The sequence below is a fragment of the Lytechinus pictus genome, chromosome 4, assembly GCF_037042905.1.
Source record: "Lytechinus pictus isolate F3 Inbred chromosome 4, Lp3.0, whole genome shotgun sequence".
Classification (NCBI taxonomy): Eukaryota; Metazoa; Echinodermata; class Echinoidea; order Temnopleuroida; family Toxopneustidae; genus Lytechinus; species Lytechinus pictus.
In genome coordinates this window covers 22,213,773-22,357,951 of record NC_087248.1, presented here as the reverse complement: position 1 = coordinate 22,357,951, position 144,179 = coordinate 22,213,773, and the positions used below count along the sequence as shown (strand labels likewise).

The 144,179-nt window shown below is 36.2% G+C and overlaps 1 protein-coding gene and 2 long non-coding RNA genes across 3 annotated transcripts; 1 reads left to right on the top strand and 2 right to left on the bottom strand.

Annotated features, from left to right (window-relative positions):
• The first annotated feature begins 10,779 nt into the window (after nucleotides 1-10,779).
• LOC135153896 (uncharacterized) lies at nucleotides 10,780-33,117 on the top strand. The gene is made up of 4 exons (XR_010293410.1): nucleotides 10,780-11,103; nucleotides 16,980-17,094; nucleotides 18,788-19,202; nucleotides 20,785-33,117. It is a non-coding gene; the product is annotated as an uncharacterized LOC135153896 (long non-coding RNA).
• Nucleotides 26,853-43,196, bottom strand: LOC135153895 (uncharacterized). Its single transcript, XR_010293409.1, has 5 exons — nucleotides 43,090-43,196; nucleotides 41,307-41,373; nucleotides 40,474-40,606; nucleotides 37,362-37,488; nucleotides 26,853-34,987 (listed from the first exon to the last, which is right to left on the bottom strand). It is a non-coding gene; the product is annotated as an uncharacterized LOC135153895 (long non-coding RNA).
• A 23,387-nt stretch (nucleotides 43,197-66,583) lies between these two features.
• On the bottom strand, nucleotides 66,584-100,685 carry LOC129259336 (probable C-mannosyltransferase DPY19L3). The gene is made up of 16 exons (XM_064097989.1): nucleotides 100,653-100,685; nucleotides 100,163-100,235; nucleotides 98,459-98,583; nucleotides 97,290-97,435; nucleotides 96,737-96,857; nucleotides 87,546-87,680; nucleotides 86,849-86,980; nucleotides 84,946-85,050; nucleotides 81,200-81,273; nucleotides 80,118-80,276; nucleotides 73,969-74,254; nucleotides 71,682-71,738; nucleotides 70,414-70,496; nucleotides 69,372-69,504; nucleotides 67,927-68,085; nucleotides 66,584-67,101 (listed from the first exon to the last, which is right to left on the bottom strand). Exons 1-16 carry the CDS (start codon nucleotides 100,683-100,685, stop codon nucleotides 66,928-66,930), a joined length of 1,995 nt encoding a protein of 664 aa, XP_063954059.1. The 3' UTR covers nucleotides 66,584-66,927.
• Nucleotides 100,686-144,179: the final 43,494 nt, after the last annotated feature.

Sequence of the window (144,179 nt, the reverse complement as noted above, 5' to 3'; positions counted from 1 at the left end):
TATGTGTCACAACCGTACTTGCCTCTAGGGCTAACATGTACAAAGCAGATCTTGTACTGACCTGATCGTAACCTCTCCAAAACTTAAACCTATAACAACTGATTCACTTAAATATCTATTACCCTCTTACATCGGTAAACAATCCCTCCACCATCCACTCTCTATTCTGAACCAATTCTTTGCTAAAGTAGACGCACTCGCTCTACGATAATCGACGTAAAATATGCACATATAATTGTTCTCAGAATCCAATCACGCTCATTGTCTCAGTTCCATACGTCACCATATTGTTCAGTCTTTGATGAATAGTTCATACTCTGAAGAATCGATGCTTTAACGACAACGTCCGAAAGTCCTGCTGTCGCCCACCTTGCTAAACAGCACTCTATCGGCGTCTTAAGTCATGTATGTCGAAGTTAAGGATGGGGAGAGGGTACATCCTGCCCAGACTACGTGCCATCTAAAATTTAAAGGACAAGTCCACCCCAACAAAAACTTGATTTGAATAAAAAGAGAATAATTCAACAAGCATAACACTGAAAATTTCATCAAAATCGGATGTAAAATAAGAAAGTTATGGCATTTTAAAGTTTCGCTTCATTTCAAAAGATAGTTATATGCACATCTCAGTCGGTATGCAAATGAGGAACTGATGACATCACTCACTCACTATTTCTTTTGTATTTTATTATCTGAAATATGAAATATTTTTATTTTCTCGTCATTGTCATGTGAAATGAAGTCTCATTCCTCCCTGAACACGTGGAATTCCATTATTTTAACATTTTGTGCTTCAGGCAAGGAGGTCCTAATCGTCAAATTCGTAAAAATTGAAATATTGTATAATTCAAACAATAAAAAACAAAAGAAATAGTGAGTGAGTGACATCATCAACTCTCTCATTTGGATGTAACTGGCTCGTTCATATAACTATTTTGTTAAAAATAAGCAAAACTTTGAAATGTCATAACTTTCTTATTTTACATCCGATTTTGATGAAATTTTCAGCATTGTGCTTGTCTGATTTTTCTCTATTGATTCAAATCAACATTTTTCTGAGGTGGACTTGACCTTTAATAACGGCCAGAAAACACTACTATATGGTTCAGATTCTATGAATAGTTAAAGGGGAATGAAACCTTTGGGATAAGTATGCTTGTGTCAAAACAGAAAAATCAAAGAATAAGAACAAAGAAAGTTTGAGAAAAATCGGACAAATAGTGAGAAAGTTATGAGCATTTGAATATTCCAGTCACTAATGCAATGGAGATCCTCCCTTTGGCAATGCGACAAGGATGGGTGATGTCACATGTGAACAACTTTTCCTTTGATGGACTATAAAATACCCTCAAAATGTATTTCTGCTTTTTCTTGTGGTGATACAAACTCTTTATCCATGATGTATTCTTTAAAAATCTGTATTACATGCCCTGCTATAGAAAGAACACACGATCTACTGATAGATGTGATTAAAGAGGCAATTTAAGTAATATACTAAGTAATGGGGACAGTTGTTCATAAAACAGTTATATGCACATCCTGGTCGGTATGCAAATGAGGGGATCCACTTACTATTTCTTTTGTATTTCAATATAATATGAAATATTTCAATTTTCTCCACATTGCCATGATAAACAAAGTTTTATTCGTCCCTAAACATGTGGACCATTGTTTTAATATTTTGTGGTTCAACCAATTGGGTCCTTATTGTCAAATCTGTGAAAATAGAAATATTGTATACTTTAAACAATAACAAAAAGAAATAGTGAGTTGCATATAACTGTTTTGTGAAAAATAAGTGAAACTTTAAAATGTCATAACTTTGTTATTTTACATCCGATTTTGATGAAATTTTCTGCGTTATTCTTGTGTGATTTTTCTCTATTGATTCAAATCAACTTTTTCCTGGGGTGGACTTGCCCTTTAAAAACGTACAAAATGCTAATTACTCATTTTGAAAAAAAAGATCATTGTTTGTAAGACAGCTAATGACCTTGTTCTCATATACTTGATTTAACTGGTTTCCCTTAAATCAGTTTAGGAAACCATGCAGTTTAGAGGATCTCTTTGCATGCATTCTCATCACCGGCTCCTGAACCTGTTTCCAGAATCACTTCACGTAAAGTAATCTTGTTGCTATGGGAACACTCTCAGTGGGGCCACATGTTTCGGGTAAAAATGGAAATTGCTGCATAAGCACAATCATTAGTATTCTTCACACTGTGTATACTGATTAGGGCACCCAAAGACTGGTTGTGTGTGTCCTCATCTAAACCTCAACCAGTTTGAAGACTTCTTAAGGTTGCTTCCAAGACTGCTTCGAGCATCCCAATTACATGTTAAACTGGTTCCCAATAAACTGGTTTCCATGAAACTTGTTTAAGAATGTATTTAAGAATGGAATATTAGTTAGATACATCATGAAGTATATTTTATATTGACGGCACAATTAGTACACTTATGAAAGTTTTTGGTATTCAACATGCTATTTGATAGAGTGCAATATGAATCTGCCATAAAGAATAACTTTGTTTTAGATCATTACCACCATTATTTACTTACTCCAATGACGTTGGCCACATCTATGAGCATAATGTCAGATATATATATAAAGATGTTAATTGTCTTTTACTACTCCATTTATTAGTGTTTGTTGCATAATGATTCAGATAAATTATACCGCATTCTACCTCAAACTGTCTCTAACGTTCCTTTATTTCCAAGTTCAGTTGTCAATCATACACTTTGAATTTCATGAATGTAAAATAAAATCTAAACTTTAGTGACTGGCTGGTATTCAATTTGATAATTGTCTTCTTAGCTAAGTACTTTGCTTAAATTGAAGTTAGCCCCTACCTGGCTCTACCAGGCATGCGTGCATGCAGTTTACCAACGTACAACGTGTAGTCAAACATACTTCACACAGGACTTTTATATTATTTCAATGAATTTTAACTAGAACATTACTAGTACAGAGTGTCTCAGAACATTTACATCAAGAATAATGGGTGTTTATCTTTATTATTAACCATGATAATAATCGATGTCACATAGATCCCTTCATTATCATGATGTAACTCACATCTCATAATGCATTTTATGTTAAGTTGAGTGGGACCAATTAAAGAAAATTCTACCAAAATATTTTTCAGATTGTATTTGAACTTCAAAGAGAAACCCATATAGTTTTATCGTTCATTTTCTAATTTTTTCTTATGAAAACTCAGGAAAATTACACTACTCAAAAAAAGTTAAGGACCACTTTTTAAAACGTACATAAAGATTTTATACAAGGTGTTTTATTTCTGGAAATACCTCAGTACAACTGTCCTAAATGTCCTTAAACACGCTGTAATCAATTTCACGCATGGGTGGTTTCAGTTGTTGCACAATGTCTCTCGCATCACTGCACATCCTGAAAAGTGGGCCCCGAGGGGTATCAGCTACCGACATGAAGTGGTAAAAACGAATGTCTGAGTGTCTTTCAGGCAGTTCAGTAACGAGTGTGACCACCTCCTGCAGCAATAACGGCTTCACAGCGCTGTCTCATGGAGCTGATGAGGCGATTGATGTCTCTGACGTCCAGTGCATCCCATGCAGCCTCCAGAGCCACACCCAGCTGCTGCAGTCCAAGTGGATGGGCTTCGAGCTGCTCGAGACTCCTCCCCATCATGTCCCAGACGTGCTCTATCGGGTTTAAGTCCGGGGACCTCGCTGGCCACTCCATACGCTCAATCCCCTGGCCCTCAAGGAACTCGGTCACCACCCTAGCTCGGTGGGCACGGGCATTGTCATCCATGAAAATGATGTTTTGTCCCACATTTTCTGCAAATGGCACCACTATAGGTTCAAGGACCTCATCCCTGTACCTCACTCCTGTCATTGCTCCCCCTGGGACCACGTAGAGACGAGTACGGTTGGCGTAGGTGATGCCTCCCCACACCATGACGCTGCCTCCCCCATAACGGTCATGTTCTGCAATACAGGGGTCTGCAAATCTCTCTCCTGGTCGCCTCCAAACTCTCGAACGTCCATCATTGTGGTCAAGGGAAAATCTGCTCTCATCTGTGAACAGAACTCTACGCCATTGCTGTCTGGTCCATCTGACATGCTCCCGGGCCCAGTTGAGACGAATTCTTCTGTGAGCAGGGGTGAGTGGGACACACTGAGCTGGCCGTCTGGCATGCATATTGGCTCTGTGAAGTCGGTTACGGATTGTTTGAGTGGAAACAATCACTCCAGTTGCTGCAGCGAAGTCATTGTTGAGGCGGCGTGCACTGTGAAAGCGGTTGCGGAGGCTGAGATTCGTCAAGTAGCGATCATCTCTAGGGGTTGTCGAAACTGGTCGGCCACTGCGGGGTCTCTCGGAGTATAGCCCTGTCTCTCGGTGTCTTTGATTTGCTCTGCTAATGACACTGTGTGACACGCCCATCATTCTGGCTACTCTTCGCTGACTGAGGCCAGCTTCCAGCATCCCTAGGGCTCTGGCTACATCTGTTTCACTTAGGTGGTGTCTTGGCATTGCTGTTGTAGGCAAGTTGTTGATTGTACAGACTAAAGACGGAAAATGCTTTGGAAGACACTTGTCTTATGGCCCACTGCAATGATGCCAGAGACATCATGAAAGAACTGCATGTGTGAAATTGATGTCATTGTGTTTGATGGCATTCTGGACAGCTGTATCTTGGCATTGCTATTGTCAGCAAGTTGTTGATTGTAGAGACTAAAGACAGAAAATGCTTTGGAAGCCACTTTTGTACCACTTCACAATGCATTTTCTGTCTATAGTGGTGCCATTTGCAGAAAATGTGGGACAAAACATCATTTTCATGGATGACAATGCCCGTGCCCACCGAGCTAGGGTGGTGACCGAGTTCCTTGAGGGCCAGGGGATTGAGCGTATGGAGTGGCCAGCGAGGTCCCCGGACTTGTAACCGATAGAGCACGTCTGGGACATGATGGGGAGGAGTCTCGAGCAGCTCGAAGCCCACCCACTTGGACTGCAGCAGCTGGGTGTGGCTCTGGAGGCTGCATGGGATGCACTGGACGTCAGAGACATCAATCGCCTCATCAGCTCCATGAGACAGCGCTGTGAAGCCGTTATTGCTGCAGGAGGTGGTCACACTCGTTACTGAACTGCCTGAAAGACACTCAGACATTCGTTTTTACCACTTCATGTCGGTAGCTGATACCTCTCGGGGCCCACTTTTCAGGATGTGCAGTGATGCGAGAGACATTGTGCAACAACTGAAACCACCCATGCGTGAAATTGATTACAGCGTGTTTAAGGACATTTAGGACAGTTGTACTGAGGTATTTCCAGAAATAAAACACCTTGTATAAAATCTTTATGTACGTTTTAAAAAGTGGTCCTTAACTTTTTTTGAGTAGTGTATACAGGAATAACAACGTTGATTTGTCAATCCTTTTTTAATGCTATAAAAGGCTTCCAGTGGAAATAACTTTGCTTGATAAAACTATGGTAATGTTTTGTTATGCCTGTATATTTTTATGAGAGAACTAGGGTCCTGTTACATTAAAGTTACTCTTATGGTAATAATTTCGCAATCCGATGGTAACTACCATGGTAATGCTGATAAACAGCCAATCAAAATAAAGGATTCCATAGTGGTAACCTTTATGCAACGGGGCCCCAATTGAGGTGTCACTTGTCACCCAACCCCCGAAAATTCAGAAACAAGTTGATAAAAATGACACCTTGTTGAATAGGGCAGTGAGGATCCTGCCTTATTTTAGCCGTTTTATAGCCCTTTTCAACACCCCCTTTTGTACAGCCGTTTTATTTGTAGCCCGTTTCTCTTCCTTTGTACAGCTGTTTTGTGGCAGTTTTATCGCCCCTTTGAAAAACAGCATGAAAAAAGCAAGTTATACCCATTAAGTGTTCTCCTGGGGAGGGGTCAAATGTATTGGTGTACATGCGTGTGGTCAAATTATTTCCATACACCCCGTAAACGAGTTTTTCTTTGTGTGCAAAATAACCCCCTTAACAAGTTGTTTTGCGGGCTTTATTTACACATTTTGGCCCCTAAACACATATGGCTAGTCTTTAAAAAAAGCTTTAGAAAAAACAGCCTAAATACGTTTGACCCTGCGATTGACCATTGAGTCACATGACCATGGTCAATGGTCATTTAGGGTCAATGAACTTAGACCATGTTGGGGGAATCAACATCAAAATCTTAACCTAAGGTTAAGTTTTTGAAATGTCATCATAACTTAGAAAATATATGGACCTAGTTCATGAAACTTATACATAAGGTTAATCAAGTATCACTGAACATCCTGCATGAGATTCACGTCACATGACCAAGGTCAATGGTCATTTAGGGTCAATGAACTTTGGCCGAATTGGGGGTATCTGTAGATTTACCATCATAACTTTAAAAGTTTATGGATCTGATTCATGAAACTTGGACATGATAGTAATCAAGTATTACTGAACATCCTGTGCAAGTTTCAGGTCACATGATCAAGGTCAAAGGTCATTTAGGGTCAATGAACTTTGGTCAAATTGGGGTATTTGTTGAATTCCCGCCATAACTCTGAAAGTGTGTTGGTCTAGTTCATAAAACTTGGACATAAGAGTAATGAAGTATCACTGAACATCCTTTGCGCATTTTAGGTCACATGACCAAGGTCAAAGGTCAATGAACTTTGGCCATAATGGGGGTATCTGTTGAATTACCATCATAACTTGGAAAGTTGATGGATCTTTCTCTTGAAACTTGGACATAAGAGTAATCAAGTATCACTGAACATCCTGTGCGAGTTTCAGGTCACATGATCAAGGTCAAAGGTCATGTAAGGTCAATGAACTTTGGCCACGTTGGGGGTATTTGTTGAATTACCATCATATCTCTATAAGTGTATGGGTCTAGTTCATAAAACGTGGAAATAAGAGTAACCAAGTATCACTGAACATCTTGTGCGAGTTATAGTAGTTTTCAAAATCAGCACTGCTGCTATATTTAATCGCGTGATGCAGGTGAGACGGCCAGAGGCATTCCACTTGTTTTTTTTTTTGGGGGGGAGTCATGCGTGTGTACAGCAATATATTTGACTAGCCCCCGTGTTCTCTAGACACTCTAAATTGCAAGGATTTGAAGTAAATTCAGGTGGAATGTAGTAAGGGACCAATCAAAACTTGGAGTTAGTTTTTGTCTCGCCTGCATAACAGAGTGAGACTAAAGGCGCCACTTTTCCGACGGCGGCGGCGCACAGTGGGCCGGGGCGAAACAAAAGTGCGCCAAAAGTCATTTTGGGCAATTTCAGATTTTTAATTTTTGTCATGCCCAGCTGAAAGACAACACTTCAGCAAAATATTTCATTCGGGAATTGGCATAAAGGTTGTTAATTTCCTACCTCAAATCGTAAAATGTGACATTTTGCGAAATGACGCGTATATTTAGTTGAAAAACAAGCAATTTCACGGGAGGTTTTTCATGTAGGAATCTGAAATGGCACCCACATAATCCTGATATATTCTTTTTTGTGTGTGAAAGGGTTCAAAGTAGATAAAAGACACATTTCAGGAGGTTTATAAGATAATTATTCCTCGAAATAGACGGATAATCCATGTTTTTTGCATTTACATTTAAAAAGTTTAGATTTCCGTTTAAATTTTATCATCATCATATTGCCAGATGTCTAAGCTTTAAGTCGATACCAAATTTAGCTGCCCGTTTTTACCCGTTTTCATGTTGGAGCCGATTTTACTTGACACTACTCCCCCAAAACCTGTTCAAAAACGATTATTTTTATACCGCGCAGTCATCGCAGCTCACCGTGTGGGGTGTACATTGCCGTTCATTTTTGCACGGCGAGGACGATTCCCCTTCCATTCCATACAAATAACATGAATTCCGGTCATAATGAAAACAAAATAAAGGTTGACAATGCATATAAGTGCTATCCGCCCCTCTTCCAGAGATAAAATTTACTTGTAGAATAATTTCAGCCAAAAGCGCCCTTCTCACAGTCATGATAGTAAAACATTCGTAGTGTTATATACTCTGCGTTTTACCTAAGTCTACAAAGCTTGATAAAGCACGGTTAATATTTTTCAGATTTTTAAGTATTTGTTTCATCTAATTATCATTTTTATGCCATAAATTATTTTCATGATCTCATACACAATTTTTAGGCATGTGAGAGAAAAGGCATGTGAAGCATAAACCAACATTCACTCTGGTCAATCTTTAAGTAACACATAACACAAAGTTTATATACATGCACATTGTTTAGCGTAATTTGTCTTTTCACAGATTTGTTTTAAGTAGCCAATCAAAGTTTGGTATCAAAGTGACGTCATATCGGCTTTAAATTATGTTCAGTCGATTCTACGCCCAAAATTACCCTTAATAAACATGTTAAAGTAAAAATATAACCCGGAATATAATTTTGGCGCACTTTCAACTCATTCTGGCCCACTGTGCGGCGGCTTCAACACCAAATCTTAACTGAAGGTTAAGTTTTTTGAAATGACAGCATAGAAAGTATATGAACCTAGTTCATCGAATTTAGCCATAAGATTAATCAAGTATTACTGAACATTCTGTCTGAGTTTCAGGTCACGTGATCAAGGTCAAAGGTCATTTAGGGTCAATGAACTTAGACCATGTTGGGGGAATCAACATCAAAATCTTAACTGAATGTTAAGTTTTTGAAATATCATCATAAATTAGAAAATATATGGACCTAGTTCATGAAACTTAGACATAAGATTAATCAAGTATTACTGAATATCCTGCTTAAGTTTCAAGTCACATGACTAAGGTCAAATGTCATTTAGGGTCAACGAACTTTAGCCAAATAGGGGGTATATGTTGAATTACCATCATAACTTTGAAAGTTTATGGATCTGATTCATGAATCTTGGACATAAGTGTAATCTCATGATTAAGGTCAAAGGTCATTTAAGCTCAATGAACTTTGGCCGAGTTGGGGGTATTTGTTGAATTACCATCATAACTTTGAAAGTTTATTGTTCTAGTTCATAAAACTTGGACATAAGAGTAATCAAGAATCAATGAACATCCTGTGAAAATTTCAGTTCACATGACCACAGTCAAAGGTCAATGAAATTTGGCCATAATGGGGTTTCTGTTGAATTACCATCATAACTTTGGCAGTTTATGAATCTGATTCATGATACTTGGACATAAAAGTAATGACAAGTATCACTGAAAATCCTTTGCGAGTTTCAGGTCACATTATTAAGGTCAAATGTCATGTAAGGTCAATGAACTTAAAAGTTAGGGGTATTTGTTGAATTACCATCATAACTTTGAAAATGTATTGGTCTAGTTCATAAAACCTGGACATAAGAGTCATCAAGTATCACTGAACATCTCATACGAGTTTCAGGTCACATGACCAAAGTCAAATGCCATTTAAGGTCATTGAACTTTGCCCCTTTTTGAGGAATTATTAGATTGCTGTCATAACTTTTAAAGTTTATAGATATCGTGCATAAAATGTGGATATAGGGGTAACCAAGTATCACAAGTTTTAGGTCACATGATCAAGGTCAAATGTCAATGAACGTAGTATTTCATCATTATATGAATGGTGTTTTTGTGAATAATTATTTTATAGTAGTTTTCAAAGTCAGCACTATTGCTATATGGACTCGCGTGATGCAGATGAGACTGCAAGAGGCGTTCCACTTGTTATACCTGTTGGTAGACAGTGTAGATGTGTTATACAATTTTTGTTTTGGGTTTACAAGTTGACAGTTGCATGGATCTACTAAAACTGTGTCTCTTTTTTAATTTACAAATTATAGCTCAGTTTCAGTTTAGCTGGAGGTTATTTTTGTTATAACAGCTTAAAAAGAAATTAGCAAAGATTAAACAAATTATGAAGAAAATTGAAATCCGACAGATATGAACAAGCATTGCTTGCACTGATCAGAATAGAAATCAATAAAACTGCATGCCTGCATGAGATTGGGAGAGGGGTAGCCTAGGGGATAATCCCTTATTTATTTTGCCTTTCTTGAGGGGAGGGGGAGGTTGGAGAAGGAAAAGGTTTTAAAAGTCAATATAAAGCTGATGAATATATTTAAATGGGTGTATAGTCAGATTAATCAATGTGTACAGTCGAAGCCATATTAAATTACTATAGGAATACATGTAGCTGCTATGACCCCCCCCCCCCAGTAAGTAAAACATATATTTCTTATCTTTTGATAATTTAAAATGTAAAGTATTTTGAAGCTTTTATGATTTAAAAAAGCCTTTACATATAAGTACCAAGAAAATTATGCCTTTGAAAATCATATAGCACTGGTAAATGTTAATGTATAATGTCAGTTACCGACAAGTTACCGACAAGTAATGTTCAAATTTTTGAAAAAGACCTCCCAGCCCTTCATTGTCATTTGACGGGCATTTCTATTCATTTGCTGTGTTTTTTAATTCGTCACACGTCCCGGTTCGAAAACTCGCTCTCATGCAATACAGTATGCCGAAAGTTTCTTGGAGAGAGCAAGAGTCTGTAAAACATTTAACCCTTTTCACAATATTAATTATAAATGGGCGAGGGTTTCAGATGACATTTTAAAATTGTCACATAAGGGATGTTGACCTGAGCTCGTCTAGCTTGTGAATTACGATATTTCCTCCTTTATTTTCAATGATTTCAGTGATTTTATATTGTCCTGAATTAATTGATTAAACTAAATAAACGTGTAGCAAATGTTGAAAGGGCATATCGACGAAAGTAATCCATTAACAAAACGCCGATGTCTGTCCATGATAATAGATCCATAGCAATGCACTGGGGCGAATAAACGAGCGCACAATAGGCGGGAAAATTTGAATAGCTGAAGGGCAGGCGATAGTGATACAGGCTTACAAAGGAATGCAAGCCGTGAATACGGGGCACACCACGGCATCATCATCACGTGCACCAACAACAACAACGCTTAGAAAGGCTTCAACGATAGCTGAATTTAAACTGCTGGAAGGTTTTCCCCACAAGATATCCACAGATTTTCTCTCCTTATATTACAGCGTATGAGAGGAAAGGAGGGAAAATGCAGGAAGGGATTTCATACATTATTCTGGCGATAACCAGGTAAGTGCATGGGATAAGTACTTCATGTAAGACGATTAAAGATGATTTTGAAAATTAAAGTAAGATGTCATCTAAGTTCAAAATATGTCACCAAAACTAAGAATACAGAAACAGAAGAATACAAAAGAAATAGAAAAACAGAATTCGTTTGGTGATTGCTTTCAGCTACGTATGTGCTACCGATTTATGTATTGTACCATAAATTTGTAAATATTTATTTATGTATGTATGTATGTATGTATGTATGTATGTATTTATTCATTCATTTGCCATTCGTGGGATGGAACACCCTATCAGCAAATGCTGTTTTTCGTATAAGGGTCCATGCACACAAAATAAAAAGTACAATATACAATCAAACAATGTAATAATGCCAAAAGCAGAAAATCATATGACATAAATCATAAAAACATACAATATTAGTGAAAGAAACTTGATACTTGATACTTTATGAAGTAATCCCTTTGGCAGCTCATACAGAAGCTATACTGGGATGATGAATAAAGTGAGCCACTGGAAGGAGTGTTCTGAAGTGAAGAAATAGTGATGAATAGACATAGCAAAATACATTATGATAATAAAAGTAAAATATAATTAAAAGCAATAGGGGGACTAAAAAAATGAAAAATATAAACAATAAGAAAAATAACAGTAAGAAAAATAACTTACATAATCTAAAAGGTCAAGTCTACCTCAGAAAATGTGACATTTTAAAGTTTCGCCTATTTTCACAAAATAGTTATATGCACAATTTAGTCACATGTAAATCAGAGAATCAATGATGTCCCTCACTATTTCTTTTGTTTTTTTATTGTTTGAATTATAAAATATTTCAAATTTTACAGATTTGACAATAAGGACAAACTTGACTGAACCACATAATGTTTAACAATGGTAATTCCACACGTTCAGGGAGAAATAATTTTTTTTTTTACAGGACAATGAGGAGAAAATTAGACTATTTCATATTTCATATAAGAAAATGCAAAAGAAAAAGTGGGTGAGTGATATCATCAGTTCCCTCATTTGCATACTGACCGGGATGTGCATATAACTATTTTTGTAAAATTAAGCGAAGCTTTAAAATGGCTGATGTGGTTTACGGTACACCATGTGTAGTGTTATAGAAACAGTGGATAGAAGAAGAGAAGAAATGGATAGGCGAGAAAGTGGAGATTTGAGAGTAGAGTATTCTTTCTTGAAAGTAGTCCTGAAAAGGACTGTAAACCAGGAAAGATTGAAGAGTTGAGAACAGCTTGAGTAGTAGAGCTGATGAGGAGATGCTGGCTTGAGTCGGCGAGTAGAGATGATGAGTAGTAGAGGTTGACTGTCCGTCTTCAGGAGTGACAGTCAACCTGTGACAGTCAACCTGCCCGAAACGTCGAGTCTCTCTACTACTCATCATCTCTACTCGCCGACTCAAGCCAGCATCTCCTCATCAGCTCTACTACTCAAGCTGTTCTCAACTCTTCAATCTTTCCTGGTTTACAGTCCTTTTCAGGACTACTTTCAAGAAAGAATACTCTACTCTCAAATCTCCACTTTCTCGCCTATCCATTTCTTCTCTTCTTCTATCCACTGTTTCTATAACACTACACATGGTGTACCGTAAACCACATCAGCGATTGTACATACCACCATGCAAACCTTCAAACAACATCCAAGCTTTAAAATGTCATAACTTCCTTATTTCACATCCGATTTTGATGAAATTTTCAATGTTATGCTTGTTGGGTTTTTCTCCTTTTATTCAAATCAACTTTTTGTTGGACTTATTTTTAGCTCGCGCTTCGCGCTCGCATCAATTGTTTAGATAGATATCTATCCTATTCTTACAATAAATGTATTAGAATTTTAAGGTTTTGGTCGGATTATAAAAGAGGTTTAGCTCGCACTTCGCTCTCGCAAAAATGTTTATTTAAATAGCAATTGTGTTCATGATTACCAAAAGTGCTCAGAATGTCCCAATTTTAGGTCAGATTACCAAAAATATTCATCGCATTCAATGTTTAGATAGGTACCCATCCTGTTGATGGTCACAAAAGTGCTTAGAATGTCCAGTTTTGGGTTGGAATAACAAAATATTGACTAGTTATATATTATATTCCTATCCTACTCATGATGACCAAAAGTGCTTGGACTGTCAAAATTTCCGCAAAATTTTAGGTCGGAAAATCAATATTTTTTTGGGCTTCGCGCTTGCATCAATTATTGTTTAAATAGATACACATCTCATTCATGGTAACAAAAAGTGCTTTAGAATATCAAATTCCGGGTGAAATTCGGGTGAAAATATTTCCCCCTAAGATTTGCTTCCTCCGCCAATGTATAAATGTATAGTTTCATGTGATTTGATTTTCGATAAATTACATCAACGTTCAAGCGCTTAGAGACATTCTTTGTGATAAGCGCTATATAAATGATGTTGGTGAATTATCGGATGGTCTAATACCACATGGTCTACTTATCAGTTTGTCTAACTTCACAGAGTCTAAACTCATTTCGTCTACAACCAGATCGTCTAATATCCAATTCGTCTACTTCCCACTTGGTCTAATATCCAATTCGTCTAATTTCCATTTGGGCTAATAACCAGTTAGGCTAATTTCCACTTGGTCTAATATCCAATTCGTCTAATTCCCACTTGGTCTAATATCCAATTCGTCTAATGAGCAGTTGGGCTAAAATCATTTGGTCTAATTTCCAGTTGGTCTAACACCACTTGATCTAACTTCCACTTTGGCTAATTTCCACTTGGTCTAATTATCATTTTGTCTAATTGCCACATGGTCTAATGACTGTTTGGTCTAACATTCACTTGGTCTAATATCCAATTGGTCTAATGACCACTTGGTCTAATCGCCAATTGGTCTAATGACCACTTTGGCTAATCGTCACTTAGTCTAATTGCCAATTGGTCTAATGACCACTCGGGCTAATCGTCACTTGGTCTAATTTTCATTTGGTCTAATTCACACTTGGTCTAATGTCCATTTATTCTGATATAGCATCATTCATTATTATTTATTTTATCTAGAATTAGCAAATATGGTACGTAATGGATAAATACCATGCATCATGCAGTTAAGACATATCGCCAGGATCCGGAAGGGTAGAGCCGGGATAGGGCTGGTGGGCGCAAAACCTCACCGTGAATGACTATTGATGATGAGATAATCGGTCTTCAAATGAATTATTCTAATCAAATAATTCTTATGATTAGGCCTGTATATCGATTATAAGATGATGATGAAAATTAAATCATACTCATAATCATTATATCACCGCATACACATTTACAGAACAATAAGTCGGGGACCTTGTAGCTTATAATGGTCGAATGGCGGGGTTTCATCAGAATAAAATTATAAGGGAGAAAGGAACGAAAATATAATGTAATTGATTGTGCGGATACGTATTTGGTAAATGCCTCTTTTAAATCATTGTGATACACCATTACTGACTACTTGAACTTGATGGCCTAGTCATGATGCAGTTTAGGGGATTGCAAAACTACAAAGCCATTAGATCATGTAATTTTGTTATGAATATTTTGATAAGTTATTTCAATAGTTAGTTTGGAGGCAAATAACTATACAAGTCTATCGGGTTAGCTGCAACAACATCACTGCGACCATCTTAGTAGCAGCCACATCATTATGACGTGTAATAACACAGTAAAGTCTACGCTTGCAGACCTTTATCAGTTATCACCACAGTAGTCATTCATCTTTATCTTCTCATTCTGTTTTTTTTTTGTTCTACTTCTTCGCCTCCTCCTTAAAATGGACTTCCCATCAAGGAAATCAGGGATTTTTTAAACGTTTCTCCAGTCAGGGATTGCCTCAAATCCGGGGAAAATGCATCAGTTGAGGGCAAAATCAGGGAATTTTGATCGGCCCAAAAGTCGAAAGCACGATTCAGACTAGTGTTATATTTTGTTGTATATTAAAACAGCATTCATTGAATGACATGTTATGGTGATTTTTTCAGTGTAGCCTCTTTTACTACAATACAAGTATAGGCCTACTGGTACATCATACATGCATAACTAAAAAAATAATAATACATGTAATTCCACTGCAAAAACATGAGAAACTGGGAATGGGTTTAAATAATTCAGGAATTTTGTAACTTTATCAGAGAAAATTCAGGGATTTTTGTTTTCTTGAAAAGTTGGGAGTGATGATTAGGTTAAGCCAGCGTTAACTTTCTACAGTAGATCGTATATATAAAGGTGAATAAATAAATATCATATTTTTCTCCACCTCTATATTAGCGTTATTTTACAGAATAATAGCAAAACTGATTGTTTTTCACCAAAACCTTTAAAAATCCCTTGAAACAGAAAGAAAATCCCCAAAGTTTGTTTCATCCCCATATTTTTTTCGTCCCCACAGGCACTAGCGTACCTACGGGGGGGGGGGGGGGCACTCTGCCCCCCCCCTGACGAGTCACAACCCATACAAAAGACATATACCTGCCCCCTGACGAGTTTAAAAGACCTTTTTTGCCCCCCCCCCCTGACGAGCTTGAAGACCTGTATTGCCCCCCCTGTTGTGCTTAAAGGCTCTTTTTTTTTTGCTTGTCAATTTTTTTTTTGGAGAGAGATTCGAAGCCGGCGCGCGAAAAGTAACTTTAAAAATTTCACCAGAAAATTGAAAACAAATTACTATGCAGACTTTACAAATTAGACCAAATGGCATGTAGACGAAATAAAAATTAAACCAACTGCACATTAGACCAACTGAATAATGGACCAAGTGAGGATTAGACCAACTGCACATTAGACCAACTGCAATATAGACCAAATGAATAATAGACCAAGTGAGGATTAGACCAACTGGTATTAGACCATCTGACTATTAGACGAACTGGTATTAGACCAAGTGACAATAAAATACATTAGACGAAATGGCAATTAGACCAATTGAAAAGTAGACCAAGTGACGATTAGCCCAACTGGGCATTAGACCAAGTGGCTATTAGACCAAGTGGTCATTAGACCAATTGGCTATTAGACCAAGTGGTCATTAGACCAAGTGGCTATTAGACCAAGTGGTCATTAGACTAATTGGCTATTAGACCAAGTCGTCATTATACCAAAAGAGAATTGGACTAAGTGGGTTTAGCCCGAATGTTGTTAGCCCATCTGATGATTAGACCAAGTGATAATAGACCATCCGTCAGTAAACCATGATGTTAATTATTATTATATCACCAATGTCTTCAATGTCTTTTCATTATGTTGGTATCATATCAATTATGGTACATTCTTTAATATATTTCCCTTTAACCCCATAATATGGTAGTCCGGTCCACAGGGTTTGCCACTGAATACTGCAACTGGAACTGAAATGGATTAGTAATTTAAAACTATATCATGAAAGATGAGTTCACCCAAATATCATTGTTATGATAGATTATATTCTTAAAGTCAGAGAGGACTCCGCGGGCCCCATGTAAAAAAAAAAAACGGGTGAAACAGCAAACTCAGTAAGAAGAGGTGATGTTTGCATACTTAGGAAGGGCCTTCCTTTGAATTTCTAAATTTTCCAGAACTTTTGCATTTTTGCGGATACCATCAAGTGATTAATGTACAATTGTAAGATATCTATAATCTTGACAGAACGTCGACTTGGTGCATATTACTTTTAAAATTTCTAATTTGGGGATTAACCTTGATAGGTCAACGTGTCCTTTGTCATTCCCCAAATTTTGATATTTGTGTGATGTTGTAACTTATTTTAAATGTTCTTTTTGCTGTATTGACTATATTGGATAGTTGAACCTTTTTTTTTTCTTACGTGTGATAAGGAATCCATCGCTGGTAATATAAGAAAAAAAAATGATTGTCATGTCAATCCTTTTTTAAGATATACCTGGTTTTACTGGACAAATAGGCCTAGGATAAATAGGATCCAGCAGAAAATGAGGAACAGGAAATCCACCAGGGACCCAAGCGGCCACCAGGAAACATTGATGCATCAGGTTAAACTCATTCGTATCTCCTTCATCAAATACTGAATTAGGCGGGTTTTTTTTTATGCGAAGCCGATCCTTTAAAGACGGTTTGTATCTTACCCTTGCGTTAGTCGACTTAGAATAATTTCCATAGGGTGTATTCACAAAAAGGAAACACAACTTGAATGTTTGTGATAAATTTATCCAATTAATAATAGTAAAAAAACCCAGTAAACCTGGTAAAGGTATAGCTAATTAACATTAAAATGAAATCACAATTAGGTGTTACTGTATATGACAATGTTTAATCAATATGTTCGAATAAGCAGAACAAAAACAGACATAAAGGATTGGTTAAGATCTCTTTTTATGTCCTTGTTCATTATCTTTACTGTGTTGTGCATAATAGTGAACCAAAAAATGCACTTTCACTCAAAAAAGGGTAAAAATTCACTCTTGAAAGAGTGAAATTTCATTCCATCAGAACTAGTCACTCATCTCACTCTGTGGGGAGTGTGAGTAGGGACCAGGGTCCCGTAACACAAAGGTTAGCGATCGATCGTAAGCTTGATCTTCACGATTGGTTGTACATTGTAGTCAATGGAATCAATCGTAGAAAAATGTTCTACGATCATTGCTAAGCTTTGTGTTACGGGCTCCAGATTAGCTCCCTGCCTCCTTTGCATTTAGAGAGTATATACGCTATCAGCATAAGATATGAACATGTTCATGTACCATTCTCACAAATCCGTCCTCGTTAAGATTATACCAACAACTGGTAAAAGGAATCGTTTGAATATATTTTGTCCATGACAGGGTAATAATGATGAGACAGGTGACATCAATAATGATAATTATGGAAGCAAAATACACTACCAAAACTCCGGTGTTGATTTAACACCAACCCGGAATCTATATAATGACTACACCAGAGAAGTATTAAAAATAACACCAGTTTGGAATCAAATCGAAGCTGCTTTAATACTAATTGGTGTTGTTTAATACTTCTCTGGTGTGGACATATTCCGGGCTGGTGTTAAATCAACACCGGAGTTTTGTCAGTGTAGCGGTTATATTAGGACTTATACACATTCTAAGCATTGAATATAATGAGTCCGTCTTTAGTACCACTACACTAATACAGGGATGTAAAATAAATCTAGATGAAGTGTAATCACGGACCAATCAGGTTTTGAATTTAGTTTGAATTCTAAAGATTCATTTTTAAATCTCAAAGCTTTTGAATTTAAATCCTTTGAGATTTAAAACTATTTCCAAAGGATTAAAAGTCCACATGGCGATTGGCCCCTAATTACATTCCATCTGGATTTATTTTAAATCTGTGCAAATATTGATGATTAAAATTAAATTTTGTTTATATTCAAAACGTTTTAAAACTGGTAAGAAATTTAAACCACTACTTTGAAGGTCATTCAGTGTTGTATAGGGCCTATATTTCTAAACAGCCAGATTTACTGAACGTGATTGGCTGCCCCGACTTGTTACCATGGCAGTTGCCATAATAAAATGGTTATAATTTCTGTTTCTAAAAGGGCCGTTTTAATCGGCTTGAGAAATAAAGATGAATTGAATTAAATTGATATATAGTCTGATACATGCAGTTGTAATTCCTTATGTGATGAGTTGTAGCTCTCTGTTGCTGGCATGTCTGTAGAAGACAGTTCCACCCATTTTATTTTCTGTTTTTTTTTCCAAACAGCACAAGAATTAACCTTATGTCGACCAAGTCTTCCACTCCACATCAGGGCTCAAATTACGACTGACTGTTGCCCAATGCATGCCGAATCACAATTTTAATAGGGCTACGCTAGAGTATAATACAGTATATACATCGCCACCCATGTGGCCTGGTCAACACGGATTGGGGCAGGTTTTCACCAGGAGATGATGGCGGGTCAGGTGGATAGGAGAATGTTGCTTCAAATGCGTCCTCGTGAGGCTTTCCTACGGTGAGATAGGTCTGACGTCCATCGCGGTTCGCCGGCCAAGTCTGTTTCCAACTTGAGAGAGCCTACAACACGCAGGATCACCACTGGAAGGTAGGTGTGGCAGTGTACTTCGGTCGACGATGCAGATACGATGGCCTTTACGACTGGAAAGTTCCCCCAATGCAGGTAAGGGGCGATCAAGGATCTCTAGTTGGTCAACTTGACCTGATGGGAATGTTCACCGAGACATACAACGGGATTCAATGACAGAAAACAGGAAACCGTTCCGTCAATATTTTTTTATCCTGCAAGTTTTCGGATCCGATAACTTTCCTTGATTTTGATTGGCCAAGTTGATGTGGTAGATGTCGGATATAGAGCGGGACTTGTCGGATAAAACGTCTGACAAGTCCGTTCATGAAAGACTCCCAAGTGCCACGTCTTACAAAGAGTTACAAAGAGTTACGATTGATCCGATTTATCCATAGAAATCTATCAATGTCATCAATTTTCTTCAGGAAATTTGCACCCTGTCCTTTGAAAACAAAGAGAAGCACACTGAATTTTTAAGAAAACTGTGAATGTAGGACTGCACACCATTTCTAGAAAAGTGAAGAAAAATGTATTTTAGATAATGGCGTTGCTGGCTTTCCATAGTTATGGTTGACTGAATCTATCGTAACTCTTTGTATGACGGGGCCCAGATCAACCAAATTGACTCAACCTTACTGTTCTCTGTGATCTGTTTTATGGCATTATTCAGACATACTTCTGGATGTTAGTTATTACTATTGAGTATATGAGTATGAGATTGACCCACGCGTACGTCCATATCTCGGCTGACATTAAATATGGAAAATTGCTGCTTAAACTTAAGCACATCTTGTGTGTAGGGCCTAATTTATATCTTGCAAATCCACATGAAAGTGCCCGGAGCGAATGAAGAAAATTGCCAAATTGCCCACAAAAGTTGTTTTTATTTTTCTTGATTTACTCGAAATTAACTATTGTGTCATTTGGGTCATTATTATATTCGTATAGCCAATAAGTGATTTTTCTCCTTCTGATTTTATGTACTTATTTATAGACGAACACACCAGTCAATTGTAGCTGCAGTGTTAAAGTTTGGGTGTTAGTTCAACACCTTTGATTGCTACTTTTACACCCTCTGGTGTTATTTCAAGCTCTCGGGTGTATTTTGTACACCCCAGGGTGTAGTCCTGCGGGGGGCCTATCTGGTATTAGATTCAACACTCCATTTTTACACCGAGTTTGACCAGTTGAATTTTTATGAATTCAAAAATTTACAATACTTATTTGGATATTTTACAAAAGAAATAACATACAGGTGTGAGTTGTATACTTATATTCAGTACTGTGAATCAATCAATTTTGATTTGACTTTAGGCATTGTCGACTAGCGCTAGTGGGAAAGGATTCTCGTTCTCCTGTTTGTCTCCCATCGAGGGACCAAAAATGTCACAAATTGCTGCCTATGACTTTGTCTCGTTTATTGATTCGAGACGCGCCAGATAGATTATTAAAAAAAATCAAAGAATATTAACTTTGTAATTATTACCATGGTAACCTTGATTGTAATTGGCTGCCGAGCGCTAGTGGTAATCGCCAAAAAGAAAAATTACCATTGTCATGATAGTTGCAGCTCTTTACGAATCGGGCTCTAGGTCCGTTATTTTGTTGGATGAATAAACAAGATACGGGAGACTGTTTCATTTTTCTTTCCCCCTTTTCTGTCGTTTTCCATTAGAGCAAGAATTAATCTGGCGTCGACCAAGACTTCAAGATTTGCTGGTGGTCAACGATCTGTGAGCACCTCATGCAACACGGGCCAAAAACTTGGAGTGGAACAGGCTTACGTTCGAGTAGGTCAGCGAGGAAAAGAACAGGTTTTTATTAGGAGATGGTGGCGGGTCAGGTGGATAGGAGAATATTGCTTGGATTGGAAGGCATCCGCATGGGGTTATCTTCCGGTGAGATGAGGTCTGATGCCTCTCTGCTGATTATTCAATTCGATTTGCCGTTTGAATGCGAGGACCCAGTTTTACTATGAGAAGGATCGAGGAGGATGTGGATAACGGACTCCGGTCGATGGCCATGCCGATCCCCATGGTTGGAAGGTTCACCCGATGCAGTCTCGTCATGGTGAGGGGTGATCAAAGATCCAGTTGGTCTTCTGTATGTCTTCCGCTGGCCCGAGCCCAGGGACTTTACGTTTTGACTAGGGGCGGATCCAGGATTTTCCAAAAGGGGGGACAAATTTTTCGGAGGAAAATTTTTGCAAGCCCTCCCCCCCAAAAAAAAAAAATTAAAAATAGTTCGTATACACAAAAAAAAATTGACAAGAAAGAAAAATGGTCTTAAATTTCAGAAGAGGGGGCAAACCTCTGTTTTAATGGCATTTTTACATTACAAATTTTAATTTTGCTTCTCAAAGGGGGGCACGTGCCCCCTATGCCCCCCTTGATCCGCGCCTGGTTATGACCAATATGACCAACATCATCTTGAACTAGGTCGACCAAGACCTTCCTCGCATAAACGACAACGCTAATTACCCCTTCCCATGATCTGTTTTGGGTTTTCATGGCGTTATTCAGATAAAAATAACGTAATACTGGGTCCCGTCTTACAAAGAGTTACGATCAATCGTAACTCTATGGAAATCCATCAATGTCGTATTTTTTTCTACAGGAAATTTGCAAAATGTCCTTTGTAAACAAAGGAGAACACACCAAATTGTCAATAAATCAATGAATTTATGGATATACATTCATATCTAGATTTTTTTGAACAGACATGCCTTTCATAATGTTGACTTTGCTGGCTTTCCACAGTTTCGATTGTAAGACGGGACCCTGGTGAAAAACTATAGGTAACACAACCTTTGCCGACTACCTTGAGTAGGGAATGTTTGTATTTTACACATTTACTGTATTTGAATTCTCAACTGGTTTCTGTTTAATTTGCGGGGTGTTCCCATGCATGCTGTGACATAAAGTCCCTGAATTTCTCAAGGAAGAGGCTGTATAATGTCATCATGTCAAACATAATAATAATGATTGTTTAATGCTTCATTAGGATTTTAGCAGATATACCGCATGCGGTCCATGGCGATGAAAAAATGAATTGAATAACTGATTGTTGAAGAAATATGCCTTTGGAGGCTGTTAAAATGACATTGTCTTCTAAAGCTCTAACGCTTTGCTTCCTTGCACTGTTCTCTCGAAATCTCATTATTTCACACTCCTATTTATTCCTTATAAAACTGCCTTTTCATAGGTCTATTCGGGGTTCAGTATAGCAGCGTTTATAAATCCGAGGGCAGCATGCAGTTTGAGTGGGCAGAATTTTTTTTTGATGAAGATGAATATGGGGCCTGATATTTATAATACAAAAGCTAAATGCATTTGGCCAAAAATGAAGCTTGGGGTTTGAATTCCATGAATTCCACATCTTTTTTTTTTTGCTCAGATGCCTCGCTCACTCATCTAATCTTATAATATTTTTACAAAACTTGTTGGTTAAAAGGTTCAACATTAATTCGGTTACTTACGAAAGGAATATGCTTTGAATATTTGTCATTTCTTAAACGAAACAGCATAGCCGGTGGAAGTGGGGAGTGGGGCAGGATCATTCCAAAACAGGTATAAAGGTGTGGGGAGAAACACGCATATTCTGTGGAAAGTTCTGATCACATACGTGATCGTAGAACTTCCCCCTCCTCCAAAAAATGTGAAAGCTCGCATTTTTCCGTTCAAAATTTATCTGAATTAAAAATAAACGTTACGCGCCTTTTCATTTTATATGTGGCCTTAGCGGCCGCCAAAATCTTAATGCGAAGGAACAAGCACCCGTTTTTTGTAAATAGTAGGCCTATATAAATATTTAAAATGCAAAAGAATATTACATTGTAAAGTTTGCATGAAAGTGGCTCCAATGGTGACATGTGTCTAATAAATTCATAGCCATTGTGCTCTATGCCCATAAAACTAACAAAACATACACTGAAATTGAAAGGTAAAGATGATCAAAATAAAATGTTTTTCGTGTTTTCATAATTAAAAAAACAATGATTTGAAAGTAGAATCATAAAAAATGAGAAATAAAATTATGTCCCTTCTTCTGTCGGCTATGCTGCGTACTTATGTTTCCTTTATGGGTTGTTTTGCAATCAGGGAATATCAATTAAAAAATGCTCTCTGTGCATCATAAAAAGTAATGTTATTGTAATCCCAAATCTACGATGGCAAGTTATATGACACTTTGATAGTAGACTGCGAAGAAGAAAAATATTGGACTACACATTCATTATTAAAAATTGACCATAATTTAGTGTCTTATTTCTTTCCATTTTTTTTTTAATTTCGAGCCCGCGCATGTATTATGCAGCCTTGTGCATCGTCTCACCAATTATAATTGATTATTGAAATTGTTTAAATTTCTAAATTCTTAAAAGCTTCAGACAGTTTTTATTTTAGGGAAAAATTACTTGATTGATAATGTCTTTGTCTATACTTGTGTAGTAATATGCAAAACTCTTATAGACGGTTCACTTTGCTCACTTCCGCTTATTTTTTTTCAGACGTTTCTCGTCAAACTCAAAGCTACATTTTTGTCAAATTAGACAGCTGATCGAGTTTACCCTGATTGTATAACAGCCGATAATCATGATAAAAGCTGTCAGAACAATACTTCGATGTTGAATGCTCCATGTGAAATGTCAAACGTTGTCTGTTGATCAAATGATGGTTTATAACATTGTGGTGTGGATCCTTGTTAAATATTGGCGGCGGAAGCCAACAAACTTAGGGGGGGGGGGTCCACCTGAAATTTTGGGATGAACGCGGGTAAAAATTGGACAAGCAGAAATTTTAGGGTGGGGGGGGGGGGGGGTCCGCCCCCACCTCAAATTGAGGGGGGGGGGACAGGACCCCCTCCCCCGCTTCCGCCTATGTTGTAAAACTGTCCTAATCTCAAAGCAATGACCTGTCTGTATAGAACTGGTCATAAGAACAAGTCATAAGCAAATTTTCATGTTTGCTAAAACAAATGATTGGTCACGTTATCGATTTCATCCAATCATTTGTTTGGGATCCATATCACCATTTTATAAACATAAGTAAATGATTGTTACACCCTTCTTCTGGCTACTTGTATTTATTCTTGTATCGGTAACTCCCTCGCCTCCCCCCCCCCCCGCCCCGGTCCATCCCTCCCTGCTCTCTCTCCCTCTCTCTCTCTCTCTCTCCCTTCATATTTTTTTGCATTTCCATCACTTAACTTTATAATTTATCATATTCTTCTATATTGCTCAATGTTTCTTTTGAATCATTCATTCTATCTGATATATGAATTTCAAATTCATTCTTTATCATTTTATTCTTTCAAGAATGACAAAATAGTCCTTAATCCACTACCCCTTCACATCCGGTTATCTCGAACGTTCTCTTTCAATTCTCCTTTCCATTCTTGTTCATAGCGGATTTTGCAATTCATCTTCAGCAACCTTTCACCTCCTCTCACCTTACCTCAAACTGTTCTTACCCGATTGATGTTGGTCTGTAACTCTGGCTCCATCACATCCACCTTTACCGATGGCTCTTTCATCCTTGTCAAACGATCTCATCATCCCTTCCATCTCAAATGACAACCCTTTCTCTTTCCCTCCCTTTCATTAACCTCCCTCCCAGCTCTCTCACATACTCACAATCACATCCAGCTTTACTAACGGTTTTTTCATCCTTGTCCAACGCTCTCACCATCCCTTCTACCTTCTCAACAAGACAACCCCTTTCTTTTTCCCAACTCCTCATTCTATCACCCTTTATTTCTGTTCCCCCTTCTTCCCTTCTCTCTCCCGCCTTACCCTTGGATGTGGGGGAAAAGAGTGAACTTCAGTAAATGCAAATGCGAATAAAGTTGATCAAACAATTACTTCAGCAAAGAAAAAAAACCTTCCAATTATCTTCAGAAGCAAAACTTTGTGACAGAAACACTCAAAAACTTTATTCAAACTAGATATATATCTGTTAGTACTGCCAATTTAAAGTAAAAGGCCTATTTATTCTTGTTTTTTAAATTCTATATGTTATCCATGTACTGCGTCTCTTCAAAATGAATTATTCAAGAATACAAATTAAATGTGTGACAAACTATACACTTTGTCAGTAATCTTCTAATTAAAAAAAAAACAAAATCGAAATCATTTCCACAAAACTAAATTTTATGAAGTTCACTTTTTGAAAATGAAAAAAATATCCCGCCTTAGTTTTAACTGAAACTACTCTGAATGTTGCAAAATGGGTCAATAACCGCTGTGCCATTAATTCCTATTTTGGATCATGGAAACACTTTGAAAGAAGCTACCAGTAAATGAAAATTACTAATTTGGTGGATATTGTAATATTTTATCTCACAAATACAGCCAAGGAATAGTTGCCATGGTATAATATTTCAAAAGGAGGAAAAGTTTGGCCCTAACTATCGATCCATTTTGCAACATTTTATCCAGAGTCCTAAATATGGGATGGGGTGGGGGTTCGATGAGTCATTGAGACTTGCACATCAATGGAAAGTATTATTAGAACATAAAAATTACCAATTCAGTAAAAAGGGTGGCAAAAATGCCGTTGAAAAGGAGTAAGTTTTCCAAACTTGTCGGCAAGAGGATTTTTTATAATAATGTCCACTTTTCGAAGGGGGGGGGGGTGTTTTTTTAATTAATGTGCAAATCTCAATGGGGATTATCCTCACCTGCTGCAAGCCAAAACATGACATAACCTTCAAAGTACACATGTACTGTACACGCTGAAATTGTTTAATACATTCAAGCATTTTCAACAATTTATTAAGTCGCAAATTTGCCAATTATACGGCGCAAAAAAGGTAATCCAAATGTGAGGGCTGATTATTAATGAAATTAATGAAAAAATATTCAAAAACAAATAAATTCTACTGACACTGCACATTTGTCACTGAATATTGAAGTGACTCGACTATAAAGGGCGTGTGTGAAAGTTTTATCTTGACCTTGTCAAAATTTGGAAATGATGGAAATTGTGCAGTGATTAACGTCGGCCCCACTATATTTGGATCACCTACTACACGTACAATGCCTATTAGAAACCTTAAAAACTACAGATTCCAGAAACGATGTCGGCTTTGGCTTGCAGGAGGGGCGGGGCCACTAGCGTAAATGCTTGCGTCGCACCTATTATTCCGGGGGGGGGGGGGGTGTAACAATAGATCATCCCCCCAGAACAATAGGTGCAACACAAGAATTTACGCTAGTAGGCGGGGAGATCACAACGGGTGTGTGTTTCATAAAGCTGTTCGAAGAGCAACTTTTAGAACGAGTGGTGATCCTTTCTTGTGGTAAATGGTATATTCATTGGTGGTTAAGTGCATAAGAAAGGATCACCAGTCGTTCTTAAAGTCGCTCTTAACTTATGAACAGCTTCATGAAACGGCCCCCAGGTGTGTGTTTCTTGAAGCTGTTCTGAAGTCGAGAGCAACTTTAAGAACGACTGGTGATCCTTTCTTGTGGTAAATGGTATATTCACTGACGATGGTTAAGTGTGTAAGAAAGGATCACCAGTCGTTCTTAAAGTCGCTCTTAACTTACGAACAGCTTTATGAAATGGCCCCCAGATATCAAAAGCGCAGGGGAGATGACAGTAGATAAAAGGGGTGTGGATATCGCATCAGATGATAAAAGGGGGCAGGGAGATTGCAATAACTTAAGGGGTGGGGCAAGTCCTTTTCTGAGCTACACTTCACAGATACTCCATGTGCACAAATACAAATGAAAAGCAAGAATTGTTTTCATTTTCCAAATGGTTTATTCAAATAGTTTTTAAAAAAATTGATTAAAAAAAAATGACCAGCAGCCAAGAAGATCCATCCAAGTTAGGAGGTTACCATAGCAACTGACCTTGATTTGAAGGAGCAAGCCCTAACCCTCACAAAATGGCCACCAGTCTGAGCTGGGGTCTCCTTGTCAAACTCACACAAAACATGACATCACCACCGATTGTCCTATTTTTAAGTGTGCAGGGTGGGGCACTGGACACTGCCGTACATGACATACCACATCCTTAATGTAGGTGCTCTATTGACAACTTCGATGATACTTTGTGCAGCCAAGTGCATGAGAGACAATGCATTGATTTTCTAACTCCTCCCCCGTACTCCCCACCCCTTCTCTTTCTTGCCATATGAATCAAATTGTTAATCTCCTTTGTTTTTATTCACCCTAGAACAAAGCCATCTAATTTTCTTTCATCTGCCCCCCTCCTATCTCCCCCTCTTCTTTCTACAGGTTTACCAGTTTATCCACTGATTGTGGTATCTCCATACCTCCCTGTGCTATCCATCTCAGGGAGTGTTTCACATAGATTTCTGTCAGTGACTTTCACCATCAGATGTTATAAGCTACTGAAAATTCTTGCATCTGATTGGCTGAGAGCTAATTAGTGAAAATCACTGACAAACCCTCCATGAAATGCTCCCCATTCCTGCCAACCTACCTTCGTTTCACACTATATCAACATTTACACACATGACTGATATCTAAAATGTTCTAAATAATTTCATTAAACCGTATTGTTTGTCCAAATATTTTTCATTTTCAATAAATGTATCATTGCATATTTTTTTTTATTATTTTTTTTTCATTTCAATCTATTTTGTATTTATCTATTTTATTTATTATTATTATCATTATTAATATTTTTTATTTATCTACTTATTTATCTATTTACTTGTTTTTTTTTTTTTTTTTTTTGGGGGGGCTATTATTTTCAGATAAGCAGCATCCTGAGAAATTTGGGAGTATTAGAACAATTTTGCAAATAAATGCACCGTTTTTCTGTACATAATACAGTTGTTTATATGAACTTCAATGAACACTGCATTTTTGGTTGATTTTTAGAAATAAACCAATAGGGAAAACAAACATCTGATGTTTTTTTCTTTTGTTTTGTTTTGCTTTCTTTGTTTTCATTGTTTCCCCTTCATTTATTCACCACCATACCAGAACCAAATGGTTTGCGTATGCATCCATCACTTCTTCCACAGAAATTTTGAGAGATAGAGCTATTGCATTCAGAATGATAAGATATTGTGAATCTAGATCTAACAGGTTGAACCCTCAAGATAGACTCGTCCTGAGGAAGTGCACTTTATATCCCACAATGCACCCTCAATCATCACAGTACAATGCATGTTCCCTAGTAGTGAAGTGCAATGTCAAATTTATGAGACGGCATCCAATAAATGTCCATAACTCCTTCCAGAATGAATGTAGGAAACACTCTTTTCAGTCGAAAGATGAGTAAGAAGAAATTTCAGAAGCAGCACCAGACAAAGATTTCCACACCTCCTTTCAGACTTGACGTAGGAATCTACTTCTTTAGGCAAAAGTGAAAGACAACTGTAACAATCTTCCAGAAGGAATGTCAAATTTCAAGGACAGCACCTAATAGAATTTCCAAAACTCGTACCAGACCGATGTCGGAAACCATTGTAACAATCCAGTAGAAGCCTTTCAATTACACCTCATCAAAACTGGGTTATGCTAGAGGGCCCCTGCGTCCTTGCCATAATTATCGATCCATGTGAGAATGTTGCCGAGGCTATTCAAGGTACGACAATCCAATACAATAACATGGTCAAGTCTCGAAGACTCATTCGCCCTAACTTAATCATTATAATCATAATGGCACCAAGTGCGGATGCTGATGAGGCTCTTCAAGGAATTACAAGCATCATTCATTGATCACCATGGTCAGAACTCTCGGGTCTTGAAGAGATATCCCAGTCTGGCTCCTTACCGTAGGCAATGTCACAATCCTTTACAATTAGGTTTGTCTAATCAGCTCTGGTTTGGACTGAATAAATTTTTCAAAGCACAGGAGATAATGTACATTTGAAAGAGGACCGGATGGGTGTTTCATAAAGCTGTTCATAAATTAAGAGCGTCTTTAAGAATGACTGGAGATCCTTTCTTGTGGGAAATATGCACCATTCAATATTCATTGGTGATATAAGCGTGTAAGAAATGTTAGCCAGTCATTCTTAAAGTCGCTCTTAACTTACGAACCGCTTTATGAAACATCCTGCAGATCAACCAAGTCAGATATGCCAAGTTCTATCAAATACCTCAACAAATACAGCAACCCATTTTTAATTCAGCCAAGTGAATAAATGCAACTCTCATTCCCTGGGGAAAAAACTACTGGGCGATGCAATGATTAAACAAAGATGGAAAGAATGGAAAATGGAGAATTCAGGGGCCCGTTTCATAAAGGACTTGCAACTGTTGTAACTTTGCCATAATGGCATCTACCATGGTAACTGGGCTCAGCAGCCAATCAGAATCAAGGTTACCATGGTAGTTGCCATAATGACAAAGTTACCACAGCTGCAAGTCCTTTATGAAACGGGTCCAAGAATGTTGAGAATCTGGTGGATCACTGCCTCACCCACAGACTGAAATGTGGATGAATTCCAGAGTCTAGATGGCAATCAGCAGATAGCAAGAGCCATGCAGATCAAAATGCTGTAACGTTTACCAAACGATGCAAGGAATATCATTTAGACCACCTGTAAAGCACCATGTATTTTAGTAAAACAATCAAAGGCACAGACCCCTCATCAGATGTCACCATTTGAATTACTAACTGATAATATGCAACTTGCATGATGTTTTGAAGAGCAATGGATACCAACAAATAGGCTGAAAAACACTAATCCTCTTGGTCAGAGAATACCTTAGGATTACCTCAACATCAGACATTCAAACACCAAATACAAAAATATCACATGCAATTGAAACATTACTCCGGAAGTCAGCAGACCTCTCTTCAAACATAGGTCAACAGTTCCTCTCTTTGCTTGTTTGTAGTGCAAACCGATTCTTGATGGACCTTGATTACTGCGACGAAGCTCAACGCCGTCTTAGCTAAACTGCTCCATCCAATATATATGACAAATGTGCAAAAGGCCCAACACAAATGGTCAACTAGAAACACTAGAGCAGTCAAGGCTTGAAAAGTACATAGCAAATGCTGGCAAGATAGACATAAAATTTGACATTGCACTTCTAAAACTAGATTCCAGTTTTACTTGTCTTGTAGTGATTGGAGGCGAAGTTGTGGAAAACCATTGAAGCACACAATCCCCATAAAAAGGTTTGACTTTTTATCCAAAGTTTAGTATAAAAGACAAAAGGTTTGTCTTTATGTTTTATTGTTTTTGTCTTTTTGTTTTTTTTGCAGACGAACCGATATTGAGAAGCCACCTTCATCACAATATCATTATCATCCAACACAGGTCTGGCTAGATCTCTCGCATTCTGTGTTTACATCATGGATACACACTCAGCATTTTTGAAAAAAAAAATTAGGTTCATGGTGAATGGGGATTGGACCAAACATTTAGAAAAAATAATTCCAATTGGTCCGTCCAAAAAAACAATAGGTACAGAAAAGGGGATTTGATTGCAAAATAATTCACGCTGCTCTATCATGTCTAGGCAACTAATAAAAAAATGATATCATAGTCTGTAAACATATATAAATTTCCTTTTAAATTATTTCTTTGTCATATTAGCAAATTATTATATCAGTCATGGCAGATGTTATGTTGCAACAGTGTGAAACAAAGATGAATTTAGAACAGCAGCTAGAGCAGATAGTGCTGAGAGGTATATGAAGAAAGACGGCAATCAATGGATCAACAGATAATGCAAGTATTACATTGTAGAAGAGGAGAGGGGAAAGTTAAACACGAGGGGAGGAGAGCAATTGGGAGTTTTTTAAGTCCCTACAAATTCATCAAAATTGCTTTCAGGGATGGTATCGTTTTGATAGATTTTCATGAAAAGAATATCATTCCAAAGATTAAAGAGAACGTCGTGAATTTGAAAAGTGCGATCAAGGCTTAATGTAAATAAAAGCCCAGTGTGGGTAATAATGCTGCCCAATATTTTCCAAACTAATGAATATCTTCAGTAATAACTGCTGGAAAATCATGTACATTGTCTCCCATACTTTCGGCTACACAAAATATCATTGAAATCATCAATAGAGCACTTACATTATGGAAGCTGTATGCCATGCACAGCAGTGTCAAGTGCCCTCCTCTGCACGCTGAAAAATAGAACTCTTGGTAGTGACATCACATATTGTGTGATTCTGACAAGAAGATCCCGGCTTAAACCAGACAGGAAGCCATGTTTGTGAGGTGTCGGGCCTACCACCATCAATCAATGAGGTCAGCTGCTACGGTCCTCCAACTTGAACGAAACTTCTTGGCTGCTGGTCTTACAGTTTTGTTCAAGAAAGAAAGGTAAAATCCTGAATGCAAAGCAAGTAGTACAGACAATCATACACTGTAAGGCAGGTCCAAGCTATCTGACATTACATCCGACAAACGAGACAAATCACAGAGGTGTTTCACAAAGATGAAAGTATGACTACAAATTGTTTTTGAATATTCACTTGTTTGGAAAATGAAATACAAAAACTTCATTGGTTGGATCATGCTCAGAGAACGAGCTCTTCTGTGTATGAATCAATGAAGCTCCACATTACATACAGTATCATGTGCATGTTAACATGATAGCACAACTTTGAGACTGATTTCAGCTACTTGTGAAACACTTCTGGGAATTGTCTCGATAGTGCCATATACAGAACTGCTAACCTACATTGTGAAAAAATCCTATTATTTATTCATTTTTATCTTATCGTCAAGCCTACAATCTTATTTTTCTTTAAACTTTTGAGAAAACAAAGCATACTCAAAACTATCAAGTTTCAAAAATCGTATTTCTAGGGGGAAAACCTTATTTAGTGTCGATTTCCCCTTAAAAATCCTACTAATTGGCAACTCTGCATATACTTTTCTAAAACAATCTAATGATTTATATTAAAGTACTTCCTAAACAGGCCTAAATACTCTTGGACCTTTTACTTAACAAAGAGAAAAGCAAATAACAGGCACCATATATTAATGGGAACATGGATCATTGACTTCATGCAATCAAATGTTATAGCCCCGCCACTGCCAGACCGAGAATATATTGCAAACCTAACCTAATTTTAGAATAATGACCTATGTGACATTTAACCCTGATGTGCAGGGGAGTGAAAATTTTGTGTTGAAAAATTCTACGACAAGTAGGTCCAGGGTAAAAAACCAGAGATAAAACTCAAAAGGCAAAAACTCTGGAAAACCTTTGGATCCACTTTTGCAGACTAGTCAACACAAAATAATCACAAATCACAACTTCGCTGAGAGAAAATTACAAACTAACATAAAGCCTGTTTTTAGTCTTGGTAAATCCACCAAAATGTCACTATGGTAATTGCAATTCATCACGAGGCTATATGAATGTGTATGCCCTAAAATTTTCAGATGTGGAGGCTATTGATAAAAATTGCCAATTTACATGTACATGACAATGCATTTTGATTGGGTGCCCGGTCAAAATAAACTGAGGTTTTTATATTTGTTAACCTATTTGAAAGCATGGATTGGACTGAAGATTTTAGGACATAATCTTTGCGACTGTAGCTCCTTTTGTAATACTAAATATTCAAAGAGCCCTTTTATAGGAACACAAAATATCACTGATAGAGGGCACTAGACATGTTTGGTTTGAATATTCAAATTGTCTGAGAATTGGGGGTTAAAAAAAAAAATTAATCAGCTACTTCAAAGTCTTACAATCAAAATGTAGGATGATCAAGTATAATTCACATTTTTTAGCCTTTTCAAAAACTGAAGACAGGCTTTTTAAACCACAAATACTCAGCCTAATTCTAGAAATGATCATAATTCAAAGCCCTCAAAATAATTGCAAATCATTTCTAACCAATGCACAACTTATTGACTCCGAGTAACCATGCCTAACAGAGTTTGCATCTACTAATGAAATAACTGATAATTCAGATGTTTTAACTGTAAGCAAAGAGAAAATAGCTTGGACCTGCTCCTGCTACACAAAAGTCTACATAAAAAATATAAAATGGGTTCATGAGTAGCAAATGCGCATTAAGTCCCATATTGGATAAAATATATACATATGACTCTTGGTGTAGATTTACTTGGATTAATATGACTGAAATCTCCTATGTTAACTAGATATTGCCTGCATTATGCAATGCAATATTCCAGGAGTATTGAATTTCCGACTTTGAAATATCAATTTTCCCCCCTTTTTTTCATTTACCCTTAAAAACTGTGATAATCCAAGGTCACAAAATGGCAATGATGTTGATGACCCATTGACATAAATGTATTGGTTTCCAGACAATGTGTTATCACATGCTGACCCAATGCACTGAGCCATGCATTATTTGTATAATATTGCACTAACTTCTTCAAAGCCTTTAGTAGTCTGCAGGCAAAGACCTTTGATTTTCCACAGAATGCATGATGCAGAGTCTGAAGTAGTTGGACTACATTCACTTTTGATTGAGGGGGGGGGGGGGGAGCCATGTCTGCGCACCTAAACATTTTTTTATTAATATTAATCATGATTTTTCTTTATTTTCAAGTAAATTTACAGTTGAAATCTCATGAGAATTTGAGAGAAATATACAATTTTCTTGGAAAAAACATCGGCAAGTCATTTTTAGATTAAACAAAACAATGGAGCCACATGTCTACGCACCCATTCACTTTACACAAGATTTCAGGGATTTTTATGAAAAAGGCTGCATTTGGAGGCCTTCACATGAAATGCCCCCAAATCATTGTTTTTTTTAGTTAGATTTTTTAATAAATATCTTTCTATGTATTGTAAAGTCGTGTAAAGTCTGACTATTGTAATTGAATGCGACTTGAAGCCAATTTAGACATTACTCCGACCACAGAGCATGCCGCAAAGCAAAATGATAACTTTATTATTCCTAACATTCATGCCTGACTTCAAATGAAATACTTTTACTCCTTGGCATTCTCATATTTAATGCAAAATGCGATTCATTAAAAAATGTGTTGTATCGGATCGCATAGTGTGCGCTTGGACTTTACTGACTTCTGGAGAGCATTTCATGAAAGGACTTATCGGACGTTTTATCCTGTTTGTCCTGTTTTATCCGACAGTTACCACAGTAACACTGCTTCTCAGCCAATCAAATTCAAGGAAAGATTTCAGATCTGACAACTTGTCGGACAAAAAACTTGATGAAACGGTCCCCTGTTATAAGCTACCATATTCCTTGTATCTGATTTGCTTAGAGAGAATTAGTCAGTGAAAATAACTATTTGTTCCAAGAAACATTCCCAATGGTAGCGCGCAATGGTAGGACAGTGATCTTCGTAACACAGATTCCTGTGTTTGATGCGAGGCCTAGGTCCTGATGGGCGATTCACAAAAGATAAGAGTGACTTGGAGTCATGCTTAAACGCTAGCACACGGTAGTGCACATAAAGTGCGCAACTGACATTTAAGTGCGACTCTTAGGGGGTGTTGCAGGGAAATATTTGCAATCATTGTAAAATTGCAATGAAAAGGGTAACTTTCCATTGATTTGTGGTCCAAAAACTATCTTGCGATCAACTGCAAGTTTCTTGCAACACCCCATAAATCACACTTAAATCTTTGTGAAACACCCCCCCCCCTTCCTGGTTTCCTTGATCCTCATGTCCAGGTCCCTCTTCAAGGATGCAAAGCCATCTGTCTGGTTGCTAGCAGACATTCATCCTTTCTTATCAGTTGGGTAAAATCAGCACCATTACACCACGATCGGAAGACGTCCCCATAAAGAAGTTTGACAGCTGTGCGGAGCTACCATCAGAGAGGGCAAGAGCCAGGGAATCGTGGGAAGGGAATGACATCTCGTATGTGGTCCACACCAAGTAAGTACCCTAGCAGGCACTCATACCCAAGTCCAAAGCCACCGTGGGGAACTGTTCCAAAACGTCTTAAATCCAGATCCCTGGAGAAACAAAAGCAGGTATTTAATCGTTAAGCCAGGCGTACACTGCACACTCCGTTGCGTCAATGAAATTGCAATAGAACTTGATATGAAAATTCCAACCCATAAAAGCTCTGTATAATTTATGAATACTGAAATCGAAATTCCAGTATAGTTCGAGCTTCCCTGTAAGAATTGAGCAAATTCACTTCTAATTTTTTTGCCACCAACCTATAAGACCTTTAAAATCAAAGTTCTTAATAATTTATTAATACCAAAATCAAAATTCCAGTGTAGTTTGAGGTTCCCTCTAAGAATTAAAACAAAGTCAATTCCAAATTTGCTGCCACTATTAAAATACACTGTGGACTCAATCCCGACCACAAGGCTTGCAGCAAAGCAGGATTTTTATTTCAGTACTCTTAATGGCATTGGGCTTAACTTGAAATAAAATAAGTTTAATTCTTGGAATTTTCAAATTCAATGCAAAGTGCTTTGCGTCATTCTAGTGTAGTGCGAGGCAGGATCTTAGTAGTGTTGTGGCAGTGAAGGCTGGCTCATTTTCTGAAAATGTGAATGGAACATCATTTATTTGAGGTTAAAATTAATTGAAAGAATACTAATATAACAATTTTGAAAGAATGCAAGCCTTTATTTTGGGGTAAAGGCCAAATTAGTTTAAAATCTTAGCCAAACGTATGACTGCTATGACGTCATTGCGACTAGATATTAAATTTGCTTTTATTCTTAGAAGGATGATAGCATAGTCACAGATTTGGATATAGGTATTCGTACGATGATTTAGAACATTGCACAGTAAGATATTCCAAGTCTCAATATTTGCATCAAATTCTACTACATTTTATTCTGAAATCCAGTTGCAGACCAATCGTAAGGTGTGCAGTCGCCGTAAGAGATTATAATACCACATAGGCTAAATCCAATTGATCTACGAACAAGTTGATCTAATTGCCTCTTGATAGAACTATCATTTGGTCTAATACTCACTTGGTCTATCTGTCCTCTAGTCCAATACCCAGATGGTCATATTTCTACTCCGTTTACCCAGACACGGATCCAGAGGGGAGCACAGGGGGCCCCCCTTTTGATAAGAGAAATATCCTTAATTTGTGGGTGAAAACCTTTTTTTTCTTTTATTTTGCTTGTCAACTTTTTTCGGGCAAGAAATATCCTTAATTTGTGGTTGAAAACCTTTTTTATTTTTGGCTTGTCAAAATTTTCCTCAGAAAAAACTCCCCCCCTTTGGAAAATCCCCCGGGGGGGGGGGGGGGCACTCAGTATATAATGCATAGTAGGTATGTGCCGCGGAGGGGACCCCCATTTTTACACTCAAATTTCCGTTCAGAGGCATAGCATTTTTGTCTTATTGAGAAAAAGAACAAAGAAAGCCGCTCCAGAGCATAGCATTTTCTTCTTCTCGAGAAAAAAAGAAGAAGAAAGTCCGCTCCAGGGCTTCGCATATTTTCCGTTACGCCGTTCCGGTCGTAATTTTGGTGAAAAGCGGCCGCAGCTCGCTGTCCGACCATCGCCTCTGCGCTAGCGCGCCCGTCAGTCGTGCCGCCGGGCTAGCTGCATGTACGTTCCATAGGGATGCATACGCACTCGCACGCAGGCGACCCGTTCCAAGGACCCCCGTTTTCACAAACATTTGTAGTTCCGAAGCCCGTTCCGAGGACCCTCCTTTTTACAATGAGCCCGCTCCAAGGCCCCCGTTTTTTGTCTCACCCGCGGCACACCCCTACCACTTTTTTGGTCGAGTGCCCCCCCCCGGGGAAAATCCTGGATCCACACCTGCATTTACCTACTTCTTTTGCACTTTGTCAAATGAAAATTTCGCTCATTAACAGTTTACCTAATTATACAGACTGAGTGGTTTATGGATGAAAGAGGTAGGGTAGCCTCAATGTGAACTAGACTTTGTGGTAAATGCAATAGGAGATAATAAGAGGGCAGTAGACGAACTGGTTGTAGATAAAATGGAATATTGCTGGACCATCGAAAATGAGACCAAATAGAAAGTATACAAATTAGGTGGAGACCTAGTAGCAATTTACCCGGAAGAGCTTTTATATATTAAGGCATGAATTCTCAAAGGTGCTTTAGAAACCATCGTAATTCCATAAAATGATCAACCATTTTGTAGTGTGACCCCAATTTTTCTAAAGTCTTACTCCACATTTAAAAACTGACCAAGTCATAGTCATTTGAGAGCATAAAGACTGTCTAAAGAACAAGAAATCAGAGACAGAAAATGTCATGACGGTCCCACATATAGGGGTTCGGACGTACATATCTTATGGAATTGCCCAAAGGCGAGAGCCAGGCTTTAGCTTCAATGTTGCTGGAGCTAGGATCTTGCTCTACATGTACGTACCATTGGTAATTAGAATCCTGAAGTCCCAGGTGCTTTATTCTATGCTGGAATCATCAAGACGTTCCTCTCTCAAGCTACCACTGATCAACTCGCCTAGTCTCGGAACAAACAGATCTACAGCTGCTGCCTGGAGTAAAACATTGAAAATGAATTTGTAGTCGTAAAGTACTGTAGTCACACATGTTGTATTCTATGCTGGAACACATCATCATACGTATGCTGTAAAGTACATGTGTGAAAGACTGTGTTCGGTTGTATTTGCGCTTTTGAGTAGAACACAATCATCTTTAAATTAAAAAAAAAATCATATCAGGTAAAATCTTATTATTTTGGAATAAGTATATAAAGCCTTGAAAATTACATCGTACACTACCATTTTACAAACTGTCATGGTGCTAGCACAATCAACGTCTGGCAGCTCAGGGGAGGGGGGGTTGAATTTTTAAAATCCCATCCTACGTTAAGATTACCAGGCAATCCAGGGGAGCGTTTCATCAATACAATGTATTTTCATCCGACAAGTTGTCAGATCTGACATCTTTCCATGATTTTGATTGGCTGAGAGGCACTGTTCCTATGCTAACTGTCGGATAAAATGTCCGACAAGTCCTTTCATGAAATGCCCCCAGGCATTGTACTTGTCATAAAGTGATTTGTTTTCATTGTACACCTGGGTCCCTTCACAACTATGGCAAGCCAGCGACCCCAACATCTATAACGCAGGTGTAATTTCCAAATATTTTTTAAATATGACATATACTTCTACAAGCAGCAACGTCTTGGCAAATAACTGCTCATCAACAGAAAGAGTTGCAATAAATCGTGCGTCATCATGCGCAACTTGATTTTCAACTAATCAACAGCGTGCATTTGGGACTTGCAATTGATTTTTGACTTGCGTTTAAACGCAACTCTTTCTGCAACGGACCCCTGTATAAAGAATTATGAAATGCACTTTACTAGTTGTGATTAATCGGATCAATCACAGATCTTTGTAAGACAAGGCTCTTCTACTCAGTCTTTAACTGGGACACATATTCCATTAGAGGTCAAGTCCAGAAGAGAAAAGTCAAATGAGCATAACACTGAAAATTTCACCAAACTTAGGCGCAAAATAAGAAAGTTATATTTTTCTATTTCACTTATTTTGTACAAAACAGTGACATGCAAATTGGAGAGTAAATGATAATGCACATTTACTTTTCTTTAATATTTCATTCTTTAACCCTAAAATGGCCGGGGGGGGGGGGGGGTTGAATCAACCCCCCCTCAACATTTTCTGCGATCATTCCGCCGCGCGAAATTTTTTGACCGCGCCACTCGCAGAGTTTATACTTTGAAGTCTCGCGCATCTTTTGAGACCAAATTTACGACGCCCGGGTACGCGGTTCCGAAATTACGCAACATTTTGTAAGTGCATGTCAGACCAAAAATTGTTCCAAAACGTAATTTTGTGTACAAAGTCAATGCAAATTGAGTTTTCTCATCTTATTCATAAAGATATGATTATTTTTACTTTAAACAGCTGAAAGCAATTGATTTTAGCATAATCATGCTTCAAAAAGGTTGTGCAATAAATCTGGTGAAAAAAACAAAGAAAAACAAAAGGTTGAAAAACAAAGAAATACATAAGAAATTCATAAAACAATAAAATACATAAGAAATTGATTTCCAAACCGAAGTTTTTTTCAATTGCCATTGTTAAGAATGCTACAAAGAATATTTTTACCAAAAATTAGCATTCTAGTAGCTTTATTTAGTGAATTAGAGCCAAAAGTATGATTTATGCATAAATTAGCATAATTAATTCATATAAAATAAAATCTCATTATTTTGAAAAATTTTCCCATACAGCCTTGTAGATTACATCGCACACTACCAGTGTGCAAATTTTTGCGGCGCTCGTGCGATCGGCGGCCGAGATCTCTGGGGGGGGGGGGGTGGGGGGTTGAATCAACCCCCCCGGCCACAGAACAGCCAAAAAAGCCCGGCCTAGTTAGGGTTAAATTAAACATTACTCATTTTTTGCGGGTTTGACATAAGATAGACTTTTCATCAAATCACAATAGATCACAATGACAATTCCACACATTTAAGGAAAAGTCACTAGTATTGTTTCACATTATAATGCTGAGAAAATTGAGATATTTCATATAAGAAACTGATGAAATGAGCATTGTCATTAGTTCCATCATTTGCATAATGACCAGGATGAGCATACAACTATTTTTAATTTTTAATTTATTACATCATATTTTCATGAATATTCAGCCTAACTTTTTGTTGGGGTGGACTAGATAGAAATTTAAACTTGCCATTTTTAAAATGAATTTTACCCTATCTTAACTAGGCTATTTCAGACAAACTTACACTTGTCATATCGAGTCCCCCCCCCCCCCAGATCTCGACCGTTGATTGCGCGATCGCCGCAAAAATTTGCACGCGTGTAGACCTGGATGTAAACTACAAGACTGTATGGTAAAATTTTCAAAAAATTAATTGCTTTTTTTTTATTAATTAAATATGCAAATAAGAGTATGAAACTTTTTGCCTTTAACTCAATTTATCAACTAGTAGAATGCTAATTATTGGTGAATATATAGATTTTTACATTTCTAACAAAAGTCTACAAAAAAATTGCAGAAAATCAATTAATTTCCTATGTATCTTATTGTTTTTTTATTCTTATGTTATTTATATATTTTTTATTGAACTTTGTCGGGGACACTTTGCGATCATAAATAACATAAATAAATCTATCTAAACCAACTAAACTCATATTTTTTTGATTTTCGGTTGAAAAACACAACTTGCAATGACTTTGTCCACGTAGTCAAGTTTTTGAGCAATTATGGGACCGACATACGCTTACAAAATATTGTGTAATTTCGGAACCGCGTACCCGGGCATTGCAAATTTGGTTTCAAAAGACGTGCAAGACTTGAAAGTAAAAAGTCAGTGAGCGGCACTTTGAAAAAATTTCGCTCGCCGGCATACTGATGAAATTTGTTAAGAGGGGGGGGGGGGGGGGGTCAAATTGACCCATTTATTAAGGGTTAAATGATCTGATTTCAGCTAAGTGTTATTGAAATTTGTTAAACCAGCTACTCACCATTTTTGTCATCGCTATTCAGCCTAGCATAGAAAGGTTTGATATCCTTGGGGTAGTCCACTACAAAGACAGGGATGTTCCCACTGTGACAAACCAAGAAGGCCTTGTGTTCAGACTGCAAGTCAACGCCCCACTGTATAAAGCAAAAGCAAAAATGAAAGAAAAATTGATTGATGCCTCTGCCCTTCTAAACTCTGAGATAAATAATTGCACAAACCTGTTGAATGTTTCAAGGAGTTTGTTTGATACCAGAATACAAGGAGACAAATGAAGGAAATAAAAACTAGATGCACAATGCTCTTGCAGATGAAAAAACAACATTTAAACATGTGCATATCTCACCCTGGTTTTAACAAAATGATTGAAAAAAAAATGAGTTACCTGAAAGTACATTGATCTCAAAACCAGATTTTTTTTTTTTTTACAAAACATTATTTTTTCAAGAACAATCGTACTGCCGTACTGGTTGCAAAAACGGACTAATTACGCCAAAACGTACTGGTTGGCAGGTCTGGGTTGGATTTACAAATATATGGAATTGCTCATATACAGGAAATCTGCATACGCCACGGGTTCAACCAGTGGTTCTAAGATATTTAATATTTTTCAAAATAAAATACAAAAGAAATAGCGAGTGGCTGACGTCATCAATTATTTCATTTACATACATAGATTAGCAAAACTTAAAAATGTCATAGCTTTCTTATTTTTTTATCAGATTTTAATGAAATTTTCAGCATTGAGCTTGTGTGATTCTCCTCTCTCATTTCAAATAAACTTTTTTTGTTGGGGTGGACATTCCCTTGTACATGGTAGAAGGCCTATCTACTTACTCATGGTGTGTATTCAAATTGATCTTTATGTCTGTATAACATTGAGATGGCTTCTGTATACAAGAGTCTGTAAAAAAAGAGCATAAAAAGGAAGTCACATAAAAAGTGATAAACATATATAAATATTTTCATGAAATTGGGGCCAAAAATGTGACATTTCAGCATAATTTGATACTTATTATACTACAGTCAGAAGACCATATATTTAATGGAAATTTTGAGACTCTCAGAATAATTTTTTATGAACTTTTTGAGCAAAACCTGCTGACGTGGGCATGGTGTCCAAGTAGCACTGAGATATTTACATACTGTCCTAAAAGTCAAATCATAGCAATTAGGGTGACCAAATCTTTAAACAATATGCACATTTACTCGTTAAGCCAGGTTCCTAAATATCTCAGATTTTCTATGCATAGTTCTATTTTTGGAAAATTTTTAAAAATCTAAAACTTGTCACTATGCTTTTCAGAGTCCACCAAAAGGCGTATAGATCTATTTACATCAAATAAGTTTACACCAAGTGTATGTGGACTTTTGGCCCCAAATGTACAGTGTGCACAAAAGTTAGTGAACAAAACCACAAAATGCACTCCTGAATGTTGAATGTAGACAACAACACTACAATGTTCGGCAAGCCCAGAGAAACAAGTTGTATTGAATGTGATATTTTATCACCTGACGTCACAATTAAATATCTAAAACATGACAGAACGTGAACACTTCAAATTGTTTAATTTCCAGTGGGGTTCACTAACTTTCGGGTGGGGTATTCCACATCTTCAGCATTACTTCATTTTATTCAAAGTATTAATAGTAATATAGGGGACCATTAATTTGGAATACTTTATCAAAGGAACTTGAGGACAGTTGCTCTCTTAAAGTTTTTAGGACGAATTGTAAATACCAAATCATCACTACTTATTCATTTTCTACTTAATTGATATTTTGATTGTTTGGGTAAGTTGGGTAATTCTTTCTCTTTTTCTACTTTAATTGTTCAAACTTCAAATATGTTATTTTAGTTGGGTCGGTCGTACATAAGGTTAATTTCTTTTTGGCTGCTACCCTTTCTTTCAGTATAATACTTTATTTATGTCTATGTCTGATTTATTTCATGTTTGTACTACTTGTATTGTTTTTATACTGAAAAAATAAACTGAATTGAAAAATTGAATTGAATAATAACAAATTTACAATAACAGTTCAAAGCTAAAGAAACCCTTCAATCTGAATGGCTGATGGTAAACTTGTGGTAGAAATTGTGCATTTGTTATTATAACAAGTCCTCACGAAACAGGACCCCAGATGCATTGCGATTGGAATGACATCTTTGTTTCACCAGTCAGTGTTTCCCTTCAGATCAAAATTTTTTTTTTACAGAAACTGACTAGAAACCTTCCTGAAATTCAGACATTTCCTGGAATTTTCAAACTTTATTTTTAGCGAAAATCGCACATTAACAAAGCAAGCCTAAACTTTGTCTAAGAGACGAAAATCAAAGAATATAACCTTTTTTGTTGAATGCACTTTTTAAAAATAAAGCAACAAAATTACAAAATGCTAGCAGCCTGCGAGCTACGTATGAGGCAAAAAATTCTTATAACATGAATATAGAAAGTTGCTATGTTTAATTGTACTTTAATTGTAATTTTCTGATTTCCACTAATTCCTGACATTTTTTCATTTCTCAAAAATTACCTGAAAATGATCTGCATTTCCTGTAATTCTGTTATTTCCTTCAAAGTGGAAACACTATCTTTCACTGAACCAAAATCCAACTCACCGCACGTTTTGTTCCTTCGTTGATTCTGTCCCCAACAAATTGGACATCCTCTGAGCTCTTTGTGTACACAGAATTGGCAACTGATTTCACAAAGTCTTCCATGACCTGCAATAACAAGGAGTAATGTTCATAAGATAATGAAGCAATGGATCCTATTGATAGTAAAACAGGTTATGAGAATAAGTAGACTTTGAATGTTTGGATGTGCCAGAAGAAAAAACAAGTGGAATGCCTCTGGCCGTCTCACCTGCATCACGCGATTCAATATAGCAGCAGTGCTGATTTTGAAAACTACTATAACTCGCACAAGATGTTCAGTGATACTTGGTTACTCTTATTTCCACGTTTTATGAACTAGACCAATACACTTATAGAGATATGATGGCAATTCAACAAATACCCCCAACGTGGCCAAAGTTCTTTGACCTTACATGACCTTTGAATTTGATCATATGACCTGAAACTAGCACAGGATGTTAAGTGATACTTGATTACTCTTATGTCCAAGTTTCATGAATCAGATCCAACAACTTTCAAAGTTATGATGGTAATTCAACATATACCCCCATTATGGCCAAAGTTCATTGACCTTTGACCTTGGTCATGTGACCTAAAATGTGCACAGGATGTTCAGTGATACTTGATTACTCTTATGTCCAAGTTTTATGAACTAGACCAACACACTTTCAAAGTTATGGCTGTAATTCAACAAATACCCCAATTTGCCCAAAGTTCATTGACCCTAAATGACCTTTGACCTTGATCATGTGACCTGAAACTTGCACAGGATGTTCAGTAAAACTTGATTACTATTATGTCCAAGTTTCATGAATCAGATCCATAAACTTTCACAGTTATGATGGTAATTCAACAGATACCCCCCCCCAATTCTGCCAAAGTTCATTGACCCTAAATGACCTTTGACCTCGGTCATGTGACATGAAACTCATGCAGGATGTTCAGTGATACTTGATTAACCTTATGTATAAGTTTCATGAACTAGGTCCATATATTTTCTAAGTTATGATGACATTAAGATTAAGATTTTGATGTTGATTCCCGGGGGGCCACTTACATTGACGAGTGGATACCATGCGCGACCAAAAAAACACGTAAAAAGGATGTCTTTTTCACGATAGGGCACGTTACGTACGTAACGTGAAAAGGGTGTCAAAAACACAAAAATAATGAAAAAAGGGTATCTATTTCGCTAGGACAATTACGTGTTTAGGGTCGACTTTGCGGGGATGATAAAACAAAACTAAAATGTTTTATAAAGGATGTCCTTTTTGCCCCAATACTTTGTGTTTAGAGTCCAATTTGCACGAGGTGTAGAAGGTGGGGTCGTACTAAACCAAATAAGGTAAAGCTGACGACCGAAGGACCCGTAACAATAAAACATTCCTGTACTTGTTTAGGGGTTCATTTCAGGATATATGACAAGAGTATCGTTTTGTTTCTAATACTTGTTAAGGGTAGGGTTTCACACGCCAATACTTGTTAAGGGGTGCATTTTCAGAATATGGAAATTACGTGTTTAGGGTGCTTTTCGAGACCCCATGGTCGCGCATGGTATCCACTCATGAATGGAAGTGGCCCCCCCCCCCCGGGTTGATTCCCCCAACATGGTCTAAGTTCATTGACCCTAAATGACCTTTGACCTTGGTCATGTGACATGAAACTCAGGCAGGATGTTCAGTAATACTTGATTAACCTTATGGCCAAGTTTCATGAACTAGGTCCATATACTTTCTAAGTTATGCTGTCATTTCAAAAACTTAACCTCAGGTTAAGATTTGGTGTTGACGCCGCCGTCGGAAAAGCGGCGCCTCTAGTCTCACTCTGCTATGCAGGTGAGACAAAAACACCCACTGGCTCAAGAAACAAGACGGATCTAAGGGTGTGTTAAATGTCGATTCTCAAATATAAGCAGCAACATGAATCATGATTGAAAATTCAATTACAAAACACAGAACACAAACACAATCGGTGGTGCACTGTTCACTGTCACAAGTCGAGTTCCTAACTTGTCATTTTTTAAAAATATATTGATCTTACTTTTATCTCCAAAAATTTAACAGAGGAAAAGATTCCTTAATATTTACATTAAAACAAAATGCTGGCCAATGATGATCGGGCCAATTTAAATGTACACTGTAGGATGTGGGATCGGGTGTCCGGACACTTTATATTTTTGGAGCCTTCTTGTTTGTCTTTGGATTACACTAAAAATAGGAATTCAATAGTTATAATTGTTTCAAGTTAAATTATGAGTCAGAATCAAACAGAATAATTCAGCTTCTGTATAGTCGAGAGAGTAGCATTTAATAAGTACTATTAACACAGAGATACGATCTTACGTACGTAAGCTCCCGAAGGGAGCTAGAGAGGGAACTCTTTCCGCGCGTTTTTGATTTTCCATAGGTTTTGTACATAACAAACATGGCTGCCATTTGGCCAATTTGAAGGTTGATTTTGGAAGGTCAATGTTTAATTCATGAGTAATGACGTCAAAATACGCATAATGCACTTGTATGATTGGATAAAACGCTAAAGTTTTATTCATGTCCTCATGCATTAAACATTTTTCCCGTCTCACAATTCCCTACGATATCTGTGCGAAGTGTCATTCTTTTTTACTCTGCGAAATTCAACTTTTTGAAATACAATAGCAAGAATAATTATCTGTTTATAGTATAAGTGTCTGAAATCGTGATTTCTAAGTGAAATTCAGTTGAGCAGAAAATCTTTGAGGAAACATCTACATAAAAGTAATGGCATTCCATACAAATAAAAGTAAGTTATGTTCAGTTTCGTGCTTTGATCTCAGCTGTAATTGTAATGTGTTTGCAGGGGTTTGACGTCGCAGTCAGGGCCTCATGTGTATTACTACGTAAACCACAATTTCCATTTTTCCATTTCCTTTTTTCAGATCCAAATAAATCTGAGATCCGACTGACATATTTTCTGAGAAAATAATACAGTTTTTCGTAGAACTAAGTTGGTTGATTTGAATGCTTCATGTCCGTCCTTATTAAATCTGTATTTCAGTTCTATTGTCAAATATCAGGGGTAGATGTGAACTTGTTCAGTAACTGCAAAGCTGCATCAAATTTAAGCCAAATAATATAGTCAGAGCCAAATACGGCCATTGATGCCGCCGGTGCCAGCCGGCTGATAAATTGCCGATGTATGTAGACTAGGTCATAGAGGTGTTGGGAATTTTAGTGTCAAACTAACCCAGAGAGCTCCCGAAAACGAAAAGTTCTCTCCTTCTACCCCCGTTTCGATCGGCCATTTTTGTTAAAAATCGTAACAAAATGGCCGATCGAGACTGGGGTAGAGGAGAGAACTTTTCGTTTTTTCGAGGTTCCAGTCTGTGCCCAGATGTCAGGAAACTGCCACTCGTTAGACCTTCATCCATATAATCGTGGTAATTGTATACTTTCTGTTTTCACAATTCATTTGGAGAAATATTTAGACCATAAATCACCCTAGTCCGGTGAATATGGTCAAATACACGGTAAAGCTTCTGGGCTCGGGAGCTCTCTGGGTTAGTGTCAAACAAGCTTGAGTTGAAGTTTAAAGTTTGACCAGAGCCTAATGATTTTTTTACACCGCTATTTCATCTTTATGTGGATCAATATGATTCTCTGCATTTGCCAAACATGGTCATGGAATGATTTGAGACAGATGTTGACGTTAGACTTCGTCTTTTTCTACTAAAGTAAGGGCCTAGGATAGGTCTAACTTACATCTAGATTTCTAAAAATGAAATTCTAGATCTGTCTGGTTCGACCTTTTTTCCTACAAAGATTTAAGTTAACTTTATTCTAGTCAACTCACTGATCGTTGGACTAAAATTATAATTAGACTCTAGCACAGAGTTAAATGATTCTTATTTTTTGGGGGGCCAACATTTCTACGTCAGGTTTCAAACTGCTCAATTATCTTATACCATGAGTGTGTAATTTTTATGGGAAGGGTTTAGAAAATTGATAGTGCCCACTTTTGAATTTCAAAAGTATAAGCATAGAGAGGGGCTGATCCAATTTATTTATCTTCATTGACCCTATTTAAGGTGAAAGGCAAAGGGTCATTTAAACTTGCGAGCAAGCTAACCTTTTTTTAAATCAAAATCAAACTTAAAAAGGAACTCACTTAGATGTAGAGATTCACATGTTTATAGACAAGTGCAAAAAATAAATAATTGTTTCGCACTGGTGAATGAGCGAGAGCCAAATTATCACACAAATTATCCTACATCTGTCAAAGCTGGCTTGGTGTATATATATTGAAGATTGACAAAAGGCCTCGCGATAGTAGGCCACGTATGCTTGAACCATTTACTGACTCTTATTGACAATGAAGATGGTCAGTGGAAACAGAGCCAGGTATGCCTATTTCATCAGTGGAACATGTTACAGAGAGAAGGAAGTTTTCGGTCAAGACCAGCTTTTTTTCTTGCTGGGAATATTCATAGGCTAAGGATATGACTAGCTTGAAATTTTGAAAATATTGTTTTAAAAGAGTATTTTTGTTTATCACCTCTAAAATTCTTAACTGTAAAGTATTTTGTGTATTTTGAATTGCAGATCCAATGGGATCAAGTTCTTAGCAGTCCCAGCCTAGTCAGAAGTATAAGGTCAACTACCATGTGCACATCACCAAGAGTAACAATCTGATGAGGAATAGGATATCTGAACTGAAAACTTGCAAGGTATGCTTGTTTAAAAAAGACCCCTATTTCCTTTTATTTTTTGGGGGGGTGGAGGGCTATAGCAACTTTTTCTGAATCATGTTATCCCATAAAGTAAAGCTCCATTGTGAGTTAATATTTATTTGGATTCAGATTCACCAGTATTTCCATTCTCATCAATGCATACTTATTATTCATGTCTCTTATCTGTATTAGTCATACATGAAATCAGTTTAAAACTCAGTTACTCTGTAGACAGAAATAAAAAAGGACAAAATATTGAGAGTAATCTTATGCTATATATTTGAATTAGTTTGCACACCTAATAAAAAAAGATCTATGAATAAAGATCTATAAATAGTGATCAATGATTTTTATCTGGCTATATATTATAGATTACTACATGTGCATTATCTAAATAATATTGCATGGAAGAGTAGGACCTAATAAAAAGTTTTAAACTTCGTAATAAACTGGATAATTATATCAGCAGCTCATTTTGTTCTTTCTCTTTTTGTTTACCATGCAGGTTTTGCAGGCTGTTTGAGTACCACCAGGGTAGATTAAGAAGAAATATGGAGGCCAAGTTCATAACAAGTAGTTACTTACTAGTAATCACAATTACACATTTTAAAAAGTGAATGAATTTGAATAAATGTGTCAATAGATATTGAATGTTGCTTAAACTACACATCTGTTGGGAAAAAATAACATTGGAGTATAAATATTTAGGTCCATAGGTTTCACACAAGATTAAAATATTTTTCCAAAGGGCACACCTACCCACCCTTTATCAATGTTCTAATCATCTACATGTAGTACTTATAGTAGTGAAAGAACTTTGAATAATATTAGTATTTTTCAAGGGATAGGTTATATTCTGGTAATATAAACAATTCAGAATGGGTCTTTACTGAGGTCTGGGCTATATGTTACATACATGCCTACAGACATACATAAGACAATAAGACATAATGGCCCGAATTCACAAAGGTGGTTTTGAAAACCCACGGTTGAGTCCATGGTTTATGCAGATTTCCTGTATAAATTACGCTTAATTTAGCATCTATCGGGCGCGTGTATAAAACATGGCCAATGCTGATGCGTGCTTTTGTCACAGTGCGCCAAATTTACGCCTGTTGCCGGTATTTTATAAATGAGTCCACTGTTTGAAGAGTGGACTCATGAATAAAAACAGTGGACTCATGAATAAAAAAGCGTTGATAACCAAGGCAACAGGCGTAAATTTGGCGCACTCTGACAAAACCGTGCATCAGCATTGGACATTTTTTAATATACCCGGTAAAATAAGCGTAATTTATACAGGAAATCTGCATAAACCATGGACTCAACCGTGGGTTTTCAAAACCACCTTTGTGAATTCGGGCCAATGGGTTTTCATTGAAAAATGTGCGTATTAACAAGGTGACAGAACAAAGGACTAAGAAATCACTCTCACTCCTGGACCCCATTTTATTAAGACTAACCACTACTCTAACTTTGTCATTCTGGTAATTACCATGGAAACATTAAAGCAACAGATCAACATTGGGGTTCCCATGCTAGTTGCTAGTTACATTGAGGGCCAATTTACCATAATTGAAGTCTTTATGAAACAAGGACCTGTATGTAGTGCTGGACATTAAGCTGTTGAATTCATTTTTTTGGGAAGTGAAATGTTGCACTATTTTTTCCGTTTTTAATCTCTTTGGTTTTGTAACACTGTATTGTCCATGTCCCGTATTATGAACTATACACAACAAAAAAAGTAAGTCCCCCTCAATCAAATTGCTGTAACTTTTGAACAGAGTTATTTTGAGATATGATATTTCGTAGGTAGTTTTCTACACTCATTAAGCAACTCCTGGGGGAAAATGAGATTGATCGGTTGAGTCATGCATGAGTAATTAAAGATTGAATTAAAAATGACTATTTTTGGAAGTCACAAGAGTCGTTTTTCAGACTGTGCAAATACAAAGTTGGGCAAAAGTTGTTTTTAGGTTAATTTTATGGTGTTATGCTGCTTTGCTATCCATCATTTAGCCACACACAATTTTGATATTGTATGTTCATGGTTGAGTGAGCACTATATCGCAGGGGCCGCGGAAGCGGGGGTGCCCACTTTTTTCCAAAATCATGTACAAAATGTAAAAATTACCATACGATTGTGATTTTTGCATGGTCAGCCCCCCCCCACACTTTTGGCTCAGCCCCTCCCCCACACTTTGAAAACCGTTCCGCGGCCCCTGTATTGTGACGTATCATCATAAGGTTTTTTGGTAGTATCCTCGACAACTTGTTAGGTCATATTACAATTTGAAAATGTTGGTGGCTCCCCCGATTATAGGCCCCTCCCCCATTTTTACATTCTGGATCCACATGATTTGTCCATAAATTAAACTGATCATGAGAAATTGTTAGGAAAAGAATACTTTTATGCAGTATAAAGAGTATTCATTCCTAAGTTTTTTTAATGTGCTCGTTCAACCATGAAAAAGTTCGGTAAGAGTGTGGTGATAGAAATGATGGATGATAAAAACAACATCAATTAAAGTCACATTTGAAACCGAATTTGCCCCCAATATTCACCTTATTATCCTTTAAAATGAGTCTGTGACATTGAAAATACCAATTTTCTCACTTTGATGCGTGCTCACTCATCCGTAAATAAACAAATCGATTTCATTTTTGCACAGAATTCTGCCCATAAGTTGGTAAACATTACTGCCAAATGACATTACTTAAGACAGCCTTGAAAAAAAGTTCCACCATATCGAATAAGAGGTTACTTATTCTTAAACATATGCACCCATAATGTATGTTGTCTATGAGAGAGGAAGTCAAAATTTTAACAAATATGAAATAAGGGGTTTGTTTCATGGACGGTTTTTGTTACTTCTGCCAACAGTTATTTCATGAAACTTCGCACATGGCTTCAGAGTAATACTATCCAAAAGGCGCGCACACCAGAATGGCAATTCGATATGGCACAGAGTGGGGCCAAGGCCTTGAACTTTCTTCTCATTTGCATAATTTTCGAATATTGTGTTCTCACTGATGCATTAAACATCGGGATTTTCATAAAAATCAAATCAAATGAACCATGCAAGGTTTGTGACAGATATCCATCGTAACAAGTTGCATTTTTTCCAATAACGTAAAACAGAGCTAATCACATTCCACATGTTCATTCAAGCGTGAATGTTTAATTAAACGCCTTTGAATCATTGAAGCATGTGAATTGGTCATGAATATAACGAAAAAGTTGATAAAAGATCAGTTTCACTTACCAAAATGAAACAATACTTGCCTATGATATTTGAAAATCGTATTTTTTGTTTTCAATAAATGTTCATTGAACCGTGAAACGATGAATATTGTTGAAGATACTCTCCCCAGAAATAAATGTCATCATATTCTATCATTTTTATTGATGAAAATGAGTAAAAAATCCAGTTATAGCAAATTTGGACCAAGTGTTTATTCAACCGTGAAATTTAGCCAAAAAAATTGCATCGTCGTTTAGAAAGTACCTTTTACAAGCCTTCTGACTATTTTTCATGATGAGAATGTGGAATCAGTTCAAATAAAATGGAATCAAAGTCATGATATTGAGCTTGTGACTTTTGAAAAGTGACATTTTTGACTTCTGACGGTGCTCACTGAAGCATGACGTAAAATACGTCCATAACATTTACTCAGAGGGTAGCTTATAAAATTACCTACACGCTCATGTAAAAATATATCAAAAAATCGCATTGGTTCGGAAATAATTGATGTTTGTTCAAGGGGGGACTTACTTTTTTTGTTGTGTATAGATTAGCTCTGCAAATAAAAAAATTGTTGGAAATAGAACACAGCTCTATCAGCACTTCACAACAATAGACAATAAGCAACTTTGTTACTGATTTACTAATGTGCAGATTTGGGAAGGCAATATTTAGAGAAATGTGGCAATGTGCTCCCCTTTTTTGTGTGAAGTGCCCCTGATTAGATTAGCATGCTATTTGTTGTCAGCCAATGCTGAAAAAATGATTTGATATTTGAGTAACTGACTTTGAGAGAGAGGTATATCGATGATCTTTTTATTAATGGCATCGTTGATGACCCTTTATATTGACTATATAAGGCTTATCAATAACTATGAAAGTGAATATACATACTTATTTTTTTCCGATTTTTTCTCTCTAGATTTTACCAAAAAAATTACATCCCCTCTATTGTAATATCCTTGCAATTTCTGTTGCACTCATATGCATTTTGCTGATGTAATGTGATGCTTTGGTGAGAAAAAAAAGGGAAAAAAAATATTTTTATCATGTATTCAAAAATTGATTAATAAACATTTTAATTTTGAATATTACCAATAGTTTCTAAGCTTGATATTCATGATTTATTTAATCCACCAATTTATATGCGTGAAAGATATGTGATGATGGTGTTATTGCTACCAGACTGTGTTGTGATTAAATGACAGTGAAGATTACTAGATATGACTGGTATATGATGGTGCTACTGATTGATTGATTGAATGATTGATTGATTGATTGAATGATTGATTGATTGATTTAATTTTGAATGTCGGGTATCCATGGGTATTATACTAGTACAACAGGTAAGAGTATAACACAAAGTATCAAAATACCACGCACGGCAAAGTAGCCCATAAAGAGCCCATAAGAGATAAATGAGTTTGATTTAAAGAGTGGGATAGAAATAAAAATGATATGAGAATAATTGTTTGCTCGCATGATTATGTGGAATGTGTGTATGGAAGAGAGAGAGAGAGGGGGGGGGGGGGGATCGATAGAGAGATTTAGGGGGTGCGGGCAGGTACAAAATTTTTATTTTATTTGGAAGTATGTGGGGGGAGGGGGTACTAGGTTGTCTTTTGCTCCCATCCCAAACTCAGACATTTTTTAAATCTTCATAAGATTTGCACCAGATTGTTCATTTCATTTTCAAAATATAAAGACAAAATGACCTGATTGCTCTCTAGCTCAGATTTCTCTGATCATTTTAAGTATTTACCCCCCCACCCCCCCCAAAAAAAAAAACCCAAATAATTGTGACTTTTCATGATGTGTGATGAAAATAATAGGCAGTGATGAGTAGAGCAAGCAGATCCCTAATTAAATCCCAATAATGTTTCCTTGTAAGCTTCCATAATGTCTTCCAGGGAAATAGCTAGCAAATAAATAAGTGATTTAATTGATGTACGTAGTAATAATCGCGAGAGATAAGAATTAAAAATATGTAAACAAGAAAAGATGAAAAGATAATTGTGACTTTTCATGATGTGTGATGAAAATAATAGGCAGTGATGAGTAGAGCAAGCAGATCCCTAATTAAATCCCAATAATGTTTCCTTGTAAGCTTCCATAATGTCTTCCAGGGAAATAGCTAGCAAATAAATAAGTGATTTAATTGATGTACGTAGTAATAATCGCGAGAGATAAGAATTAAAAATATGTAAACAAGAAAAGATGAACAACTGAATACCTTGGGGGAGGGGTGAACGGGGAATGATTAATAGACATAAATTTACCAAAGACGCAGCTCTATGAATTCATTTCATATTCAATCGCGTCACATATTATGCTAATTTGTGACAGTATGCTTATTTGCATATTTTTACGCTGTGCGCGCAGGCTAATTATGACCACGCCTCCATTTCGCTGGTGTGCCAAGAAGTTGCGGTGTCGGCTTGTACACGAAAAATGGGAGCAGTGTGCACTTTTGACCTTCCAAAATTTCCCATGTCTGACCGGATGCAGAAGCGGAGTTTCACCCCCCTGTTGAGGCCTAGCGTTAGCTAGCGAGACATGTGTTGTTTTTCCCGGAAACAAAAAGAGAACGCGATGAAATGTTTACATTGCGCCCCATTTTCCTGGAAAATTATCCTGCTTAAGTCTTTCGGTGATTTGGGCAAGATATTTTCATGAAAAATACGGTAATGTTGTTTTAGGTAGACTATATTGAAAAATATATGTAATCAAAGGGAGTTTGCGTATAGGATTGAGTTTAGATTGCTATCTCAATTTACTCACGTACTAGATTGAATTTAAAAAAAAAATCTCGGCAAATGTGCGTCCGGATAAGGGGAGGCCGGATAAGAGAGGTTGGACTGTGAGTGATTGTATTACCGACCGGCCTTGTATTACCGAATGCGCGCAAAGTACGCGTCAGAAAATAATTTCATACGCTCAGTTTTTTGCAACATCCTTCCAAAGGGAACTTGAATAGAAAGATGATGAAAAATGGTCAAAAATACATTTTCAAAGTCTTAATATTCTAAAAATAATAAAATATGGTCAAAATAGCTCATCAGTGATTTTGTTGTTTTCTCAACTTTTCCCATAGAAAACACACGTTCGGTAATACGATACCTTTTTCAAGTGACCAAAACATTTCACATGCGGAGAGGGGTCCGATTGGAAGCTAATATCGTCAAAAGGAAAAACGATTTCGGCAATTTTTTCACATATTTATATTTTGTAGGTAATTGTGTATTTATGGTGAAAGTTTGGTGAATTATATGAGAATAATGGTTTTGATATGATTGAATTTAGTGCTGCAAGTCAGGCGCCATGTTCGGGTTCGGTTCGGCAAGGTTCGGCAGAAATTTGCCGAACATTGGTTCGGTTCGGTAATGATTGATAGACTGATAAAGCTATACCGGTACTAGTAGTTCATTCAGGTATACGTAGCGTGCCGGTAGACAATTTGTACTTGATTGACTGCATGTGCTCGCGTGTCCTCTGTCACATTAAACCATTTTATCTTTATCTTGTTGACATGAAACTATGAAAGTTATAGCGCTCAACGAAACAACTGTTATCTCGAATTTGATTATCTGATGACAGATTTATTGGGTAACTCACAATTCTAAAATGGCGACTCTTCCTAGTCATCCATACCTGGACCACACTTTGGATACTTGCCAAATTACCGGTAACTACGCTTGCACTCGTACCAGCTAGGCCAGCGCATGCAGTCCCCTTGTAGCGGGACTCTGAGCTCATGAATATTTATATGTACAGTCCGGCCAAACGTGATTGGCCATTGCATCACATACGAGGCGGCCAGCGCCAGTGCACTGAACTGTAGGCATTGTAGGGCCAGAGGCGTGTCGAGAAAGCGTGCTTATGTAATGCGCCTTTCGCTAATTGGCTCGATGGGTGAACTAAACCACCAATCGCATGTCGCTGATTGTCGCATCGGTACATATAGCCACATGCTTTGTCTGCTCGCGAAACTCAGCTCACCGATATTGAAGGGCAATTGCCGAGATTTCTATGATTTCATTGGTCAGATTTCATTCGACCATGAACATACAGATCAAGTGGGATGCAAAGTTTTACGACTGTAATGGGACAGGGGGAGTAGAGTGATCATCGAATTGTTTATGGTTAATTTGAGAAGTTGATAAGAAATGGAAAAAAAGTAAAGATTGTGGGTCATTTTCCCCCAAGAGATGAATGTTTCCGCATGGCTTTATCTTCATTCAACTTTTCAACGAGGGGAAGGGGATCTTGCTATATGCTATACCGTAATCATTCATGAGTGTTTGATTTTTATTTTCATCTGATTGTTAATAATAAAAAATATAACTTCACCTCATCTCATTTCTATATTATTTGTTTTGCGTCTCTCTTTTCCATCTCTAACAGTCACTCACTTTATTTCCCACTTTCACTGGATCTCTCGTTTTCAAAAGTCTTTACTTCTCTCTAAAATCATGAAAACTAACTTTTAGACAGTAGCGAGCCGACACCTCAATAATAATGTCAATCACCTCAATCAGATCTTTATTCTCCGCCGCAACAATACACAAGTTACGATCTTAAATCACATCGTATCGTAATTCGTAATATTAATGGTACTTCATCTTTCACTTTCAGTTTATTGAGCTCGTTCATTCAAATTTAAATACTTTGAAGATTTTCAAACAAGAATCTTGTTCGCCACCTAAAAACAACAATATTTAGATAATTAGATCATGGATGTACATCCATGCTCATACAGTTTTTGGTTTTCTTTACCATGCTTTGGCAATTCGGCCACAGAGCGAGAGATGATGAAAGCCAGTAAAATGATTATAGCGCAAGCTGCGCAACATCATTCATCGGATCTCCTTTCTTAATCAGGGCCGTAAAAACCACAATGTCAACATGAAAATGAAAACAAAATCTAGTAACCGCAAAATAAGCACATACTTCCAACATACAATTGCAAAGAAGATTAAATAGAGAATGCGCAAATATAATGATTAGAAAGGGTATAAACTTATAAATTTATTAGCTGAAAGCCGTTTTTTTGCCGAACTTCCGAACCAAGTCTTACTGTTCGGTTCTGTTCGGAAGTGCCATGTTCGGCGAACTACCGTTCGGTTCGGCGGTTCGGCTGCAACACTAATTGAATTCATGAAAAGTGTTCGGTAATCTATCCACTACCATTTACATATACTAACCTCGTATGAGTGTGAGTGGCTCTCTCCAAGGAAATGTGCGTTAAACTTGTCCATAATCACAGAACATTTGGTGCTATCAGCCTCAGTAGCAAATTTCATGCCATAGATACGAAGACATTCCGGTCCAACACTGTGAAGGAGAAGGGCAGTCTGATAATGATCAGGTTGTTGAGAGAGATTTGTGAGAATAGAGTAATTTTCCCATTGCTGGCTCCATATTTTCCACTCCTCTGCGACATTAATGTTAACCAAGTTAGAAATTAGATATAGGCCTAAATGATATCTATTGAAATGAATAAGACAAACATGCAGAGCAGCAATGCCAGCATGTTATTTCTAAGACCGAGTCTAACTATATTTATGAATACAATAAGAGTTAAAATGGGTGGGGGCTAAATGCAGAAGAAGCCCGACGAAGTTATGAAATTATGGCTTAACTTTATGTTAGGCCTATGCTTAGACCAAAAGCTTCAGTCTCTGTATTTACTTTAGTAACTGTCGGATAAAGTGGGACTTGTCGGATAAAACGTCCGACAAGTCCTTTCATGAAACGCTCCCCAGCAGGCTGCACTGGGGCGCGGCTTACTGCGGCAGCCCGAACACGACTGTCTAAAGACGTGTCGAGGAAGGGCGCGGCCTGAGTGCCTGCCTGGGCGGCGATGACAATCTAACTTCAATTTCAAAAACCAATTTCTGTTTTTCCTTCACAGAAGAATGATAACAAACTCTCTAATAAGTTAAAGAAATAACCTAAGATCACAAAATACAGTGTGAAATGTGTAAATAGTCCAATGAATTCATGTGGTTATATCAATTTATACGTACTCACCGGAGTGTTTTCGTAGGTCCATTCTTCGTTTGGAAAGATAAGTTTCAGATTGAATGCCAACGAACGTAGAGGGCAGCAACACACAAGCGTGTTGCTCAGCTAAGGAAGGTCAACTCCGCTCGAATTTTGTGACCACTCTAAAAAATAAGGTGGGGTTTTGGGATGGCAAGTGCATCCTCTTTCAAGGAATGATCAAAGGCAATAAGTCTCCTAGATATACCTCTCAGCGCAGTTTTAAGTCTCTTCCTCATGTAGCAGCACAAGTTTTAAAAAAAAAATTGGTTGATTGTACTCTCCTCATATCCCAATTCTGCCTGAGGTTCACCAACATATAGTTCTGTCAGATGCCTTTTCAGTTTTCAGTTTCAGTTTAGTTTATTTCATTTCCATTTTCTGATAATAAACATAACAAACATATATATACATATGTATAAATGTACAAAACAAAATAAGTGTTATAAGTATACTTCAATAATCAATTAACAAATTCGTAGGAAATAGATGAAATGTATACAATTTTTGTTCGAGATACATTTTGATGATTAGACAAATTATAGATTACAGTAAGCATGTGAAAATGAAAATGAGGGACTTATTAAAAAGCGAAGCTTGTAATTGTAAGCCCCTTAGGATAAATTTGTAGTAATCTTAATCGTATGTAATTAAAAGTAAAGTGATGACATGGAGCTGGATGGGTGACATACCTCCCTCAGTAGAAATACCATGCATATTGTGCCCCCCCCCCCCCGTCAAATTCAGACTGATCTCTCTGTATTAGACTTTTATGCTCCTAGTGCAGACACTACAGATCTACTTTGTTGTCTGGGTTGATGATTCCTTGTTCCGTCATATCCTGAAACAATATTTTGTACACGTCTCATGTTCTAATTTTGTTTTCAAGAGAAATTTAACATTTGGGCAATAACGGACACACCGGGGTAATAGCGGATATATGTCCGCTATCACCTTCAGTGACCTTTGACTGATCATTTTCTTGCTACACTCAAAAAGTCGCGGTACTAAACTTTCTCGCACACCGTATTGATAACAATTTAACATCAATCCTCACTCAATCTTTTGTATCAAGGGTAATGACTCTTAATCATTAAAAAACTGTGATAATTGATTGCATAATGCTGAATATTTTAGTTTGACGGGTGTATTTACTGTTAATGGTGATGATTTAGAAAATAAAAGAGCAGTGGAGCTGATTATCTTTACAGTTGCACTGTAAATTCCGTCAAACTGTGGGTTGAATCTGGAACATGCCACCCACCGTCGAGATGGTGGACCACTTGTGTCCGTAATCACCCCATGTCCGCAAATGCCCCGCTTTCCCCCTATTGTAGAAACATATGTAGTCCTTTCTGCTTATCAGCCCCATGTATGAGCATATTTCAGATGTGCAATTAAAATGCTGGACGTAGATCAGCTGGTTAAATATACAGCTGTGCAGTCATCACATGCATGAAACCAATATATATCTGTAAAGCATATACAATCAGTAAGGGCACAAAAAGAACTGTGGAATGTCCTTTAATCTTGTTTTCTTTCTCTCTCCTTTGAGTAATTTTTGTTTAATTAGCAAGATGTAGGCGCTGCTTTACCGATGATGGCTGAGTCGTCAGTGTTGAAATTGTAACAAATGGTGGCTTCAAACCGCCTCGCTCACAAGAATCCCTGTTAAATTACGAGAACCTTGTCAGGCTAAAAAATACCTGTTAATTATTCTTGCAGCAGCTACCAACAGTACCCGCGCAGTTCCCGTAATTTGCTTTCACACTGCCAAAATTCCTGCGATCTTTGAAAAATCCTGCGAAAGTTGTCGTAATTTTGACAAGTACCTACTATTTAGCGGTTATTTACTTTCACACTGCCACAATTATTACCTGGTATTTTCTGATTAGGGTAAATTTCCTGATCAGAAAATACCTGGAACTGACAAACTTCGAGGTGGTCTGAATTAAACCACCTTATGATTATTACTTTTGAAATGTCATCATAACTTTGAAAGTATAAGGACCTATTTCTTAACATAAGGGCCGTTAAGTATCACTTATCATTTGACATGAGCTTTAGGCCATTTTGTTGTAGTTGAGATTTCTTTCTTACAGCACTTGTGTTGAAAATGACAGCAAAAGCTGGCAGGGGAATAGAAGGGTCTTTGAGGCCAGTCAACAGGGCATCCACAACGTTGATCCTTATTGGCTTTGGATACGGGTAAATGAAACGGAGAAAATATTTGTATGTCAATGTCACAAAGTCACCACTCCTGCTATATTTCATTGTGTAATACCAGCAAGACTACATGGGGTGTTGTTCCACTTTACATTTGATAGTATAGATTGCTGTCATATTAATCAAATTGAATGAACTCGATGTCAGTTTAACATTCATGCCAAGGTAGAGTAAAAAAAAGAAAAGAATTTAAGGTTCATTAAGAATATAGACTTACAGTAGAATTCAAGATGTACCAATTGCTTGGAAAATCAATGCATTGTCTTGCATACTCTTGGCAACACAAGTAAGGGAAAGGGTTCACCCACTAGCGTACCTAAGGGGGGGGGGCAGACTGCCCCCCCTGATGAGTCACAACTGATCTAGGGGACGTGCCCCCCCCCCTTTTGAGAAGCAAAATGCCATGAAAACAGACACGTGTATCCCCTCTTTGCACCTGAAGCCCTTCTTTTTTTTGCTTGTCAATTTTTTTAGGGTAAGAAATCCTTTATTTTTGGTTGAAGACCTTTTTTTTGATAAATAATAAATCTGCTGGAAAATGAAAATTCTTTTTTTTTTTAATCTATGCTTATTTGTGCCTTTTTTTTATAGTATCTCTATACTGTGAGTTTGATTCATATTCCAGAAACAGACCTGCCCCCTTTTTTTTATCCATTGTGACCCCCTTTTTTTGCAAGCCAAAATGGAAAATTTTCCTGAAACCCCCAGGGCCGGTATTCTGAAAACCTTGTCTTTTGTGTTGGCTTACATTGCACCGTCTTAAACCAACTGTAACTACCACATTTGATTTGTTAAGATGCAACAGCAGCAACACTAGATTACACAAACAAATAATGTACAATGTGAAGTAGGTAATACATATTTTGTCGGCTGATGTTTGGTTATTGAACAATTTCCATCTTATCAAAGCAAAATTTCCAGGTATATTGTGAAGGTAAAACCTGGAGGCAGACCAGGGAAACCTCTGTGGCCTGCTAGATGTTCTCATACATAGTGAATAGCAATTAAATCTTGATTATTTGTCAGATGGTTGATAATTCTATTTTATGTCAAAAGGTAAAGATATCAATGTACTTTTCATTCAGTCATTATCTTAATCATAATTATGCTCATCATCGTCCTCATCACTATCATCATTATCCTCGTCATCACCATCATCACTTAAGGCAAAACAAAAGAAAAGCAGAGGCAGAATATAATTTTTTTATTTGTTACCAACAAAGTGTATTTATTTACACTTATAACAAAACTTATCATAAATTGGCACTTTTTTGTTCTAAAAAAGATGGAAAACAGATTCTTGAACTATTTACTTTTGAATAGAACACTTCTTAAGAAAAGCACAAACAGTAAAACATTGCACACATAAAACATTGTAAACCAAGGTACTAATCCTTGCAAGAAATTAAGCAATTTGTAAATATCAAAGGCTCCTACAGAAATAGTGCGACAATTTAGAGACATTATGGCCCGAATTCACAAAGGTGCTTTTAAAAACCCACGGTTGAATCCACGATTTATGCAGAATTCCTGTATAAATTACGCTTGATTCAGCGCGTATAAAAAATGTCCAATGCTAATGCGCGCTGTTGTCACAGTGCGCCAAATTGATGCCTGTTCCCATGGTTAGATACGCTATTTTATTCATGAGTCCTCTGTTTTTATTCAGGAGTCCACTCTTCAAATGGTGTACTCGTGAATAAAATAGCGTATCTAACCATGGTAACGGGCATCAATTTGGCGCACTGTGACAAAAGCGCGCATAAGCATTGGAATTTTTTATACATGCGCCCGATACGCGCTAAATAAGCCTAATTTATACAGGAAATCTGCATAAACTATGGATTCAACGGTGGGTTTTCAAAACCACCATTTGTGAATTTGGGCCATTACATGTAAGTGTTTAGATATGCTAAAACTCATGCCTCTTACATGAGTGACAAGTAAAATTTTATTTTATTTGTTGAACTGTATTTTAATGTTCTTTTAGTGTTCTTTTTAGTACCAGCTAATGAGTGTTTTAACAGAAACTTGATATGGTTTTATAATCCCCAGGCATCAGCTGGTGTTCTTTCCTTTTTTTGTGTTTTTTTTTTCTCACTTTGATATTGTATGTTGGACACTGTATGATTGTTTTCAATGTATTGAAATTTACTATTGTTACGAGTATAATTGTGTACCTGGAAATGAAATAAAATATAAATAAAATCAGCCCTACAATGTGATGCTAAGCTTATGTTACGGTTTCATGTTTAAATTTGTATGCACAAACTCATGACATATTTTGCACTATTTTTTTCTGGAGAATTTGATAAGCATAAAAAAAAGCTCCCTTTACTCATTTCAAATTAAAACATCTTTATGATGTCTAATTCAAGCTCTATATTTTACATATATAGCAAATTTCTATTGTTTAGAAAGCGTTCTCTACATGAATTTAATAGAACGTTTTTTTCAAACAATTTTACACTCAAGTATTGGTTATTTTGTAACAGATTGATTTGATTAATTCATGACAATTCAATTGTCTAAATGTGAATAACAATTTAATGGATGATAAGAGAAATTCAAATAAATAGAGAAATAAAACGGCAAAACTGATTGAAAATTGCTTGCTGGCTCAGTGGTAGAGTGCCTGCCTCATGAACGGCAGGTCGTGGGTTCAATACCTGGCAGAGTCACACCAAAGACTCAGAAAATGAAACCTTCAGTCTTCTTCCAAAGGCGCCCAAAGTATTACAATACAGAAGGGTATAAAAAACACAATAAGGAGTATTCACTCTACGATGCATGACAAATTCAAGGACATAAAATATGTATTGTCAAACGCCCTTCATGTCAATGAACAACCGAAAAGTCTTTGTCGAAAATTTGTATATCAAAACAACAGTTTCGCCCTGTACTCTGGACACACAACCTATTTGCCATGTTTCGTCAGCTCTGAAAGTTGGGACGAAACTTCTGTTCCAGTTCACCTATTTTTCGACAAAGACCTCCCAGCTGTTCATTGTCATTTTCAATACATTTTCTGTGTTCTTGAATTTGATGTGCATCATGGAGTGAAACTCCCAATCATGTTATTCAGAGTCGCCTGGAAGACCAGCTAGTAGCCAAAGCAGCTACATGTACATGTACTCTCAGTCCCCTCGGTAAAAAAACAGACTGTTATTTATTATTCATAACATTATTTGCAATAAATTCTAAATACAAAACACAAGCCAAACTTACATACATCCAATCACATATTGAATTATTTATAAGAAAAACTTGAATCAAGTATTCTAATGCTATGTGCAAATAATACCCCATAACAATGACCTAGCGATAAATTTACAACAAATGAACAGAGTTTTATGGTATTAAACAACTAATATTTCAGTACCTTAAACACCATATAAATCTGCATGTTGATATCAAGAATACAATGTACAATTAAAACAAATAAAAATAGACTTTACTTACATTTTTTCGAATTTGCATTATCAATAATTATAAAATCGGAAATAACAATTTTCATGACAAGGTGATGAATATACATCGTTAAGTTGGTGCATCAACATGAAATCTGAAGACAAGGCTACAGGGTAAGTGGGCTAAGTTCGCACATATCAACCAAATAGCTGAGTATTGTGGATGCTTTGTTAATACATGTACCTTGAACGTTTGTGCGAAGCCACAAAAGCGATTTCAAGTTCGGTGTTGACTAGTGTTATTAAAGTGGGCTAGATCCGCATACATGAACCAATTTTGCTATGGGTGTCTTGTTAACACCTCGTACATTTGTAGTAGTCACATTGGGTGATTTTAAAATCGGTGTTGACCTTTAGGTACTGGTGTAAAACTTATTTTACATCAGCACAGCACTTTAAACCAAAGCTGGTCCTGGGATGAATCTCGCTAGGTATTGAGCAATCAATAATCTGATTTGGTTCCTTTTCATAAACTTGCATTAGTTGTGATTCTAAATTTGGTGTTGACCTTTAGGTGTTGGTGTAAGACTTCTTTTTACATCAGCACAGCACTTAAACCAAAGCTGGTCCTGGGATGAATTTCACCAGGTATTGAGCAATCAATAATCTGATTTTGGTTCCTTTTCATAAAACTCATTTTAGGTGTTTTATCTAGTAAAGGGAATCTGGATTGTGCTCCCAAGTCCCAACACCAAAACTAGCACTGAACTTGAATCAGGTGTTGGAGCTTAGGAAGGTAATCTGAATTGTGTTTCCTACACCAAAACCAGCACTGAACTCAGATCAGGTGTCAGAGCTAGGGAAATGAATCTGAATTGTGCTCCAACACCAAAACCAGCACTGAGCTCTGATCAGGTGTTGGAGCCTAAAAAGGGAATCTTAATTGTATTTCCTACACCAAAACCAGAGAAAGGCAACCAAAACAAGCACTGAACTCAAAACAGGTGCTGGAGCTAGGGAAAGAAATCTGAATTGTACTTTTAACACCAGCACCAACAACAACACCAATAACCGAACCTGAATCTAGAAATCACCCATAGTCTTGTCAGCAGGTTTCATGATAATGCACTACTGTAGCTTTAAAACAACAAAGATGAAATCTAAAAACTCTGAATAACATAATCATTACTTCCAATAGTTTACAGAATATTGCAAAGGTTAAGAATACAAGAGCATACCCTGTATATTTGCACTCAACACAACCAAGAATAGCACATAAAACATTTCAGAATAGCAGAAACAGAAACAAATATAAACCAAAATATATTAAACACAACATATAAAGATATAGTTTGTACAACTTAAATAGTATAATACATCTTATTTGAAATACTTTTCTCACTTTCACACCTACATTTTGTACACTTACTTTCAATTGGAACATTTACATATATTCAATAAACTATGTATCTTGCTTTGGTTCTAATATGATAAAACGAGAAGCCCCCCCCCCCCAAAAAAAAATGATGTAGATCTACTCAACATTTTCTATTAATAAAGACAGGATCATATCACATTGTACAGATGATAAAAGACTTACAGAGATATTATACTAATAATTGTTGAGTATTCAAATGTTGAGTATTACAAGGGAATTATTTTTTACAGTTGAAAATTGAAGACTATCCACATCTAACATACAAACAATAATTAAAATTCAACTTTTAAATACTGAACACCTTAAAACCAAACAAATGCTTAGACATTTAAAGTTTGGCATACCTGTACCAAACACATTACTGATTTTCACGACTCTGATACTGTTTCATCCTATCTCATAAAAAACAACTATTTACAGAATATGAATACACAAATATTTGAATAACATTAAAATTTGTAAAAAAAACAAAAAAACTTTTGTTCTAATCTCAATCTTGCATAACTCCAGCAAAAATAATGTTTTGCGATCATTTTAAATTGAAGATGCCCTTTTGGTACATATCTCTATGTATTTGGGATTCACTTTGGCACTTTGTTTACACTTAAATATCATTTGAGAGATAGCAGTACAAAGTTTAATTTTCACAAGCAGTTCACTGCTTTTGACACATTTACTCTAAAATTACTATACACATATCAAATGTAAGTAAACATTTGGTAGAAATTAATTCCCTATATCAACCATGCATTGCCTTGCATAGTTACAGCAAAAACATTGGCATCAAACAATTGGCCTGTTAAAATCTTGCATCTTGAGATTTTAAAAAATTTTGAGGACAAATCAGAAGAAAATCCTTTTTAGAGCTATAAAATGAGTGGCAACAATCTTCTGCCGATAGATTTGAGGTAACTTTTCAGACAATATGAGATTGCAATCATTGTCATAATTCTAAAATAAAATAATTCTAAAATTCTGTTCTAAAATACCACTGTCTGTCCTAGTCACTTTAAAAAAAATACATTTTGAGTTACAAGATTTTAATAGCCCACTAACAATAAACTATGATGCATGTGTTTACAGGCTAATGATTAATGCAATATCACAAATATATTCCCCAATTATAAAAAATAAATTGAAAAACAATAGAAGAAACACAAATATGGCTTGGATGTTCAAGTGGCATTCCCTTTCCATTTTGGAATGAAAGTGAAAAATAGCTAATTGTGGTTTCCGGGGACCACTTCGTGAAAGTTGTAAGCACTAACAAGTTGTCATTATTCAATCGTTACCATAGATATCTGTGCTTCTCAGCCATTTAATACTGAGCAAAGTTGTCAGATGATGGGTGTTGATGAAATGCCTTCCTGATTTGTCTCTTGAATAAATTGCTGGATGATAAATAAAGAGTTAAATAGGTAATCTACTACTACATGTAGTAACTATCTGGTTAATAAATAACTGAGAATGAAAAGTTCAGCCTGTCTTATCAGCCCCTGAAGTTTTTAATGAATAAATAAATAATTTTCTTTAATTTTAAAGCCAGGTGGGTGTTTCATAAAGCTGTCCGTAAAGTTACGCATGACTGGAACATGTTCTTAGGTCATAAATCAATGACATAGAAATATCATATAGCACAAGAAAGGATCACCAGTCGTGCGTAAAGTCATTCGTATCTTACGAACAGCTTTATGAAACACCCGCCAGCTCATGGCATAATGATTTAAAAACAACAATGAATCGTGATAGATCGCAATGCAAGCAAACATTAGATGTTGTAATAAGAGCATGTGAAGTCTGCTGCTCTCTCCAAGTTTTCTTTCTGCCAGGATCACAACCTTTAAATACAAAAAATATTGTTAGATGGATCAATATACAACCAAAATTACCCTTACCCGGAACAAACTGCAACAAATGATTTTCAACGGTTTTTGGTACTACTGGACCTCGGGAATAACATACTAAAAATCTTCCAAAATCCGCATCCGTGAAAGTGGTTATTTTCAAGATGGCGTCCAAGATGGCTGCCATTCACTGAAAATGGGTACAGCTCACATGGTCAAACCATATATTGACCCATCTATGTACTCCAGGGCCCTGCCCTAAATAGATTTGAGATAGATTTGAATCACAACTAATTCTAAGATTCCCATCTCTTAACTACACAATTTTAGATCAGTCACAGTTTGTGTTTGATTCGAATCTATCGCAACTCTTGGTAAGACAGAGTCGGTCTTACAAAGAGTTACGATTGATCCAATATATCGTAACACTATGGAAATCCATCAGTGTCATAATTTTTTCTACAGGAAAATTGTAAAATGTCCTTTGTAAACAAAGGAGAACACACCAAATTGTCAAGAAATCAATGAATTTATGGATATACATTCATATCTATAATTTTTTTGAACAAACATGCATTTTATATGTTGACTTTGCTAGCTTTCCATAGTTGCGATTGATCGGATCAATCACAACTCTTGGTAAGACAGGGCCAAGGTATTTAGCCAACTTTACCCTGTGCTAGATGAGCTGGGTCCCGTAACACAAAGGTTAGCAATTGATCGTGAAAAGATGTTCCACGGTGATTGCTTAGTTTTGTGTTACAGGCCCCTGGTGATGTTTCAAACTGTATGACTCCTCTCAGGAACCGACGACTTTCTTTCCCCTGGGCCATGTTTATACTACATGTACTTCTTGAGTAATTATTCTTGAATGTAGGAAAACCGCTTTGAAAGCGGGATCTGCATATCAGCCCCCTTGACTTTGTGGGACGAGCTGGTAGACTCTGAAGGTCCTGTTCTGGAAGACCATCTTGAAGAACCTGACGACGTCCTGGGCCCCGCTCTGGACGGCGTCGCAGAAGCGCCTGGTCTGGACCACCTTCAGGTCTGGTTCCAGGGCTGGGTTGGCCTCGGGGTAAAGCTGCACAAAGATGTGTGGGTGGATAAGGCGAGACTAGTGGGGTGTTGCAAGAAACTTGCGATCAATTGCAAGTCTAGTTTTGAAACCAAAATCAATCATATGTCTTGCAGTTAATTGCCAATTAGTGATTGATTGCTAATCTGCTCCTTGAAACAAGAAGTTTAATCTGATTTGCTATAGCTAACGTTGATCTGTCAGTTGTAAAATTGCGACAGAATATTTGCAATTTATCGCAAATATTTTCTTGCAACACCCCCCTACTAGTAGGCAGAGTGTACATGCATCAATACTTCAATGCTTTTGCATGCAGGGATAAAAATCTTGACTTAAAAACACTACTGATTATGAAAGCTTCATTTATTATCATTATTATTTATTTGACCATAAAAAACATACAAAAATTGTACAATGTAATTACAAAAATAAAATTTGAAATTGGATAATTGAATATGGATAAAGTAGACATGAAAGAAAGAAGAAAAGAGTAAGAAATCTATGTTCTTTATTGCTGATTCTCTTCCTTCTTAGTTTCATTTTCTTCTTGCTTTATTTCACTCTTTATTTTATTCCCTTCCCATTAAAAAAAAATAATATACACCTCTAAGAAACCTTAATTTGTAGATTATGTTCTTAAATGTCCTTTTTACTAATTCATAATATTTTTATTTTTTTCATGTTTGTGTCTTTTTTTGTACTTTACCGGAGGCAATTTACAACATGGGAGTGGTTCATGAAACATTTTTTTCACTGATTTTCACTGACAAATTTGCCCTTGGCCAATCAAATGCAAGGATTTCAGTAGCTTACAACAATTCTTCAACTCACATGTCCATTCATGATATCCAGTATATCAGGAAGCCTGCACCCGACTTCTGAAGATCTTGCATAGCAGATACTGTCTTCAAGGATGATGTAATCTGTCCCCGTTGCTCTGTGGATGTTGTACACGTCTTTGGCACTCCGTCTGGCATAATACTGATACAGCTACCAAGGAAAAATACAATTGATATCAATTACAGACTGAGTACAAATCAATCGCAACTCAGACAAGACTGGCTCAAAAAAGTGTCTCTGTGGATGTTGTAAACATCTTCAGCACTCCGTCTCACATAATTCTGAAACGGCTGTCAGCTTAAACTAAGAAACTTAGTAAAAATCATCTTATGAGCCTGAAAGAATATGTACATGATATTTTTTATAAATACTCATCCTCCGTGAGTGTTCATGAACATGTACAAAAAAAATCATATCTTATTTCATTGAATTGCATGGAAATTTACAACGGGCAATTTTGTAACATTTTGACGGGTAAATTACCTCCAGCCCCCATGCATCTGTTTCCTAATGTACACCTATTTCTAAGATTATAGTGCTGGTCAATATTAGTCGATTATCACCAGCAAAATATCACTGATAATACGATACATCACACCGAGTCTGAAATATATATAAATCATCTTTACTTCATAATCAAATAGAGAAAGTACAATAAACCTAGGTCCTTTACAAGTGATGATGGGACAAACTCCCCTTCACTGGCAATAGGCCGGGTGATAATACATGTTTATAATATATTGATTGAACAGGTACAATTCATAAGTTACAATGCATAAGATTTAACACATAACTCACATTACATAAGAAAGCAGATGTTAAGATATACTTGACTAAATGGAATGAAGTACAGTATGCGGAAAGAGACAAGCATGTTAAATGAAAAAGAAAGGTGACTGTATTAATGAAAGAGAGATGGAGGGTCAGATAGTAGGAAAATACAAAAGAGAAACCATCATTTTATGATGGAGATATATATACATTCATAATACATGTAAGCGTCGCCACAACAAAAAGGAGTGCTTGTAACGTATTATATAATTATTCATATTCATAGAATCTTCTTATGAGAGATATTATACATGTACATATAGATACATAGATATTATACGTTCATTATACGTTTATTATGAGCTGCAAGTCCATGAGAGCAGGGAAGAACGGGAAATAAAAGCAATTAGGGCTTTCATTGGTGCTTGTCCGTGAAAAACGGGCATTTGGGTACTAGCTTATAAAGTTCTGAGTTGGTTTAATACATTACAGAGCCACATTTTCGATCAATAAAAAAGTTATCAACTTTTCATAATCTACGATATTTTGGTCATATCGCGATGTATCAACATAATCATAAAACCATTATTGAATATTCAATATTTTTTTCAATATCCCATAATTTCTATAATATCAAAATATCGCTCAGTGCTAAGGAAACCTACCTCTAATGTTTTATCTCTAAGCTGTTTGTCCTCATAATGTGGGTGATTTGTCAATCTTCTTCCTGTACACAGTTTAACTCCTGCTAGAAGCTGCATGCTACCACTGAATACAGCTGTCTTGGGTGTCTGCTGACTGTAAACAATAATAGAAGTTCTTAAAAATTCTACTGTCACTTGTAATATATATGTTACAGATAATATGTATAATGTTTTGGCCCTCAACACAAGCTACATGTACAACTTTGAAGGGTAGCCTAACCATTTTTGTTTGATGTTTAATGTATTACATTATGTTGAATTTTTTTGTATTTTCTGGTTGAAATAAATTAAAATTCAATTGAATTTGTAACATTAATATAGTGCTTAACACAATTTTTCTAGGTGCTGCAGGTTAATACCTCTGCTTAAAAGTTGTCACACGTCCATCCCAACAAAAAGTTGATTTGAATAAAAAGAGAAAAATCCAACGAGCATAACACTGAAAATTTCATCAAATTCTGATGTTAAATAAGAAAGTTATGACATTTTAAAGTTTTGCTTTATTTCACATAACAGTTATATGCACATCCCGGTCGATATACAAATGAGGGAACTGATGACAACGCTCACTCACTTTTTCTTTTGTATTTTATTATATGACATATGAAATATTCAAATTTTCTCCTCATTGTCCTGTGAAACAAAGTTTTATTTCTCCCTGAACATGAGGAATTACTATTGTTTAACATTATATGGTTCAGTCAAGTTGGTCCTTATTGTCAAATCTGTAAAAATTGAACCACTGTTTAATTCAAACAATAAAGAACAAAATAAATAGTGAGTCAGGGACATCATCGACTGTCTCATTTGCATGTGACTAAATTGTGCATGTAACTATTTTGTGAAAAATAAGCAAAACTTTAAAATGTCATAACTTTCATATTTTACATCCGATTTTGATGAAATTTTCAGCATTATGCTTGTCTGACTTTTCTCTGTTGATTCAAATCAACATTTTTCTGAGGTGGACTTGACTTTAAGTTTGACTTTGAATGATACAAACCTTATCCAGTTCATAAGCTCTACTGTGTCTGGATCATAGAATTCCCTGAGATTGTTCAGTTCTGCAGACATCTCTGGATAACACTGAATATTAAACAAAAAATAATGAGAGTTATAAAAATAGAGAAAATAATGATAATAATAAAATGCCTAAAACATCAGAATAAATCTTACAAGCTTTGCAACCTTTCATCTAGGGTCAAAAATGAGAAAAGTTGTATTTCAAGTTGCCATGTTTAAAGCTAAACTTATGTTGCATCAAAACTGATCTCATGACAAAGTCTTGAAAACCAAGGCTAGCTGTCACCGTACCATTATACTGTACATGTAGATCTATTATTGCTAGGAAAAAGACCCTACATCTGGCAGGACATCTGCTTATTTTGCTTATTTCTTGGCATTTACACATTCTTTTCCAAGAAACATGAAATGACAGCTGCAGATAATAATACTGATGATATAGGCTTATATTTTAAAGTCAGGTTTAATTCAAACTCTGGTCTAAAGTTGTGGTGAAACACTAAACCCTATCTAGGCCGGGGGGGGGGGGGGGGGCCTCGGAGCCCCCCCTCAACGATTCGGGCGAAATTTTTTGACCGCAATGCTCCCTGACTTTTTACTTTCAAGTCTTGCGCAACTTTTGAGAACAATTTTTTGTCATCCGGGTACGCGTTTCCGAAATTACGCAACATTAAGTAAGTGCATGTCAGACCAAAAATTGCTCAAAAACGTGATTTTGTGTACTAAGTCAATACAAATTGTGTTTTCAACCAAAAATCATAAATGTATGATTATTTTTAGTTTTGCTGGTCTAAATGTAATTATTTTTTATTTATTTATTGATCTCAGAAGAGTACCCAACAAATTTCATTGAAAAAACAATGAAAAACAAAAGGTAAAAAAACAGAGAAATACATAAGAAATTGTAAAAAACAATATAATACATAATAAAATGAATTGATATCGCAATTTTGTTCATGTACATTTCCTAAGAACACCAAAAAGAGTTTCTATACAAAAAATTAGAACATTTGGAGCTTTATTTAGGGAGTTAGAGGAAAAAGTATGATTTCGCATACTAATTACGCATAAATCAGCTGACAGCATAATCACTTAACAGCAATTCGCATGAAATAAATTACTATATAATTTTGTAGATTATGTCCTAGACAACCCGCGTGCCAATTTTCGGCGCGATCGCGCGGTCGAGAATTGGCCAGGGGGGGGCCTCCCAATTCTGTTTAAGAACTTAATCTACTCGGAGCTTACCAAATAGAAGGCCACTGCAATGATAGCTACTCCAACCCCATGACGTACACATTGAACCTAGAGCAGAGAAAAAAAAACACGAAAGAATGAGGGGACTGGAAACTTTTTTTCTTGCACAATGAACATAAATTTGCTATCATACAATTAGAAATAATGTTTTGCTCTAAAGTCACTGATCAAATTTTCCTCAGGCAGGGAAAAATTATACGACCGGTTCAGCCCGAAGTGCTCAAAAGAGCGGAACGGAGTCCTGGAAATCCCCATTCATCGCAATGTTAAAGCTTATCCAATGTTGCAGATATAGGCAGTGTATTTTGAATGATTTTTTTTTCCTGTCCTCGGTGTTATTTTTCAACCCAGAGGTACAGAATTTATCCATGGTCAAATCTAATAAGGTTTCATTCTCCAAATTAACAATTTATATTCTTTACCAACTCTTATTAATAAAAATATTGATAAATGGGAGTTAACAAAATAGCCATGTAATTTTGAAATTTAATTGAGAGTTTACCAAGTGGTATCGTAAGATAATACTTTATTTTTCAACCCAGAGGTATAGAACTTATCCATTGTCAAATTAAATAAGGTTTCATTCTCCAAATTAACAATTCATATTTTTTACCCAATCTTATTAATCATATATACTTCAAAAATATTGATAAATGGGAGTTAAAAAGATAGCCATGTAATTTTGAAATTCAATTGAGAGTTTACCAAGTGGTATTGTAAGACAATACTTACATTTTTTATATGCTTTCCATATCTTAGAATGTGTAAAGATAACTTTAAGTTAAATGGCTTTCATTTCACAGAAGCTCAACCTTTTTTATAGGAATTTTTATAATTCTTATCAGTTACTGGTCTTAATTTTAAACCTTCTGTAATTATGTTACATGTATCTCTCTTTGAAAAACTTCAGGAAATAAATAATTCAGTATTCAGTTAGTTAACCAGGGAAAAAATACACAGGGGCTCAGACGATTTCACCCATGAATTGCTCAAACAAGCCCTTGAAACTAAAAAAATGAGCCCTGGAAAATCCCCATACTTAGCAATGATAAAGCTTATCCAATGTTGCAGATACAGGTATTTATTATTTTTTTAAATCTATTATTTATTAACCAATGCAATGATAGTAACAATTTACAAGTTTACAGCCAATCAGTTATGAGGATAATAAGAACCAGAAAATAGCATGAATGCTAGTCAAGTCTGGCCCCTTCTAGTTTAGGCAGATAGAAACACGTTTCTTAACTTGTTGATTAAGAATGAACAGTTGTGAGTTTACTAAATATACTCTGCATTAAATGCCTACATAGCAATTTAACAAAGACTAAAACAGTACTTACATATGAAAGACATATAAATGACAGCAAAAATACCGTATAGATGATAACAAAAATTCATTTTTCCAACAGATGTTCAAAAACAGCCGGGGGGGGGGGGGGGGGGGCACTTACATTGACGAGTGGATACCATGCGCGACCAAAAAAACACGTAAAAAGGATGTCTTTTTCAAGATAGGGCACGTTACATACGTAACGTAATAAGGGTGTCAAAAACACTAAAATAATGAAAAAGGTATCTATTTCGTTAGGAAAGCTATACGTGTTTAGGGTAAAAATTGAGGGGGTATAAAACTTAAGACTAAAAGTTTTATAAAGGATGTACTTTTTGCCCCAACACTAACGTGTTTAGAGTCCGATTTGCACGAGATGGGGCCGTAATAAACCCAATATGTAAGTAAAGGTAAAACCGACGACCGACGTCCGTGAGATTAGTGTACTTGTTTAGGGGGTCAATTCAGCGAATACTTAATGCCAAGGGTACCGTTTTGTTTCCAATACTTAAGGGTAGGGTTTCACACGCCAATACTTGTATAGGGGTGCATTTTCAGAATATGGAAAATACGTGTTTAGGGTGCTTTTTGAGACCCCATGGTCGCGCATGGTATCCACTTGTCAATGGAAGTGGCCCCCCGGGAGGAAAACTTGACCTTAATGGTTTCTTTCTGATTTTGATTGGTAGCTTATTCCAAGAAGTTGTGCCTACATTACATAAACACTCCTTTCCCAAGCTTGTCTTCACCTTTAGTACATTCAGATTCTCATCTCCCTTTTGCCTTGTATTATATCTATGTTGAACAATATTGTAGCAGTGAATGTGGCAAATTTGTATTAGGTAGCTAGAAAGATGTGAAAAGAAGTCCTCAAAAATTAAAAAGTTTTTTTGCCTACAGTTAAATGATACAGTACATGTTCAAAACAAAAGAGCAAAAAAATCTCACCATTGTTTCCGACTTGCATCCCACCTTCCCTAGCAACCATCTCCATAGCGATGCATTGCCGATACCAAACGCCGCCAGGACGCACATCTGCGGGGTCCAAACGAACTTCATGCGGACCACCAACAAGGCCATGAGACCGAAGGGGATCGTCTGGAGGGTGTGGTAGGCTAGGTCCGGTCTGCATAGGATTGTACTATCGGATGAAGGATCGGGAGAAGGGGAGGAGGAGGAGGCAGGTTGGTGGATGTCGTCATCTTTCTTGCCAGCAGATATCCTGGATTCAAGGCTTTAATAAAAAAGAAAGAAATATGAAGAAAATTCATTTGATAATAATATATATAATGAAGAAATGAAAAGAAAGAAGAATGGAAGAATGAGAAAAACTGTGGCTGGATGTAAATATTATTAAAATATTTGACCAATCTTCAATACCAGTTGAAAGTGATAGGAAGATGACATAAAATAATCATTTTGAAACAACAAGAAATATGAATATGAAATTGCTATAGTAGGGGGGGGGGGGGCTGGAAGGAGGCAGGATGAGAAATATGACAAAATAAAGGAGGAAGTGTAGAAAATCAAATTAGAAAGTTCAAGAGAAATAACTGGAAGAGTAGAATTATGTGGATGAGAGGATGAAGCCGGATGAAAAGAGAGGAAGAGGAAAGGAGGAGAAAGAAAAAAGAAAAAAGAAGAGGTAGAGGAGAAAGAGGAAGGAGAAAGAAGAGAAGAAGAAGAAAGAGGAGAAGAAGAAGAAGAAGAAGGAGGAGGAGAAGAAGAAGAAGTAGGAGGAGGAGAAGAAGGAGGAGGAGGAAATAAGAAGGAGGAGAAGAAGAAGACGAAAAAGAAGAGAAGAAGAAGAAGAAAAAGAAGAGGAGGAGGAGAAGAAGAAGAAAGAGGAGGAGGAGAACAAGAATAAGAAGGAGGAGGAAGAGGAGAAGAAGAAGTAGGGGGAGAAGAAGGAGGAGGGAGGAGGAGAAAAAGGAGGAAGAGGAGGAGAAGAAGAGTTATATGAGGTTAAGATAGGGAGTGGGATGGTGTGTAAATGAAGAGAGGAAATGATGGCGATGCGTTACATTTAAGCATTCCATGACAGCTCTACTTATTCATAGAAGCAGCTGGTGTCTCAATATATATGTAAATGATAGCAATAATGAGTTGATAGGAAGGTATATATTCCTGTAGCATCCATAGCAATAAGGGTGACTACATCATTAGTCATCGTGTTATCAGCTGTAAAGAAATTCTCTTGATAATTTGAAGTCATGCACTTGTGCGAATACAGTCTGCAAAAGGACAGATTTGTTCTTGAGATAAAGGGTTTTAACAACAATACTTTTGATACATTTGAAGTGTCTCCTATTAGATTGGATACTGGTTATAAAAAGGAATATAGTATGTACAAACAATCTTTAAATATACAGTCTGGAAAGTAATCATTAGACCATGTAGCATGTGGGCGCTTAATAGGAAAGGGATCTAAAAATTAGTTCCCAAACTGTATTCAACCCTTGTCTTTTTTGAAATGTGAATACTATATTCTGTACATAATAAATTTTGTATGCTTTTTGTATTTGTGATACTCTGTGTACAGAAAAAAAGAAAAAGAACAACAAGAACAAGAAGAAACATATCACTGTTCGTCAGGATACTGTATGTCTTTATGCATCACCAAATCTATACGGAATGCACTACATCACACTGCACTTATATTTTACATCACTTAAATAGATACCAATCCCTCTAAATAAAGAACATGATAGATTATGACAACCTTTCAAAAGTTTCTATGGTTTAAGCATACTTTTAAGCAAATACACACAATACCCAACTACAACTGATCAGCATTAATTTATCTTTACTCTAAGAAACTTCTTTAAGTATCTCCAACCTTCTACACCATAATTATATATAATTTTCAGATTAGCAGCACAAAAATACACAAAGAATATTGCTGCTGGAATTTTACTTCACGTAATACCAAGGTCAGGTGAGATACTTTCAATAGCTTTCACTATATCCCTGATGGTGATAGTCTTCCCTAAGTCCCTCCCCCAAGGCAATAGTTTTGACTATTTCCCCGATAGCAAGACATTATTCAGTACATAGTGATGGTCTCTTTGACAAGTCTGGTCATCTAATATTGTGTGAATTAATCAATACTAAATGCAGGCCTCAATGACTAATCGTTCAAACAGGTTATTTAACTCTCTTCTTGTCTCTCGATCCTCTCTCTTCCAATGAAATATCCTTGTACCCATCTTCTGTCAGTCTCAGAGTTAGGCCTGTTTTAGACATTATGTTCTGCTTTTTAAATATTTTTATTCTCAAATCTCAAAATTAATTCTTTTTATGTTTTTGTTTTTTACATTGTTATCCTGCCAATTGTAAATATTCTGAGTCTTGATGATTTCTAATAAAAACATAAAACATAATTATATTAAAAAACTGTTTCCCTATAATCATTACAGATATACTGTAGTACCTACTTTTTCAGCAATACAGGTAACAGAAAAAAATCATGAAATTCATGAGTACGGCATTCATAGTATTTCACTGAAAATGAACTGAAAATGAAAATTTTCAGGCAAAAATTTGTATAAAAATTGCACAAAAAAGTGAAAATCATTAAAGTCCAAGCAAAATACAATGATGATAACTAGATGTACAGTTTTGACTAGAGTGCATGATTTGTTAATTATATGATACCAATTCCTTCTTTATTATTATTATTTACTGAAAATTCATAAGCATATTCCAGGTACTCAAGATTTGAAAGAATGGAAAAGGCTCTAATAACCAGCTTGATTGCTTTACTCGCTAGCTTGCATATTTTGTTAATTCATATTTCATCTCCCCCCCCCCCGGGTGAGCTGATGAAAGGGGTATTAGTTAGAGGTTCATCGACCATAGAAATAAAAATATAATGTATCCTGTGTACCGAAGCAAAGCAAATGTCTTCTCGGTCATTGAGCGATACCCATTAACTTCATGCCGACTCCTATCGTGGCACCAATTTACTTCCCTTGATGATGCAGCATTAATGGGTGTGTTTACACTACACATGTAGATGTTTGGCAAAAAACATTGTTTTGAAAGACGTTTCATGGAAGCACAGTTGCTCCGGCGACAATTGCTCTGCTCTAAATTAAAAAACCTGGGTTTAACACTATACCCTATCATAAACCTAACCCTAAACCTACTTGTAACATAAACCTTGTTGCAACCATAACCCTATTGCAACAATAACCCTTACCCTACATCTTAAGACGATATTAAGCCCCGAGGAATTGTCGCAGGAGCAAATGTCGTGTCACCAGTTGCTTCATGCAGATGCAAAAGAAATATGTACCTCGCTCAATCAAGATTATCATTAGAGAGCTACATTATGATTAATTATGTTAATCTATTCCAGCACTACATACATGTATTATAAAAGATCTTTCTATCTTTTCTACATCTTATTTTGGCAACTTTCTTCTAATTAAATGTGACATAATGGCTTTCAGATTACCCAAGTACAAAAAAATGTGTAGTCCCATACCTATTTATTAGTATGGTTCAGATTCTTATATGAAAACATCTTGGGCCAAAATTTTGTTTGGTATTTAGGAGAACCTGTTGCATATTATGAATTTTAATCAAAATGCTCACCTCAATTTGAGAGCATAGATGAAATAATGAAGTTTTGGGAAATGTCTGATCATTCATAAGATTGCACAAAAAGAAAATTGCTACAACGTAAAGAAGCTATAGAACATGTTTCAATGACATCAAACTTAAATAACCAGTGGTAAATGTAGGATCTCTCTACAATTAAACAAATTGGGAGCTGTAAAGTTGAAGCCAACAAATAACACTCTGAGGTGTGTATGCTGTCCAAAAAACAATTTACCATTTACCAATTATTACAATAAAGCGCATGAATGTTCTTCCACTTAAAAACGCCATAACCCTACCTCACATCATTAATATACGTTTTAAACCTTTGACTGAACACACCCTGTTTGAGTGGTTACCGATGCATTCAGGTGATGAACATGTAAGTCACCATCTATTGCAATAACATTAAGAAAGCATTTACAGAATAGGCATCCCGAATCAACTGAACTTTCAATTATAAAGGCAAGTGGAAGTTGAAAAATACTAGTACTGTACATTTGAAATATGACTGTTTAAAGGGGAATCCAGCCTTGGCCATTAATGTTGTGTTGGGAAGGAGAAAAATGAATTAAACAGAATGGTGAAAGTTTTGAAAGAAACCGGACAAGCAATAAGAAAGTTATAGCTGCTTTAAAATTGAGATCACTAATACTATGTAGATTTCAAATTGGCAACTGGGTCAGTAAATTATGACAAGGGCAAGGACAACTTTCCCATAGGCCATGTACTTAATTATCAGGGATTTGTGGTTTTCTCCTAAGTACCCATTCCCCTGGGGCAGTAATCTAAATATAACCCAGGTAGTATATTGTTTTATGTCCTCATGAAAGAAAAATATAATTTGAAATAAAACTTTTGGGGAAAATGACATTTTAGCCATAATATGTATTGGAGTACATGGACGAGTAGTCCTTGCCTTACATCACTATGACATCCCATATGCGGCCAATTTGAAGTCTCCATGGGTATAGTGATTACCAATATTTACAACTTTTAAAAATTCTGAACTTTCTTGTTGTTTGTCCAATATTGTTCAAACTTTCACCTATCAACTTGTCTGATTTTTATTTTCCTTATAAAAACAAGTTTTTATTTGGGTTGGATTCCCCTTTAAGTTATCTTCATTCATGCTTGTGATTAGATTGTTTGCCCCTCCCCCAATAAAACAAAAATCAGACATGAAATCTTCAAAATATGTTTTAAAATGCACTTCTGAATGTAAGCTTTGATAGTCCACTTCATATTCTTGAAATTACTTAAATTAAATACATTTGTTCAAACATTAATTTTGAAGGAATTGAATAAATATGCTGTAGAGTTCAAATACAATAATCTACATGTAGTTTAAAAAGTGAGGGATTTGCTAATAGCACCAACCCCCCCCCAAAAAAAAAAAAAAAAAAACACAAAGAGAATAAAAGGGTGGGGTTTTCACATTGGGCAGATGATCAAGATAATGTGCATGTATTTTGAGTATTAAAGTTAGCAAAGATTTAAGAAAAAGGTATCAAAATCCAAGGAAAGATATGGACCGAAATCTGTGTTCTTTAAAAAAAAATGATAACATCAATTGCTAAGTAATCCAGATAACACAATGTGAAAAAGAAAAAAAATTGTATCAAATGGGTGATGTGGGAAGGGTTTTTATCAATTTCCAATCCCTTTTAGGAGGGCTTTAAATTACAAGAAAGTTCTAGTATATCCTCTTTTTAATTCAATGCTCTGACTCTGTTCCTGGAGGCATGCTAGGTCATTCAAAATATCCAGTAAATGACATATGGGGTGGATTTATCTTTAATTCATTACACCAATATCATGCATATTACATTAAATTTGCCTGTGGTATTTAGTGATGCATGAAAACCAAAAGAGCCTCCATGTCTACATTAACACATTGAATTATTCATGCATTGATCTTCTCATTAACTTTGCATGGGGTGCTCCAAAGTATGTGTGTAGACTGGTGAGAAGGGGTATGATGATAAGAAAGCTCTTCTTGACCTCCTCCTCCTCCTTCTTCTTCTTCTCTTTCTTCTTCTTCCTCTACTTTTCTTCTTCTTCTTCTTCTCCTCCTCCCTCTTCTTCTCTTTCTTCTTCTTCCTCATTCTCCCTCTTCTTCCTCCTTCTTCTCCTTCTCCTCATTCTTCTTCTTCTCTTTATTCTCCTTCCTCTTCTTCTCTTTCTTCCTCTTCTTCCTCCTTCTTCTCCCTCTTCTTCTTCCTCCTTCTCCTTCTTCTTCTCCTCCTCCTCATTCTTCTTCTTCTTCTCTTTATTCTTCTTCTTATTCTTCATCTTCTCCTCTTCTTCTTTGCTCAAAGTGGGGTGGACTTGTGTTTTATAGACCTACACTCCTCCTATACTACTGCTTCATCATTTATACTACCATGGCTGAATGTGTTCTTTTCAGGTTTCTTTTGTTTTTTTAATGGAACTTATTTAAACAACCCAAAATAAAAAACAAACAAATAAACAACACAAAAACTTACTTCCAGTTCTGAATAACCGCCAGGATGAGAACGGAGAGCAGGCCAAAGACTACGGCCATGTAGAGGGGAAAGAGGAGGGTCGACATCATGTTTCTTATGACTTGGATCGGCAAGAAGGCAAAGGCACTATGACACTTGTAGAGCAAAACATCAAAATCTCTGTTGGGTGAAGAGGAAGAAGAATAAGAGAGTGCAGATTAGTAAGAGATAATGAGATACAATGATAGGTGACTCTGCCTGAGTCGTATGTCTTGGGAGTATCATCTTAGGCAAAATTTGACTTAGAAGATGTCATCAACACGTTTTGTATATTCTGGTCTGAAATTATGCTTGGAATTCGGCGATTATTTAACTTGTGCAGAGTCTACTGTAGCTTTACATATCATACAATGCCTACTATCATTGACCCCTAAATGTCCTTTGAAATTTGCCTAGTTACCTGAAATAACATTCATCCAATTGCATTACACACTAATGTAAGTTACATACATGTACAGAGATATTTTTATCGCAACAAAATGTTATGGAGAAACACCGAGATGCCATGATTTGGTTGAAAAAAAGTCATAATTACAGCAAAAATGTAATGGTTGGTACATGTAGATCTGGGGCCCCCGTCTTACAAAGAGTTACGATTGATCCGATCAATTGCAACTATGGACGGCCAGCAACATCAACATGTATTATGCATGTTTTTTCAAAATATTTTCAAACTATGATGTACATGTATATTCATTAATTCATTGTTTTCTTGAAAATTCACTGTGCTTCTCTTGGTTTACAAAGGACATCGTGCCAATTTCATATAGAAAAAAAATTATGAAAGTGATGGACTTCCATAGAGATACGATTGATTTGATCAATCGTAACTCTTTGTAAGACGGGGCCACATCCACAGAGTAATGTATGCTGACAGGCCTTGCATACTGCTGCTACAGATCTGACACATGCTTGAATCATCACTAGCTAGTTATGGGATTTGACTTATTCCTTTCACCAATTCCTTCTTTATTTTTATTGATTTACGTACAGTGTAGGACAAATTTTGATATATATATTCAAAATCAAGAGTATGAACATACCTTGCACTGGCAAGTCCAAATTTGGCAGTGATGAACTTAAAAATATGCTGATCTGCATCTAGTCCAATTAAGATCTGAAAAAAAAAACAATTTGAACTACAATTATTTGGCATACATTCTTTGCATTTGGGCAATTATTACTACCGTTGTTTCACCTCTGACAACCCCCCTCCTAATTTTTCTCCATTTTTATTTCACTTCATGAACTGGTCAAGCCATGGTAATTTGAGAACACTACAAATTTTCATATGAACTAGGCAAAGACAAATTGATTCGGGAAAGGAAGGCAAAAAGTATACATGTAAGGGGTCAAATATGTATTTCATAAAATTGCCAATTTGTAAAATTTCACTGAACTACAATGGATCAAAAAGCTTAACAAATAAGCTTACATTGCAAATAGTTCTAAAAAGTTATATTAAATATTTAACATCTGGACCTGAGTTGTATATAAATTTGCAAATAAAAAGTATTTTGTTCCACTATGTTTCATGAAGAATGGAATAAATTATACATGTACCAATACCAATAATCACAAAGATTTGGTTAATCATTTCAATCATAATTGCATTAAATCATAACAATTTGTGAAGTCACATATATTTGTAGCTATCCTTCCCTGATGATGAAGTCCTATTAATTTTGCATACTGGTTTATAATAGTAATTTGTGAATTTGTCTCAATTTGAGAAAAGTTCTAAAGTAATATCCCAGGCCCACGCTTCGCACTTATCAACAACTTTCTAAATTTTGATTCCCTTTTCTCTTTAAACTTGAAATATTCCCCTTAATGTTTTTTTTTCTTAAAAAAATATGGTGTTTATACGGTGAACTTCCCCTTTAATGCATAAGCCCTTTTTCCAATTGCATGAGCTAAGAGCAATTGACTGGTAGCAACCCAGATTAATTTCCCTTGATAGTATGAAAGTTCCAATAGGAACCTTCTGTGGGTAAATCAAATTGGGAACTGTTGCAGAGTACCCTCGCTTAGATTGGGCAAGGGTCGTGCTCTAACTTTTAGTGCCTAAAGCTGTAGAGAATAGTTAAATGCCCATGGAAGCGTAACCTAAAAGCAACTGACTGGAAGCAACCCAGATTAATTTCCCTTGATAGTATGACAGTCCCAAAGGAACATTCTGTGGGGCAATCAAATATGTATCTGGTGTTGGGTACCCCACACAGCTTGGACAAGACCACGTTCTTACTTTAAGACCCATTTTATCATATAGCAAAGTTCACTGTCCTTGCATGCCATTGGAAAGTGACTAGTAGCAAACTCAGATTAATTTCCCTTGGTAGTATAAAGGTCCCATAGGAACCTTCTGTAGGTAAATCAAATTGGGAACCGGTGCATGGTACTCCACACACAGGCTGGGTTGGATGTCCAAGGCTGTGTTCTTACTTGCCAATCAAGAGCATAGTAAAGTCCAGTATCCTAGCATCCAACCATTGCATGAGCTAAACGCAATCCACTGTTTCTACGTAAATTAAATTAGTAACTGGTGTTTAAAGGTACTTCACACAGGTTGACCACGACCCGTGTTCTTACTCTAAGAGCTTTTAAAAAAAATATTATAAAGTACAGTCCAATGCCCTTGCAGATATTGAGTGAGCAAAGTAAAACTGACTGGAAGCTACCCAGATTAATTTCCCTCGATGGTATGAAAGTCCCACAGGGAACCTTCTGTGGGTAAATCAAATTGATAACTGGTGTTGGGTACATCACGCAGGTTGGACAAGACCTGTGTTCTTACATGTACTTGTACTTGTCAAATAAGAAGTCTGAATGTCCTTGCAGGCATTGCAAAGGCTGTATGAAATCAACTGAGAGCAAACCCAGATTTCCCTTGATAGTATGAAAGTTCCATAGGGAACCTTCTGTAGGTAAATCAAATTGATAACTGGTGTTGGGTACCCGGTATCCCACACAGCTTGGACAAGACCTGCGTTCTTACTTGTACTTGTCAAATAAGAAGTCTGAATGTCCTTGCAGGCATTGCAAAGGCTGTATGAAATCAACTGAGAGCAAACCCAGATTTCCCTTGATAGTATGAAAGTTCCATAGGGAACCTTCTGTAGGTAAATCAAATTGATAACTGGTGTTGGGTACCCGGTATCCCACACAGCTTGGACAAGACCTGCGTTCTTACTTGTACTTGTCAAATAAGAAGTCTGAATGTCCTTGCAGGCATTGCACAGGCTGTATGAAATCGACTGAGAGCAACCCAGATTAATTTCCCTTGATAGTATGATAGTCCCATAGAAACGTTATGTAGGTAAATGAAATTGGTAACTGGTGCTACATGTAGGTTCCTCATACAGGTTGGACAAGACCAGTGTTCTTACTTTAAAAGCCTTTTTATTATACAGTATATCAGAGTTATGTTGGAGTTAATGCATGAGCTAAAAGCAATTGAATGGTAGTGCTACCAGATTAATTTCCCTTGATAGTATGAAAGTCCCACAGGAACCTTCAGAGGGTAAATCAAATTGGGAACCGAGGCAAGGTACACCCCACACAGGTTGGACTGGATGGGTTAGGCTGTGTTCTAACCTCAACAGAAAAGAAAAAAATTTAAAGCAAAATTAAAAGCTCTAGCAAACTGGCTTTGCCATCGTATTTCTGTTTAAACTTCATCTTTTATAAAAGTGATTTTTATTCAATCTAATGCTCTATTTCCCCTGACAACCATTGAAGATTCTCACAACAAAGATTGGATATAAAATAAGAAAAAAAATAATTGAAATGGACAATCGGGTCAATCTACTGTACCCATGCACACTAGAGTCATATATATCTATCACTCGTAAGTATTTGTTTCCCCTTATGACCTCATACCACACAAGTTTAATTATTGCCATGGGCAACGTTACTTCAAACCATGATTGATGCTTCCACTTTGCATTTTGGGGTTAAAAAGCACTTGTGGTAATTTATTATACTTCATGGTCTACTTATTTCACAATCAACATCTTATTATAATCAGATCAAATATCGGTATTATTCCCTGATTGAGTACATGTACATTGTACCTTAAACCAGTCAATTGAAGAGGACACTGATTGCTCTCTTAAGAAAATATCTGAAGCTTAAAAGGGGATATTAGGCCAAATCTTTTAGATAATATTGCATACAATACATATGTTTTCATCAAATAAAGTAAATTCCAACTACACCATTGTACTAATCTTCTTTTTCTAATTGAAGCTTGATTTCATACTTGGCCACATTATCAAGGGCATTAGTAAGAATTACACACATCTTTTGAAGTTCTAACATGTTTGGACTGTTTTAAAGGTAACATAATCATTCTAATGCCTGAGCAAGATGATATACATGTATAACTTTTTGATATATTAAAGATAGTTATATGGATCTGTCTTTGACAGACCATCCTCATCTCATAACTATGACTGATCAAAAGCACTAGTCATAAGTCACAGCTATTACAGGGAATAATTTTGCTTTACAAATTTGAATACCATTTTTGGTCATAAGAGAAAAGCTCTCAACTAAATAATGTAGAGTCCTATGCAAAAATATGCTATACTAAAGACTTTATGCATAGCAGTCTTTCAAAAATGTGGAGCAAATTGCGATACCAGGAAAATCATTCCCTGTATTATCAAATTTTCCTGTTAGCTGAAATAAATGGTAAGTCAGATTTCGGCCAACTATTTGATTAGGATCCATACCACTGTGTTATAATATGAAATATGAAATGGGTAATAGTTTATTATATTACCTTAATTGTAAAGTTTAGTATGAACATTCCTACGAATGTAAAGCTGAGTCTTCCCAGTAATTTGACAAGTTGTCCTGAGATGCTTGTTACCGCTGGTCTCCCATCCTATATGTAAACACAGGGATATTAAAACATGTATTGGAATAAAAAGAGATCCACCAAATACAACATACAAAATATAATGAAAGGATGAGAAACAGGGTTCCCAGCTATTCAAGAAATCAAAATTCCCTGATTTTTCCCTGATGAAGTTTAAAAGTTCCCTGATAATTATTTAAACCTATTCCCAGTTTCTCATGTTTTCTAAGTTGTTGCAGTGAATTACATGTATTTTCAGTATAAAAAACAACAATGTAAAACTAATTAGTTCCACCATAACTAGACATTCAATGGATCTAAATTCCCTGATTTTTCCCTCATTTGAGACATTTCCCCCTGATTTGAGGTATTTAAAAAATCAAAGTCCCTGATTTTTCACCGACTAGAAAAAAGTAAAAGAATTTTCCCTGATGGGCTGGGAACCCTGAGAAAGAGGAAGAGAATAAGAGAGACAGGCATGCAAGGGAGGAATGAGAGATAGATTGAGTGAGAGAGGAAGATACATGTAGATAGAGAAATGGGGGAGAATGACAGAGGAGGGGAGAAAGAAAGAAAAAGACAGAGAGAGAGAGGGGGGGGGGGGGATAAAAGAGAGATAGAGAGTGGCAGAGGCAAATGAGTGATTCCATAAACTACTAAAACCTTTTTGTACAGCCAACCCCCATTTTGGTCAAATACTTCACTCTGTGAACTACATTTACTCCAGCCATGATAATTTTAAAGGCACTGCAACCTTTCATTTGAACTAGAAGTCAGAGACAGGTCATTGCTGGACAATCCCAGATATAGATGGTCGGACTTTATGAAAATGCCCTTAATTGAGGAGGGGGTGTTAACTAGCACGTACTGGAACAAAATTCATCACAAGAAGTGCTACACTTGTAGCTCGGGAATGTTTTGGGTGAGGGAGGATCTTTTACTTGACAAATATAAAACAGTGCAGCGGAAGGATTTGATACAAAGAATCCCCACCCTGTCCATCTACAGAGGTAGAAATTAGATAAATATGTATGTTGTAATCATTTTAATATGTAATAATCACACATCACAGAATCAAACACCATCAATCAACAACATTCACACTATGTTATTAAGTAATGTAAATTATAAAACCCAATAAAATAAACTAACATACACATTCTGTAAAGGATATATGTTCCTTTAATTCTAATTAATAAATGAACATTTAACATCTCATTGAAAACTGCAAGAAACACTCACCTGTAACCTGAAGTCTAGTATGCTTTTCACATTGCATTTCCTTAACCCCGGACTATCCTTAACCCCATACTATCTTTTTTTGGATTCACACTGTCTTTCTTAACCCCATACTATCTGCTTAGCCGGGGTTAACGCCTTAACCCCGGACTATCCCACAGCTTATGAATATTGATGATTTTACCATACAGAGTGTGATTAACGTGCAATTTCGACTTCTGTGATTGGCTATTGCTTAGCCCCACTTTTCCTTAGCCCGGTTTTGTTTCACACTGCATCTCTTAGCACCGCAATTGTGGTGCTAGCACCACAATAAGCCGGCTAACCCTGCTTTTTTTGCAGGGCCAGATAGTACCATACTATTTACCGTGCTAGCCCACTTTGCTAAAACGTAGTGTGAAAACAAAGTGGGCTAAGCTTAACCCCGGGAAATTGGTGGGGCTAAGGCCCCCCCTTAGCCCCACCAATTTCCCGGGGTTAAGGAAAAAAAGTACAGTGTGAAAAGCATATAGGAGTGCTACAATCACAAAACTGAGTGCGAGAGAACCAAGTAACATCTTATTGAAGAACTGCATAAAACTCTCACCTGTAACCTGAAGTCTAGGAGTGCTACAATCACAAAACTGAGTGCGAGAGAACCAAGTAACATCTTATTGAAGAACTGCAAGATGAACACAGCTAGGATGGATCCAACACAGATACTGAAGATGTATTTGACCTAGAATTGAAAAACAAGAGAAATCCAGAATGCCAGCCATGCAAAAAGACTAAGGATAAATGAATAGAGTTCTTTATTGTGTATTTCAAATTACAATAATTCAAACTGGCTGAGAGTTTCGGAAAATGGTTACATTGTAGCACCTTTAAGCTCTTGAAGCCAGTATCAGCTCAAGAGCATTCTGAGGATGAAAAATAATTCTACCAGGAACCTGTTGCATAAAAGTTGCCATTACAGTAACTTTGCCCCCCCCCCCCCCCGATGGTAACTTGCATGGAATCCTAGATTCTGATTGGCTGTTGATCATTGTTACCATGGTAGTTACCATTGGATGGCAAAGTTACCGTAATAGTAACTTTTGTGCAATGGGCCCTGGTCTAAGCACCTGTTAACTCTTTTTAAAAATGTAATTCATAATCATTTTAGTTTGTAACTGCAAGGCATGATGATTTCAACATCAATTTATCTATCTATCTATCTATCCATCCATCCATCCATCCAGTCCGTCCGTCCGTCCGTCCACCCACCCACCCATCCATCCATCACAAATTTCATCTTATCTCACCTTCTTAATGGGAATTACACCAGTGATAGTGCCTAGGTACAGAGCCATGGCTTGTAGAAGGAGGATGAATTGAGCAAACTGCCATGTCAACACAAACAGAAACGTGGTAGCAGCAATCAAGGCAAGGCATAATCTCTGGATAACAGAAAGAAAAATAAAAAAGATATCAATACTACTGCTAATAACAAAAATGTGCAACATTTATATAGCACTTAAGCACTGCATACTTTTACCCCGTTTAGCTGATCAGACAAGATCGAGCATTCAAGGAATTTCTTCCTCCTGGGTACCCATGTACAACACTACACCTGGGTGGAGAGTGACATACATAGATAAACGGCTTGCCAAAGGACACAAGTTCTGTGGTGGGGCTCGAACCCAAGACCTTGTGGTTCAAAGTCTAGAGACTTATCCACTGAGCCACAGCACAACATTAATAGACAGGAAAAATAAGTAGAAACTGTATTAAGTATTAATAGATAAGAAATAAAAGAGATATTAAGAATTCATAGTTAAAAATATAAAAATTAAAGAAGAAATGAAGAATTAATAGATAGAAAAATAAGAAGATATTAAGTATTGACAGAAAAAAGAGAAATTATAAAGAATGCACATTAATATTGAAAGAAAAAAAAAAAAAAGAATGCACATTAATAATTGTTGCCATGTACATATACAGCCTTTAATAAATGACTGCCGATCTATGCACTGGTTTCTCTGGTAAGGCCATGAACACTTTAATTTCCTCGCTAGATTTATAAGGATTGCTCAAGGCTTATGTTCACATTTAATCTTCTGTGACAGAACCCCTCTAAAACTGATGATCGTTACTTTTCTTTTCCAAAGAGTGAGCTCATCTGTTTAATGGGCTTTTGCAGGTCATTAAACATCCATTGAGTCATACTTCTAAATGGGACGTGCAATAGGCTTTCATAGTAATTAGCTGTTATTACGACTTCAGGCAAATTTACAGATCTATACATTTCAGAATGTATCTCCGATGAAGGTAATGCAAGTGTTGTCCACTGAACATGCTTCTACAGTATATTAATTTATAATCTTCTCCTTATCTTTGCTTATTACATGCATAGAAAAAGAAACCAGGGTAATAATATGCAGCACTTAGAAACATTATATCAAAGGAGCTATGTAACTGATGCATATTATCACAATTGTTATTATTAACCAATCGGAAGTCGGATTAAAATTTATCTCGTAAGATGAAAAATTATGCAAACTATTCATTGTGTGTTATCAATTAGTTTTGATTTTTATTATCTCTTTGACTACATCTACACACTATTTTTTTTCTTCAAATTTTATAATACAGCAGGAATAGGACAGGGCAGCGACAATCTCCAAGACCAAAGAGAGGGGCAGTTGGGCCGTCTGCACCATCCCGAGTTTTCAAATTAGCGCGCTATTTCTGATCCGGCAAATTATCCCGATCTGAACAATCTCGAGATTATTTGCAATGGAGACGCAATTATCGCGCTAGTTCGTAGGATTAATCTAGAGATTGTAATCCCAAGTCAACTTGGGATTATTTGCAAAATAGCGCGCTATTTTACGAATTATCGCGCTAATTCGTAGGTGCAGACGCACTCGGGATTATTTATTAACGGCGTCAGACCATAATGCATCGATGCCTTGCTCGAGCAGGAATCGCTCTTCATGCGATGGTGGAGACGGGGTTTCTTGAATCTCGAGATTAATCGCGAAGAGGGCCGATCGGGCTAAAATCTCGAGATTGAGCAAACTCGGGATGGTGCAGCACCGCCTATTGAGGCTAATATATCCAAGCTCTGCCATGGCCCTCAATGGCCTTGCCCTTGGAATAATCAGAGTTTCGGTATATATTAACAAAAAATTCTGAATTAAACAAAAACACTGTTTAAAATTGGAAGCATGTTGTTCAACCCCATCACTCTAATATTGTTTAAACTTTTATACAACTGTTTTTTAAAAACTGTTTAAACTTTTTTTAAACAACTTGTTGAAAATCTTAATATTTTGTTTAAAACATTTAGCAACATGCTTATAATTCTATACAGCATTTTTAAAGCAATCAATGGCAGCATTTGGGACATTATTGTGTCATTGTAATACGCATACCCTTTCGAGTAAAAAAAATCATACATATTCCATATGTAACACATGATATAGGCTTACAAAACTGGCATTATCAAATTTCCTAATTTTTTCCCCTCAACCTAATTTCAAATCCTGCCCGACCACAACATGAACGTGCCCGGTTAAATAACATTTTGGAACTATCATGTGTGCTTGAGACGTGTAGATTTGGATGATCTCTGCAAGTAATGCACTCTCTCCACATTGCGGTTCAGATTGAATAAATCCTGTAAACTGGGGTGTATGAGTGTGACAGAGAGTGGCCCGTATTCTGAAGTCGGGTTTAACTTAAACTCAGGTTTAAAGTTGTGGTTTAAGTATGGACAGCCAATTGGTACATAAATCACTAATGGTAGAGATATCATATTTCAGCTCATTTGGCTCTCAAATCATTCATAATTGTCTAGGAAGTATACATAGATTATTGTCTTCACCATCGATGAATCAGGAAAGAGCACAGTAAACATAAGAAACGTACAACTTGATAAAAATTTTGATACATTTGGCTTCCCATACTTAAACCACAACTTTAAACCCGAGTCTAAGTTAAACCTGACTTCAGAATACGGGCCATTATGTTTAAAAGTTTAATCCGTGAGCATGGAAAAACGATTGAAACAATCAAATCACAAACATGAACACATGTTCATGGCTCTGCAATCATTTTTTAGGCTGCAAGGGACCATGGACCTACTGGGACATAGATGTATTTCACCAACTGTGACATTATTCAGGGAAAAATTGATACACAAAGCAAATATTCACTGACTCCTGTTTTAAGCTCCTGAAAATCCTTGCATATGATTGGTCGAGAGCCAATTAGTCAGTGTAACAAACTGAGACTTTATTCAGGGGAGAGTATCATGAAGCAAATATTCAGTGATTTTTCACTGGATATTGTTATAAGCTACTGAAATCCTTGCATCTGATTGGTCGAGAGCCAATTAGTCAGTGTCACAAATTGTGACATTATTCAGGAGAGAGTTTCACAAAGAAAATATTCAGTGAGTTTCACTGGCTATTGTTATAAGCTACTGAAAATCCTTGCATCTGATTGGTCGAGAGCTAATTAGTCAATGAAAATCATCGACAAAACTCTCCATGAAATATTTCCCTGGCCTGATCAATTACTTTTGGAAAAACAGTCCCATTTCCTGAAGACGTCTAACATAAAAAGAGTAACATTTTGATTGGCCAATCAAAGGCAATTATTATTTTTCATTGTCATACGCTTTGAAAGTTTTTTGTGACAAAGCTCATTGTTGATTTTATGTATAATCACTGTAGCTTTGACAGTTATAAATTTAGGGACCCAAATCTCTTTAAAAAAAAAGACCTATCCAATAATATCTACATACATGTATGACTCATAATGTGATAGACCATTTGCAATAATAATATTGCCAATTTGATGTCATAACGATTATGATTCATGCCCTCCTCATGATAATTCATATTCCTATCATCCTCCCCCAACCAAAGACCAAGGTCCCATTTCATAAAGATTTGTTATAGTGAAAAATGCAGAATTTCTATATTAAACAAATTTACTGTCAGCCAATCAGACAGAAGGATTTCAGTAGCTTTTAACTCTTATTGCATATTTGTTATTATAACAAGTTTTATGAAACAGGTTCCTGCTCTGTGTGTGCTTTCAGACACGATCTCCAAAATACCAGTAAATTGCAAGAACTTGTTCAGGCCTCGTAATAACTAATGGGGATGTTGCAAGAAACTTGCGATCAATTTTTTTGCGGTCTATTTTCGGTCCCTAAATCAATCATATGTCTTGCAGTTTATTGCAAATTAGTGATTGATTGCTAATCTGCTCCTTGAAACAAGAAGTTTAGTCTGATTTGCTATAACTAACGTTGATCTATCAGTTGTAAAACTGCAACAGAATACTTGCGATTGATTGCAAAATTTTTCTTGCAACACCCCCTTAGGGGGTGTTGCAAGGTGTTTCCGCATTCATATCCACCTTGATGCTGAGAGTATACTCATGACATTACAGAAGTACCAAATAAAAATAGTGAGTATTTTCTCTTAATTGCATTCACTTTGACAAAAAGACCTGGGGGATGATCACAAAGAGTTGAAAACTGTGACTTAGAGTTGTGCTTAAATGGCAACCCACACTCGGTATCTAACACGTAACCTCATTGATGACTACAAAGAAGTGCACATTGTTTGAGCTTGAACTGACCAATGCGGTGAAGTCTAAGTCATATCTAAATCTTTGTGAAACACCCCCTCTGTTATCCTCTGATTGGGGTAGCTGGGGGTAAATCTCCTGATCAGTGAGTACAAGGGCCCAGTCTTATAGAGAGTTTTGACAGATTCAACTCAGAGTCAGTTAAGAGAGGAATTTCAGAACAATCACGCTTTGATTTGAATATTGTAAATTTGTATAAGAAGGGCCCAGGAATTCTCACTTTTTGAGTTCGTCTAAAAGTGCACATTATGTGTGTGATAGTGTGTGTGTTGGCATGGACCTGCTAGTAGGTCCATGGTGTTGGGGGAGGGGGTGGTGTTTCACAGAGACTTGCATCCCAAGGTCTTAAGCTCTACCTTCCATGACTAAAATTGATTGATGAAGATGTTTTGATTGAGTCATCTGCCTGTCAAAACCACCTCAGTGTTTGAGCTCAATGGGCCATGTAAAAGCCCGTTGATACACAGAACTGGAATTGAACTTTAAATCATTCATGCATTTCATAGCCCCATTCACACAAGAACAGCATTTGTGTGAAACTTATCGCATTGAAATATTGTAGGATTTTCTCCAAGCTACAAAAATATGTATTTATCGTGTTTGTATTGATTCATAGAAAAGAATCATAGATCAATCATAAATTTTTTTACAAAACTATGATGAATAGCAACTTATCATCAGCTTTCTGTATCCAATCCCTTGATAAATAGAGCTGGATTCGAACTTTAAATCATTCAAGCATCTCATGACCCCATTCACACAATAATATAATTTGCGTGAAACTTGTTGCAAAGAAATGTAATAAGATTTTCTGCATGCAACAAACATGATGTATAGGGACTTATTATGGGCTTTCTGTATTCACTCCTTTGATAAACAGATCACGGGCCCGTTGCAGAAAGAGTTGCGATCAAATCATCAAATGCAAGTTCTCAAAAAATCTTGCGCAACTTGATTTTCAGCTAATGAAGCACCCGTATTCGGGACTTGCACTTGATATTTTGACTTGCTTTTAAACGCAACTCTTTCTGCAACGGGCCAGGGGCCTGTTGCAGAAAGAGTTGCGTCACCAATATGGTAACTTTGACATTCAATGGCAACTACCATGGTAACGATGATCAACAGCTAATCAAAATCAAGGATTTCATGCAAGTAAGTTACTGTAGTGGTAATTTTTCTCACTTTCCACACGATCAAACAATCGCAAGAAAGTAGTGTGCTTTGCTTACTAAATCTTCATGAGAAGTTTAGAAGGCCCTGAAGTAGCTATCATGGGTTTTATTTTTTAAGTAGCTCAAATAACCTTGGAAGTGTGTCCTTTCTAAGGTCAAGATAATGGTATCATATTCAAACTTGCTATTGATCTTGTTGAAACCAGAGTAAAGGTCTTTGGTTGAGGTAGTAGATCTATTTCACTTTCCACTTGAGGACCAAAACTTTCCAAAGAACAAGTCTAGGTGGCCTAAGGAAAACTATGAGATTTAACTTAATGGGAACTGTTAAGAAAATTTCAATACAGTTTAGTTTGAATATCCTTGAAATAAATAATCCCTTATAATGTCAAGACAATTGTGAATTGTATCAATTTTTATAAGACTAGCTGTTGATGTTGTTTGAAGGTTTGCATGGTGGCATGTACAATCGCTGATGTGGTTTACGGTACACCATGTGGAGTGGACAGTCAACCTGTCCGAAAAGTCGAGTCTCTCTACTACTCATCATCTCTACTCGCCGCCGACTCAAGCCAGCATCTCCTCATCAGCTCTACTACTCAAGCTGTTCTCAACTCATCAATCTTTCCTGGTTTACAGTCCTTTTACAGTTCTTTTCAGGACTACTTTCAAGAAAGAATACTCTACTCTCAAATCTCCACTTTCTCGCCTATCCATTTCTTCTCTTCTTCTATCCACTGTTTCTATAACACTCCACATGGTGTACCGTAAACCAGCGATAGCTGTTGATGTTGTAAAATTGGGGTAAAGGTCTTTGGTTGAGGAAGTAGATCTATTTCACTTTTATACAGGCAAGTATCAAAACCTTTTCCATGAACAGCAAGGTATACTTTGCAAGCACAGACAATCCAGATCTTGATCTAAAAAAAAAATCTATGATGGCATTGTGGCAAGTAACCTTTCTCATGAAATTATTGTTTGCTGCAATCGCAGAGACTACATGGACATATTAACTTTCATGTCAGCATTTATAGCAAAGTCAGCACCATTAAAAAATGACTACATTCTACATAAAAACGTCAGGCATTAGTACTCCCTAATGTATGACACAACCTTGAGCTGTAATTTGAAATGAAATTAGAGTACCTTGAGTCAAGTGTGAAATTGAAACATTCCTGATTTAATTTGAACAATGCGGCTGTATTATACCCTTATCAATAAAAGTTTACTGTAATAGAATATCACATAAATCACTGATGAAATATACAGCTCTAGAAGGACTGTTACTCGAAAAAATAAATCTTCTCAGGAGTATCAAGAGGGTATAATAGCATACAAGAAGTATAACAAGTATAGGTACAATTTCGCAGATGGTTACTAACAGGGAGGAAAAAAAGGCAGTTCTTTTTTTATAACAAAGTGACCCAATGAATTCTACAAAATATACTGAAATTCATACTGTCGTGGTGTAGCGGTTCTAACTCTCACCTTTCAGAATAGAGGGTCATGTGTTCGAATCCCACCCGGCGCTAGCATCCTTTGGCAAGACATTGATCTGCATTTGCCACTCTCCACCCAGGTGTTGATTGGGTATACGGTAAGATGTCAAAGTCATTGTAATGTTTGAATTTGCCAGCGCCATTATGAGGCTGCAATGAATGCAAGGAATACTCCCCAGGGAGTGGAAATTGTGCACTTTCGTGCAGGATTGAAATAAATCCAATGACCGGGGTAATAATATGCTGAAAAGTGCTTTGAGCCGTATAAATGGGAAAATCGCTGTTTAAAAACTAGCTATTATTAATATTATTATTAATGTTAAGATTAAATTTTACTCTTAATTCTATCATTTAATTACTTTCATATCCATGTTGTAGTCCAGTGGATAAGTCTCAAGATTTTGTGCTAAAAGGGACCAAGTTCAAATCCCTGCCACCGCACGAATATCCTTTGGCAAGCCATTTATCTACATTTGCCACACCTAACCCAGGTGATGTAAATGAGAACCTGGTAGGAATTATTTCCTTGAAAGGCTTCAATGGTCAAACCAAAGTAACGATATAAAAGTCCTTTGGGGAAGCATGTGTATACAGACTTTAGATAACGTGATATGGGCTATATAAGAAAAGAACATTTGCAGATATGAGATTTTTTTTATGTACATGTAGATGAATGTAATAACAAATTGCCATACTTAATTCATGTATCCTATTTTCAAATTATCCTCTCCCCCCCCAAAAAAAAGTCTGATTGTGGCATCATTGTTTTATCATATCCCATTGACTTTGTACACAAAAGGTTGTTGAACACTGGTGCACCATGACTGTATAAAGGCCACCGCACACCTTACGACTGGTCTGCGACCCGATTTCAGAATAAAATGTAATAGAATTTGATGCTAATATTGAGACTTGGAATATCTTACTGTGTAACGTTCGAAATCATTGTACGAATACCTATGATCAAGTTTGTGACTATGCTATCATCCTTCGTAGAATAAAAGCGAATTTAATATCTAGTCGTAATGACGTCATAGCAGTCTTACGATTGGCTATGATTTGAACCTAATTTGGACTTTTCTCCAAAATAAGGGCTTGCAATCTTTCAAAATTGTTATAATATTATTATTTCAATTAATTTCAACCTCAAATAAAATGATATGTTACATTCACATCTTCAGAAAATGAGCAAAATGCGATTTGTTCCTAAATCGGGTCGCAGACCAGTCGTAAGGTGTGAGGTCGCCTTAAGGGTGGATTGAATCAAATTTCTTAAGTCATAAAGAACAAACAAGAATCACAAAACAAAACAAAACAAAATGTAAACATAAAATACAATTCTTTCAGGAGCAGGAATAAAAAGGGTTTTATGATATTTCTAATGACTTGCCATTGGTCTGTTTGGAGTTGTATTCATTGGCATGATAAACTCTGGTGGATGTTTCATAAAGCTGTTTGTGAGTTAAGAGCGACTTTAAGAGTGACTGGAGATCCTTCCTTATGCACTAAATAATCACCAATGAAAATTTGATGGCAAATATCATTTACCACAAGAAAGGACCACTAGTCGTTCATGAAGTCGCTCTTAACTTACGAACAGCTTTATGAAAAGGGCCCCCCTGGTATGGGTAACAACAGAAAATAAATTGTTTACAGAATTGAACAAAACTTACACAGAATTACAAAAACGATATTACAATAAATGATAAGTGCCAAAAAGATATTTCAAGAAAATGTATAATTACAGAGTAATGAGCAAATGAATATCAGGGCCCTGATGCCCTGTTACCATTATGGTAACTCTGCCTTCTAATGGTAACTTGCATGGAATCCTTGATTCTGATTGGCTGATAATCAGTGTTACCATGGTAGTTACCATTGGAATGCAAAATTATCATAATATTTACTTTTATGCAACAATGCCCAGAACTATAACTGAAAAATGCCTGTCTGTCTATAGCGTGGTTCCCATATGTTGTGTCTTGCCTAACCAGGAAAACCATGTGGTAATGAATGAATATAATTTCAATCAAGCCTGAATTATTTCGATTGAACTTTGTTCTAAATAAGCATTCTGGCCTATGATACACACTTTAGGATTGCTTCTTACCGTTTCCTATCGAAATGACATTTCTATCCTAAACTTGAACTTGGCTTTAAAATGAAACTGACCTGTCTGTGAATGACTGTCGGCCTCAGGTAGTAGGTAATAATGGTCATCTGCATGTAGAGGAATGGCAAAGCAAAGCTTTCTCTTAGAGGTATGGTGTAGTCAATTCTGGTTGCATTTGCCCTAAAAAGATAAAAACAAAAACAATAATAGCATGAAAATGAGGAACAACAAAATAAAGTAAAATATATAGGGTGAATTTCTTTTGAGCACTGTTACCCATGAAAATGGAAAAGTACAAGGAGCAGAATAAAGGTATTATCATTATCATCCTTATCATTTTTTATTCATTCTATATTCTCATATTTGTATTTTTATTGGAATGAATGCAAGTTGAGTCTGCATTTCTATGAGTCATACAATCACCCAAATCTTGAAGAATCTTTCAGACAAAAATACAGCAATGCATATATTATATTGATATCTTCTAAATCACATTTCCATGTTCCCAAGAAATACATATAAGTCAGATTCACCTGTACAGGTAACATTCCACTTTGCTTCAAATGCAATAACATCTTCAAAATATTAGGCTGATCTGTGGTTTTTACTCACTTGTTAGCAATGAAGAACGTACACGCAAGCAGCCCAGAGAGCCACGAGTTACTGAGAAGCCATGCCATGGCAAAGATAGTGGTAAAATAAACTCCATGGAGAGCAAATACAGACTTGATGTAGAAAAAGATGGGTAGATAATTACTCTGAAAAATAGAGAGATGAAAAAAAAAAAAAATGAAACCAAAATATTAATTAATCTATAGTTTCCAATTAATTTCTTAGCTGATGCAATTTTCAAGAAAAATAGACTTAAGAATTTGATACAACAAACTGTGTTATTAATTTTTCAAATTTGTATCTAAAATTGGAGGATTAATCAATATTAGCCATAGGATACCATCTCATAATTTCTGTAGCAAAAAGCAGATGAGACATCAATCGCAAGACTTATGATCGAATTAGCAATTGAATTGAGCATCATCATGGGCCCGTAACACAAAGGTTATCAATGATCGTAGAATATTTTTCTATGATTGATTGCATAGACTACAATGTACAATCAATCGTAGAAAATCAAGCGTACGATTAATCGCTAACCTTTGTGTTACAGGACCCTGCTGGTCCAGGGGCCCGTAACACAAAGCTTAGCAATGATCGTAGAACATTTTTCTACGATTGATTGCATAGACTATAATGTACAATCAATCGTGAAAATCAAGTGTACGATAGTTGCTAACTTTTGTGTTACGGGAACCTCAAGACATTTTTTTCCATCCAATATCCCATAGTACAGGACTTACTAATTTTGTACAGGAACATAAGAATAATATTAACAGTGGATTCAGTGAATACAAGTAGTAAATAAACATGTATACAATTGTTAAAGGCTACTAAAAGTGCCAGTAAAGCCATAAAGTAAAGAGAGATTCTGCAGGGAAGATCTGTATTAATCTCTGTTTATAATTTTCATAATTATTCCCTTCATTCTTTGACTTCTTTGATTTTTATCAACATTTAAAAAAGTGATTAAAAAATAGCCGCATCCCACCAGATTTTCTACATACTCTTGATAATCAAGAAAAAACTTTTACATTGTGTTTTTACTCCTTTTTTAATACCAACAGCAGTATTAAATTGAAAAGGTTGACATTTAATGGAATTTGAAAAAAGTTTACCTACATGTAAATACTAGTTATTAAAACGCATCATTTATTCAATGGACTCACCTGAATGAATGGTAATATTCTGTATATGAATGCAAGAAAGATCTCTTGATAAATATTGAATCTCTGTATAACATTGATGGTCCTCCAATTCTCTGTTGTATTATCATTTGTGAGTTCATAAAAACCTGAAAAAGAGACAAGAAATGATGAAAATTGTCAAAATTCCAACATCATATCATATATATAATAATGTAGAGGTAAAAACATAAAGTCACACTCAACAAAAACTCTAGGTACATTGATGGTCCTCCAATTCTCTGTTGTATTATCATTTGTGAGTTCATAAAAACCTGAAAAAGACACAAGAAATGATGAAAATTGTCAAAATTCCAACATCATATCATATATATAATAATGTAGAGGTAAAAACATAAAGTCACACTCAACAAAAACTCTAGGTACATTGATGGTCCTCCAATTCTCTGTTGTATTATCATTTGTGAGTTCATAAAAACCTGAAAAAGAGACAAGAAGTGATGAAAATTGTCAAAATTCCAACATCATATCATATATATAATAATGTAGAGGTAAAAACATAAAGTCACACTCAACAAAAACTCTAGGTACATTGATGGTCCTCCAATTCTCTGTTGTATTATCATTTGTGAGTTCATAAAAACCTGAAAAAGAGACAAGAAGTGATGAAAATTGTCAAAATTCCAACATCATATCATATATATAATAATGTAGAGGTAAAAACATAAAGTCACACTCAACAAAAACTCTAGGTACATTGATGGTCCTCCAATTCTCTGTTGTATTATCATTTGTGAGTTCATAAAAACCTGAAAAAGAGACAAGAAGTGATGAAAATTGTCAAAATTCCAACATCATATCATATATATAATAATGTAGAGGTAAAAACATAAAGTCACACTCAACAAAAACTCTAGGTACATTGATGGTCCTCCAATTCTCTGTTGTATTATCATTTGTGAGTTCATAAAAACCTGAAAAAGAGACAAGAAATGATGAAAATTGTCAAAATTCCAACATCATATCACATATATAATAATGTAGAGGTAAAAACATAAAGTCACACTCAACAAAAACTCTAGGTACATTGATGGTCCTCCAATTCTCTGTTGTATTATCATTTGTGAGTTCATAAAAACCTGAAAAAGAGACAAGAAGTGATGAAAATTGTCAAAATTCCAACATAATATCATATATATAATAATGTAGAGGTAAAAACATAAAGTCACACTCAACAAAAACTCTAGGTACATTGATGGTCCTCCAATTCTCTGTTGTATTATCATTTGTGAGTTCATAAAAACCTGAAAAAGAGACAAGAAATGATGAAAATTGTCAAAATTCCAACATCATATCACATATATAATAATGTAGAGGTAAAAACATAAAGTCACACTCAACAAAAACTCTAGGTACATTGATGGTCCTCCAATTCTCTGTTGTATTATCATTTGTGAGTTCATAAAAACCTGAAAAAGAGACAAGAAGTGATGAAAATTGTCAAAATTCCAACATAATATCATATATATAATAATGTAGAGGTAAAAACATAAAGTCACACTCAACAAAAACTCTAGGTACATTGATGGTCCTCCAATTCTCTGTTGTATTATCATTTGTGAGTTCATAAAAACCTGAAAAAGAGAGACAAGAAGTGATGAAAATTGTCAAAATTCCAACATCATATCACATATATAATAATGTAGAGGTAAAAACATAAAGTCACACTCAACAAAAACTCTAGGTACATTGATGGTCCTCCAATTCTCTGTTGTATTCTCATTTGTGAGTTCATAAAAACCTGAAAAAGAGACAAGAAATGATGAAAATTGTCAAAATTCCAACATCATATCATATATATAATAATGTAGAGGTAAAAACATAAAGTCACACTCAACAAAAACTCTAGGTAGTTGTAACCACCCCCCTCCCAAAAAAAAACCACTCACACTCAACAAAAACTATACTATAGGCAGTTGTAACCACCCCTCCCCCCCAAAAAAAAAAATGGCCACAAATAGACAAATATTTAGAGGGATTAGAGAAAAGCACTTCGAATTGAATAATACATATACCTTTGCCGGAGGATGGGGGGGGGGGCGTAATGGCAGCTCATAGCGATAGCTCCACTTTTGCTGATGAAAATTGGGATTTCACTATTCAAAACTTTTTTTCTCAAGAATGTCTGTTTGGGCTAAAATCTTCAGGTTGAGCATACCTGGGCTGATGGAGAATCCACCATATATCCCATCTCAGGGTCATCTTACACAGAGCTTAATGATCAATTGCAAACTTGATATAGCCTACAAACGATTGTACATTGTAGTCAATGCATCAACCGTAAAAACTTGTTTTATGATCAATGCTAAAGAGCATTGTGTTCCAGGGTTCAGCTCTGCAGCCATGACCTTTGGAAGAGACCCATATTTAATTCCTCGCCCGTCAAGTGCAAATCAGATCTTCATATTTCTTTTTATTGACGATGACAACCGATTTCACACATGTGGAAAGAGTTCTCCGGTTTCATCCATATTGTTCCTATAAGGGACACAAGATTCCAACCTTGTGAATAATCTTAGAAACTTTTTTTTCATGATGGTTCATGTTGGCTGAGAATCCAATGCCAAGAAGTTAAAGGGGAATGAAACCTTTGGAACAAATAGGCTTGTGTCGAAACAGAAAAATCAAAGAATAAGAACAAAGAAAGTTTGAGAAAAATCGGACAAATAATGAGAAAGTTGTGAGCATTTGAATATTGCAATCACTAATGCTATGGAGATCCTCCCATTGGCAATGCGACAAGGATGTGTGATGTCACATGTGAACAACTTTCCCTTTGATGGACTATAAAATACCCCCAAAATGTCTCTTTTTGCTTTTTCTTATGGTGATACAAACTCTTTATCCATAATGTATTCTTTAAAGGACAAGTCCACCCCTAGTATCCCGTAATTAGTAACCAACTGGAATAAAATTATTGGAAATGGTTTTTTGACTGATTTGAGTAGGTATGGGTGTCAACATTTACCAAAAAAAAGTTAGGAGGAATACGGGTTGGGGAAAGTGCTTTTTTTCAAGGTCAAAGGTCAATGACCTTTTTAAATATACTGTATCATGGTATCTCCCAGATAAAATATTACAGGTTGGTGATAATGGTGTCAAAATGCACAGATTCTTACAAGAAGATCAAATAAAATAAAATCAAGTACCTACAATGCTCATTCGCCCATGAAATTCAAGGTCAAAGCCTTTCAAAGTTCAATGACCTTTTTTACATTATAATACCATATACGGTATAATGGTATCTCTGAGATGAAAAGGTGCAGGTTGATGATCTTGGTGTCAAAATGCAGAGGTTCTTACTGAAAGATCAAATATAATCAAATCAAGTACCTACAATGCTCATTCATCAATGAAATTCAAGGTCAAAGCCTTTCAAAGCTCAATGACCCTTTTTTTACATTGTATACCATATACGGTATAATGGTATCTCTGAGATGAAAAGGTGCAGGTTGGTGATCTTGGTGTCAAAATGCAGAGGTTCTTACAGGAAGATCAAATAAAATAGAATTAAGTACCCAGAATGCACATTAAACAATAAAATTCAATGTCAAAGCCTTTCAAAGGTCAATGACCTCTTTTTACATTATGTATCGTACTGTATAATAGTATCTCTGAGATGAAATGGCACAGGTTGGTGATCGTTGTATCAAAATGCCCAGATTCTTACAGGAAGGTCAAATAAGATAAAGTTAATCACCTAGAATGCATATTAATCCATAAAGTTCAAGGTCAAAGGTCAATAACCTTTTTACATAGGCTATATATCATATAAAGGTATCTCTAAGATAAAACGCTGCATGTTGGTGATTTTGATGTCAAAAAGCAATTTTTGCAAGAAGATAAAAAAGACTCAAAATAATCATACAGAATAATCCAATATCCAAAGTCTAAGGTCAAAAGTTTATAGATATTTATATATCCATGCATGATTCCCCCCCCAAAAAAGAAATTAATCCATTATATTAACATTTTATTTGTAAATAATAGAAAGAAAGATAATTATTTGTAATGAAAACATGGAAGTCTAATAAATAATTTCATTCTGAATTAAGGATAAAAAATGGCCATGGAAAATATATTATAGGAGTTAAAGGTCAATCAACTATGTTAATAACGTCATGGAATTTAAGTAAATAGGTCGATATAACGTGATTGTGGCATGTAGGTATAGTGATTCTGATGGAAAAAAGACTGACCCGCGTGGAAAAAGAACACAAATTTAATAGTTGAATCCTTGACCAATTATGATGTCAAAATACAAGTCCGAGGTAAAATTGGATCAAATAACACTTTTTCTTATAATATACTGTAATGGATTGACAAAAGTGTAAAAAAATCATGTGTGATATAATTTGAAATGGTGACAATGGTGAAGTTACCTAAAGTAGTAGCATTTAGATATGCATTTTATCAATCTAAATCAAGGTACTAATTTCTCTGTAGCAATAGGTCACTAACCTCAAATGCTACAATCAATACTATAAAACTATAACTTAATCTGTAAATGGAAAGGATAGGCCTAACTTTTAGGGCAAGCATCATCCGATAACATTTTCATATAGCCAGGGACAATGACGAAGAATTAAAATAAGGCAATCATTAGAGCTGCAGCTAATTTGTCATAGATGAAGTTAAGTGTCTCAACTTCAGCAAAGAGTAATTGAACTCTTGAAAACCTTCTGACATTTTCAAGACTTTTATCTGGCCCATTCAATGAAAGCCTTACGTTCTGTCAAGGGATATCAGACCAGGATCTATATTATGACTGATATGTTGCACAGCTTGATTGTCAAGAACTGGAAGTGGTGCTGTAGGACTTTTGTTAGGTCGATGGATGTGTACTTGTAAGCTATTATCTCCTTTTGAATTTCATTGTTATATGCCTAATTTGTGCATGATAGCAATCAGTTGTTCTGGACCAAAAACATGATCCTTGCACAAACTGATACCTAGTAGAAATAGCATCATGGGTGACGTACGGCAGAGAGTAGATATGAAGTTTTCTCCTGCAACATTAGCATCACAAGAGATTCTGGCAGTTCGCAATGAACTGATGAAAGGTAATGAATAATAATACGGGAATTCACCTTTGTTGAAGTTGATATATATGTAATTTACTACATGTATGACAGAAGCTGCAGCTCTAATGATGGCCTTCATTTCATCATCATCATCATCCCTCTGCTGTTTGGAAATGCTCTCAGATGATGCTAGCTGTGACATGAGAGTTAGACCTATCCTATCCATTTTCAAAAGATAAAGCTAATAGTTTATAGTATTTATTATAGCATTGAGGTGAGTGGCCTATCGCTGGAGAGAAAAGACATGACAACCTTGATTTAGATATAATGATGCATTAATTATGCTGCTACTTAAAATAAAAATCATTTCAAATTATATACTTGATTTTATTTATTTTTTCAGTGCTTTTGGCAATGCATTGCAGTATATGAAAAAGTGTTATTTGGTTATCAACATTTTGGAAAGGGCTCATTGACATCTGACCCCTAAATACATTCTCCATGGCCTTCATTATTTCAGACCGAAATGATGAAACCTCCATGTTTTCATTACAAATTAGCCATGGTTATTTACGTTATTCAGAAATAAAATATGAACACAAATTTTTTTGTGTTATTTTTATGTCATATAGATTATATATTTCCTCTGATGTAGGATTTTAAGGGTGAAAGTTTATTCTTTATACTTATTTTAGTGTTGTTTAATTGTCTTGTACAAGTCTTTGCATTTTGGCACCAAGATCACCAACCTGCGGTGTTTTATCTCAGAGATACAATTATTATTATCTAATGTTAAAAAGGACATTGACCTTTGTCCTTGAATTTTATGGGTGAATGTGCATTCTCGATGCTTAATTTTATTTGATCTTCTTGTAAGAATCTGTACATTTTGACACCATGATCACCATCACGTACCTTATCATCTCAGAGATACCATTATACGGTATGGTATATGATGTAAAAAGGTAATTAACCTTTTGAAAGGCTTTGACCTTGAATTTTATAGGTAAATGTGCATTCTAGGTAATTAATATTATTCTATTTGATATTCTGGTAGGAATCTGTGCATTTTGACACCATGATCACCAACCTGTGCTTTTTCAGCTCAGAGATACCATTATACAGTATGGTATATAATGTAAATAGGTCATTGACCTTTGAAAAGCTTTGACCTTGATTTTTATTAGTAAATGTGCATTCTAGGTAATTAATTTTATTCTATTTGATATTCTGGTAAGAATCTGTGCATTTTGACACCATGATCACCAACCTGTGCTTTTTCAGCTCAGAGATACCATTATACAGTATGGTATATAATGTAAATAGGTCATTGACCTTTGAAAAGCTTTGACCTTGAATTTTATTGGTGAATGTGCATTCTAGGTACTTAAGTTTATTTTATTTGATCTTCTTGTAAGAATCTGTACATTTTGACACCATGATCACCATCACGTACCTTATCATCTCAGAGATACCATTATACGGTATGGTATATAATGTAAAAAGGTAATTGACCTTTTGAAAGGCTTTGACCTTGAATTTTATAGGTAAATGTGCATTCTAGGTAATTAATTTTATTCTATTTGATATTCTGGTAAGAATTTGTGCATTTTGAAACCATTATCACCAACCTGTGCCTTTCCATCTCAGAGATACCATTATACAGTATATACAAAAAGGTCATTGACCTTTGACCTTGAAAAAAAGCACTTTCCCCAACCCGTATTCCTCCTAACTTTTTTTTGGTAAATGTTGACACCCATACCTACTCAAATCAGTCAAAAAACCATTTCCAATAATTTTATTCCAGATTGGCTCTTTTGTGGTCTAATTTAGGGATACTACCCAACAAAAAGTTGATTTGAATAAAAAGAGAAAAATCCAACAAGCATAACACTGAAAATTTCATCAAAATCGGATGTAAAATAAGCAAGTTATGACATTTTAAAATTTCGCTTAATTTCACAAAACAGTTATATGCACATCCTGGCTGGTATGCAAATGAGGAGACTATGACGTCATCCACTCACTATTTCTTTTGTATTTTATTATATGAAATATGAAATATTCAAATTTTCTCCTCATTGTCAAGTGATACAACAATTAATTCCTCCCTGAACATGTGGAATTAGCATTGTTTAATACTATATGGTTCAGTCAAGTTGGTCCTTATTGTCAAATCTATAAAAAATGAAATATTGTATAATTCAAACAATAAAAAAAACAAAAGAAATAGTGAGGGATGGACATCATCGACTGACTCACCTAGTTGTGCATATCACTGTTTTGTGAAAAATAAGCGAAACTTTAAAATGTCATAACTTTCTTATTTTACATCCGATTTTGATGAAATTTTCAGCACAATGCTAGTGTGATTTTTCTCTATTTATTTAAGTCAGCATTTTCCTGGGGTGGACTTGACCTTTAAAAATCTATATTACATGCCCCCTATAGAAAGAAAGCATGATCTACGAATAGATGTGATAAAAAAGGCAGTTTAAGTGAAACATATACTAAAGTAATGGGGAGAGTTGTTCACAAGTGACATCACACATCTTTGTCGCATTGCCAATGTGAGGATCTCCATAGCATTAGTGATCGCAATATTCAAATGCTCATAACTTTCTCATTATTTGTCCGATTTTTCTCAAACTTTTGTTGATCTGTTTCTTTGACTTTTCTTTTTTTAACACAATCTATCTTGTTCCAAAGGTTTCATTCTCCTTTAAAGCTGCTCTCCATCATATGGTTGTTCGATATTGTCAAATATAGTTTTTTTTTGTAATTAATCTTAAAATAAAGATTTCCATTAATATCCACTACATTTACTTGTACGTCACCTCTTGTCGACCCATTATTCATAATTCATTCTAGTTTGTAAACTTTTGGGGCAGTAAGAGGAATTACAACATACCCTGACACATAATAATATCCAATTCAAGATCAAATGAAATCTAATCGATAACTTCACTGTGCTTTAAAAACAAAAAGTTGAGTTGAATCTATTGAAAATTAATGTACTTTCCACATTTATTGCATCACAAATATTATTTCTGATGAAAATTTGTTCATGAAAACAAGGCAGTATATTTTCATCATGTTCCACTTACTCAGAGAGCATACAGCACAATTATTTAGAGGGGAAATGCAAATAAGAGCAAATGCGGAGATGACAAATTTATTCTACATCTATTAATATTAATTCTTAATTGTCGGATGGGTGTGACAGTTCCATGCGATTATGGAGGATGTGTGAGAGCTGTGTCAGCATTCAATGTAGATTAAAGCACACAAAACAATAAAAGAGAACACCATAAAACCAGCTACACATTAAAGGTCAAGTCCACCCCAGGAAAATGCTGACTTTAATAAAAAGAGAAAAATCAAACTAGCATAGTGCTGAAAATTTCATCAAAATCGTATGTAAAAAAAGAAAGTTATGACATTTTAAAGTTTCATTTATTTTTCACAAAACAGTGATATACACAACTAGGTGAGTCAGTCGATGATGTACATCACTCACTATTTCTTTTGTTTTTATTTGTTTGAATTATACAATATTTCATTTTTTATAGATTTGACATTAAAGACCAACTTGACTGAACCATATAGTATTAAACAATGCTAATTCCACATGTTCAGGGAGGAATTAATCGTTGTATCACTTGACAATGAGGAGAAAATTAGAATATATCATATTTCATATAATAAAATACAAAAGAAATAGTGAGTGGATGACGTCATAATCTCCTCATTTGCATACCAGCCAGGATGTGCATATAACTGTTTTGTGAAATTAAGCGAAAATATAAAATGTCATAACTTTTTTAAATATTTTACATCCGATTTTGATGAAATTTTCAGTGTTATGCTTGTTGGATTTTTCTCTTTTTATTCAAGTCAACTATTTGTTGGGGTGGACTTGTCCTTTAAAAATGCTTTTAGAATTTAAGCTTGTTTTTTAAGACTGTCACTCTAACAACTACCGTAATGTTTTATGTTTTTAACGATTTGTTTAAACAATTGTTTAAAAGTATAGACAACTTGTTGTTAGAGTGATGGGCATAAAACAACATGCTATTTTTTTTATTGTGTAATCAGGCAATAATAAAAGAAAATCTAAACCCACAGGAATAATGACTTTTCAAATGTGTCTACTCGTATAATGCCATTATTTCACTGTGCAAAGTTTCGTTACTACTCCAACCGAAACAAAAAGATCATTGTTTTATAGTTCCGCCTCTTCGGCTTTACAATCAATAGACACATTCCAATCACGTGGGTGAAAGACGTTGCTGAGTGAACAATCCACTCTAGAGGATTCACTAGATACCTTGTTTTATACTCTACAAGGAATACACGTCACTCTCCAGTAAGAACTCACCAAGATGAAAGAGATCCCAGCATTCCTTGCATGTAAAACCCTTCTACTGCAATATACTTGTACTACGAGTACGACACCATTCTCATTATACTTTCTAAAACTAGTCTACTGAATGCCTGTTCAGGAAACCAGTTTGGAAGATTGCTTTGCTAGCGTTCTCATTTGATCACCAGAAGTTGGTTTTCAAATCCCACTTCAACTAAAGCGGTCTTGTTGCTAGGGGAACACTTTCAGTGGGGTGGCATGTTTCTCGTGAAATTTAAAACTGCACCATAGACATCCTTAACACAGTGCATGGAGTAGCGCGCTCAAAATGTGCGAAGATCACTTCCTGAAGAATGGTTGTGTCCTCACTTCCGCTAAAACCAGTTTAAGGATGGCAAATCGATTTTGAAAACTACATCGCGAGGTGGTTTTCCAAACCGGTTTGGACGATCGCTTCCAAGACCGCTTCAACGTTTCTCATTATATGTTAAACTAGTTTCCACAATAACTAGCTTCCAGTAAACGAGTTTTAAGATGTAAGGAATATGGGGTCTACATATTTCTCATCATTGTCTTTTAATATATCAATAAGAGAAGTATTTTTATTGCGCCTACTAGAGACAAACTTTAAAAAAAAGAATTGGAGCTCTTGAAAAGTGTTATGTTCTGTACACAATGAATGACTGCCTTTTCTCCCCTTCAGGTATGTCTTCCTAGCACATCATGATGGTTCATGAATGTTGAATAGAATTGATATTGGACCACTTCGCACTTCATGCTGATTGCACCTGTTCATGCTCACACTAACTGTGTGGGACGCACTCGTGGGTGGGCTACACAATACACCAGGGTAAACAAATCGTTATTTTCAGTCTATATACGAAAAACATTCTACTGGATCGAATTCAAGTACGAACTGCTCGAAAATCAATAAAATACAAGCATGAATTATTAGATTTGGTGTACATTGTCTCTATTTTACTAATTTAGTCTGGCTCAATCTTCACATCAAATCTAAAGTTTGGCCTAACAAACATCTAGCACATAAACCAATTATATTTTTAGGCCATTGTACATGTACTTTTGACATTCCTCACAAGTAAAAAAAAAAAAAAACTCTCAAAATAGACGAATTTCTAAGAAAGTACAGTTACACAGAAATTTTCATGAAAATTGTCTTACAGCTGACCACTGACTTTCCCCATATTGCAGTATTACATGTATGCAACAATATCTTTCATAAATAATAAGCCACCTGTTCCCCCCCAAAATGAAAAATAATATAAAGGTACAAGAAGATACGATAAAAAAATTACACATTGTCGTTTTAATGGAGAACAGAAAAGGAAAAAGGTTTTGTGGAAGAAAAGGATTTTTTTTCTTTTCTAAAAAATAGACCAAAGAAGTGATTCTGTCATCCTTGTGCGCATAACCATGAAACACTGATGAAAAGATTGCGTAGGCTACATTCTTTATCCGTTCAGGATAACTGCTCTTTACTGTCCTAATTTGCCACCTGACCTCCCATGGCCTTATCGTCTTAAGGTTATCCTTTTAAAATGATTCAAAGGAATTTAAAAAATCATGATAAATGTACACTATATAGAATTGTAATGAATAGAGAATCAAACAAGTTAAAAATTTGGATTTTATTCAGATACGCCTGTAAAAAATGAGAATCAAATACAGGCTGTCCAAACACCGATATTTATGTCTGTGTACACAATAATTCTACAAATCATTTTTATCTTAAAGAAAACCACTCAATCAAACCTTAAACCAATCAATTGAAACTAATAAAATACCTGTAATTACATGAATATACATGTAGAACAAAGTTATGATAAGACTCTGGAAGGTCTAACCTGAAAATGCGTTCAACTTGTGCAGATTTATAATCTTTAAAATTCTTTTTGTCCCTTGAACACCTATAGAGTAGATTTGGTGCTTTATCAACCACATTTTTATTATTTCATCCCATTTAATTGATTGGTTTCGGCTTTTATATTGAACAGGGCAACCCCATCAGTAACTAGTGTGTTTATATGAGGGGACCTTATGTTTTATTTTTGTAGAAATCTGTTGGAAACATGAATGCATGTCTAATGCCCTTTTTTCAGTTGATACAATATCATAACTAATAATCTATGCTTGTTATCTTTTTATCTGTATTAAGAAATATTTGAGAGTTGAGGAGGGGGGGGGGGTACACCATTCCTCCCTAATGGCCACCCACAAGTAAGTGCATATGAATGCAATGAGTAAAGTGGTATGGCTCTGAGCATACTGTCAGGCATGCTCTTGAGGGATTTCATTTCTTTCCCTGATATGCTTTCATCCTATGATTCCCACCAGTTGTGAAAATGTATACTCATAATTTCTGCTTCGATTTCAATCAAAACAATCTGAGGTATTCTGGGACTGCTCCATCACAATTCATACCTGGGCCCTCTGTCATAAAGCTGTTTGAAAGTTAAGAACAACTTTATGAATGACTGGTGATCCTTTCTTAGTCTGCTGTGCAAACCCTTCACTCGAGTAAAGGGTCTGAATTGCAGCTTACTCATACCTTGTGTACTGTGCTAGTCTTTGCGTGGAGACACACTTGTTGATCAAAGTTTCAATCAGGGTCTATGCCTGCAGACTAATCCTTTCTTGCGGTTTTAATAATGTACCCAAATTTTCATTGGGTGTTGTTAATTCAACTCTCTAAAAAAAGGGTCACCAGTTGTCCGTAAAGTTCTTTGCAACTTACAAACAACTTTAAGAAACACCCACCAGGTTAAAAGATGCTTTCAGACCTACTAAAACAGAGATACTTGGTATTTTTTGCCATGTGAGAAAGCAAAGAAGTGTAATATTCCACAAAGTAAGGGTACTTGGAAAAAAAAAACTTCAGCAGGGATTTTTTCCAAGGTATCAGGTATTCTCGCAGTGAGAAAGGCAAGCAAATTACGAGATGAGCACTTTGGGTGTACATGTGAGCACTATAGGGGGAAGGGGTTACCAGCTTTGAGAAATAGCAATTTTGAAAGTTACACCTTATCTGCTACCATTAAAGACCATAGGCCTACTTGTGTATGCTCATAACTTCAAGAACTCACACTGAAAATTTTTCGTTGAAATGGTTGGGTGTGAATGCATAAAGTAATGGTAACATATCGGCCAGGGCGAACATACAGGCATTTTTAATCTTGAGCCCTAGCAACTGACCGGCCGATGAAAGCAATGTACTAGCAACCCGTACAGAAGCGCGGCGTTTTGGCATGCCAACAATGTATAATACACAAACATCGCATTCATACTTCATGCTGAACAGGCGCGTAGCCAGGGGGGGGCGGTGGGGGCAGTCGCCCCCCCCAAAACGCCCCCCCCAAAAAAAAAAAAAAAAAGGGAAAAAAGAGAGGAGAAAAGGAAAAGCGAAGGGAGGAAAGGGAAGAAAGGTATAGCTTTGTGGGTTTTTCTTTTTATTCTTTATTTTTTTCTCAAAAAAGAAACTCCGCGACTCTTGCTCTAAATTTATATATATGAATTTTGCTTCCGCGCTGCGCGCGGTTATTTGACAATGTTGCAGTTCTCCTTTGTTTCACTAACCCTGTTTTTTCACCTCAGCTATATGTGTTTCTTGCCAGTTAAAGTTCAAATGTATACATTAGGGCATGGAATTAGAGTAAGATTAGGCCGAAGTATATGAATTTATCTTTTTTTTAATTGATCGCGCAACTTCTGGTCGGGTTGGCTCCGGGCGGGTAAAATCTCAATTTCTGCCGTCACCTCCATATAGGCAACTTCTCCCGCTTTTTCAGCTCATTACTACACAACCATAATTTGGGGGCAAACAGGTTCCTAATTCAAAAAGAGGAAGGTATAAAATTCGTGTCGTATTAAATAAAAAAAAGTACAATATTTTTTTATCCAATTCTATTCAACTTCATGTCATTTCCCTGCACATTCATCTCCTGTCCCGTTTTGCGCCCTCAGTTTTAAATTTTGAATGACACTTACGTTTCTTTATCATTCAAAGTGAAGCGCATCGGGATAAGTGAAAGAAATTATACAATGTATAATAACATCATCCTGTTTTATATAATTTCAATAATCACAGAAGTTTCAACTTTTTGCGCACTATTTTCCTTGTAATGAAGTTCAATAATCTTAGAAATTTGAATTAGAGCTGATGGGGGTATTAGAGATATCTGCATTTGATGAAACGTCCGCCCTTTGAAATTTCAGAGTTTCATTGCTCTGCGCGGGGAGGAATATCTTCCTCCCGGCATATATCCTTCTCCTCTGTTTTGCGAGTTAAGATATGCACTGTCGCTAAATTGTTTGTAATCAAATCTGATCTTTCCAAGGGAAGTATTCAATATAACTTAGAAAATAACCTTTTCTCGGGACCATTTTCTTTGCAAAAAAACATTATAAAACGCTTTAGCTTCTGCGCTTCGCGCGGGGTTAATATTATTTTAATTTCCTCCATTTTATCCCTTTTTTGTTCGTTTTACAATCACTTTTGAAAACAAGGTTCAAAATCACAATATATTCAAATGAATTGGAGCTGATATAGGTACTAGAGACAAGGGAGGCGGCTCCTTTTTATTTTAATTTATGAAACATCGAAAGCTTCGCGCGGGAGGGGGAAACTCCCCCTCCCTGCACCCACCCCCTAGGGAGCGCGCTTTGCGCGCTCTGTAAGTGTTGACACGCTTCGCGTGCATTTACCGCCCCCTCCAAAATGAAATCCTGGCTACGCGGTTGATGCTGAACGTCATGATAATCGAGTTTAAGGATTTCATTATCTGGAAGTTTACGAATCTTTCTGAAATTTGCACTGCTGTGTCTGACATTACCGGTATTTCATTTTGTTTCTTATTCTTTGTTTTCATCACACTAAGGTCAGTGCTGTCTTCGTTATCAAAGTGGATGTGACGTCACTCCGCCCCCATCTATAACTTTTATGGGTATTTTTGCGATGAGTTGGTCTGAAAGCAGATGATGTAACCTGGTTGCACTCATTTTTTTTTTGGGGGGGGGGGGCTGGCTTATATAATACCTTCAAAAATTTAATAATCAATCTGGTAGTATTTAGAGCAGAGCTCTGCTCAGAGATCACATTTCATTGGAGAACCCAATTTCACAAAATTTTTAACAGGGCTCTTATCTTTATAATATGACAGAAAATGTTTGGATTATCCTGGGAATAACATTGGCTAGTGTAACCAGGGCTAAGTATATTATGATGATGAACACGTAGGCCTTCTGACAAGCCATCTCTTGAGACAGAGTATACAACGTTACTTGCCGTGATCATTTACAACAAATGTCAGAACTGCATGTACATGTATATCACATGATCGGATATAAAACGCAATTGCTTGAATGATGAAATGAAGGATATGATATATTCTCCTGATAAATTGTTTTCAAAAGAATACAATTGCAACTACAGTTTTGTAGTTTACTTGGGTTTGGAAGTTCCAGGGTCCATTTCATAAAGACTTGTTGAAAAAAAAACCATAATTTCTATAACAAATTTACCTTCAGCCAATCAGATTGAAGGATTTCAGAAGCTTTTAACTGTTACTGTAAATTTATAACAAGTTTTATGAAACAGACCCCAAAGCCTTTGCCTTTTGGTAACACTTAGGAAATATACAATACTATAAACTGCCCTCTCCAAGTGAATTGGATGCCATATTGTATCTTTCAAGGGTAATATGTGATGTACATGTACATTCTGCCATTTTAAAGCTAAATTACAGTAGTTGCAGTAAAACACTAATTTCGTGAGAAAGTCTGTAAAACCAAGGTTAAGTATGACTATACTATATCATTGTGGATCTAGATATGGTACAGTTACATAAACTGAACTTTGTGAAATCATAAAATCTAAGCTGAAATACCATCACACCGAAGATCGCCAACACAGATAGGCACACGTGGGACAGTGTATTATTATTGCTGGAATAAAGACCCAACGGAAATGACCGAATCCGCGCTTATTTTGCTTATTTCTCAGCAATTACACAATTACACAATTTCTTCCAGAATCCTTTGGCACATATTTTTTATTCATACAAACAGACACTTGGGTGGTCATTATATTAGATTCTGTAAAAAGTCATTTTGAGATCGTTACCAGAACTGGAATTTACCTTTAATGCCTGACCAAGGTTTGAAAGATGCAGGGCTGAGAAAAAAACATCTGTTCTTGGGGAAATTGATTATAACACATCAATGGAGGTCTAATTTTCATTAGTGGGTACTGCACATGATGTTATGATACCATCATCACCAGTTTCTTAAACCCAATAGACCAAAGAAAGATGCTCATTACATTCAAGGAAACTTTTCTCTTTTAAGTAATTCCCTTCGGCTTTACAGTGTATATTGATAATGACACATTCTTTCATTTTTTAACATTTTGATAGCTTTTTAAATTAACTAATTTAACTAATTAAATAACATTCTTAACATGGAACCTACATGTACATGTATAAAGACGCTTTAAAAAATGTACAGACTATCATATCCTGGTCGCTACAATGTATCATACTCTCCACTCCCTGGGGAGTATTCTATCCAGTTGCTGGGTGAGGTACTTTATACGAGGCAAATACATGGGCTTTCATATGATCATTTATTCCCTGGGGAGCCCTATGCTGTGTGGTACTGGCAATGCAGGGCAAAACACGACTTTCACATCCTCTACTCCCTGGGGAGTATTCAAGTCAGTTGTTGTGTGCAATACTGACAATATAAGCCAAAATACAATGATTTTTACATCCTACACTCCCTGGGGAGTATTCCAGCTGGTTGCAAGGAAATTACAATGGCTTTTACATCCTCAACTCCCCGGTGACCATTCCATACAGTTGACGTGTGATGGGCACAATGCAGGGCAAATTCATGTACAATGACTTTCACATCAACCAAATATCCATTCAACGACTAGGTGTTAATGTCAAGGAATTCAAAGTAATGATTGGAGAGATATTTACACCCTGATAATGACAGTCTGTATCTGCATCAGTCTCAAGATGCTTTCACACCTACGGTACACTGATAAAAACGAATACTGTCTGATTGGGTATTGCATTTGGTAAACACTCGCTTTGTCCATAGTAGCTCCATGCTTTGTCGTATTCTAGTTTGCATACAAACAGTTTGTATGATTTTGATATAATTTTGTCTTTTACATGTAGAACTGTTTGTGAATCAAATTTTCCCTATGCAAAGCGTAAAATAATACCATCATGGCATTAGACTAAGTTCTCATTAGACCAAATGGCAATCTTACCAAATGTGCTCAGCCCATGCGGAGTTAGACTGTCTGAAATGTACCAATTGCTTTTAGACCAATTGACCCATACTCTGAACTCGGGGCTTCATTTGAACTCTATAGAGTCTGTACTCAATTTGACCCAGATTTTTTTCAAATGAAAAAAGTTGACAAAAACTGGCAAATGGCGCGGCAAACCATCACCCATATCAAGCACGAGTACAAGACACCAATGTCCGACCGATCCTAAGGCTCCATTTTACGTTTATCTGTGCAAAGCTTTATGATATGATATGCAGGTCCCCTATCGCACAAACAAGTTGAAATATATCTTAGGACTTGGGACATTTCATATCTTACCCATCTTACCCCCTCCAACAAATAAAAGTTGACCAACCTTCCTTCATACATGTATTTTCCCTCTATCACAGCAAACAAATGGACAGGCCCTATCTCTTCTGCCATTTCATGTCTTTGCTTTTATACCCCATTCATTACGTATTTTGTCACTTTGTCGAAATTTTACAATTGTCATTGTTGTTTTACTTTATTATGGAATCATTTCATTGAGTTGATCCCGATTTATTCTATATTGTTTGTTTCTTTGAGATGTGGAAATAAATAAATTTGAAATTTGAAAATTCAAAGGCCGCCGCAACATCCTTGCAGTTAAAGGATATTTGATAAATGGCCGGAGTGAATAGAACTAATCTCTAATTTCAAGATGACCCGATGTTTATACTTAGACAATCACCCAGACAGAGTTAATTATCTGAACAGGTGTATTAATGACAGTACCCTTTGGATGAACTCAAATGATCTATCTCAGGCTGTTGTTTTGTTAGGATAGACCGCTGTCTTTTCTTAGTGTTAAAAACGACCATACCTCCATGGACTATTAGTCCATGATGGAGGTACGGTGTGTTGGCTCAGTTTATAGAGCGTCCGTCTCACAACCGGGAGGTCGGGGGTTCAAACCCCGGCCGTGTCAGACCAAAAGACGTTAAAAGATGGGAGTTGCTGCTACCCTGTTTGGCGTTCAACGATTAAAGGGATAGAGCCTCGTCGATCTGGCGCTGCACAGCGGCTGCCGGGCCCACGATCAATTGGGCAAAGCAAATTTTCGGAGTATTTCATTTCATGTCAATTTTGAACAATAAATTATGGATTTTCATCATTTTTCATCATTTTCATAGTCCTTTTAACCTGGGCCCTATATGTTGCAAAGAGTTGCAACAGCATATTAATCACAGATTGTGATCAGTCTAATTTGAATGGTTAAGAATAGGAATTTTTAACGATCGATTGCAGTCTGAATTTGATTTGAATCAATAGCAAGTCTTTGAATGACGATGGCCTCTCACAACACTGGACACTTAACGTTATACTAGACTTGTAGTGCATGAATGTCGTCAGAATGTAAAATGCATGTGTCTATATAGTATAAGACTATTTTTTCTATGTGAAAGGGGACCTGAACATCTACAGAATGCTCATGTGTCGATAAGGTCAATTACATCTGATTTATCAGCCATGTACCCTTTGTGATATTATACGCTGACAAACAGCTAGTCATAATTCACATAGGTAAAGAGCAAAGATGGCGGGGGGGGGGGCACTCAAATTATATTTTGATGGGGGTGTGCCTCACGAAACCCTGAAATGGGGGTCTGAGGAACTGACTTCGAGGGTAAAACACGGGGTCTTGGGAACTAAATATATACCGGGCGGTGTGTGAAAGACAGGGTCTACGGAATGGGATCCCGGTGCTGTTAAGTACGGCGCATGCTAGCGCTGTGCATGTACCATGTACACATGTGGGCGCGCCAGCCGTGCGTGAAGCGCTGCGTGGAGCTCTGGCATGCGGAGCTCGCTCTGGACAATTTTGGCAGGGCTGGGGAACTGAGCTGTTTTGTAACCGTAGGTAGTCTGACCACGGCGGGCGGCTTCTGAACAGAACTTTTGTAACTCGGAGTATCTAGACATGGTAGGGTCCATGATCTAGAGAACTGATAATTAGGTCTGAAAAAGGGGGTCATCAAAGCGGCACATGCATCCCTGTACCGCCAATATATGTGAGTGCCCCCCCCCCACCCGGCAAAGACATACTGGTACATGTAATCATACATGGAGCAGCTCATGTTCCCTGTCAAATAAACATATTCTAGCATGATTGTCTTCATAATTATCAACATTCAAATGTTATATAATCACTTCCATATGAAAGGGAAGGAAAACAATATTACTAAGAATGCTCTTGATAAGGTCATATTCTTTCTAATAGGCCATAAACTACCATGTTATCAAAATGGCACTGTCAAACTTTTTGTCATAGATAGGCCTATTAAATATGAATACTGTTTTATTAAACAAAAATATAAATATTGGTTATATTATATTTTTTCATGAATGTTTGTTTATGTATGAATGGATCACATGTGAAGTGTATGAAGGTGCACCCATGACCTTTTCCTGTTTATTTTATTGAAAGAAAGCATAACAGTGCTTCCAAACTAAATGTAGTATCACTGTTGCATGGAAAAACTTAAAATCAAATATTAACATACCCTATAACAGGCCTACCTTGTGATATTGGTCTATTTAAAACTTAAAATCAAGTATAAACACACCCCACAAGAGACCTACATTGTGATAACATTAGTATACTGACAAACTTAAAATCAAGTATAAACACACCCTATATAGACCTTCATTGTGATAACATCAATGGTGCATTTAAAAACTTAAAATCAAGTATTATAAACACATCCTAAAACAGGCTCACCTTGTACATCATTGGTGTGTTTACAAACTTAGAATCAAGTATAAACACACCCTATAACCTTAATTGTAAATTTACAAACTTAAAATCAAGTATAAACGCACCCAATAACAACCTCACCTTGTGATATCGTTGGTGCATTGATAAACTGCTTGTAATAGGAATAGTACAGCCCGGACTCTGTTCGGAAGGAGATCTCTCGCTCAACCTCCTGTAGAAATGATTGAAAGAGACACAAGAATGAGATGATTGAGTTACATGACATCATAGATTAACACATTACTTGGCAAGAGTACATACATGTAGGTCCCTGATGTAGGCACTGTATTTTCATGTAATATTTTATGTACAGTATATGGAGATATCACCCCTCCGTGATATAACACGCTAAAAATCTTTTTTTTTTTTTTTTTTTTTTTTTTTACTTTCAAGACCTAATACAATCTACATGTAATGGGCTACAACAGTAGCCTTAAAAAAAAAACAATTTTTCAACTGTAGTCTGCATGGAAAGTTGTAAAAATAAAGTTAGGTGATAACCTGACAGTCCAGTCTCTGTTCAGGTTAGTCTGCAAGCAGAGACTCACATTTGACACTTCAACCAATAAGCAGTTCGGTTATGTGCAGGGTCTACAATCAAAGGTTTATGGCAAATATGGATGTTGTATGTAAACACTCCATTCTAAAAGTTAATTGCAAATATGGACGCAAACACTCCATTCTCCATAGTGCAGTGACCATGAATTCATACATGGTGTCCTGCTGTGTCAGTCTGGAAAATGGGATAGTGGATACAAAAGTTGTTTACACTGTATTTCTTATCACAACAGAGGATCAACACCTCCATCCATACACATGTGGGTAAAGCCATAACAATAGTTTGCAGATCTACATGTATCTCCATCAGGGGACACATTTTTATAAAACTTGTCATAATTGCCACTCTAGATACAAGATTCAATTCAAGACTTTATTTTCATTTTATTCAAGTTGATAATTTCATCTTCAAGTAAACCCCTTGCCCTAGTCATGGATAGGATCCAAGCCCTAATTTACAGGTACACATCCATGTTAACACCAATGAGCTTTCAATACGGCTCTTTGCTATCAAAGGACAAGTCCACCCCCAACAAAAAGTTAATTTGGATAACAAGAGAAAAATCCAACAAGCATAACACTGAAAATTTCATCAAAATGGGATGTAAAATAAGAAAGTTATGACATTTTAAAGTTTTGCTTAATTTCACAGTTTTATGCACATCCTGGTCGGTAGGCAAATGAGGAGACTGATGTCGTCACCCACTCACTATTTCTTTTGTATGTTATTACATGAAGTATTTTAATTTTCTCCTGATTGTCAAGTGAAACAACAAATAATTCCTTCCTGAACATATGGAATTAGCATTGTTTGATACTATATGGTTCAGTCAAATTGGTCCTTATTGTAAAATTTGTAAATAATGAAATATTGTATAATTCAATCAATAAAAAGCAAAAGAAATAGAGAGTGATGGACATCATCAAATCTCTCATTTGCATGTCACTGAGTTGTGCATACAACTGTTTGGGGAAAATAAGCAAAACTTTAAAATGTCATAACTTTCTTATTTTACATCCGATTTTTGATGAAATTTTTTGCGTTACTTCCTTGATTTTTCTATATTCATTCCAATCAACATTTTTCTGGGGTGGACTTGACCTTTAATAGTTTCACCTTGAAATAAATCTCTTTACCTACTCTACATGTACCGGGTTACCAACACAGGTCCTTGCTAAAAAATAGACAAAAAGATACCCATTCACCTATTAAAGTGTAGGCTATAAAAACTCTATCGTTGAAAGATTTCATCCCTTGCCCTAGTCTCCAGGTACAGTATAACCTTGAACAGGAGTCACCCTAAAGGTACATGCTGTGACACCTTACATCCTATCTGGGAAGGGACTCTCCAACCGTCCTCCCTGGAGACATGTCCCTAAATAAGGTCACAACAGTCACTTCATTTTTTCCATGGCTACAGGAAGACATCCTTGAACATGAGCTAAACAGGTTTCCCCCTAGCCATGGCCTACTAATAAAAAATCATTGATAGTTTTCACCTTGAAAGAAATCCCCTGCCCTGGTCTCCAGATACAGAATAAGCAATAACAGGTGTCACCCTGAAGGTACAGGTAACACATCTCACATCCAATCTACGAATGGACTAATCTGTGTTGACACATTCCTAGGAGGATCACTTGCCTAGTGTATATTCCCTGGAGATATGTCCTTAGATGAGGTTGCAGCTTTTTCCATTCACCAGACCAATGACTACATAGTCTGCTGTGCAAACCCTTCACTCGAGTTAAGGGTCTGAATGTGCATCCTACTCATGCCTTGTGTTCTGAAGGCCCTTGAAACAGCAAGTTTTGTATGTGCTAGTCTTTGCGTGGAGACACACTTGCTGATCAAAGTTTCAATCAGGGTCTTTGCCTGCAGAGTAATGACTACATAGGAATACCCTAGCTTGAACATGAACTGTATGTGGTGTAGGTTTTCCACTAGCCAATGGCCTTCTAATAAAGACTATATCATTGATAGTTTTCACCTTGAAAGAATCCTTCACCCTGGTCTCCAGATACAGTATAAAGCAATAACAGGTGTCAACCTGAAGGTACAGGTAACACATCTCACATCCAATCTAGGAAGGGACTAAATCTGTGTTGACACATTCCTATGAGGATCACTTGCCTAAAGTATATTCCCTGGAGATATGTCCTTAAATGAGGTCACAAGTTTTTCCATTCACCAGACCAGTGACTACATAGGAATACCCTACATGTAGCTTGAACATGAACTGTATGCGGTGTAGGTTTTCCCCTAGCGGCTAGCCAATGGCCTACTAATAAAAATTAAAGACTATATCATTGATAGTTTTCACCTTGAAAGAATCCTTCACCCTGGTCTCCAGATACAGTATAAGCAATAACAGGTGTCACCCTGAAGGTTCAGGTAACACATCTCACATCCAATCTAGGAAGGGACTAATCTGTGTTGACACATTCCTATGAGGATCACTTACCTAGAGTATATTCCCTGGAGATATGTCCTCAAATGAGGTCAGAGCTTTTTCCATTCACCTGACCCATGACTACATGGGAATACGCTACATGTAGCTTGAACATAAACTGTATGTGGTGTAGGTTTTCCACTAGCCAAAGGCATACTAATAAAGACTACATCATTGATAGTTTTCACCTTGAACGAATCCTTCACCCTGGTCTCCAGATACAGTATAAGCAATAACAGGTGTCATCCTGAAGGTACAGGTAACACATCTCACATCAAATCTAGGAAGGGACTGATCTGTGTTGACACATTCCTATGAGGATCACTTGCATAGTGTATATTCCCTGGAGATATATGTCCTTAAATGAGGTCACAACAGTCACTGGGGTTTTCATGTAAAGGTATTACAGTATAGATCTTCACTCAGTGTAAGAGCAAACATAATTATAGGACTACATGTAGGCTGTCGCCTATACATTAAAAAGGGTGTCATTTAACTCCAATTTGACTTTTTAAAAATCTGAGATGGAAGATTTCACTTGGTACCTGGTCTGTGATATATTGTGAAAATGAACCCCTGAAAAAGAAACACCATCCTAATGTTAGTATATATTTAAGAGTCCCCAGCAGAGAAATTAACAGATGATTTTACATTCAGAGATGTCTTGAAAGAGTTTACACAATTTGATTTTTTCTTCTTCTTCTCTCAGGGTGCTTTTCTTCATCCAAATTAAAAATTACAGACATAACACACATCAAAGTTCAGTATTTTTTAAAAACAATATTGTTAAGTTGATCAGTGTTTCTCACAATTTCTGGGCTTTTTAAATGCTAATTTAGTGGTCTATGGTGATATTCTGTGACATTCTGTCTTCTTTATTGTGGAAAATAGGGACCTATTATGCTTTTCACACTGTCCTTTATTTGGCTAAGGGGGGGGGGGGCCTTAGCCCCACCAATTTCCCGGGGTTAAGCTTAGCCCACTTCGTTTTCACACTACGTTTTAGCAAAGTGGGCTAGCACGGTAAATAGTACGGTACTATCTGGCCCTGCAAAAAAGCAGGGTTAGCCACTCACTTATTGTGGTGCTAGCACCACAATTGCGGTGCTAAGAGATGCAGTGTGAAACGAAACTGGGCTAAGGAAAAGTGGGGCTAAGCAACAGCCAATCACAGAAGTCGAAATTGCACGTTAATCACGCTCCGTATGGTAAAATCATCAATATTCATGAGCTGTGGGATAGTCTGGGGTTAAGGCGTTAACCCCGGCTAAGCAGATAGTATGGGGTTAAGAAAGACAGTGTGAATCCAAAAAAGATAGTATGGGGTTAAGGATAGTCCGGGGTTAAGGATAGTATGGGGTTAAGAAAATGCAATGTGAAAAGCATATACATGTATGTGTACAAGGAGGGCATGACAGGCTTGAGGGACCTTACAGCCTGCAGTGATCTTGAGACATGTAGCATACAATAGGTCAACACACTTTGACACTGTTGATGCTCTTTTCAGGGACACATACATGTAAAGAAAACCTTCTGATGTCAAACATGCCATTATTCTTATTTATTCAATCTTCATTATTTACATACATTTACAGTTTTAAAACTGATTATAAAAGCATCTGTATATTGCCCCTTTAATGACGAAATGTACAGCGATTTGGTAACATGATCACAAAATGTTTGATTACAGTATGTTTCTCAAGCTTTGAACTTATACTTACCTCAATATGCGTAAACCAAAGAGTGTTTTCATGAAGCATGTAAATGAACCAAGCATAGGCGACGCCCACACCCATCCCAACGCATATCCCGCAGACCAATATCAGCCAATCATCCCACCCCCACGGTCTCCTCATCCTCCTCGTCCTTCCATTGCACGTTCGCCCGTTCCTCATCGTTCGTCCATTCCTCTGGCCCGTTGGCTGACCATTGGCTTTCACCGAATGTCCATTCTTCGCAATGGTCGACTGATCAGCACAGTTTGTTTGACCGATTCTACTGGAATGGGCGGAGCTGTTCGGTTTCTGGACTTTTCCATTGGTGTGTCCGTTGGCAAGTTCATCGCTTTCGGAGCAGTTTATATGGTTCCTCCCGTTTGCAGTGGGCACTGAAGTTTTAACTGCACTTTCCATTTTTGTATTAGAAGTTGTAAAAGTTGCTCTAAGAATCCAAATTTGGTCTTCCACATTGATTAAATGATAAAATAGCATCCATAATCTTCAGTATTCCAATCAAAATAAAGATCTCTGGTTATCAATCAGCCATCTGATATGCATACAAAAAATAAATATCATACTTCAAGAGACATGCATAACTGCAAAAATAGTGGTGTTAAAACTACACCACCAGTGTTCATAAATGACCACAACAAGCACTGTACACCAGTGCTAAATTCTTGGTGTTACGTGTAGTTCACAATAAACACATTTCATGTTGTTTTAACACCATTTGGTGTTACATGTATATTCAAAATATACAGTGTATTTCAACACCCGAGTACATGTACATGTATGTGGTCCTCTCAGAACACTGAATGGTGTTGTTCTTAACACTCTAGGGTTTTACAGTGTAATGCAGCCGATGAAACCAAAAAGAAGCTACACCACAGTTGACAGTAACTACTAGAATCCATACTTAATGAACGCAGCAATATTAACTGGGGCTGGTCATACAACACAATATACATATATACCTGTTCAGAACACAAAGAGCATGCATTCCATCAAAATTGAGATAGGCAATTGGATCATCCATGTGGAAAATAAGAGCAATAAAACATTTTATATGAAGACATCAAAACGCTGAGTAGGAAATCTTGACACTAAAAAGAAACCCGACTCCAACAGAAATAAAAGCCACTCTGATCTCGAGCGAGCAAGCGATTGTGTGTGGTGCATCACTCCAATTTCTGCATTGACCTACTAATAACAAGCATCTCGAAAGCAACCAGATCTTAATACCAAATCATCACAACCTTGAAGGTCTCAGTTACTTTTAAGCAGGGAGCTATTAGAGTCTTTCCATGATTCAAGTGAGAGAGAGAGTCAGCTCCACAAGAACCTCTTCACGAGATGAATACGAAATCTTTACAAATTCACAGAATGTTCAGAGGATCTCATCATTGAATGCAGGAAAATAAATGACCATTTACAATCGTTGCAACAATGCTAGAAAGAAAATTTTTGAAGAAAACTAATTTCTGCAACATTATGCATTGGCATAACAGCAAACAGGTCTGAATCAATGTATAACAATTTGAAAGTGCATTTGTTCTTCTTTGGAAGAACCCAGTAACGGCTTCCAAAATTTAGTGCCATGAACTCTGTAGGTTGAAATTGCTTGTAGTCTGAAAGGGGGTAGTTATATGATCAATGTTATGGACAGCCTACATCGTACATCATCAGCCAAACATGGACGGGCCAAAGGTGGCAAGCACTGCATGACATTTGACAAATTATTAACTCTTGGGAGAGTGAAGTGAACCCGCTACATCGGTTCCAGGTGGGAGGTTTAAAACTTCAAAGGAAATTCATAGGAATGAAACTAAAGACGGAAAGGATGGGGTAGGTATTCCCTCAAGATGGATGTCTAAAAGTGTTGCCTCCTACGCTAAGAAGTTACAGACTTTGTGTAATGAAGATATTTAAAAGCATAAGTACAGGTACCATCTGTACAGTGCTGTTTCTAAAGCCCTTTCTTGGTCAAGTTAGAGAATACGGAAAATTCCATAATCAGTTTCAAGTAGAAAAATAGAAAAATGTCAAACTAAAGTTTTGGGGTCAACCAGCCAACCACACCCAAGCCACAAATAATTTCTTCACAAAACATTCATTTCTGGTGAAAATCTTCAAACAAAAATTAAATGTTTTGCTTGTTTTTTTTTAAAAAGAAATTCTTGATCATATATAAATTCAACCATTGGCAATCCTTTGCAGATGCTGGGCTCTCACAATATTGGTACATGTTGCTGAAAGATGCAATCAAACACAACTCTATTTTTTCGTTGCCCTTTATTGTTTGTCCCTTGGTATTTTCAAGTATAGAAAAGTGCCATCAGACATGCAATAATGATGCATTTGGGCAATTCCATAAAATGATCAACCTTTTGTATGTCCGACCCCCATTTTTCTCAAGTCTTACTTCACTTTGAGAACATTACAGACTGTCAAAAGAACAAGAAATCAGAGACAGAAAATTTCATGAAGGTCCCACATTTAGGGGGTCAGATGTACATATTTTATGGAATTGCCCATTTGTTTTTTAATGTTCATTATAAAATTCCACACATTCAAACATTATTATATATGTATAAGAGCAACACATTTTTTTGTCCAGTGTGAATGACTCAATCACTAGACACTTCAAGACCATACCGTGGCCTTGATCAGATACGTTAGGAGAGGGCGACGCCCACCTGATGCAGAAAGACTCAATGAAAGACGAGTTCAACCATCACCAATCCATAGTATTCCATGCCATAACCCAAAGGACAAGTTCAAGGAGTCTCCCACAGAGCAGAAAAATTTTTGAATTCCACCAAAGGACAAGTAAAAATCAAAGCCATTGAAACATCTCAAAAAGTCAAAATGATTATTATTAAAGAAAACTACAGATTTCTTCATAATTTTACACCCAGTTTGCTTAGCCTTGTATTATTGTAAACTATTCATCTCACATTCCAAATATATATTTTCAGTTCAGTACTACTACTATATAGAGGGGGAAGGGGCACTTCACCTCAGATATGGGGTCAAAACTGCATGTTTGCAGGGTAAGCTGGTGGCCTAGTACATGTACAGGTGTAATTTGAAAAAAAAACAATGCATTGTTCCCTTTCATAAAGACTTGTAATAATTACAAATTCAATATTTCTATAACAAAGTTGTGTCAGTCAGATTATAAGATTTATTTTCGGTAGCCTTTAACTGTTTAATATTGAAAATTCGTTATCATACCAAGTTTTATGAAGGGGGGGCATTTAATCTCAGTGGGGCTTAAAAAAACATGAGAGGCAAACATACAGTATTCTGCCAAGCAAAAATAAAGGTCATCAAAATTATGTAAAGGGGGAGGGTGCTCTGCCCCCCCCCCCTTTGCATGTGAATCCCAGTAATAGAAGAAAAAATCAGCGAGAACTTGACAAAAACATTTCTTTATGAATCAGCATGTTCACTGTACTAGAATGTAAATTTGAGAAGTGTCACATGTATTGAGTACATGTATTCACCAAAATGACACATTTCATTTCTTGCTTTTGAGACTTTCTGATGGCAAGGAACAATAATGAACAGTAAATAAAACGCATTGCTTGGAACTTTTCCCCATTTGCATTTTCATGGCATCGATTGATTTGAAAATAATGGTTAAACTCATTTCAATATACATGTATGCCCTCCATATCACCCCCAATGAAGATGATACAATTTTCGACAAAAAAGTTTCTATCAATTTGCCACAAGCATATTACCACACAGTTGGCAAAATGGTTTCAGTAACTATTCTCTTGCTTTCAATAATTTGCCTGGAGCCCAATAATATTCGAGAATCAGTCACGCTAGCTGTACAATTGGAGGTTTCACCTCAGGTTTTAAAGTTGCAATTGTAGTACGGATCTGTTGGATTTGTGGCCACATACCACACATAATCCACAGCTTTGTAATGGAGTATAAAAGAAAACAATGAATTAGAATAAACCTTTTGGTCTGATTTTACAAGTCACTGCATTTTAAATATAGGTATTGCGAAAATAAACTTCTTTTTCATCTTCTTCTTTTTTTTACAGGGGGGTGGGGGTGGTAGAAATGTTAAAATTTAGATGTAACTCTATTTTCTTTACCAAAATTGAAGATTTTATAATAGATTTGCCATCATATAATTCATTGGCTATAAGATGAACTTGCAGTGCATGCTATAGCTCCGACGTGTATACTACATGTACATCATAATAGGGAAACACATGCAGCTATTCATCAAACAGACTGCCAGATAGAGATAGTAAATAGCTGCGAGTGACGTCATCTCCTTGAATAAAACACTGTTATATTGAATATAAAGGAGACGTCAAAACAAAGAATATAATAATGTAAATGCATTCCTTGCAGCTCTACACTCTAAAAATCAAGGATTTAAAATAAATCCAGATCGGGTGTGAATAGTGACTAGTCGAATATTAGATTTAATTTTAAACCTTGTAGATTTAAATATAAATCTAAAAGACTTGAATTTAAATCTTTTGAGATTTGAATATTAATCTTAAAGATTTAGAACAAATCCAACATTCGGCTTGTCACTATCTACAGCCGATCTGGATTTATTTTAAATCCTTGATTTTTAGAGTGTAACGATGTGTATGATGGCATTTTGACCTGTAGGTATCACTGATTTGAGTCTACATATTAAACCTAAAGGCATTATCCGTCTTGCAAAGCAGGATCATCTCTTTAAAATAGACAAACTTTTATAACAGGTCCAGTAACAAGCTTTCATATTGCTTTGTGGTATATATACCTTTTTATACCACAAAGGCAAATTATCAACAAAGTGCTCATTAGCTTGCTAAATGTTGTTCATCTGATTCAGATTATAATTACAGATAAGGATTATGACAAATAGTACCACACGGACCATGAAAATGAATTGTGCATTATGCAAAAGGCTGATTGTAAATTGCTGAACATTTTTCTCTTACAAACAAATCTTCTACCTTCATCAATCAAGTCACCTATTAAAACATGTATTATTATTCTGATCATGACAAAAAAAACTGTCAGTATATTTCAATGTAAAGTACACTATTGTATTTCTCTGAATTGTGAATACTGTCTTGAAAATGAAATTATACTGTAGCTCATTGCATAGCACTGGGAATCAATTTTGAGGGGAGAGGAGAGTTATTTTGCTAAGTAATTTACGAATCTGGTTTTAATCCTCAAATTACTTATCGCTAGAAAAGTGGCATTGAACTAAAGAGGGACCTAATTGTTGCCTTCCATGATACCTGCTTTATTGCCCCTCAGCGTTTCTCTCAGAGCCCTTTTCCCTGCGTCTTTTATTACTAATAACAAGAATGATAGATTGTGTTGTAACAATAAACCTCAAATTGTAAACTGTAACGGATTTACTGGGGCAATACTTTGACAGATAAATGATGATGGAACCATTGAGCCACTTGTGAACTTGGGACAGATGGATGACACAAAATAAAATACTTCCAACTATTATTGGAATGAGCAAATTCTTTTTAAGACTGCTCTTTCTATTAAAATCTGCTCGCCAACAATAGGGAGTGCCTGAGTCAAATTTGTTTTCATACAATCTGTTTTAATATTTAAAAGTCATTTATGATTAAAGTATTATATCAATGTATTCATTTGGAATTGAGAGGCCAAGTATCTAGGGCACAGTATAACAACCTATCACAATCAAACTATACGAGGCAGGATTTCGTTTCCACTTCAATACCAATCCAGCCTCCCCAATTTTTTTAATAACCATGTACAAATAAAATGAAAAATTACCACTTAATTCTGATTTTAGGCATGAATCAGCCAACACATTTTAAATTGTTTGGTTGCCCCTGTCAAGAAGATTAAACATATTCTAACCCCCCCCCCAAAAAAAAAAAAAAAAATGCTGGCCATTAGGTGCAATTCCGAATTCTTTGAAAGGTCTTTATGATCTACAAAAGAATAAGTATTATGAGCCCAAATGATACTTGTTTAAATGCTGGACTGTATGTACCAGTACTGTATTTGATCTACTGTTGTCATGTAGGCTCTGTACATGTACGCACTGGTATGTCATAAAAAACTGTCAAACTGTAGTGCCTTTATACAGTTAAGGTATTTGGCTAGGGAGTCAATAATTCCTTATGACATCCTGTTTGATATTGAAGTATAAGATATGATTCATATGGGACATCCCTTCCAGCTTCTACAGGGGATGCACTAAAATGGATGAGGTGATGCCGTGAAGGGGGAGGGGGTGCTTCTGAAATCTACATGTAAGGTCAAATAAATTTTGTAATTTTATGCTGCCTCAGTTTTGTCACAAGCTCTGCAAAATGCCACTTTGTTTATACTGTACAAAGCACATTGTTTCTATGATTTGAAATATATGAACATGTACAATATTTGGAAGTTTTAAAGAAGCAGCTATACACGTATATTCAGAAACCTTACATCATTGGTGTAAGGTTCAAAGAATTATAGCACCTTTGCACATTATAAAAAGAGATATAAGAATGCCTACATGTACAAGGTTTAAACAGCAAAATAATGTAGATCTATAGGCCTAAAATATGCAAATCAACCATTCCTGCATCAAACTCTGCTTTTATTTACCTTAAATCGCAACCACCACCGCCTAATTATGCTTGGCTTTGATGAACTACATGTAATTTTCATTGAGAAATATTTATTAGTCAAATGAACAAACTGCATAAATTTTTGTACTCAAAGCGACATAACACTGTACATTATAGGCCTAGGTGTATGTGTACATGTATTCGACTTTCTTCTCCAGTCTCCGAGGGGGTAATAATGGAAGATCAATTATAATAAACGTAATAAAAGGGACAAGTTTCCATCACATCAACACCAACTGTCATCAACTAAGAGGCTGTGTTTACACTAAAGAGCTTTCCTCTCACACGGAGTGTTTACACGGTTCGTTCAATATTGACCCATGATGGGATCACGATGACACATTCGTGCTCGATGGTAGACTGAATTGTATCTTTTAAAAAGTACAAGTGCAGGTATCCACACTAGGCACGATAAATATGTATGATTAGCGTTAATGACAGCAAACGTTTTTCACACTGAAATGTGGTGAAGGAATGTCTCAAATTGACATTGTATAGCCTACTGAGAGTCGCTCAGACTCAAGTGTAGGCCTAAATGCATTATTCACTTGCAACATTTGTAAATTACATCACTTTGGATCTTCCCTTTAACCCTGTGTAAATATTTTGCCACAACATTTAGACAAACAACACAATAGGTCTATCCCCTTTTCTTCTCTAGTTCTCTGTTATTTATGATACTTGACTGCAATTACAATGGAAGCATCCAAATTTTTGGGTGGAGTAAAAAACAATGAAAAGAATGTTGCAGTCCCCAGTGGGTGTTTCCTAAACGGTACCATAATGAGCCAAAAAGGGCATGATAATAGTGCAATTTACATTTTTATTACATACAAGCTTATAATACAATGTACACATCAAAGAGCTGGTGAGAAAGGATTGACAGACTTTTGAAAAAAAAAAATATTTGCTCCAGGACTCCATTAGACACCCCCCCCCCCTCCCCTCTACACGAACATTGGCAAATTGTTCATAATGGCAGTATTTACATGTATATAAAAAATCCAATATTGTCTTGTGTCTAGCCAGGGTGACACAGCAATTGCTCCAGCAACAATTGCTCCTGGCTTTATTTCGTCTAAGATATAGGGCTAGGGTTGCAATAAGGTTGTTTTATATTTTGAATAGGTTCAGTTTTTTTTATAGGTTTAGGATAGGGTATTGCGTTAAATCCATGGTTGAAGTTGGTCATTCCATTAATGTGTGGAATTTTCAGAGGAGGAATTGTCGTCGGAGCAAATGTCATGGAACCCTATACATGTATAGCCAGTGTCACATACAGTATGTATCTTTCTTCTTCCTTTTTTTTTTGGGGGGGGGGGGTGGTGGTATTTTTCAAATCTGCAATCATGACAATATGATGATTTTGGCAACATTTTGAAATGGGAATAAATCTTCTCTTTAATACGTTAATGTTTCTATGGAAAGCATTTGAAAGCAAGAGCAGGCCTATACATGTACTTAGTATTAGTTTTGTTTTGTTACATACATGTGCAGTTCTATTATATTGAACAAGTACCTCAATTTCACACATTTTAAAGCTATGAAAGAAAACAATTCTATGATGAATTGATTGCAAAGCCATCTAACTGGACAAAACCAATTTATGAATGAACACTGCAGAGAAGTATGGATTCAAGTATTATGTTAGGGCTCATCAAAAATGCATTGATACAACATATGTAGCATAAAGTGACCAAGAGGCTAATCATCACCAGCCCAGGTTTTCAATTTTTTTATCCCACTATTTCTGGGGCCCGTTGCAGAAAGAGTTGTGTTTAAACGAAAAATCAAAAAATCAATCGCAAGTTCAAAATGCGTGCTGTAGATTGGTTAAAAATGAAGTTGCGCATGATTTTTAGTGTTGCGTTTGATTGCAACTCTTTCTGCAACGGGCCCCTGATCTTGAATTTATCCCACTCTCACGATTATTCAGCAGTCATTTCATTATTTCAATAAGATTTCCAATCTGGAGTCAAATTTGGTTAACTGATTATTTTGTACTACTTTGAAAATTACCCAGCATTTACGAGAGAAAACATTGGGCTTTGGCTCAGGATAAATTGTTCCCGGTCGTATTGCATGTACATGTACATGTAGCCTCATGTGTACAAACTCCATGCCCTTTAAACAAAATTCTCCCACTTATAGTTTTTTGTTCTCTAATACCCCTTTCATAAACCCAATTATGCGGCTAAATAGCAGCATAATTTGGTCGTAAAATCGGAGGAGGACCAGAGTTATCCGCATTATTTTGATGCTGCAATTATCCGCATAATAGCAGCATCGGGACAAGATTTTGAGTTTATGAACGTATTTCCAAATAATGCGGATAATTGCCATGGTGCGGTCACAAGGTCACCCTTTTCCAACACAACCGCATCGGAGGGGGCATGTCCAGTTGTCATGACGATTATCCGCCTTTTTCAGGACGGGCGCTCGTAAAAATAATGCGGATAATTTTCGGAGTTTGTGAACGCAATTTTTATTGAATTATCCGCATTACTATTAGGCGGCTAATTGGAGGATAGGTTTATGAAAGGGGTATTAATTGCCAATTCTGTACTGTATTCTAAATACCACATTCCGGGGTGTTTTTTTTATGAAAAGAAGACAATATAAAATTGTAAATAGTGAAATCATAGTGAAAACACTTGGTAAACACTGCTAACAGGTTTAATGAACCCATTTTTCATTCATGCACAATTTTGTTTTATTAGACTTTGCTTTGACTTCTTTAAAAACTGTGTTTTTGTAATTTAATTTTCCCCTGAAATAGTGTGTTTTCCTTGAAATTATGTGAATTGTATCCCCCCTCCATTTTCTGTACCAAGGAAAACTATCAGAATCTCGATTAATCCAAAAAGAGGGTGAGTCTGCCAGAATCTTGATATTAAGCAACCCAGACTGGTGGAGAAAAGCCTTTATAGACACCATTAACCCAAACTAATGAGGTGGAATCAATGAGAAGATTATTGACAAACAGATAATATCCTCTGGCCTCACCAGGGATATTATTACAATGCTTCAGGATTACTCTACTGTAATTGATACTCCTTTGAAAGCAACACCCTTCAGCACCTTCTCTTTGTAATAAGGTGTTATGTGGTCAAGTGGATTAGTCACAGTGACAACTTTCAACACCTTCTCTTTGGAATAAGGTGTTATGTGGTCAAGTGGATTAGTCACAGTGACAACTTTCAGCACCTTCTCTTTGGAATAAGGTGTTTTGTGGCCAAGTGGATTAGACAGAGTGACAACTTACAGCACCTTCTCTTTGTAATAAGGTGTTTTGTGGCCAAGTGGATTAGACAGAGTGACAACTTTCAGCACCTTCTCTTTATGGTAAAGGTGTTTTATGGCTAAGTGGATTAGTCACAGTAACACCTTTTCAACACCTGTTTGTAGTAAGGTGTATGTATTGTAGTTAAATTGATTAGTCAGAGCAGAAACTTTCTTTGTAAAGAGGTGTTAATAAGTGTCCTTAAAAGGTGACTGCAGACGGGGTAAAATAAAAGTTTCATTCCCAAATTCAAGTGAATGTACTGTATATGAGGTAGAGTAGGATAAACAAAGGTAGCAGTTTTAAACTGAAGGACCTTAAGGCTATAAATATATATACACATCCAGTAAGTGTAAAATGTAGGAAATAGCAGACATTGAAATTCAGAAATATCAGTCAAGCAAGTACATATGGGGAGCATTTCACTGACTACATGTAGTTTCTCTCAACCAATCAAGAGATGCAATGACTTGATGTAGCTTAAAATAGCAATTTGTGAAATGCTCCCCAGTATTGAAAGAGGGTAAATTTGAGACGAAAATAATTTTCTTTTAGCTAAGTACTGTAACAGCATCATAAGCCTTAGAAAAGTTATGGTACAGTAATACACCAACAATACTGTATTTCAACCAACTGATGTTACATGGAAACATGTATGATTTTGGAAATGTTACAGATTGGGTCAGGGTTTGGTTTCTAAATGAATTTAGCCAGTGTAACGGTGGCAGTAGTCTGCTCCTCTAATAATTGATATTTTCTGCTCTTTTCGTAGCACATTGTTGTCTACTACGGCTGGATTTCCTTTTTAAGTTTACCCCCTTTGTATGAATAAATCCTGCAATTACACACACACAGACACAGACCTCTTCCCGGGCTTCACAACTGTATGCCATGTGCTAAAGAGGCTTACATTAAGTGGTAAACCACAGATACAATTGTGTAATTACTATTGTGACGGCCAAAGAAGAGTGATGATTTGAGGGGTGACAGGGACGTGTACAAATAATAAACCGAAGGTCGCATCTTTTTATCAATCAAATCAACAGACAGAACTATTGATGTCACAAGCAGTGCTGCATCACATCTATTTTAACCCATTGGTGACTGGTTTATTATGATGCCATAACAACCATAGGCCACATATGCGGGTTCAGTCCTCATTGGGTTAAAGAGAAAATCACTTGCTACTGAAGTTTTATCCCATGAATGAATCAACTTGACCAAAGAATGGCAAATTAAATTAGGCCAATAGATAAAGACTTTATTTATTGAATAAAGATTAAATTTATTGAAAATCTCAACTTTTGATCTCTACACACTGAAAATTTTACCTTAAAATGTTTAACTATCCACTGCGGAATTAGCCGAGAATCGTGAGGTAAATTTTATGTGTTGCAAGATCAAAATTTGGGATTTTCAAATTCTCCCAACAACATACATGAACTTTTGTGAACAAAGACTTTATTTGCCACTATTGAATAAAGACAAATGTATGCTCGGAATAATTTTTTTAGAAAAAGCAACAAAATATCTGAGATAAATGTAGGCTCATCATATGTATGCATTGACAAATTTATCCAGAAAACGACACGCATGAAATAAAAATCCTTCAAATTTCACGCCCACGCCCCCCCCCCCAACAAAAAAAAAGATGACTCAGTGTGAAGAATGAGTAAATCCTGCTGTAAACTCAAAGGAGAAAATATCCACTCCAAGGAAAAACCAAATAATTCCAGCCAAGAAAGAGATTTTTTTTAAATAGGTTGAAGCAAGATATATTCCAAGTTAATTCACAATCCAAAAAGAGGTAGGCTCGTCCAACACTCACAGGAGAAAATATCCACTCCAAGGAAAAACCAAATAATTCCAGCCAAGAAAGAGATTAAAAAAAACCAATAGGTTGAAGCAAGATATATTCCAAGTTAATTCACAATCCAAAAAGTGGTAGGCTCGTCCAACACTCGCAGGTCATGACAGACAAAACAAAACACACTTGCCAAAGACGTCGACTAAATGTAAAGTGCTCGCTATCATCGCTACAATACTTGTCATGAAGTATGAATAATAATCACTTCCTCTGTCAGTGTTGAGCAAAGTGATAAACCCTGGACGTCACAGCGGTGTCGCTTTGACTTGCCTGTTCAGCGTACTGTGCCATATTGCGTGGAGATACATTACTATCTCTGTGTGGGTTGCATGTGTACTTAGCAGCACACTTTTAGCCACGCCCCCTTGTTTACACTTCCAACACTCAATGCGTGTGGATTAGTCCACTGGGGACATCCCACTTTTCTATAAAGGAATACAAAGGAGCCACGCCCCCTCTGCACTGTGATTGGCTGGTTGGATCTGAGTTGACAGTGACTCAGGCTCATGCTTCCTGCCACTCAAGTTCCTGCTCTGATTTATTAACAGCAGAATATTCACATATTGTACAGAACAATTTGGCTTTTTTTATTTAGAGTGGTCAGTTAGAGTTGACCACAGGGCCTGAAAATCACCTGGGATTGATTACCTTGTAAACTTTAAAAATGCCTGAACTATGACATCAATTACATAAATTTCTCAGGTAGAAATCAGATGAAGGTTAAATTTTTATACTGGCTGAAAACTTCAGTATTCTGTTCAATTTAATATCAAGCAATGTATCTTCAATGATGTAAAAAAAAACACATGAACTTTTGACATTTAAAGGGGAAGTTTAGTTCACTAGTTGGAAGGAAAGCAGAATAGGGTAGGTCTACACGTATGGTTTAGCATAAATCTAGAAAATATTTTTTTGCAGGAGCTTCTGCATTTTATTCATAAGTCAATAATAACATGATCACACAATAACAAAGAGGTAAAAGAACACATTTTAAATGTGACAATTAAAGAGTTGTTGACAAAGACTGATAATTATTAAATTGAAGCATGTGATAGAGTAAGTTCGGTAAAATACAGGGGCCAGCTATCTCCTATGATATATAGGAGTTAAGAATCGTTTTTATTTTTAATCTTTTAAGTTTTAATTTTGTAATATCACTTGCACACAGCTCCCCCATTTGTCATGTGATAAAATGCTATTTTCTCAACCAAAAAACCTGAAAATGACTTTACAAACCTCTTTGCATCATCAGATGCATTTGGGTCAAAAATACACTGTTATCCCTGTATATGAAAAATTATAGTGGTCTTGTACCATTAATCAATGGGAATTCATATCATACATGTATGACATACATTGTAAGGGGCAGCTGCTCGCCTGAATCGTCACAAAACTTTGAGAATCCATAACTCCAATAATTCTCCAACAGATTTCCTTACAGCTATCATCATTACGTTTCTCTCATTTTTCTGCATTTCAAGCCAAGCCAACTTGATGGCATGGTATAAGATTTCCCCTCTTAACAGCCAGAATCCTGCTGACTTGTGATAAAAACCAATGCACAATTTCACATCTATAAACCTGTTTATTAATATCATCAACCAATCGAATTGAATTATTTCATGACTATTAAAATTGTTCATGCAAAGGCCCAGATTTTGCATTCTCATATCGCTGCTGGGCTAATAAAACTTCTTATCTCAAAAGTTTAATATTTTGATGACAGCTCAGAATAAGCTACATTTTAGAGTTATAACATGGGCAGCAACCTTCTTTTGCATCAAAAGAGTTCTTCCCAGGTATCAGGAGACTGTGTTCAGGAATTATAAGACTGCCACCACTGCTATAGTTCTAAAATACAGTCTTTTCTATTAAAAGCTGCCCTTAAATTTTTTTAATTTTGCAGTTCCAAGTTTTATTAGCCCAGCCAGGATTGATACATATATGGGTCTTGCTCTGTACTCATTTCACTATACTGAATCTAGACACAAGAGTGTAGGATGGGGGGTCGGGTGTCCGGACATTTTAAATTTTTGAAACCTTCGTTTTTGTCTTTGTATTACACGAAAAATATAAATTCAATAGTTGTAATTATCTTCTATTTTGTTCTCTATAATATTTCCTAACATTTTGTACTAAAAATTGATGAAAGTTTGCTTGTAAACTTTTCCAAATGACTTTCTACATGTAAAATTGATCATCCGGACACACAACCTGGGTATACTATATCCTATATCACCCCCCCCCCTCTCTTGTATATTATCCCTATTTTATCTTCTCTATTTTCTACACATACATACACATATACCTCTATCTTTATTCGCCCCTTACATTGCATACATGTACATCAGTAAATCAGAATGTATAAAGTTATACAAAAAGCTGGATTTCAGGTGATAGGCACTGTACAAAAACAGTTCTGTAATTTTTGTTGACTGTGGTTTTTTTTTATTATTGACTAGACGGTATACAGTCAGCCCAGATACAAGCAATGAGTCCATTTTGATCAGATTAACTTTGTTCTACAGAAATGAAAGGGATAGTTCTAATCAATTCATGATGTTTTAGGATATCTGGCCAATATCATCCTGCTGTGAGCATGTGGGCAATGAAACTCTCATGAATTGGACTCCAACTGAGACTGAAAATGCATCTCTGCCTTAAAGGGAAAGTTCATCCTGACAAAAACTTTGTTGTAAAAATAGCAGAAAATAATAATAAAAAATATTGGGGATGGTTTTGAGGAAAATCAATTGATGATCAAGAAAGTTAAATATTTTTTTTTGTTTATTTGACTCGGGGCTCCACACTAACCCTTTATTTCTACTGGTCCGACCTGTTAATGTCGGACCAGTAGATACCCAGTTTTCCATTTTTTACTGGTTCCCCCAAAATAAAGAAAAACATAACAAAGGACTTGTTTATTTTGCTGTCTTTTATTGCCCCCCCCCCCAAAAAAAAAAAACGTACAAACACACATACACACACACAACATAATTCATGAGAACCATTTCTCAATTTTGGAAAGCCATTTTCTAAGATGCCACAGCCATTTTTATTATTTACTACTAATGGAGAAAATATCATTTATATTAGTTTGATATATTTTTTGCTGGTCTTGTCAGACCAGTAAATCTGGCTTTTTCTGAAAAGTTACTGGTCCAACAGCAATTTTGACTGCTCTGGGACTGTCGGACCAGTTCCAGTGTCGCGCGCTGTATTTGTGACCGTGTGACGTCATATACAGTACAGAATATTAGCAGCTGCCCCATATGTTATGTAATATAATGGCATCAATTTCGAATTCCTAACGGGTCTCAATGTTTTATTTCTTTCATGAGTGGATGTGAAATAATACAAAACATTTTTCAATTTTCTGAGGATATTTCACTGATTTTTTTTATTACCATACGATATGTAGGAAAGCTGCTCGTACATTACGTCACAAATCCAATAATTAAAATTCTATAAATAACTTTTTTATTCTTTGAAGGATTTTTCTTAGACCTCCACCACTATTTCTATTATTTTTCCTGGTATTTTACAATAAACGTTTAGTCAGGGTGAACTTCCCCTTATACTGGCAGTAACAGAAGAAGAAAAAGGTTAAGAGCAAGACATGTTCAGGGAAGCTGCAGGGTCAAACTGAACCCCCCCCCCCACCCACCCCCATAAGAGTTAAATTCTGTCAGAGATATATGTTTGTAGGAGAAATAATTGTATATTAGCACTAAGAAGAAATATTTGCTTGTCCAAAAGTACATGTACCATCCAATTCAGCTCAACACATGAGTCTGTATATTACTTTTAAGGTGGCTAGCAACATAAAGGGATACTCAAGCCAGACTGAAATATGATTTTAATAAAGCATCATGTATTAAAAAAGTCAAACAAGCAAAACAATGAATTATCAATATTTGATGAACAATACCAAAGTTACAGAATCTCTCTACCTATTGCAGTAAAAGATGATGAATATATTTGTGTTTATTTTGTGTTTCATTTTGTAACTTGTATTTTGTAAAGTTTTGCTCAAAACTCCATCGAGGATGATGTAGTTTTTTAAATATTGTCACTCTCCATGAAACACACGATTTACAATTCTTGGAACAAAAAAAATGTAAACAACGCAGTAGTGGGCTCATAATATCATCTGGGCTCATGGCACTCATCACAGCCTCAATCTAGTCTGCAGGCATAGACCCTGATTGAAACATTGATCAACAAGTGTGTCTCCATGCAAAGACTAGCACATACAAAACTTGCTGTTAGCGGGCCTTCAGTACACAGGCATGAGTACATGTAACTATAGGCTGCACATTCAGACCCTTAACTCGAGTGAAGGGTTTGCACAGCAAACTAACCTCAATCACTATTTGCTGGGAAACTAAGTAATTTCAAATCTGATAAATTATGAAAGTTTTAACTGTTTGCTTGTTTGATTTCACTCATAGTCATGCCATTCTCGCTTTTATTATTTTTTTAATTCTGTGTTTCTTCTGAGGGAGGAGATAAAAACAGTTTCTCCATTTAATAGTTTTATAGCAAATTTATCATAAATTTGTGTAAAAGATAAAGTGTGTTTGCCTTTAATATGGTTTATATTAAAGATATTGAGTGATAAGGAAGGGGGGGGCTAATGCTCTTCAGTGCAAGAATAATTGACAAGAAGAGAGAGAGTAGTCGTAGTGGTGGTGGTAGCAGTTGAAATACTTGAATATGATGGCGCTCTTCAATTTCTCAAGATCGCAAGAACTAGACACTTTGGTAGATGTTAAAGTGGTACGTTGGCTAGTAAAGTCCATGCGACAGCCAACCATTTGGTAATGAGAGAGAGAGAGAGAGATGCATAATTATTCAGACACATAGAGGGAGACATACAGACATGGATTACTGTATGTATGAGATAGAGAATAGGGATGCACTGAAAATGGGAAAATACTATGTTTTTCCATTTATTCAAAGTGTGGAATATAGGCAGTACTTAAAGGAGAATGAAACCTTTGGAACAAGATAGCTTGTGTGAAAACAGAAAAATCAAAGAAACAGATCAACGAAAGTTTGAAAAAAATCTGACAAATATTGAAAAAGTTATGAGCATTTGAATATTGTGATCACTAATGCTATGGAGATCCTCAAATTGGCAATGTGACAAAGATGTGTGATGTCACCTGTGAACAACTCTCCCCATTACTTTAGTACATATTTCACTTAAATTGCCTCTTTTATCACATAGATATCAGTAGATCATGTGTTCTTTCTGTAGGAGGGCATGTAATACAGATTTTTAAAGAATACATCATGGATAAAGAGTTTGTATCACCATAAGAAAAAGCAAAAAGAGACATTTTGAGGGTATTTTATTGTCCATCGAAGGGAAAGTTGTTCACATGTGACATCACCACTGAACTAGAGATACGTGGAAGTCGTGTTCACCCAAGCAAAACATCGCCGGCGAACTCGATAAGTCACGTGACCGCCGCCATTTTGCTAGGTCAATTGTTCGAGAACGCGCCGTAGAAGGCAATTGAAAGTGTGTGCAAGATGCAATATGTTTTCTCTATAAATATAAGATTAATACTGATGTACTACTTAGTGTGGCAAAGTGTATTTTAATGTCATTAAGCCAATCATGTACAAACATATTTCTATATGCACAATGTACTGGGACCTGGTAATTCATGTAGTTTAAAAAAAGGGTTTAAATCAGGGTGACCAGATTTCAAAAAATGAAATACGGGACAATCCATAAAAAAAAGATAATCAAAGAAGGCTACACAGTATTATACTTGTGAGAAAAAATATAAAGAATTGGAAGGGAGGGTGAACGAAAGAATGAAGGAGAGAAAGAAAAGAAATTAAATGAGAAAGAAGAAAGAAAAAATGAAGGGGAAAACATGAAAGAAAGTTAGAATAATTAAAAAGACGATAAAAGAAAGAATAAAAGAGAATAAAAGGTTTCCGTCATTCGTTGAATTCATTGAATATAGAAAGAAAGAAAAAGAAAGAAAGGGAAGATGTGTGACAGACAAAATAAAGGTGAGAAAGAAAAAGTAAGAAAAAGAAGGGAAACAAAGAATGCCGGAAAGAAAAATGTTTTCATTCTTTGAAAGAAAGAAACGAAGAAAGAAGAAAACATGAAGGGGGAAGGAAGGGAGGGAAAGAAAGAAAGAATTAGAAGGAAAAATAGAATAAAGAATGAAAGAAAGAATGAAAGAGAGGGAGGAAAGATTGGAGGGATGAGAGAATGAAAAAAAAAATAATGGAAGGAGAGAAAAAACGAAAAGAAATTAAAGGTGAGGAAGGGAGAAGGAAGTAGATAAAAAGGGCAGATAAGAGAAAGAAGGAAAGAAAGAAAATTAACACACAGACTGGATCAGGAAAGAAAGGTAGGAAATATTAAAAGATAGATGGAACAAAAAAAGCAAGCAGGAAGGATAGAAGGATGAAGAATAAAAATGAAAGAGGAAAAAGTTCAAACTTCAAGCAAACAAAAGCAATCCAATCTTCTAACAGAAATAACAATGATATATTTGGTGTTTTTTATCTTTAAAATTTTGAAAAACTAAGTGGTTTAGAAATGAATAAAATTTCAAAGTGAAACATTGTCAACTTACAAATTAGAGGAAACAGCGCCGGCATCCTACACAACAAGACTCAAAACGAAAGCTAAAACAACTACATGTAGATCCAGTTATGAAAATTAAAAAACTTGTTCCTCCTATTAAATCAGTAATCTGAGAATCTATAATATATGATCATAAAAATTTCCCGCCGATTTTGCGATTATTTTGGTGGAAAAACTGTTTATCATGTGAGATTGTTTGCACCATTGAGAATCTGCTCCGATCCTACATGCATAGAGCCTGCCACACACAGGCAGGAAGCCAGCAGCTGCTCGTTTGCAATGTAGGCCTATTGGGTTAGGATAAAAATCACCCGCAAAACTTTGCAAAAGTTTAGTTATCGATTTATTGTTGTCTCTGCTTCGTCATCTGTTAGGTTATTTGATGAAAATTCGTCACTTTTAAATGTATCAACTACATTTTGTTCAATATTCTAAAAATACGGGACAGATAGGTGTCCCGGAAAGGGTTTGTCGGGATGCCGGGACAAAGGAGCAAAATACGGGACGATCCCGGGAAATACGGGACGTCTGGTCACCCTGGAAATATTTGACAAGAGGTAGTGGCCTTTTTGTGCAATTTTTGACATGTGGAATATTTCATATATACTGACCAGGATATGCATATAATTATCTGGTATGTGAAAATAAGCGAAATTTAGTGCCACAACTTTTTAAATGGAATTACCATTGCTATGTTTTTCTGATCTGTGCTCTAATTAGTAAACTTGTTAGAGTTGAATTTGTTTATCCATCACCCCTTCCTTTATGTAAAGGTGTATTGATGTATAAGCACATGTCGTGCAACATCCATGCTCTTCCAAATTAAATTTCATAAGAATTCAAATTATATTGTGCCCATTTTTATATACACTGTACTTAGTAGATATTTCATGGCTGAGCACACGAAGGTCCAACTTTGAAGGCTCATTAAAAGTAACAACCTTCTTGTCCTCAAACTTCTATCAAATTTTTCACCCTAAATGTGTGATTGAACAGTATGAGAGGGAGGGAAGGGAATATTTACTCAAAATTTATATAGAGAAAGTTGAAATGAGAAAGGCAAAATGGTAAAGATGCAGCCGGAGAGAAAAAAAGAAACAGACGATCAACGAGAAGAGATGGAAAGAAGAGGAAGATCAAAGAGAGAGAGGGAGAGAAAGGGGGAAATGACGAGGAATGAGAAAGAGGTGAGGAGAGAAAGGCGAGACGAGAGGGGGATAAGAGGGCTTGATATAAGGGAGATGGGGAAATAAAAGAGAGATATAAGGGGGATATATAGAAAGGGAAGGTAAGAGAGAGAGAGATGAGAAAGAAGAGGAAAATCAGAGAGAAAGAAGCCAAAGAGAAAGGAAAAATAATAAAGAGGGAGCTCGAGATGATATAAAGGGGAGAAATAAGAGAGAGTTGTTGTTGGGCCTTTCTTTGTCATAGTGTGCGCGTGAAAAAGGTCGAGTTTTTATGATTTCATGTCTGTATATTTACTCCCCTTTAATACAAAAATGTGACTAAATCAACATTTTCAGTTATGAAAGTATTCAATAACATATATTTCATGATGTAACAAAGCAAACTAAAACTTTAAACAGCACAAGGAACACTTTCTTTGCGTTCCTTTCTCCCATCTGCCTTCACGCAGCATTTGTCGACTAGCCAGTATTGACCTAGCAAAATGGCGGCGCGCTCAGTCGAGCGTGAAGTCCGATGCTCTTCGTTGCCGCACGGCTTTGTGTACGTTGGGAATAGGGACACGTATTCCACGTATCTCTAGTTCAGTGGACATCACACATCCTTGTCGCATTGCCAATGTGAGGATCTCCATAGCATTAATGATTGCAATATTCAAATGCTCATAACTTTCTCATTATTTGTCAGATTTTTCTCAAACTTTCTTTGTTCTTATTCTTTGATTTTTCTGTTTCGACACAAGCCTAATTGTTCCAAAGGTTTCATTCCCCTTTAACAAAAAGATTTGAATATGATAAATGGCCATTTTTGGATGAAAGATTTTCATACTTACCTCTGGCCTGTTTTCCTGAGAAATTAAGTCTTTAAAATGCAATTTAATTTCAATTCAAATATGATAATTATCAGTGGGACAAATGAATTGATTATTATATGTATTTTGTAATAGTGCTTTGGTGGAATAAAAAAAAAGTATCAATCATGAAAAATGAATCACCCCTATAAATAATCTTGCAATTGGTAGTTGATAATAGGCCTTTCTTTACAAAAATTGTTTTAAAAAAGTGCACACCAACTACTCTCCCCAACTATTGTACAGCACTTGCTGTTGTTGTTTTGAAGTCTTATTTTCAACAACTTACATTAATTTACAAACATGAAGTTTGTTGACATAAAGTTCATTTCTAGAATAATTTTGAGGTACCAGTACTTGCTGTTGTTTTGAAGTCTGCGTGTATTTCCTGCAGCCTATTAATATCGACAAATCAATAATGCCACAATGCAATATGATATAAGTATAGCAGTAGTGCACCAATTGGTTTGCAGGATGCTCATAATGTATTATGCATGGTGCTGATGGAGTAGCATCTGCAGATTTTACGCTTTTCTCCCTCCACGATTCCAGGGTAGTCCCTTTCATATGGTAAAGCAATAAATCAATTGTTATTGATTTTTTAGCTGTTAAGATGCTTATAATACACATCCCTCTATTAGATACATGCTTTGTGTTGAAAAGTGAATACTGTACATGTAGACACCACAGAAGGATGCAAGCCAAAATGCTCTGTACACTTTGTATACAGAAATATACTTTGTGTATTTGATGTTTATTGTAATAATGTAGGCCTACAGACAACAGTACATAAGGGTTTGAATTTATCTTTCTATCATTAAAAAGCTTATTGATATTGGGTGCTGTGTTCAATCTTAATTACTTTTTATTACCTTCTTATTTATACATGAAAAAAAAATGTATTTGTTGTTTTTTATTAAAGAGATTTTTGTTTTGTGTTTTCAAACAAATTTTTTGTTTACACTGAATGTTTAAGGCAGGAACTGCAAGTTTCATAAAGTGT

Excerpts from the sequence above, each read along its gene's own strand:
- LOC129259336 (XM_064097989.1), bottom strand. The coding sequence starts at position 100,685 with ATGGGATATATGGTGGATTCTCCATCAGCCCAG. Across the intron at positions 80,277-81,199 it reads TTTGGACTTGCCAGTGCAAG|AGATTTTGATGTTTTGCTCT; the intron begins GTATGTTCATAC and ends TTCACCCAACAG. Across the intron at positions 68,086-69,371 it reads TTAGAGATAAAACATTAGAG|CTGTATCAGTATTATGCCAG; the intron begins GTAGGTTTCCTT and ends TTTCCTTGGTAG.